The sequence below is a fragment of the Artemia franciscana genome, chromosome 20, assembly GCF_032884065.1.
Source record: "Artemia franciscana chromosome 20, ASM3288406v1, whole genome shotgun sequence".
Classification (NCBI taxonomy): Eukaryota; Metazoa; Arthropoda; class Branchiopoda; order Anostraca; family Artemiidae; genus Artemia; species Artemia franciscana.
The window spans coordinates 26,715,312-26,859,490 of record NC_088882.1 but is presented as its reverse complement, the minus strand read 5'-3'; the positions used below and the strand labels follow the sequence as shown (position 1 = coordinate 26,859,490).

The 144,179-nt window shown below is 35.7% G+C and overlaps 3 protein-coding genes and 1 long non-coding RNA gene across 7 annotated transcripts in view; 2 read left to right on the top strand and 2 right to left on the bottom strand.

The window, feature by feature from the left end:
* LOC136039775 (uncharacterized) overlaps positions 1–3,997 on the top strand; it is a 35,996-nt gene extending 31,999 nt beyond the window's left edge. The window contains exon 3 of the long non-coding RNA XR_010620555.1: positions 3,831–3,997. This is a non-coding gene — a long non-coding RNA (uncharacterized LOC136039775). The remainder of the gene's footprint in view (positions 1–3,830) is intronic.
* Positions 3,998–20,463: 16,466 nt separating this feature from the next.
* LOC136039974 (SEC14-like protein 2) lies at positions 20,464–48,836 on the top strand. Of its 2 annotated transcripts, none has more exons than XM_065724031.1 (7): positions 20,464–20,578; positions 32,602–32,715; positions 33,344–33,464; positions 40,225–40,434; positions 43,091–43,171; positions 44,474–44,673; positions 47,893–48,836. In XM_065724031.1, exons 1-7 carry the CDS (start codon positions 20,489–20,491, stop codon positions 47,998–48,000), a joined length of 924 nt encoding a protein of 307 aa, XP_065580103.1. In that variant the 5' UTR covers positions 20,464–20,488; the 3' UTR covers positions 48,001–48,836. The 2 variants fall into 2 exon arrangements, with proteins under 2 accessions (XP_065580103.1, XP_065580104.1); XM_065724032.1 differs by lacking the exon at positions 20,464–20,578 and adding an exon at positions 29,582–29,679.
* Positions 48,837–60,684: 11,848 nt separating this feature from the next.
* Positions 60,685–78,320, bottom strand: LOC136039973 (innexin inx2-like). The gene is made up of 3 exons (XM_065724030.1): positions 78,177–78,320; positions 63,774–63,942; positions 60,685–62,900 (listed from the first exon to the last, which is right to left on the bottom strand). Exons 2-3 carry the CDS (start codon positions 63,931–63,933, stop codon positions 61,945–61,947), a joined length of 1,116 nt encoding a protein of 371 aa, XP_065580102.1. The 5' UTR covers positions 63,934–63,942; positions 78,177–78,320; the 3' UTR covers positions 60,685–61,944.
* Positions 78,321–82,949: 4,629 nt separating this feature from the next.
* Positions 82,950–140,192, bottom strand: LOC136039972 (3-phosphoinositide-dependent protein kinase 1-like). 3 transcript variants are annotated; one of them, XM_065724027.1, is made up of 9 exons: positions 139,938–140,192; positions 135,515–135,670; positions 129,708–129,974; positions 128,488–128,650; positions 117,574–117,670; positions 110,876–111,040; positions 96,855–97,085; positions 90,971–91,123; positions 82,950–83,223 (listed from the first exon to the last, which is right to left on the bottom strand). In XM_065724027.1, the coding sequence occupies exons 1-9, from the start codon at positions 140,068–140,070 to the stop codon at positions 83,116–83,118; spliced, it is 1,473 nt and encodes a 490-aa protein (XP_065580099.1). In that variant the 5' UTR covers positions 140,071–140,192; the 3' UTR covers positions 82,950–83,115. The 3 variants fall into 3 exon arrangements, with proteins under 3 accessions (XP_065580099.1, XP_065580101.1, XP_065580100.1); XM_065724029.1 differs by having other exon boundaries at positions 117,574–117,667; positions 139,938–140,184; XM_065724028.1 differs by having other exon boundaries at positions 128,488–128,647; positions 139,938–140,184.
* Positions 140,193–144,179: the final 3,987 nt, after the last annotated feature.

Genomic DNA, 144,179 nt, shown 5'->3' with positions numbered 1-144,179 from the left:
TAGGTTTCAGCTATCTCTACAGCCATGATACCAATGAAGGTTAAATAATCCTCACTTACAATTAACTATACTGATCCTTAATATAATTAACACTATAGGCTAAAGTTGTTCTTTAATACAAATATCCTGTAAAATAAGCCATTAAACCGCTCTAATATGTTCCAGTGCCCAACTAGCTGAAGAGCGAAAAAAAAATGGAAAGAAAAATCAAATATGCTGTCGATGCGAAGTATTGTAGCTACTTCCACTTATTTAGTTTTTCAAGCCAATGGATTTTCCTTGTTGTTCTAGCCAAGTTACCATAAGTTTACCTTATAGAGGTTTCGAACTAAGCGGTTTTAATAGGATGTTTTGTGTTTTGATCTGACTCTATTTTTAAGAGTTATAACTCTTATTTCTTAGCATGGGACGTGATCGTCTCTTACTAGGTTTCTAGCTACCACTGCAACCCAGGATCTCTATCACAAAATCACAAACAGGAAAAAGACTACGTCTTTTTTTATTTGGAATAGTTACAGACGAACCTCAGAGAATCAGGCAACTAACTAAGTCCAATATGTGTGATGGTTTGTTCTTTACTAGATTTCAGCTATATCTACAGCCATGATAGTAATGAAACTTTAATAATCCCCATTTATAATTAACTATACTGATCCTTTTATATGAAACAGTCCTTTTTAAAAAAAAATGCAGTTTTTATTGGAAAAATTAATTATATTAAAAAAAAAATTTTTAGTTACAAAAGGCACTATAAGTGGCAATTTCCTTTAAGTGAGCCATTAAACAGCTCTCTATGATGTTCTAGTGACACGCTATCTGAGGAAAAAAGAAAAGAAAAAAGATGCCATTTACGCAGAATATCGTGGTTTCTGCCACTTTTCTTGATTTTCGCCTATATATTTCCCTTGTTGTTTAAGCCAAGCTACTGGTAAAAAAAATTGACTGTAATAGTGCTAAAATAGCATTTTTGCTGAAACTGGCAACCTTGAGTACCTGCTACAGTGCTAAACATAATGAAATAGTGCCAAAATAACACTTTTGTACAACAAGTGGTAACCCCGCTCATGAGTAGCCGATTTACTTTAGATTGTTTTACCGGAAATTTTGAATCTCTTTGGGTTTTGACATAAATTGTCGAATATTCTTTGAGAAAACTCAAAAATCCTGCATCTTTACAAAAGAGAAAGAAATACAATCCTTCGTGGGTAAGGCGGGGAACAGATGACCATAGAAGTAATATTTACTTCTACAATATGCCCGTGGGTCCCATCCTTCTAAATACTCTCACAATACAGAAAATGTTTTTATAGCAAATTATGGTGCTATGGAAAATCGACACCTTATCTGTAAAAAATATCGTGACACAAAAGCTTTTCTTATGTTTTACTTGCTAGATTTTATCACAAAAATCATAAAAGGAAATGTTTATCACAAAATGTTATTAAAAGGCAGAGTTATTTGCCTCTGTACTGGACAGCCAACTTATAAGATATCAGTTTCCTTCAAAGAATAGGTGGAATATTTTCCAAAAATACATCCTTATTTTATCCATTTTTTAGTATCACAACTAGAAAGGACATGGTGATCCTTTAAATTATTTATTAAGTATTTCCTTCGTTTATGTATCTTAATTTGGCTTTCAATCACAAAATAACAGTAGAAATTACTTGTCTATTGTACTATTAAGTTTAAATTGTCCCCGTAATATCTGGGAAGATACCACGAAACACTCATTAAAATAACACTCGAGCTTTCTTTTCATGGTGGAATCCTGATATAAAACATATTATGAGAGACAATAATAGCCGTTAGGTACGTTAATTATGTGCTTTATATATCTCTAAAATATCCCACAAGAAATAGCAAACTATGATATGCTTCTTTCGGACCCTCCTAAATTATTCAGTTGTCATAATTAATATCTACTATTTTAATACTATGTACATGATGTTAGACAAAAGCATTTTCTGGACGTATTTTTCCTTTTTCTTTGTTGATGATCTTCATGGGAAAGAAAGAAATAAAAATAAAACTATAAAGGGCTAAATTTATTGATATATTATCAGGGTGTGAAAGGGTAAGCACGATATTAAGGCTTTTTATTGGTGTCTTAGTACATGAAAAAAGTTTCAACGAATTCCCATCTAAAATTCAAAAATGAACAAAAATTCATCTTTTTTTGCAAAAGAGTTTGCAGGTTGAAATTCACATACTAATAATTTAGAAAGAAAACTAGAAAACTAGAAAAACTTTGTTACTAGAAAAACTAGAAAAACTAGAAAGCAGAAAACTAGAATAGTCTTATACCCTTACTATAAAAACTTCAATAGTTTCTCGTACCAGAAACCTACATCTTAAAGCGCATAAAGATATAAGCTTTGTTGGCAACCTCCAACTTGAACTTTTCAAACATTTCAGGGTGCATCTTTACTTAAGCTCAGGCAGTAATGGGTTCTAACCTCACTACAAAGCGCATTTAAAATAATTGTAGGAAATTATCATACCTCAATCTTAGAAAGAAGATATCCGTACAAAAACCCTTGTTTAAAACCTTTAAAACTCATCAAGAGTCCTTGAGAAACAATCCAAATAGCCTTAGTCATCGTGGTGAATAGAGCAACTGTAAAGCACTACGTGGAGCAGTTTTGAAGATGCCTTAAGTTAGGGGTTTGATGGTTATTATTTTAGCGACATTTTTTTGCGTATTCTGATTATCACAAATGGTGTTTACGATACTGCCATCTATACTGAATACAAAACATTAAGTCTTCAAAGAGAGTGTGATGTAAAATCACTGGAAAATCTACCATTCTGCGGAAAAAATTTATTTTACGGTTTTATTTGGGTATGGAGGTAAACTGAGCTTAAATATTAAATAAAGAGGGTTTAATAATTCCATTTTAAAAGAGCAACTTTTTTTCTTAGATCCTTTTTTGCTCAAGTATCCATCATTTTTCCTGCGTTACTAAAAATGGCTCTATGAAACTTTTAGTGTGCAAGGTAATTGAACCAAGTCCCCGCCTTGAAATGTGAAAGATATTTTTTTTAATATTCTTAAGATATGAAAACTTCTTCATTTGTGATGGTAATAACTGGCACCGTAGCAAAAATGTTTAACTGAGCATTGTTATTAGGGAAGAAGCTACTGTTAAAAATATTTAGGGCGTTTGCTGAATTTTTTGGTGTTGAATTATGTTGACTAGATTGCAGATTACTTGTATATGAACCTAACGTAAGGGGGCGTGCATTCTACTACCTCTTCTACTACTATTACTATTACCCCTACTTCTGCCACAACTACTACTACAACTAAAAATAATAATAACAAAGCGACGACTACTAATACTCCCAATATTGCTTCTAATACTACTACTACTACTGCTATTACTATTACTACTTCTAATGGTAAGGGTATATGGGTGGTAGTTTCAGGGGATGTTTAGGAGGATGTTGAACAACATAAAATGAATTATGTGCATGCAGGCTGTCAAAAGGGCGTACTATAAATCTATCAGGAACGGCATGGGACAGTGTTTTCCAAACTGGGAGGCGTGTGCCATTTGGGAGGTGAAAAAAGCACACGTCCAACTAATACAATACTTAGCAAACAATGTGAGTCAGAAATATATTTTCCCAGTAGGGATTGTATTGTTTATACACCATACAGTCCTGGATAGACAATAAAACATGATCACGTATGTGCACACCAAAACGTAACTCATGTAACTCTCCAAAAATCCAGACAATACCGACTTCAGTTTAACTCAGTAGCGTTATGTTGTGTTTCTCGTTTTATTTTTACGTACCTATTTACTCACTGATATTTTTAGACAAACTGATAAGTTCTTGACTGGTTATACGAGATAATTTTCTAATAACAAAGAATTTGATGTTGGCACAAGCAGAAGGAATCAGGAAGAAAGAACTCCGAAGACCAGAAAATACGATTTATCTTGTCTATCGTTTGGATTTACAAGTGCTAATTCTGATAATCCAGAATAACTATTGTTTTTGTTTTGTTCAAAACTTTTGAATACTGATAGTATGAGACCCGGAAAATTAAAACATAACATCGAAACTTCCCAATACGTTGGCAAGTCTGGATAATATTTTCAAAGAGAAATTTCAAATTAAGCTGACACTTTTAAGGTGTAGGGAGGCGGCTCCGATAGCGGTCAGAACGGCTTCAACCGTATAGAAGACCCAAGACTCTATAGAGTTTAAATGTCTTCGTTAATAATATTTCCCCTGCCCATTCATTCTCTTCTCGGTTGCACGACTATTATGAAAAATCTGTAATTTTTTTTCTCTAATGCATAAATAGCTAACCCAAATCTTGATAGTTAAGGCCAGAAATAAAAAACAAATATTCCTTTTGTTAACTAATTACAAAACTATTTCAATTAAAAACGAACAAAAATTAATTTGGAGAAAAACTTTCCACAAAAGAAGTAATCAAAGAGTAATTACAGAGTAATTCATTACTACATTACTACATTAAAGAGTAATTCAAGCGTAAATAAAGAGCAATCATTGCAAATAAATAAGTGAAACCCAAATTGAACAAATGTTATAATAACTAATCAAAAGAAACTTAAAAAATACAGAAACTGTTGCAAATAAGAGCGGACTAACGAATTTTGATAGAGACAAGCGTGTCATTTGCGCTTTCCTGAAAACAAAACCCATATAAGGCATTATAGCTTTCAAGCACAAGTGGTGTCAGTCCTAGTGGTCTCTGTTGTAATTTAGGTTCACTTTAAGTTTAATTTGACTATTTAATGTATTTTTTGCCGGTTAAGGGTTTCACTTACTTATTAATTTTGATTTATGTTTGTCTTACACTTGAAATACTTTTTTTACTTCATTTACACTCTTCTTTGGTTTGATTTAGCTCTTTAGTTTTCCTTAAAACTACTTTTGTGGAAACTTTTTTTTTTACAGGGGAAAAGTGAGATTATGAGGTGAAATACCTGTAACCTAGATGACTATAAAAATAGCACTCAGGCAGCACAGGCTTCATTTAAAAATTTCACCTGCCATAACTTTCAAATCAGATGTGTAAGTCTTCTCCCATAAACTAATTTCAAATAGTCTATATAAATGCAATATTGCATTTATTTAAATTATAAGATCGTGCAACAGATAGTAAAAACCAAAATTAGATCAAAATAAAGAAAACTATTTTCCATAAGTGAAATTCAACTACTTAAGTTCTCTTTCAGTAGGACCAGGATTTACCCACCACATCTGGCATTCGGAATTCAGATGCTACATGGGAATTTTTTTAATTCTAATTGTACTGAATATGTATAGCATTTTATCTTGATACCTACCAGTCAAATGGAACATTCAGCCATTTAACCAAGTGACATATAGCGATCGCAAATTCTGTTGGTCTGTCTGTTCCGGTTTTGCTACTTTAGGCACTTCCAGGTAAGCTAGACGATGAAATTTGGCAGGCGTATCAGGGACCGGACCAGATTAAATTAGAAATAGTCGTTTTCGCAATTTAACCATCTGGGAGGGGGGGGGGGGGTTCGGTTAATTTGAAAAAAGAAGAAGAAAAAATAAAGTATTTTTAACTTACGAACGGGTGATTAGATCTTAATGAAGTTTGATGTTTGGAAGGATATCATGTCTCAGAGCACTTATTTTAAATCCCGGCCAGATCCGGTGACACCGGGGGAGTTGGGGGGGGCCTAAAATCTTGGAAAAAACTTAGAATGGAAGGATCGGGATGAGACTTGGTGGGAAAAATAAGCAGAAGTTCTAGATACGTGATTGACATAACCGAAACGGATCTTTTCTGTTTGGGGCAATTGGGGGGGGGGGGGTAATTCTGAAAATTAGAAAAAATAAGGTATTTTTAACCTACGAAGGAGTAATAGGATCTTAATGAAATTTGAATTTTGGAAGAATCTCGTGTCTCAGGGCTCTTGTTTTAAATATCGACTGGATCTGGTGACATTGGTGGGAATTGAGGGGGGAACCTAAAATCTCGGAAAACACTTAGAGTTGAGGGATTGGGATGAAACTTGGCTGGAAAAATAAGCACAAGTTCTAGATACGTGATTGACATAATCGGAAGGGACCCGCTCTCTTTGGGGGAGTTGGGGGGGGGGGGTGTAGGGTTAATTCTAAAAAATTAGAAAAAATGAGGTATTTTTAACTTACGAAGGAGTGATTGGATCTTAATGAAATTAGATTTTTGGAAGGATATCGTGTCTCAGAGCTCTTATTTTAAATCCCGACCGGATCTGGTGACATTGGGGGGAGGTAGGGAGGAACTAAGATCTTGGAAAACGCTTAGAGTGGAGGGATCGGATGAAACTTGGTGGTAAAAATAATCGTGAATCCTAGATACGTGATTGAAACAACCGGAACGGATCAGCTCTCTTTTGGGGAGTTTGGGGAGGAGTGTTAATTCTGAAAAATTAAAAAAGTGAGGTATTTTTAACTTATGAAGGAGTGATCGGATCTTAATGAAATTCGATGATTAGAAGGATAACGTGTCTCAGAGCTCTTATTTGAAATCCCAACCGGATCTGGTGACATTGGGGGGAGTTGGGGGGCGGAACTTAAAATCTTGGAAAACGCTTAGAGTGGAGGGATTCGGGATGAAACCTGGTGAGAAAAATAAGCACAAGTCCTAGATACGTGATTGACATAACCGGAACGGATCTGCTCTCTTTGGGGGAATTTGGGGGAGGGTTAATTCTAAAAAATTAGAATAAATGAGGTATTTTTGACTTACGAAAGAGTGATCGTTTTTTAATGAAAGTTCATATTTAGAACGCCCTCGAAACTCAGATCTCTTATTTTAAATTCTGACCGGATCCAGTGTCATTAGGAGGGGGGCGGAAATCTTGGAAAACGCTTAAAGCGGAGAGATCAGGATGAAACTTGGTGGAAACAATAAACACAAGTCCAAGATAGGTGACTGACATAAGCGGACTGGATCCACTCTCTTTGGTGGAGTTGGGGGGGGGGGGGGGGTAATTCGGAAAAATTAGAAAAAATGAGGTATTTGTAACCTATGAATGAATGATCAGATCTGAATGAAATTTGATATCTAGAAGGATCTGTGCTTTATAACTCCCATTTAAATCTCGACCAGATCAGGTGACATTGAAGGGAGCTGAAGGGGAAACCGGAATTCTTGGAAAACGTGAAAATCGAGGTATCTTACGGATGGGTAATCGGATCTTAATGAAACTCGATATATAGAAGAATCTTATGTCTCAGATGCTCCATTTTCAATTCGAAGTGGATCTGGGGACATAGAGGGTTGGAGGGGGGAAACAGAAATCTTAGAAACGGGAAATCTTGGAAAACCCTTAAAGTGGAGAAATCGGGATGAAACTTGATGGGAAGAAAAAGCACAAGTTATAGATACGAGATTCATATAATTGGTACGGATCCGTCCTCTTTGAGGGATCTGGGGGTTGTTAATTCGGAAAAATCAGGAAAATTGAAGTATTTTTAATTTAAGAACGGATGACCAGATCTTAATGAAATTTGATATTTAGAAGGAACTCATGTCTCAGAGCTTTTGTTTCAAATCCCGACCAGATCTTTTGACATTGGGGGGAGTTGGAGAGGGAAACCGGAAATCTTGGAAAACGCGTATAAATGTCGTAGATACGTGATTGACGTAACTGGACTGGATCCACTCTCTTTGGTGGAGTTAGGTGGTGGGGTGCAGTGCTTTGGTGAGTTTGGTGCTTCTGGACGTGCTAGGACGATGAAAATTGGTAGGCGTGTCAGGGAGCTGCACAAATTGACTTGATAAAGTCGTTTTCCCCGATTCGACCATCTGGGGGGCTGAAGGGAGAGGAAAAAATTGAAAAATTGAAGTTTTTTAACTTTCGAGTCGGATCTTAATGAATTATGATGTTTAGAAGGACCTTGTGACTCAGAGCTCTTATTTTAAATCCCGAGCGGCATTAAGCCTCTGACTTTTTTTAAAATCAATCTATTGATTCTTAGAATTTAGCTAGAGCTCATGCCATATGAGCTCTTGGCTCTTGGTTCTTCCGACCTCGTTACAAGTGCCATATGAGCTCTTAGCTCTTATTTTAAGTAGGTTTTTGATAGACTAAAATGGAAGTGACTTTAAAGAGTAAAACGCACTATTATGTCAAATAATTTGCAACTGAAAATGTATTTGCATTTAGAACTTGAGTACATCTCTTTAAAACCTTCGTTTAAGCAGCACAACTGGAAGAGAAGTGACTCACTAATAAAAAAATAAAGACAAGATAAGATAAGATTTTGTCGCAAAAATCGCGAACAAGTAATCAATAAAAAAATTATTTCAGGATTAGAATTGGGGACAAACAAATTTCAGGATATTTGTTTTATAGTGAAAGAGTAATAAAAGAAAGAGTAAGATCCCTGGATTCAAGCCAAAAAACAAAACTGGTAGAGAATTACAGTAACCAACAAAAACTGATAGAAAGTATGTGTTTAAGTCATTAGCAATGGTTTGACGGAAGTGAAGCACTAGTAGTTACAAGGAAATGTTCGGTGTTGAAGGTTAAAACACTTCTAAGGCTCATAAACACAAACACTTTGCTTTAAACATAATGAAGACTCCCTAAAATTTATTATTACTATTCGTCAGGAACAAAGGGACTTCAAGAATCCAACAAAAATTAGAAATGTTTGCTTTGGAAATAAAATACTATAATTTTAAACACCTTAGAAATAAAACAAGATTACTTGAAGAAAGTTAAAATAGGTGTTTGGTGCTTTAGGTTTTTTTTGTTTTTTTTTACTGCATCAAGGAGACCTACTATAGAAAAACTAGCTGTTAAATAGTATTAAGTTTCTGTTCGTCACCATTAACTTTTTTCAGTCATACACGAAGCTTTTGTGAACATCTCTTTGTCTTCTAGTGAGTAATGGCCAAGAGAAAACCCTGTTTTTTCGCTGAATACTTACTATAAAATTCACAATCTGCTGGGAGATTAGTTGTGAATGTAGTACCTGATTTGTAGCATAACCTCAACCTTTAAAAAAACATCAGCTCTATGCAAGGCACTTACAGCATCCAATTATCTTCACTATATTGCAGCCATAATTGATTTGATTTCAGGCTGACTGGAATGGATCAAGGGTTAATAGATTCAGAGGATATGGATTCATGGCTGATACTTGGGTTGGACGAGAGACTGTCGCACCAGCTGTGTTTTCTGAGCTTTTTGAAATTTCCGACACTAGAACCGGCACATTGCATAAATTCGTAAATAATTCTATCAGCCTAGGTGAACGTAACAAACCAATGGTTCCATAAGATCGAGAGAGGGCTGATTCAAATGGAAATCCAAAGTTCTAGTGCCACTTTTCAGTGACAAGTTTTTTTTGGGTTAGGGTAAATTTGACTTTCCGAAAAAACTGTAAACAGAAGACTTAAAGAATCGACACAAGATGCTAGTGCATATAAAACTGCTGACATTACAGTCTAGCGTTGAAGAACGGAAGAGATTGTCTTCCCGAAATATCCGTTTTTCAGCCAGTACTTTCGTTTGCCTTATAAAACCCCATCCGCATTTTTCTCTTCTTTTTTCTATCTCTCTGTCAAGGATACCTATTTACAGTTCATCGGATGGGTATAATGCATTCACTTTTTTATCAAGGAGTTTTCAAGTACCTTTTTGGAGGAATCTTGCGTTAAATTTAGCTTTCAATATTTTAAGTTTAGTTTTTAACACTTATGTAGACAAAGAAAGATAATCTTCAAAATAAGAGGGGGAGAGTGCAATTTTTTTCTTTTTTTATTTAATGAAGATAGTGGGGAAAATCCTCCAAAATATCTGTTATCTCAATAAGAAATGGCTATTCAAATAGTGCCATCAATTCAAATAAATAGTTACTCAATCATAAGCTTTGAGACCTGTTTTCAGTTCTCTTTTCTATTTTCTCTTGTTAATGATGCTACCTAGGCTACATACTTCCCTCCTTAACAAGAGATCTGGTAAAAGTGTCATTTTAGTTCCATTTAAGTGGAAATGTCATTTGAGCATAAAGTCACCATAATAATCAACGTTACTGAAAAGAACTCATTACAATAGTCTAGCTGTTAAAAATATCATAATATAATGGGAGGAGACTGGTTCACCTCCAATCACTTTTGACTCTTAAAAAAGGACACTAGAATTTTCAATTTCCAATTGAACTAGCCCTTTCCAAAGTTTCTACGACTAGTCCTCCAATAAGAACCAATGAACAGTCACTGGTGACTAACGAGATCGGAATAAGGTTATGGAGATACAGTTGGTGCATACCCCACGTGAATGAAGGACGCTCCCTGCAAGATATATTGTGTTGGACCATCGCCCAGTCTTCGAAAGGGAGTGGTGGAGACAGCGCAATACACTAGGTCGATCCTTGATGAAAGAGGCAGCACTTATTAAAACTACTCTTGGCATAAGATCAGCTGAATTGGAGGTGCACTGTCGCTACCTTATGTGCCTCTAGACGTGGGAAAACCTAAGCCTAAATCTAAGTTATGTCAATGAGACTCTTTTGGCTCATACTATAATGCTTATATATCTGAATTTGCTTATTGGAAGTAATTTCAGCGACTGTAGACAACATTGAATCATCATCAGAAATCGCAAAAAAAAACCATTGCTCTTAGATGATCTCAATTCCTATTGGCCCTGCTAAAGTAAAGGAGTAATCTAGCGACATCAGTATGTTGCATTAGACGGTGCTATAGAAAAACGTCCCCTCTCTGTACTCACTCAAGTCCAATTAAAATCCTGAAAGGACGTATTAATGATCTTTGACCCAACAGTAAAAAAAAAAAATTCCGATTGCCCAATATAAGAAAAGGAGATTTTGAGTGCTGGGATTATCAATAATTAATATCAATTTATAAAAATGTAGATCAACTATCACTTTGAAGATACGATGGATTCGCATTCTTTAGAAACACTTAAATAGACACTAAAGAGAATGTCATAGCAAAATCCAAGGGGAACAAACTATTTTTATCCACTTTATCTGATTTGTCGGGTCTTGACAAAAAAAAAAACAGATAGAACGATAGGACCCTTTTAAGTTTTGACAATTAATTTGTTAATTTGACCCAAGCACCCTTATGTTTGTACAAATTTGGACTGAACCAATGTAAATGAAACTCAAAATCTCTCTCTTTTTCCCTTGCTTTCGGTTCATGTGGGATATTTATCTTGAACTTAAAGCTATCGTTTAAATCAGTAAACCTGCCAGAGGCATAAAACTAGTCGTGATTTAACATCATTTGTGCAAAAGAAGTTCCTTGTATGCTATACTCTAACAAAGACAAGGGCCATCTAAATCAAAACAAGTTAAGTGACAAACCAAATTCTGAGGAGTTACTGTTTAGACTTTGGCAGGCCTATAATCTTTTGTGGCTGGTCTAACTTGAACTTATGATCATCTCTCCTAACTAACTTAAGAGCTTGAGAAACTTGAGCTGATAAACATAACGTGAATTCTACTTACTTGTATTATCATCCATAAATACAATAATCCTATTAACTTGACTATTGTAAATGAAATTTGAGCTAGGATGAAAACATTCTGCAGGTTAAGAAGATCAAGGGGCTACGTCTTGTATATTTTAGGTGTTGCTTACGGAAGCACATGCCCATAACTATTATTTTGTCTTTAATCTCTTATGAGTCTTATATAAAATTTACGTTTTCTAATTTTGTCTCAGAGAATAAATTCACGTGTTTGTAAACGGCAGGTGTGTGCGACTTTGTCTTTTCAAGCCTACCTCTTGTGCTTCCATGTATGGCTGAGTTCCCGTTCATATCTCAGTCACATATTTCAAGGATGGATGGTTTAGGGACGTACAGAGGAAGAATCTTCTGACCCTTAATTAATCCCGCCGGTTAAACTGAAATTTGAAAAAATTGAAAAATTACAACTTTGCCAACTCCCCTAGGTATAAAAAAGGTTCAAGATGTATTCCATCTGAAAATTCCTCTCTAGTCCCTCTCCTAGGATAGTTCACCCAGAATACAATGTTGAGCAGCCAAAGGGAAAGCATGACAAATGAACAAGGAAGGAAAAAAATTGAAAGGATTTTGAAATATTCTACCTATGTTTCAAACTACTGGCAGAATGTTTTTTGTAGGATATTCTTTATTGTTTACTTTTGCTTTTTTTTCGTTCAAAGCTTTAATTTTTTTGGGGGGGGAGTAATCATAACAGCATAAGATTAAAACTAAAGGGAATAATTTGAAAATATGAAACTAGTGGCTGCTGTAGAAAGACTGTCCTATGATGGGAGTGCATAGAGATAACAGGTTGGGACTAAACCTGATAAAAACCTTTATACCTGAATATTCAGTTTTCAACACAGTATAAAGATCAAAAAGTAGCGAAAATTCCTATACTCTCCATTGAAGTATTTTGGGACACATTGTCACAAACCTTTCTTCGTGACTCTTCCTTCACGCACGCACAATGGCAAGTTTTTCGCGCATTACGAACAGATTATGGGATGCATATTGCTCTGACGTATTGTTAACTTCCCTCTCCGCGCTGTGATGTGTCCTGTTTCTGAAGAAAATCAAATAATTTTTTTTATGAAAGTAAGGAGCGACATTAAAACTTAAAACGTACTTAATTTAATTTAATTTAAATTTTAAGTTCTTTTAATTTAATTTCTGAATGTTTTTAAATTAATGCAGGTTTTGAATTTGGCTCACTGAAAGTAAATAACTAAAGCGAAATTTGTATATTTATTTTACTTTGTTTTCCAATAATAACCTTATAATAGCCTAAGTTTGGTTTTTGTTCCAACTGTTTAAGAATGACCCCTGAATCATAAAGGTTGCTTAATTAGAATAATAACCTCTTTTAAAAGTTAAAAAAATAAACTTTGGCGTGAGAGCGAGCTATTGAGGAGAGGCAACCCATCTCATATATGTAATATTTTCAGCTCGTTTTAAGTTTTGATGCTGCTTCTTACTTTCAGTTGAAAAAACTGATTTTTATTTAATTGCTGATCTTTTTAAAATAATGTCGGGAAATCCAGCTCCCTCTCCATGGAAAATTTCTTTACCCTACGAGAAATTTCATCATGGAGAGATTTTCCCATGTAACTTAAAGTAGTGATATTTGCGGAACTAATTTTGTAAGGCATAGTAACAAAACGGCCAGAGAGGTCGAAACTTTTTTTATGAAAATAAAAGTCACAAGTTGGGCAATTTTCAAACGATTGAAATGAATGACAGAAAAGATCTTGTTTTTGACAGATAAGAGAAAAGAGCTTTTATTTGTTTTAAAAAGTAGAATTGTGGCAAAGAGTCAAACTTTAGCGTAAAGAGCGAAAGATTGCGGAGGGGACAACCCATTTCATATACGGAGTAATTTCTGTTCGTTTTAAGTTTTAATGTCGCTCCTTACTTTCAGCTAAAAAAATTAGTTTTTTTATTTAATTTCTGAACGTTTTTGAATTAATGCATGTTTGGTTTTGGCTCTCCGCACATAAATTATTAAAATGAAATTTGTATATTAATTCTTTTTTTTGTCTAAATCGCTTTCTCTTAGTTTTGATCAGACGATTTTGAGAAATAAGGGGTGGAGAAGGAGGCCTAGTTGCCCTCCAGCTTTTCGGTTACTTAAAGAGGCAACTAGAACTTTTAATTTTTAACGAACTTTTATATTAGTAAAAAATATATGTAACTTAAGAATTAGCTTACGTAACAAACTTTCATAATCTTATATTTTTAGTATGTATACGAGGGGGTTTGTACCCTCGTTAATACCTCGCTCTTTACACCAAATCGTAAGTTTTGTCCCAATTCTTTAAGAATGACCCCTGAATCAGAAATGCCGTAGAATAAATAGTTGAAATTACTAAAAATACTTTAGCATAAAGAGCGAGTTATTTATCCCCTCCTAAATACCTCGCTCTTTATGCTAAAGTATTTTTAGAACCCCTCATATGCATAATAATCTCTGTTCGTTTTAAGTTTCAATGCTACTCCTTCCTTTCATTTGAAAAAAAAACGTTTTCATGTTATTTTTCATTGTTTTCTTATAGTAATGCTAGAAAATCCTGCACCCTTTTCATTGAATTTTTCTTCCCCCATGACAGGTTCCTCCAAGGAAAGATCCTCCAACATAGCCCCCTCCCCTCAGCCCCACCCCCAAACAAAATAAAATCCCCCTGAAAACGTCTGTACACTTCCCAATAACCATTACTATATGTAAACACTGGTCAAAGTTTGTAACTTGCAGCCCCTCCCCCAGTGATTGTGGGGGAGTAAGTCATCCCCAAAGACATAGTTATTAGGGTTTTCGACTATGTTGAACAAAATGGCTATCTCAAAATTTTGATCCGTTGACTTTAGGAAAAAAATGAGCATGGGAGGGGGCCTAGATGCCCTCCAATTTTTTTGATCACTTAAAAGGGCACTAGAACTTTTCATTTCCGTTAGAGTGAGCCCTCTTGCGACATTCTAGGACCACTTGGTCGATACGATGACCCCTGGGAAAAAGAATAAAAACAACAAAAAAAAACAAACAAATAAACACGCACCCGTGATTTGTCTTCTGGCAAAAAATACAAAATTCCACATTTTTGTAGATAGGAGCTTGAAACTTCTACAGTAGGGCTCTCTGATACGCTGAATCTGATGGTGTCATTTCCGTTAAGATCCTACGACTTTTAGGGGGTGTTTCCCCCTATTTTCTTAAATAAGGCAAGTTTTCTCAGGCTCGTAACTTTTGATGGGTAAGACTAAACATGATGAAACTTATATATTTAAAATCAGCATTAAAATACGATTCTTTTGATGTAGCTATTGATATCAAAATTCAATTTTTTAGAGTTTTTGGTTACTATTGAGCCGGGTCGCTCCTTACTACAGTTCGTTACCACGAACTGTTTGATACGTAATAATGTATGTTCGGTTTTCAGTTTTACTCGGCGCAAATTTTCCCGATTTTAAAACTTGTCATAGGTAGAATGCCTTGATGAGGATATTCATACGTTCAACATTTAATTGCCCTACATGGTGACTTCAAGATCAGATTTGAAGATATTTTGACGATGGAAATATCACTATGGATTATAAATCCATTTGATAGAAAGTAAGTGCAGAATGTGATACTGCAAGAAGAGCTCGAGCCTAGTACTAATGAGGATCTAAACGTGAAATTTAAATGTGGGTATAAAATATTTCGGCTGCGGGTAGAGATACTGGAAAAATATCCTGGACTCTGGGGAATCAAACAGTTCGTGGTAACAAACTGTAGTTCGGAGCGACCCGGCTCAATAGTAACCGAAACTCTAAAAAATGGAATTTTGATACCAATAGTTACATCAAAAGAATCGCATTTTAATGCTGATTTTAAATATATAAGTTTCATCAAGGTCAGTTATATCCATCGAAAGTTACGAGCCTGAGAAAATTTGCCTAATTTTAGAAAATAGGGGGAAACACCCCTTAAAAGTCATACAATCTTAACGAAAATCACACCATCAGATTCAGCGTATCAGAGAACCTTTTTATAGAAGTTTTAAGCTCCTGTCTACAAAAATGTGGAATTTCGTATTTTTTGCCAGAAGACAGATCACGGATGCGTGTTTATTTGTTTTTTGTTTTCTTCTTTGTTTGTTTTTTTGTTGTTGTTTTTTTCAGGGGTGATCGTATCGACTGAGTGGTCCTAGAATATTGCGAGAGGGCTCATTCTAACGGAAACGAAAAGTTCTAGTGCCCTTTTTAAGTGACCAAAAAAATTGGAGGGCACCTAGGCCCCCTCCCACGCTCATTTTTTCCGTTTTTGAGTTAATGTATGTCTTGATTTCGGCTCTCCGCTCTTTACTTTAGCGTAAAGAGCGGGGCGTTGAGGAGGAAAATCCCCTTTCATATACGGAGTAATTTATGTTCGTTTTAATTTTTAATGTTGCTCCTTAATTTAATTTAAAAAAAAAACTTGTTTTTTTCTATTTAATCAAACAGTTCGTGGTAACGAACTGTAGTAAGGAGCGACCCGGCTCAATCGTGACCGAAACTCTAAAAAATGGAATTTTGATACCAATAGTTACATCAAAAGAATCACATTTTAATGCTAATTTTAAATATATAAGTTTTATCAAGATCAGTTATGTTTATTTATTATTACGAATAGCGGTAAGCATATACTCATCAAAAGTTACGAGCCTGAGAAAATTTGCCTCATTTTAGAAAATAGGGGGAAACACCCCTTAAAAGTCATATAATCTTAACGAAAATCACACCATCAGATTCAACGTATCAGAGAACCTTATTGTAGAAGTTACAAGCTCCTACCTACAAAAATGTGGAATTTCGCATTTTTTGCCAGAAGACAGATCACGGATGCGTGTTTATTTCGTTTTTTTGTTGTTTTTTTCCCCAGGGGTGATCATATCGACTGAGTGGTCCTAGAATCTTGCGAGAGGGCCCATTCTAACGGAAATTAAAAGTTCTAGTGCCCTTTTAAGTGACCAAACAATTGGAGGGCACCTAGGCCCCCTCCCACGCTCATTTTTTCCCACAAGTCACCGGATCAAAATTCTGAGATAGCCATTTTATTCACCATAGTCGAAAAACCTAATATCTATATCTTTAGGGACGACTTACTCCCCCGCAGTCCCCGTGGGAGGCGCTTCAAGTTACAAACTTTGACGTGTGTTTACATATAGTAATGGTTACTGGGAAGTGTACAGACGTTTTCAGGGGGATTTTTTAGTTTAGGGGGGAGAGTTGAGGGGGGAGGGGTTACGTGAGAGGATATTTCCGTGGAGGAACTTTTCGGGGGGAAGAGAATTTCAATGAAGGGGGCGCGGGATTTTCTAGCATTATTTGAAAAAAACCATGAAAAAATAAATATGAAAAGTTTTTCTCTACTGAAAGTAAGAGGCAGCATTGAATCTTAAAACGAACAAAAATTATTACGCATATGAGGGGTTTACCTCCTCGTTATACCTCACTCTTTACGCTAAAGTATTTTTTAGTAATTTCAACTATTTATTCTACGGCCTTTGTGATTCAGAGGTCATTCTTAAGAAATTGGGACACAATCTAAACTTTAGTGTAAAGAGCAAGGTATCGACGAGGGTTGAACCCCCTCATACACGCAATAAAACATACGAATATAGAAGTTAGTTACGTAAGTTAATTCGTAAGTTACGTATATTTTTTACCAATGAAAACGTTTGTAAAAAATTAAAAGTTCTAGTTGCTTTTTTGAATAATCAAAAACTTGGAGGGCAACTAGGCCTCCTCCTTCGCTTCTTTTTCTCAAAATCTTCCGATTAATTGCAACTAATTAATATGCAAATTTCGTTTTAATTATTTATGTGTGGAGAGCCAAGATCAAAACATGCATTAATTAAAAAACATCCAGAAATTAAATAAAAAAACAAGTTTTTGTAACGGAAAGTAAGGAGCGACATTAAAACTTAAAACGAACAGAAATTACTTCGTATATGAAAGGGACTGCTTCCTCATCAGCCCCGCTCTTTACGCTAAAGTTTTTTACTGTTTTAAAAAGTAGAGTCAAGAGAAATAGTCAAACTTTAGCGTAAAGAGCGGTGTGTTGAGGAGGAAAAGCCCCTCTCATATACGGAGTAATTCCTGTTCGTCTTAAGTTTTAATGTCGCTCCTTACTTTCCGTCACAAAAACTTGTTTTATTTATTTATTGCAATAAAACTTTGATAGCATTTCCCTCGTCACATCGTGTCAAAAAGTTTTAGTGCCAGTTACAAACCTTTTAATCAAAAAACAAGTAGATTGAATATTACAGAATGGAAAGATTCTCAGTTATTCTTAACAAAATTGAAGCCAGATATTGATGATTGGGTTTCGGTTAACCTCTCACTAAAATTATGACTCTTTTGTGATTGTCATTGTAGAAGTTACGTTTCATTTTTGATATTTAATTTTATTTATATTATATTTGTTAAATTAAAATGTAATTTAAAAGCAATAGTGATGAATAGTATGATAATTAAATATTTGAATGAATACATGACCAGAATATGTACTGTTTTTTTTTTTATTCCGAATGGGGAGAAGGTAAGTGAGAGTTAGTTGTTTTTTTTTGTGCTATGAACAGTCACAAAAAGGTAAAGTGTGATGGAATCCCAAATATGACTGCCCAAGTTCACTTTTGGATATCCACTCATAGTTAAAATCAGTTAACCAATTAACCAATCAAAATTCCCTTTCTGTTTCGAAAACTGTTCGTTTCTGATTGGAACTCGACGACAACAAAAATTCCGTTCTTAGTTCTAATCTTCACATTTTTTCCTCGAGTTTTGGGAATATGGTAGAAACTTAACTGCAGGGGGTCCACCAGAACTGGCAAATTTTTTGAAAGGGTTACATTAGGAAAAAAAGTTTGGGAACCTATCATATAAGGAATGGGCAAAGCTCATAACTTGCAGCTCTTCCCCCTGTGTCTGCGGGGGATTAAGTCTTCATCAAAGATATAGTTATTAGACATTTCGACCATGCCAAAAAAATAGCAATGTCAATATTCTGATCCGGCGACTTTGGGAAAAAGAGAGCGTGGGAAAAAAGAGCCTCGTTCCCCTCAAATTTTTTCGGTCAGTTAAAAAGGGCACTAGAAATTTTCATTTCCATTTGAATGAGCTCTTTTGCGAAATTCTAGGACTTCTGGGTCAATACAATCACCCCTAAGGAAAAAAAAACAAATAAACAAATAATTACGCATTCGTGATCTTTCCTCTGGAAAAAAGTATAAAATTCCACATTTTTGTAGACAGGAACTTAAAACCTTTATAATAGGGTTCTCTGGTACGTTGAATCTGATGGTGGGATTTTCATTAAGATTTTATGCCTTTAAGGGGTGTTTTTCCTTTTTTCGAAAATAAGTCAAATTCTCTCAGGCTCGTAATTTTGGTGAGTGGGACTAAACTTAATGAAACTGATATATTTAAAATCATCATAACAATCCAATTCTCTTGATGTATCTATTGGTACCAAGATTCCCTTTTTAATGTTTCGGTTACTACTGAGCCGGGTCGCTCCTTACTTACAGTTCGTTACCACGAACTGTTTGATTTCCGCTACTGTTTAAAATTTATGGCATTGTTATTAAACTCCTCCGTTATTCTTAGTTTTTGAAAATGCAATCCCTTTTATTTCAGTAAAATTTTAAGTTATATCGAAGATTTTTCGTAAATATAAGAAATAGATTTATAGATAATTAAAACCTTACAAATTAAGATTGAGCAAAGGTACGAGGCTAAAAAAAAAACAAACTCTTCTTGGGCCACGTTTGAGCAGAAAATCTATTTTGTAAGGTCTTCTTTTTTATAAAACAAAGGTTGCTAATGGTCGTCAAAGCTCAGAGCCCTATTGAGCGAAAAAGAGGGTGGTAGTTGTTTCAAAATGTCTTCCCAGGAGATCATCAAGGCTCTTCATATATTGCTGAGAGTTGTAATTCACCATACTCACAGGGTATGTGATTTTTTCAAAATTCTATGGGAGGTGGCAAATATGGAACAGATTTCTCCAAATCAAGTGAAAATGACTAAGTGAAAAATTATCCGTATAGTATCATAAAGGCAAAAGTATACTAAGGAAAACTGATCTGTTTCTATAGATGCTTGAATTATGTAGGCCTATCTTAATTTTGACGAGATTTTCAAAGATTTCAGCAGGGAAGGGGGTGGACAATGGGGTCGAGGGAGCATTTCCCCCCTCCCCCGCCCCATAGCAAATTACACCCCTGTTTACTCAACTAAAGCCCAAGAAAGAAAAAATCCTCAAAACTAGAATTTTACTGGGGCATTTTCCAGGGAGGAATTTCCATGGAGGAGGGGATAGAATTTTTCAAGGACATTTTTAAGGGGAGAGAATATTCCTATGGGAATTTTACGGGATATTGGGTTGGGTGGGTATTAAAATGCCTAGAACCAAAAAGCAAAATCTGTATGTTTTGAGAGTATTTTAAATACAGTTTGCTAAGGTAATGTTTTTCGTCGGAAAAACATTATTATAAACTTCTGGTTTCAAACTGCAATATTTAAAAAAAGGCGCCTAATATTTGCTATCCTTATTATTACGTTTTTTTATTTTAGTATTTTGATTCGAGGCTACTGATGTAACCCTATATAAATGATTCTACCTGTGGTGTCAATTTGGAGTGTTGGGGTCTTGCACCCCGTTAAATTAAAAAAAGGCAGGTATTTTCTTTCACTCAAATAAATTGAAGAAACAACCATTTTGCCCCCTCCCCCAAAATGGGTATTCAAAAATGTATTTTCTGCCTCCCGTATAAGTTTCCGTGAATTGATGTCACTGGTGGTAATAGCTATGGTTTATAAAAAGAAAAAAAGAAGCCTCTAGTGTTCCCGAGTGGACATAGTGTATAACCCCTCACAGGTAACCCGAACCATTACAAGCTGAAATTTACTGGATCAGCTTAACGTCCTACTTATAACGCAATGACCTAAAATTATTTTCTCAGTCAACAATGATAACTGAAAGAATTCAGTATATACTAGGATATAGTAAAAAAGAATTTACTCAAAGGAATGAAAGTGAAAGTGATGTCGTAAAAAAGGTATGACTGATTAAATTTTTTTTCAATATTAAATTACTGGAAAGTTGTATTCTTTTTGAGAAATAAAGAGATTTATTTCACATTTAGCAGTCACGAAAACAAACCTTAATGCCAAATATTGATTTAGGTCTAGTGTTAACCTACGCAAAGGCCTAGGTTTAGCTCATATATATTTTTGGTTGGGATAGGGAAAGGGTGGTAAATTTTTAGATTAGCTACATTTTGAGAAAGCTAAAAATCAACATAAATTTAGAATCAGAATTCCATCCTTAATCCAAATAGCCTATAGCCTAACACTCATTTGCATCACAAATGAGCCTTACCCACACCCACTTAATGGTAAAATACATGGTCTGAATAGTATATAGGGATTGAATGGAAAATTCAGTGCCTAGAATTGGAGCTGTTGAGAAGGAAAAATGATAAGAAAAAACAGTTCTTACTTCAGAATATGCGGAATAATCACAAACACATTTTGACTGCGATTCCACTATAGGCTACCTCATCCGAAGCCCCTCAACACCCCTTAATGTGCAAATATTTAAGCCAAATTGTAAACAATATTTTTCAAGTGTTTTTTCCCGTTTTTTTTTCGTCATAGTTGATTCAATTTACGGGTACATGTGCTGAAATAAGAATGATGCGTGACATTTGCTTGAGATAGGCCTATATATAATTTGGGTTATATATTTGCACATTAGGAAGATTGGGGGTAAAGTATTGTGGAACTGGAATGGAACTAGAAACTATGTATTTCCCAAGTATTTTGCGATGCGTCACTTTCGTCTCAATCCGTCTATCCGTAAAGTTTGTTGGGTAAAATTCTAGTTAATTGACTTCTTGCTATCTCAGAAAGGGTTTAGGTTAGGAAAATGAAACTTTCAGGGATGAATCTAGAGACTAAAGTATGTCCCGGGAAGGCATTTTGAAGCAACTATCTCCACTCTTTCTCCCTCTAGAGGGCCCTGACCTTTGATGACCTTTAAAAATATGTGTGTTATAAAATTGAAACCTTGCAAAATAGATCTTCTGCTTAATTGAAGTAGGCTACAACAAAATTGTTTTCAGCTTCATAACTTTACTCAATTCCATTTTGCAAGGTTTTAAAGATACGCAAATACATTTCCTAAAATTTGAAAAAAAAAAAAACATTGATATGGCTCAAAATTCTACTCAAATAACAGGAATTGCATTTTCAGAACTAAAGGCAGAGAAAAAGCAACTAGTAACTGAAAATTAAGGTAAAATGCTGTTTTGTCAAAATTTCAATAGGTATAGACCTGTCATGTAGACAAATTTATAAATAGTTCTTCTAGAGTGTGAGAATGTTAAACTAATTAAATAAAAAGTCTGTTTTACTTAATTTCCTATTGTTTTTCATATCGTTCTCAGGCCTAATATAGATATGGACGGAATACCGGTTCCATAGACTCCCGAATTTTTGAATTATATATCAATAGGAGTAAAAGTGACGCGTTGCACAAGGCTTTCTCAGTTTTTGTGCTTAAGAATTAAAATGTTGGATTTTAATCAAATTTTGGGCAAAATTTGAATTTTAGTCAGGATTTTCAAAGAAGACGAGTTTTGAATATTTTTTTAAGTAATATTTTTACTACAGAATTTTCGCTGAACGGAGAGGGGTATTATAGCTCATATAAACGGAGATTTTACGCGACTTTTGATTTTCTATGCAGCTGAAGCCGTTAAGGCCTCTAAGAAAGGGTTGTCTGATGTTTAAATACGTTATACACATATACTTCGATACGTTCTAATATTTTATATAAATAACGAACGAGAAATTCTATCATTAAAAACCACTGAAAGCAAAGATACTAGTAGAACTCGAGCTTTAAAATTGATTGACTATCTCAGAATTGCTAACCAACCTCGACTTGGTCCTGTTTATGACATTATTAGGTACTTTTGTATTATTCAGAACACACTCAAGAAGGTAAGTTAGATTCTTTCGTGAAACAAACTACAATGCAGATACATTTTAATTAAGTATATGGTACTTGTTCATTGATTGATTCAATTCAATTCAGAAAACACTCAGAATTCCGCTCCGAAAATCTGATTTCATACCCGTAATTACAAAACTCAATTTAGTTTGCTATGGATAGTGATAGAAGATAGTGTCTGAACATGGCTTTTGAAATGAAGATTTGGGGTTTGCCAAAGACCGAAAAGAGGCAATTATATTTTTTCTGGATAAGGGGTTGTTGCCCACAACAAAACAGTGTGTCACATGACTTAATGCTCGTACGAAAAGTAATCTTACAATTTTCCTAATAAAGTATTATATTTTCATCATATTTTATTTCATTAGGTTTATCAAAAGTTTGGGCTATATATTTGCACATTAGGGGGTGGGGTGTGTTATGTCAAATACCTAACCTAACCACCTCTATATATAAAATAGTTCATCAAAATTTACCTGCATCGTAGTTTGTTTCACGAAAGAACCTAACTTCACTTAATGAGTGTGTTCTGAATAATACACAAGTACCAAAAATTATAGTTTGGTGCCAAAAATGGCAGAAAACGCCACTTTCTCGTGATAGAGGCTTTCAAGCCTTTGGTGATAAAAAAAGGTACTGAAGCGCGTAACCAAGCACCAACTTTTTTAGTCCACCAACCCCGCCAAGGTGTGCATGAATTGGTCGTTGGGTTTGACAGCACACATGGGTCCATTATTCGGGGGTAGGTAAAGGGCACTACTAATCTGAATTTTGAGTTATTTTTGTTTACTCCTATTCTTATTAATAATATGAATGTAATGATACATTCATGTAAAATGTTGCAGTCCAAGAAGCAAACATGAAATTACACTTACTTATGAGCAGTGGCATCAGTTGGGTTGGGGGAAGGGATGAGATTTTCTTAGGGTACTCCCCCCTGAAGGTTGAAAGTTGCATTAATTATAGAGATGGAGATAGCTAATGAGGGAGCCCAAGTTTTGGTGATGGTCTACCAACCAACAATTAAATATACGCCCCTAGGCGGGGGGAGTGGTATTCTCCCCCCTAAGAACTCTCCTAGATTTTAAAATTTGCATTTATTTTTGTAATAAAATATCGAACTTTTCTGATAAAAAAAATCTTTAAATTGATTTAATTATACATATAAAATTCTTTTAATATCCTACAGTTGTCTCCAGTCACTATATATTTCATATGCGACAATATAGTAATAAAGATTGCACTTTTTATCTACAACTCCATGCATATACCGATGAAGAAGCCAACTTGGATTCCATTTGGCAAAATTGCACATTCTTTTTGGGAAAATTTAAGAGAGGCTTGAAGTTAAACCTTTATTCAATTATAGACTACCCTGTTTCAACAAAAGCTCCACTCAACTTTTTTAGTTTTATCGCCCAAGTTAAACAAAGATCATGAATAAAATTGAGTTAAAAAAAAGTTTCTCTGTTGGAAGTGAAGAGCAAAATTGAACTTTAAAACGAAATAACTGCTTACCAGTTTAAGCCACAAATATCTGCAAAACAGGTTCAACTAAACTGATTCATATTATCTTCTTATATTTGTGTATGCTTAAAAACTAGATTTGTACTGCTAAGTGGGTTGACTTGAAGTGACGATGTAATATGTATTTTTCGTAATCTAGGGGGGGGGGGGTTCTGTTCTTTTGTAAGAAAATGGAAGCACCAAAAAGGTATTTTAAAAATCTAGGAGGAATAGGTTCCCGCAATTAACGTGTCTGACTAAAAGCCTTACAAATTAATCTTTTATTTTCTATAGGATACTTAAGGATTTTTCTACTACTAATCCTGTTTTTCTGCATGGGTTTTCATATTCTATAAATAATAAAGTATCAGAGGGTAGTCTGTTTGATCCTACAATATTCATTTTAAGTTTAAACTTCGCTTTTTACCTGAACTAGAAAAACTTTTTTTTTCAAAATTATTACTTGAAAAATAACGCCCTGACATCTTTCTCATTTTGGGCATTTAAGATCTTCCAAAAGGGATACAGGAACATTACATGAGGCAGAACAGTTGCATTATAAAGACGAGCCAGACACATATGGCTTGAAATATTCCGCGCTACAAGTAACATGTACTTTTTTTCTAAGCATGGTCAAGAAGAAATTATGAGTGTATGGAGGATTGGTAGCCAAGGTGTGTCAGGGGAATAGATCGGGATACATTTTACATCAATTCTCACTATAGAAGCCTTCGCAGGCACCTGAATCATCTACATTGCCATCCAACTTCCCAATAATTTTTTTGAAGTTGACAAAAATAGTTTTGGAGCACAACAGCAGCCAAGAAAAACTTAGGAAAGCATCCTCAAAACCCTGAAGTACAGCATCAGCATAAAACATGAGCACTTTTAAAAACGTAATTCATTTATACAACCTTTTGTGAATCGTTGACTATATACGAAAGTTATTTTACACCGCTAGAAAACTTATAGTCCCTTACTTAATTCACTTTTGTGCAGAAATCTTTTCGCTTGAAACATCCTCTTGCCAGCGAACAGGAAGCTTAATATTTTATACTCGCCACGCAGTAAAAAAATAATAGAAGAACACACCCCACTTTCCTCACGGACAACAATAATTTCGAATAACTTCCGAATCACAGAAGTAATGGTTACTGGCCTACATGAAGAAGGATGATCTGTTGATTTCATTTTTCAACGTTATTGCCATGATCAAGCAGACCCACATTACAACAAGGAATATATTTTGTCTCAAAAGCATCTCCAACAAGAGGCTAACGTGATATTAAAGAGCTTCACCTCCCAAAGAACCATATAAAGAACAAATACTATAACTGCATTTGTAAACAATGATTTTCCTGAGTTTTTTAACAGACAAGAGATGTGTACCACAAAATATGGAATCTCAATCTTTCTCGTAACGTGAGTCGTAATATAACGTGAGTTAGCTGAGTCAAGTGTGTCAATTCCGTAAACGGCGTAAGGTAGCGTTCGAGTCACTCATTGAAACGCTAGACATGGGCTTAGTTTCTTCTAGCTTCAACCGAAGTGACTAAGTGAGGTGTCGAATTTTATGCATCAAAATTTCGGAACTGAAGCCCTTTCGCAATCTCGGTATTAAAAAGTAACTGAAGAGTGTATTTCCTAAAAAAAAAACTTTAGTCTGCTTTACGATGGTGTTCTGTAATCTCACCTGCAGTATCGCATCGTAGTTTGGCAGTCAACTTTCAAATCACACAAGCAATTAGTATACACTGGAAGCTATTGGAGATATTGAATGCTATCTCTCCGTTGGTTCGCTTTGCTGTCTGTCGTTCTCAGTTTTTGTCACTAATATTTTGGGCTACTTTCATCCCCTTTCCACAATCTATTTGGTTTATATCTGCAAAGCATAATTACGCGATCAGCTTTTGACCTTCAGGAGAGACCAACTCCAACAGTGTATTCTGCTTTTCCTTAGTCGTTGCGTGTCTTAAAGTGTGGAATATGCTTCTACAATAGCTGAGGCTTAGGAGGTGCCTTGGGACTTTACACAAGAATTAAGGCAAGATTTATTTAACGAAAAAAAAATTCAGAGGTGATTCAAATTAGGATAAATCTTAAATTTAGTTTTTTGCTTCAAATTCTAGTTGATCTCTTTAGTGCCTTAATTAGTTCAGGTAGTTGTATGTCTGGGTGGAGCCATGAATTCATAGCAATTTAATTCCATTTATTGAGAAGGCATGGGGTTGTATCGGGGATTGCAGGAGGAGCCCTACCGCACGTTGGTGAAGAATTTCTTATGTGTAGGCTTCTCAGCCTACGTCTTGTCACAGAGCAGTATTTTTAGTTTTAATATTTCTACTTCTATTTAATAAATCCGATTTAACCTTGAACTGAGTGCTGTACTCTGGGCTACTGACCCTTATATGGGTCTAAGTTGATGCGATTGCTAAGATGCACTTCGTGGCTGTCAGTTTTCGTGCCGAATTTTCATCAGTTTCTTCGTCAACCCACATGCAGTCAAGCAGAAACCACTTCTGAATTGCTACAATACCCTTTCATCAGCGATGTATTGCACGTGTGACATTTAATGCATCTCTAAAAACCTTGCTTATTTGAAGGGGTGTGCGTACGGGAGGGCCGTACAAAAATCCCAAAATTTCGTGAATTTCGGGGAACCTTATTGAAAATATCTATAGTATTTTTCACCATTGACCTCCCCCCCATTCTGGAATTTCACGCATATGTATGATATGAAGCCTTATTTCAATCTGACTGCAATGAGAATTTAAACTTTTCTTCTACAAATGAAATCGATTTCGTTGTACCCAATGATCTTCTACGAGTTTCCACAAAGCTATCATTTGACCTGTCTTTCCTGTCACTGCATACTTATGGGGATTCTTATGGAGTTTATGGCGATTCGTCGATTTCGGATAATCTAGTGGTATTGACAAGGACAAGGGCAAGTTATTGGCGTTGCGACCATTAACTGGTGTTTTTCCTCCTTCATTAACAGGAAAATTAGTCAGAGCATGGTCAAGGTTTATGCATGTTTTATATATTTTATTATAGTGTGAAAAACTCCTTCCTGTGTTCAAAACACAGCTGTTCTTTTCGAGTTTGAATTATTTCACATTCTGAATTAAGTGGATCTCATTTTAAGAGTAGTTAGTCAAGCTAGGGGAAGCAATTATAGTTTATATTAGTCTGTAAATACGTATCTCTTTTGGGGTAGCTCATATTTTTGAACGGGATAAAGTGGATGCATCAAAATAGGCAGAAATTCGTTTTAGCTAGTCTTATTCCGAGAAAGGGATAGGGGCTGGTTAATCAAACCAGGATAATACTTTGTAGTTTGTTAGGTTTTGGACGGGGATATTTGATTTTGGATGGGGTTTTGGACGGGGATTTTTGAACGGGATAAGGTGGAGGCATCAAAATAGGCAGAAATTCGTATTAGCTAGTCTTATTCTGGGAAAGGGATAGGGGCTGGTTAATCAAACCAGGATAATATTTTGTAGTTTGTTAGGTTTTGGACGGGAATATTTGATTTTTGATGGGGTTTTGGACGGGGATTTTTGAACAGGATAAGGTGGAGCACCAAAATAGACAGAAATTCGTTTTAGCTAGTCTTATTCTGGGAAAGGGATAGGGGCTGGTTAATCAAACCAGGAGAATATTTTGTAGTTTGTTAGGTTTATAAATAGCTATTTCTTGTAGGGTCACCCATGTTTTTAAACTGAGTGAGGTACAGGGATTGGCACAGGTAGACACATACTTTGAGTGGGTATGATTTTGGAGAAGGGAGGGGGATAGTGAAACAGGGAAATATATAGTATTTTAAGAGGAATGTTGGATCAATCAATCAATCAATATTTATTAATTCAAAATAAAAATATACAAAAACAATATAGTATGATAAACTTCCTAACATCAATGCGATTGTAAATTTCAAACAAACACTCTCAAGTTTGGGAGACTTCAGCATTTGGGAGGAGTAGATATAGGAACTATAATACATTTCCCAAGACTTCCTAACTCTTAAACTACCTTCCTTTTCCTAAAGCCTCTTTTGGGCCATAGATTGATTTCTGGAAATTCTCATTCACCCAATTCAGCAACTATATGAAGAAACAAAAAAGCCATTGTTAAAACTCAACTGTAACTTTAAAGAAAAAACAAGTCTAGATTAGAATCCGACTAAAATTTCGGGGCCCTCCTTTTCAAGACCTAGTGTTTAAGAAGAGCGTGCTTTTTTGGAAGGCAAGATAGGTCCATTGGTGTAATCTAATAGAAAATGCAATAGGCAGGGCTGGGGGGGGGTGTAAGCCCGTTTTCAAAAAACATTCCAATCAGTGATTAACTGATTAGACTGGCCGTTCCCATTAACAATTATGTCCTTGGACATAATTCGTGGAATCTTTGAAAACTTAAAAGTTGGGAAATAATGAAGATAAAGGTTTGTAAACAAATTGCTGGTCTTTTTTCAAACAGTAGGCCGTTGATAAAAGGTCCCAAGATAAAGGAAACAAATTTTGTAAAGTTTCGCCCTAAGAAAACTGTTTTGTAAGCTTAGTAAAATTTTCAGGCTTGGATCCAAGGTCGAAATTACGGTCCGGGACAAGCACCATGCCTGAGGGTGCACATAAATTTGTTTTGGAGGACTATGGGCCCAAAAAAATGCAAGATATAGGCAACTCTGAAACGTTATTGCCAAAATTGTAAAAACTATGGGGAAAGTTTGGAACCTAAATCTTTCCCTGAGTCCTCCTCATCTTATAAAGTCTCTAAATGATAAATCGGCTATAAATTTCTTAAACCTCCTCTTTTAAATCCTGTACCATTTGGTTAAATTGAAAACATGAAGCCAGCTTTTTTAGTATAAAATTCTTGGCAAGTAATTGAACTTAAGCATGGGGTCAATCTAAATAATATTTTGTAAGAATGTACAAAAGTTCCAAAGAATTAATTATTTCCACCAATACAATGAACTCATCGGACTTTAAGTAGGAACTAGATTCGCATTGCCAACTACTGCAAAAAAACCTGATTTTCATTGGAGTTTAAAGCTTACATTGTCGTTTTTAGAGGCTAACACCTCAATGGTTTGATTCAACTCATAAAAAGAAGCTAGTTATACCACCAGCTTAAAATAAATAAATAGTTTCCGTAACCAAAAATTGTTTTTCCAGCAAAAAGTGATCAAAGAAGACACTAGAATACACACTTAGAAAACTCCAATTTTGCAAAGGAGTGCTTTTGTCTGCACTATATGGGCAATCGCCATTCCAATATGAATATTGTTCCTTTACGCTAGTATGAAATCGGTAACCCAATACCTCAAATGCTTTTTTTTTTTATTAAATTGGAAAAATGACAAATTTCCTCCCTGTTTTTTGAAAAATACTTTTTGCCTCCCCCTTGAAAAAAAGTTGCTTAATACTACCGTTGAACGAGATTTTTTTTTTAATTATCTATTTGAATTATCTCTAAAAAGATGCTGAAAAATGACTTTATTTCTATCTGTTTATTTACTGATAACAATGACAGGCTTTGATGCTCTTTTTTGAGATGTTATGGAGCCAGTGTGCTTAATACAACAGAAAAATGAGTGAAGCCGAAGATTTAGAAAAAACTCAATTAATAAAGGTAGCTACAAATTATTACATCAAAGGAATTTTGAACAAGAAATTGATACCTTGGATCAAATGCTTGACAAGATAGGACTTTAATTACTATCGTTTTATTATTCGTGGCATATTCTCAAAAACAAGTCATCACACCAAATTTTAACTAATTTACTTTTTTTGTTTTCTTGATTAAGCAGTATATTGGCAGTAGATTCAGTAGATTCAGTAGAATTAAGCAGTAGATTCTCCCCTTTCTGATGTGGGAGGGGGATTCAAATAAAATGTAAAAAGGGATACCATGTGAAAAATATATGATTAGGAAGAATGTTAAGGCATTTTTTTTCTTTGAATATTTGCAAAACCACTTTTCAACACACACCTCTCCCCCTAATATGCCCTGAAAGCTAATATATAACTTCCTAAAACGTTCTTAAAATATTCCAGATACGCCTCTTTGATAAAATAGATGCTCATAGTGTCTTTTGATTTAGTTCAACATACCCGTCAACATTCCACAAAGTTTAACTTTAAGGCCCTTAGAATTTTATGAGACATCCAGAATCAATTATTCCCCTTTTCCAAGTGATAAATCCTGCATTGTAAGCAACTGGTATATTGCATAATTTATTACAATCCTTGCCTGGGGGTTTCGGAAGGCATGGTATCAATGGAGCAAGATTATTAGAACTTTTGACTGTTATGAGCAAAATCGCTATTTCAAATTTTGATCAGTCTTGAGAGGAGAAAGTATCAAACAGCGCAAGAAGGGATCTGGTTTTCCTTTGTTCACACTTTAATATTCCCCTCAACATACCCTGGAAGTTTCAACTTAATACCCTCAGCCGTTCCTTAGATATTGCTGATACGCCCTTTTGAAATCCAGCTTGCACAGGTTATGTTTTGATTTTGATTGACATCCCTCTTGACATTTTCGTGAAGTTTCACCCCTAAGCCTTTTTGGAGACCTATGATCAAACTTGCCCCCTTTAACAATAAAAATCATATACGTAAACAATGGTTAACTTAGAAAACCTAAAGCCCATGCCACGGAGATGGGAGGGGGGGGCTATATCAACCCTGCAGTGTGTTATTTGATATTTGGAATAATTAACCAAATTGTTATCGCAAGATTTTGATATGAGGTCTTTGGGTGGAAAAACGTCGTTTTTTGGTTGCCGTCTCATTACTTTTCACTCTTTAAAAGGGCAATAGAAGTTTGGATTTCCGTTCGACCAAGCCCCCTCTGAAGTTTATATGGCCACCCGTTACATATGAAGTTGCTCTGAGAAAAAAAAAGATTACATAGAAGCCTCTTTGCTCTTTATTATTAATAATATGAAAAAAACTTCGTTTTCTTAAAGAGTTAAAGAGGCTGCGTTCCAAAGTCGAACCTTAAAACGTACAGGAATTAGAAGAGGCAGTTGGGGGGCTGCCGCCCCCCAAACCCCCAGCTTTTAAAGACTCTTTTGTACAGGTTTTTTGTTTTTTTGCTAACCCCCAGCTCTTGGCTTCGGAAAGGCCCTCTTTTAATTAACAAAAAATTGAAATGAATGAATAATGGAATAACTTCGAAAAATGTTAAACACAAGAGGACAGGAGAACCATTGCGCCGAAACTAGTAATTAGTAACAATGAAGTCCCCCCCCAAAAAAAAACCTGTACAAAAGAGTCTTTAAAAGCTGGGGGTTTGGGGGGCGGCAGCCCCCCAACTGCCTCTTCTAATTCCTGTACGTTTTAAGGTTCGACTTTGGAACGCAGCCTCTTTAACTCTTTAAGAAAACGAAGTTTTTTTCATATTATTTCTGTACGTTTTTCTACAATCCATGGTGGATGTAATTTAATAATTCCTGTACTCCTCGTACAGGAATTAGGAGAGGAACTTGGGTGGCTGCCGCCCCCCCCCCCGCTTTTAAATCATTGTATAAAATAGAAAAAAAATAGATAGAATGACCGAAATGTTTCTTTTGCTCATAAGAAGCTAATATTCTGTTATCTCTCAAATGATAAGCTGTCCAGGTGTTATCAAAATTTTTTTGATGTTGTGAAAAAAAATCGCCCGTAAGGGACTTGAACCCTTGACCAGAGGATTAAAAGTCTCACGCTCTACCAACTGAGCTAATAACTTGCATGTGTGTAAATATAACTTCTCAATAGCTTTTAAAAATTTCAAATTAACATGGGCTCTTATGGAGAGAAATCCGTTAATTTAAATAGCTAATGGGTGGTTTCTGGAAAACAGGGAAGGAGTTATCGGATCCAACTGAAATTTCGCGGATAAGCTCCTGGGCCGTAGGGGACCTTAACTTGTGAATTTCAGCCCGATCGGACAACGTTAAAAGGGGTGGGGGGGGGGGGGGGGGGGTTAGAGGGTTGAAACTTTCGGGGGGTTAAGATTTTCCAACGAAACTTTCATGGGCACTTACTCGGAGAATTCCGCATCGAATGAGTCTTCGTACACCCAGATCCGATGTCGGATGTGACCTGTAGGCGTCTAGAAAAAAAAAGTGAATGAATTTTAAGTGGCTATGCGTGGTTTCTGGAAAACAGGGAAGGAGTTATCGGATCAAGCTGAAATTTCGCGGATAAGCTCCTGGGCCCTAGGGGACCTTAACTTGTGAATTTCAGCCCGATCGGACAACGTTAAAGGGGGGCTTGGGTTGACAGGTCGAAACTTTCGGCCAGATTTTCCCCATGAAGAAAAAGTTGGAGGGGGATGAAATTTTGCAGGTTTCTTAGTTGGAGCTCGGGCTACGAAATGCATCCCTCCCCATCCGTCTGCGACCACTGGAACCGAAGATCGCTTAACATTGTCGTGTGTCGCCTCTTTATAGAGGCACGAGTGTGCCTCCTTGATGCCTCTTGATGTATACTGCTTGCCTCTGGTGTATTTTTCCGCTAATAATTGTGAACAAGAAGGGTAATCTGTGTTTTTATTTTTCAGTTCAAAGAGCTAGTCGCTGGTCTTGATCTCCCACGGAACGACGACAGATACCTACTGAGATGGTTAAGAGCAAGAGATTTCGATTTGCTGAAAGCCGAGAAAATGCTGCGAAATGTAAGTTTTCCTTCACCCTCTTTTATTTATTATTGTATTAATGTTTACATAAAGGCAATCTCCCGTTTCATTAAAAAAAAATTGTAAACATACGTTTTCTTTAACCCAGCAAAAAATAAGCTAAAAAACATTGGCCAAAAACTCATTAATTGAGGAAAAAACTAAAACTGGCATGCAGTGTTAGTATTAGTGTTAATATTTGCCCATGGCAAATTCTAAAAACATTTTTTAAGAGGGTTTATTCCGACCCATTTCATGAGCTTAGAAAAAGCGTTGCTTATAATTATGTACGTACTGAGCTGTAGCAAGGATTAATGTTCGGGAAGGGATGAGCTGGGACCGTAAACACGTTCGTTTATTCGATTTTTTTTGTCATCTACTAGCTGAAGAGTATTTATCTTATGTTGTTTTCAAACTTTAGGGGAAGTGGGTTCAAACCAGGGCCTCTTGCTATCAGAAATGACCTTGTGTATGCATATTGTATTTATTTCTCATAAATGAGGCATTCAAAGTAGAAATGAAGTGAGATATTAAAATGTTTAGTCTTGTATTTTGACCCTCTCCTCCCCTGATCATCCTGATCAAATAAATTCTAATGTTAGACTAATAGTCAACACATTTATTGCAGCATTTAGAGTGGAGAAAAAAGTACCAAGTTGCTGACTTGACTGACGATTGGAAGCCAATTGAAGTCTTGCAGAAATGTTATCCTGTTGGCATAATAGGTGAAGATAAATCTGGAAGTCCTGGTGAGTTTTTGATCTGTTTAATTGGGTTAACGTTTTCCCATTACAATTCTTACTACTTCTCTGTTGCTCAAGGAAGCATACAATTAACTACTGACCTTTCATTGCAAGAGCTTACTAAGTGTTAACTGTGCCTAACTTCTTTTTACTTGACTTGTATCTCTTGCAATGGGCTGCTCGGCGTGGAGGGTTACGTCTGCGTCTTTCTTCCACTGCAGTTCATGGTGACTATTTTTGTTTCACAATGTCTAATAATTGTCATGTCAGGAATTTGGAGAAGCTGTTGGATTATCCTTTTTTTTCAACATAGGGGCTGCTTCTAACCTGCTCTGAGGTTAAAGTCGTAGATAATCTTTTTGGATACGTGGGAAGGCATTCAAAGCAGGCGCCCAAACTATTGTGAGATTCTTTCAGCTGTTTGTGTTAGAAACTGAGACTGCTTAGTGAGCTAGAACTACATCTCGTCGCACCACCCGAGACCTTCTATCCTGTTAAGGCTATTTAAACTGTCATAAAGCCCCATTGGTCAGTAAAAATATTTAATGTGAGAAAACTTCAGGACCCGTATGTTTTACAAAGTATATATCTACTTTGTCAAATAAGTTTTCCTTGCTAAGGGACGAGTTGTCAATTGATAATCAATGGGAAAAGGTCGTCGAATCCCTGAAAGAAGCGGCACAAGAAGTTGTGGGATGTAACAGGAAGAAGAAAGAGCAGTAGACATCTGAAAGTACCTGGGATATCATTGATCTAAGGGTAGAAGTCAAAATTCTCGTAGATAGGCATGAACATAACACGACATGCATTAGAGAATATCTAGATGATTTAAATGCGCAGTATAAGCGTCTCAGTAAACAAGTCAAAACACGGACTAGGAATGAAAAGAGGGTGTATCTCGAAACTTTAGCTGATCAGGCTGAAGTAGCCGCCAGAAGGGGAGATAGTCGCACTGTGTACGCTATAACAAAGGAGCTTCCGGGTATTTCGAAGGCTTCTTCAACCCAAGTTGAAAACAAAGAAGGCATCTTATGAACCCAGACGGATGACATAAACTGACGCTGGATGGAGCATTTCAGCGAGGTCTTAAATCAGGTGCCTCCCACAACTTCTTTAAAGATCCCTGAAGAAACATTGTTCGATCTTGGAATATATTCCGGACTTCTCTTGCTGAGTGAAGTAAAAGAGGCTCTAATGACTTTGAAAAACGAAAAGGCAGCCGGCAACGAAGGCATACCCCCAGAACTGTTGAAATACAGGAGAAGCGCCCTAGCAGTGCCCATGTTTGAACTTTTCTCTCGTGTTTGGGATGATGAAAAAGTCCCGAGTGAATGGTCAAAGGCAGTAATTGTCAAACTCTTCAAAAAAGGACAAAAAACTAAATGTGAAAATTGCAGAGGCATCGCTTTACAATCAGTTGATAACAAGGTTTTGTGCCAAATTATTCTCAATAGAATTCAAAGTAAAGCGGAGAAAGTTCTGAGAGATGAACAACATGGATTCTGCCAAAACAGATCGTGTTGTGACCTAATATTTAGCCTGAGAGTCCTGCTCGAAGAATCTAATGAACGGCAGGCTCAACTACTCACAGTATTTATAGACTTTCTCAAGGCCTTCGACTCGATACACCGCGAGACCATGCAGAAAATTTTAATGCATTACGGGATCCCGATCAAAATTGTAAATATAATTAAAGCGCTATACCTTGATATTATGTGCGCAGTACAAACCAAGGGTGGCCTAACGGACTAGTTCACCGTTCAGTCGGGTGTAAGGCAGGGCTGCATTCTATCGCCACTGTTATTTGCCAGAGTCATAGATTTTGTGCTTCGTAGATGTAGCTTCAGCGGGGGTCTACAATTAAACCCACTAAGAGCACTTCATGATGTTGTTTTTGCGGACGATATTGCACTCTTCGCTCACGAATCAGAAGCTATACACAATATAAATGAACTTGGGCGTGTGGCAAATGCTGTTGGACTCTCCATAAACGCTAACAAGACTAAATCAATGTCAAGTGTGGTCATTCCTGACTTAGCTGAGGGCCTCTTGGTCAACAATGAGGAAATTGAAGTAGTGAGAGATTTCAAATATCTCGGCAGCATTCTTACCCAAGATGCCAATCCCGAAAGAGAAATTTTGTGCTGAATAGCATTGGCTGGCTCTGCCTTCATTTGTCTTAGAAATGTTTGGAGAAATATCAAATATTCCCAGAAGCTAAAGCTCAGAATATATAATAACAATGTCCTCTCTGTCCTTACATGTGGCTGTGAAACTTGGAGCATCACTGCGCAACTAGAAAAAAGAATACGGGCATTCGATAATAACTGCCTAAGATCTATTTTGAATATACATTGGGCGGAGAGAATAAGAAATGATTAGATTTATATCATGACAAATCATACCCCCATCCTTGATGCCATTAGAAAGCGACGATGGATGTTTTGGGGGCAAATGGTGCGAATGGGTGATGGAAGGCTACCTCATGACATAGGGTGTTGGACACCCCCTGGCCTCCGCAAGTCAGGGAGACCCAAAATGACCATTGGCAGGATGTTAGAGAAGGAGGCGAAGCTGGCAAGGTCTTTGATGGAGGAGCTTTGGTCGAGGGCTCAGGACAGGTCATCGTGGCGAACCACTGTTGCTGCCTTATGTGCCCTCAGGGGTGGGAGAACCTAAGTCTAAGTAAGTGTTTTCTGGAATACATTTAGGGTTTTGAGAGTTGTCGCTGATGCTAGTCATGACTCAGCTCCGTGGAGTATCACAGAGTAAATGAGAATGTTGAAAATTCACAGTCTCGTTGTATAGCCTTTGTTTGGCTTATGTCAAAATTAGCGGTTCAGTCTTCCCATGGTAGAAGATGCCTTATATTTTCTAACTTGCAGCTAAGAGAGAAGCTAGACATCTGAAGAAATTACGGAACCCAAGTGGGTGAATTTTTGAACAACTTTGATGCTTGTGGTGTAGTCTAGGGTAGCTGAAGAGCCAGCAGCAGGGGTGAACCGCTCAATGGGCATACTTTTAGTTGCGTTTATTAGTATTCCAACTTCTGTCACTTCTTGTCATTAAAAAAAAAGAAAGCCAGCATGCAAGATGATGCGACGCCCCACCTTGTGCCTGAATCTGATATGTGAAGTAATCTTTGTCATATGCAGTCCATAGAGATATATACCGAATTCTAAATCTTGGTTGGTAAATGCAGCGATTTACCCGACTCGTGCAGTGATTTTACGTATTATATTTGGAACGGACATTATGCTAATTATTGACAGAAAACAGTCGGTAAAAATGACCACCCAGTCGGTAATATCTCTTGCTCACCCCCCCCCCCATAAAAAACAAAATTGGCTAGTAACGACACTTTTCTGGGTACAAGAATATGTTTAAAGGTTAACGTTAAGAAGAATAAGTCATTTTGACTAGAAAGCAGTGAGGTCGAAGAGGTGATGTTAAGTGATGAGAAGATCGATCAAGTAGACAGCCTCACTTACCTAGGTAGTATTATTAATAAAGAAGGTGCAGTCGATATGTTCAAAGAAGAATGGCTAAGGCCCATGTTTTTTCACTGATGAAAAAAGCTGGGAGGAACAGTAAGATAAGTCTGCGAAGCAAGAAGATTCCAGTATTGGAAGCTACAGTGATGACAGTGGTCAAGTGTGGTTCTGAAGAGTGTTCGCTCCAGAAAATGGAGGAGGATTTACCAGATATTTTCCAGACAAATTGCCTGCGGATTGCTTTAGGTATTCAATTGACTGACCGTATCTTGAACAATAATTTGTACAAAAAATGTGGTTTATCCCGCTTTCAGGGGCTATAATGAGAGAAATTGTGAGAAGGCTAGGATATGGTCTGTAGATAAAAGACGACAGATTGCCAAAGATTGTCCTAATCGACCAACCGTCTAGGGTCAGACGAAAGCAGGTCGTACCAAAATGGGGTGGGAGGATGTCGTAAGAAAAGTTAAGGTAAGTAGGAACTTCTTGCGAGGGTGTAAAGAGGGAGACTTTGAATAGGCCGGGATTGAGGATGAGAATTTGTAGCCGTGTTAGACTCAGGCGGCTTAGTGCTGCATTGAGTTGTTAATAGTTGTAGTAGTAGTGTGGTTCAAGGGGGGAAAGATCTTAGTAATCGTGGCTGGTGTGTCTGCTTAGATGATTCCTCTCCAGTTTAGAGCCGCTTAGAAAAAAGGTTTCCGAAGGTCTGTCCTGGGTCTCATTTTGTTTTGATGGTTTACTAAATTATCTAAATGATTTTGCTTTAGAATGAATGAATTAGCGGTAAAAGAGATAAATGAAATAGTTTCACTTTTTTCCGATTATGCAAGGGTGAATAGCCCAGCTAAGACAGTGAAGCTGTTGGAGAATTCCATAGAGGGCTCTGTTGGTGTCAATGTAATAGAGTTGAGAATGAATACACTAAGGATTAAAATATCTAAGTGTAATATTATGATAATTAAATTGCGCGATACGTACGTTTGTATCCATGAATGTACTTAAAGACTTCTGATGGAGTTTTAAAAGGACGAAGTCTGTGAAATACCTTGAGGTTTGTAATTGATAAACTTTCCCGTTTAATCAGTATTTGATTTTATTTCGTAAAATTCTGGTAAGAAGTCAAGGCATAATGAAGAAACTGTAACATTTCCCCTTAAATCTGTTTTCCACCTTCCGTCTTTCCCTCATACCACATACATATGTTTTACCATTCAAGTATCTGACTCCCTCACTTCTCATCTGTTTTTGAAACCAATTAGGATTTTACAGAACAATCTAGTAAAGAAATTAGTTGGGATTTCTGCTCGTCAGTTTATTCCGGATATGTTGTCACAGTTTAAAAAAAAAAATCGGTTGTGTGCCTTTGTGAACTGCATACATTGTGCTTTACTTTGGGATTGGAAAATCATTGTCAGCTTTATTTTTTCAGTCATTTATTGTGCATTGCATCTCCATTTTCAGTGCATTTCCGTGATGTATTATTATTCTTTTATTAAATGAAGGTTGACCGAAAATCCCTAGATTGAGGCTCAGGCCTTGAAGTTCCATTGCCTCCACGCCCCAAAACTATGCTCTATTTGTACTGGTAGGGCAATGTTGGATTTGGTCTCCCCAACCTTATCTCTTCTCACCTCTTCCATTAGATGCTTTCTTGCAAGATCGTATCCAGGGGGATATAGGGTTTGAACACACCCTCCCCCCTACCCCTATGTTTTTCTTACTCGTAAAAACTTAATACAAGTTCATAAAAACAATTTTTTGATGAGTTCTTGAATTTTTTGTGGAATTATCTTGCCAATTGTTAGACTTCTCCTTTCTTTCAGCTTGACCATAAAATTGTGAAATAGCTCAAGCTGGTGATGGATTTCGCCTCCCCACCCTTGCCTCTTCTCACTTCCTCTATTAGATGCCTTCTTGCAAGGCCGTATCCAGGGGGGTTAAGGGTGTAACTCCCTTCCAAATGTTTGTCTGGCTCGTAAAAACGTAATATAAGTGCATAAGATAATTTTTTGATGCGTTCTTTAAAGTTTTTTGTGCAATTATCTTGCAAACGGTTGCACTCCTCCTTCCTTTCAGCTTGACCATTATATTATATAATATCTCAGACCGGTGTCTAATTCCATGATGCATGGGATAGCGTTGATTTTAATGCATACGGAGGCATTTCTCCCCTTCATGTCTTTTGTTTTACATAGAGGCATTCAGAAATAGAACAGTTTATTAAGTGAAGTTAAGAATTTAATAAACCCCCTTTATTTTGAAAATGATCAAGGAACTGTTTTTAGTTGAATATGAGTTTTCATGTTTTTTTTTGTATTTTGCATAGATGGTAATTTCCAAACTTGTGAAAAATACTGATTTTTCTTATGAGCTGGTAGTAGTCCATATAACTAATTACAATATATAGTATTGACACCTGTTACTGACATGCTATCATTTCTTCAACACCACTGGCTTCGTGTACCTTCTTACTAAGAATAAAAGTTTTTCTTTCTCACTGAAACGTTTTTGGTAGTTTTTTTTGTGGGTACTGGTAGAAGCTTTACTGATGGTATGTACTTTAAGGCAAATAAAAAATGTTTAGCAATATTGTTTAGAAGTTGGAAATTTTTAATCTACCATGGTATACTTTGAAACAGTAAGATTTTAGAATAATTTATTTTTAATTAAAACCAAAACCAGGTTTTAGCTGCTCATAGATGGTACATATCCTTCAAGTTTACGTACTTTTTTGAATTTGTATTCCCATTTTTTATTATAGAGAACGTACTATTATATATGGTATGGGGTGTACGTAAAAATCTATTTTGACGGTGGTCACTCGTCAAAACCGTTAGAAGGAGATGCATTTTACGGAACTCTGTGATTCAATTCTAAAAATTACTCCTGACATTCAGTGAGGGTAAAATTGCTCAAAACCTCATCTTTCCTGAGTAAGTGTTTGATGATGATGATGATGAAACAGTTTGGTCACTTTTGCCTAGTATTGCACAGTCATGTTAGAAAAAGTCCCATTCAGGCGTATATTTGCTACGCAGCCAGTGAAGGCAGCAGTTCTTGTATTCCTTTTAATGCATTTCTGCTATGAAAATTGCGAATGACGTTTTATGATAATTTGTTATGCTATTATCGAGAGCAAAGGTAAAAAATAGAAAAAAAATTTGTCTTTCGAATTTCATGGATTAATTTACAATACGATAACAATGGTAGTTTATTAACTCATCGTTAATTATATAATTTATAATATTGATTTATATATTCTAAAATTCCAGTTTGGCTCATCCGGCATGGAAAGCTTGATATTCGAGGTATTCTTCAAGCAGTAACAATTGAAGAATTCGTCAGATACACAGTTTGGATGTTAGAGAAGAGTGCTAGAATTATGGAACGGCAGAGTATGAAATTAGGGATAGATGTCAGTAAACAGACCATTATATTTGACCTAGAACATTGGAGCTTTCAAGATTTAGTTTTCAAGCCAGGTAATCTTTTTCTTTTTCAGTGTCTTTATATGTCTTAAACTTTTTCTAATCTTTTTATGATCCACGAGCACGGCAGAAGCATAGACAAAAGGAAGAATTGGAATATATAAACCCTTCCCCCAAACTGTAAAGACTAATATGAACTTCTACATTTTTCAATTATGTAGTGTCTATAAAGAGACATTTATTACAGTCCTGTTTGATCTTCTTAAGATAAGTGTCCCTGAAAGAGAATCCTGGCTATGTCCCTAGATTAGACAGTTAAAACGAATTCTGTTCGTTTTTATAGGTGCCTTAATGTCCATATTGCATATATTCTGACGCGTCCCTAAATTTATGTATTTATTTATTATTACCAATAGCGGTAAGCATCAATGCTTATCGCAAAAAGACAGAAACACAAAATCAGGATTCTAATCTGAAGTAAACTGGCAACGACAAACTAAACAACAGAAACTTCTAAATAACAAGAAACTACACAACAAAAGCGTTTAAATAAAAAGACGTATTTACTAATACAGTCTTAAAAATTCGAACATTCTCTGCCTCGACGACCTCCAAAGGCAAACTATTCCATGGTCCGGCAACTCTACTAACGAAAGATAATTGACCAATTTTTTTAAGTCGTTTTGGGGGATATAATTTGTAATCATGCTGACGACTAGAATGATAATGGCTAAATTTGAAAAATAAATTTGGATCAACATCATCCACTCCTTTAAGTATACGAAATACATTTTAAAGGTCACTACGACGTCTATGAAACTTCAACGACGGGAGATGAAGCCTAGAAAGTCTCTGCGGATAAGAAAGGCGCTGAAGGTATGGGACCATCCTAGTGGCTCTTCTCTGAACCTTTTCTACTCTATGCTCATGGAAACCAAACCGAAGTGTTATACTCAAGAAGAGGGTGGACCATTTATTTGTATAGTAGTAAGAAATTAGAAAGATTAAAGCTTCTCTTTATAGACGACAAATGATAATTTGCATTCTTTACAATTTCCGAATGCTTATCAAATTTTAATTGGGTATCAAAGTAAACGCCAAGGTCACGCACTATTTTGTTAGAAGAGATTTGTATGCCATACAACTGGTAAGTATGCACAGGTGAGAGTTTGCGAGCATAGTGTAGAACAACACACTTAGAAGGGTTTATGAACATGGAATTGGGTTTGCACCAATAAGTTAGAGAGTCAAGATCCTCCTGTAAAAGTTGCACATAATTTTGGTCTCGTACTGGTAGATAAAGTTTTACATCATCCACGAACATCATGACAGTAGAATGCTGAACAGAGGAAGGCAGATCATTGATACAAAAACAAAATAAAATTGGACCCAGGCAGGTACCCTGGGGGACTCCGCTTAACACATTAATTGAGGATGACATAGCTTCAACAACAACAACCTGTTGAGTTCTTCCATTTAAATAATCAGCAATAAATGCAATTGTTGTTTTACCCAATTATAAGCTGCACATTTTTGAAGAAGGATGGGTATTGAAACATTGTCGAATGCCTTCAAGAAGTCTATATAAATGCAATCAAAGGGTATAGCTAAATCGGCAAAACGTTGAAAACCCAAAATAACCTCAAGAAACTGAGTATTACAAGACCTACTTTTTCAAAAACCGTGCTGAGTAGGATTCCAAAGATGATTTTCATCAAAATAGTTTTGAAAGTGTGAAACAATCAACTTTTCCATGACTCGGCAAAAATAGACGTAATTGAAATCGGCCGATAATTTTTGAAATCCGACTTGGAGCCACTATTGATTGTAAAGTTCATGTGTTTTCTTATAAAACGAAGGGGGGTGTATGCTTGGGATAGCACATGCAATTTTTTAGAATAAAAAGTCCTTTATAAAGGTTCCATGACACACTCAGTGAAACTGAAATAATAAGGAAGTAATAGATTATTATTCTTACAATTCTGATCAAAACTTTGACCGGATGTCTTTTTAGAAAAAGGCGTCATAGGGGGGGCTGGTTTCCGTCCAATTACTTTTGACTCTAAAAAAAGACACTAGAACTATAAAATTTACAACCGAATAAACCTTTACCGATGTTTATAGGACAACTCCTTCCATACGAAGTGCCCTAGTAAAAAAAAAACATACACAGAGGCCACTTCGCTCTTTACCTAGGAGGCACTATTACACTGCCTTTGATGCCTCAAAGGTTCTCAATTACTTTGAAGTTCCATAGAATTTTTATGAGCATTGGTTTTTTATACTCACCTCTAGTCCTTATAATCTGAATATCACCCAACCAAAACATTGTTGAATCAATGTAGGCTACCTTGCTTACTGACAATAAAATCAGAGTTCGCTTTCGAACCTGTACAGCATTAATGTCCATGCTTCACTCCCACTAAATCTTAAAAATTCAGTGTTTTTCTATTATTTTTTCTATGTTAACCAACTTTTTTCTACGTTTATCACAACTTGCAAACCCCAGTCAAAAGGTTCTTCCCCTTAAAATCAATTTTAACGTTCCAAATGGCTTAGGAATTGTGCAGAAACACCAATGAAGATACATGTTTTACAAACCGCTTTGCTAAAATAATTTCTAGCAAATTCTCTTTAGACATGCAAATCATTGTTAGGTCAGCGTACTCATTAGGTTTGGATGAAACTAAAATAGCTTCATTGATTTCAGGTATGGACGTCGCAATGGAACTAATAAAGATCTTTGAAGCAAATTATCCAGAGGCTATGGGCTACACTTTCGTCATTAATAGTAAGCCATTTTTTTAAAAACCAGTTTAAAAGCTGCTGTCTTCAAAAGGGGTCAATATGCCCCCAGTCTATTTCGTCTAGATGATAGATCTTGTAAACCTGGTTAGCCTTTACTTTAAGGAGTTGACAAATTACTTCGATCAGATTACCTCACCAGTGAAATAATTGCAGATGAATGTGCGATACAGAACGAGCTCGAGGCCTTGGCCCTTGAATTAAATAATCGTGACGTTATTCTAAGTAGAGTATTTTGGATTGTTTTCTCTCCGTGAATTTTTGTTATATATATAGTCTATATCTTGATTTCAAGGTCATTCTGTAAAATTTTTATATTTCCAAGAAACTCTATTTGGAGCTTTGAGCGTTGTCATGATTATAACTGAAAATACACACAATTAAAATATCCTACAACATTTGGAAAAGATGTGTAAACTTTTCTGCCAAGGATAATGTTTTTTAGAATCTTAGCCACCTTCGTAAAAAAATTTTGAAAACCTTCCTTTTAAAAAATTTGATGCTGCTGCTTGTAGGACCTTCTCGGTAGGGATTGATAATTCTAATATGTGGCAGCATTAGGACTATCTCCTGACAACAATGTAGGGCAGCTTTTTCTAACATTTCATTTTTGCTTCCTTATAAGGTCAGTCTATTTAGATTGGGCTGGCACTGAATAATGGTGTCGTGAAATCTTGTGTGTATCTTGTATTATCAAATTTTGTAGGAGAGCATTTCTTTCTTATTTTTTTTGTATTATTATTGAAAAACTAATTACACAGCATAGCCAAAAATGTTGGAAAAATTCAGTATACAGCGCATAAAATAACGTGAGGTTGCCCTCCAGCCATAAGTAATAAAGCACTTTTTGTCTTAAATCATGAGTAGTTACTATTGTTCCCGCTAAATAAATGGAAAAACATTGCCTTATTGTCTAGAAATGAGTACATGCAATCAGTAACATAAGTCAAATTTTCCTGAAAGGGCATATCCGAAAATGCTATCTAAATTCAGTATAAAGCGAGTAAGTTTTTTTGAGGCTAAGGCTCTTGTAAATCGAATCAATGCAATCGAATCAAATCTTGCATAAATCGAATCTTGCAAGACAATGTCTTGCAAGAGAAGTAAAGGTTACATACAGGAAGTACACTAAGCATGCCATCTTACTTGATTGCCTTCTTTTCTTCTATGCAAAATACGGCAGAATATTACCAATGGTGTTTTACACAAATTAGTGTTACAATCCTTGTTCATCTTATTATTTCACTTGTTACTATTTATTAACTAAAGTTGCCCGTCCTTTTTTTAGCTCCCAAATTCTTCCAAATGGCATACTCGCTTCTGAAACCAATTTTAAGTGAGACGACCTTATCAAAAATAAAGATACACGGGTATGATAAATCAATTTGGACGTCAGACATTTTAGGAGTTGTACCAGCTGAAGTTCTGCCTAAGGCTCTTGGGGGTAGAGCTGTTGACCCGGATGGGAATGAATGGTGTGAATCCTTGGTCAGTATTCCTTTAAACTTTAAATTATTTCAAATATTTATAATTATAATCAGCTACTAGTAATTAATTTTACACATTATTTATAGGTCTTAATTGCATTAATTAAAATCTTAAATTACTGGCTTTTAAAAAGTTAATATTACTTGATGGAAAGTAAGAGCGAATTTAAAGCTGAAAACTGGGTATAAAATTCAAATTTTGTATAAAAGTTACTATAAATTTAATATAATAATAACAATGACTTATTTACCTACCATCTACAGAAGATTATAGTGGAGCAAGGAAAAAGAGAAAACTAAGCACACTTAAAAAAAGCACTTAGGTTATTATTGGGGAAAAACACCGTCTATTCAGTATCACTTTTATCACTGACATTTCACGGATAGATAGATAGATACATAGATAATTTTTTATTTGCAACAATTAAATAAATAAATATGACAAACCAGTGCGCATGCCTGGTGGCATCACTTTAGCACTGACAATTTTACATACACCACGAAAATAAAAACCAGCAATGACGAAATAAAAATAAATCAAGCCAAAATAAAGACAATACAAAGTAAAGTAAATGGATCTTCGACTATTCTTTGACTGGATTTATAATTCAAAATTCTTCGAGATGGCAATCTCGGTGCAATCTAGAAATAAACCAATAGAAACTTCGTGTATCTAAAACAGGACTTATTGATTTTATCGGTGTAACTCTTGGCAAGTATATTAGAAGCACCGGTGAAGTAAATAACTTGAGATTGGCATACTGAACTACAAATTGAAGCAAGTTATTTCCTGAAGTGTCGCACCTGATTGGGAACAAAAGTCTAGTAAGCACGTTTACTGTGCTTCACAATAGTCTGCCTGTTTTTTTTTTTTTTGTTTTTTTTACCGTTTCTGAAATCATTAAGCCGAGGAATTTCAAGTATGATAGCACAGCAGGAACTGAATGACTTCCAAGACTAACACTGTCACTTTAGAAATTTGTACTTATCAATATTGGTAAAACGTCCGATAGACCTAAATTCACTTTTCAGTCTATTCAGGTTATGTTGCAAGTCCGCCTTCAATCTGCTGAGAAGAAGAAGATCATCGGTGTAAGCCATGTAAGATAAGTCGATACCGCAAAGTAGAAAAGATGATGATATGAGGCTCAGAATCCTAGATTTTGCATGTCTGAAAATGACAAGACAAAAAACACTTGCTTGCCTTTCGTCTCTTTTGACTTTAATTGGTTCTGGCACTATGCCTCTCCATTTGGAAAATTGTTTTGAATTTGTGTACCAAACTTCACACATTTAACAACACACATATTTACGCCGCTCTGCAATAGAGCGTCAAAAGATTTTATGTGATGGGTGCTAGCGAACGCATTCGATAAATCAATGGTGCACATATAAAGATGTGAATTTTTTTCTTTGAGCCCTTTAGCACATTTGCTAGTAGTCAAAGTACCTCTATCTCTTTTTGGAATCAGTTTGGATTATATCTTGCCACAATTTCCTACTTCCAGCGGCATGTTGTCTAATATTATGGTATTTTTTCAGATCAGCTTTGAACGTAAGTTTAGTGCTCCGTTTCAACTCAAATATCCTCCCTTGTATAGGTCTTCCACATGCAATCCAAATGCTCAGCCCCATTTTTGCGCGTTGTTTTGCTGTCTGAACTCAACTGAATTGGACCATCTTGGTTTTTTTATGCCAATCTTAAACATACAGTTTTAGCAGGCTACTGCTGTGTTATCTGGCATCTTTCATGGCATAATAAATCTTATTGTAGTAACTGTTAACATCAATTGTGGCAGAGATTTTGGGAGGGCTGGAGAAGAGTAAGCAGAACGGCAGTTTGATCTGGGAAAGGATAGTGGAGACAGAGGCCATGCACAAATCAGCCTCGCATTTATTCCAGTTATTCTTCAACCTCCATCTTCTTGTCATTTGAATATTAATGTTATGTGATGACCGTAGATGAAACGATAGTCCAAGATGGTCAGTAATCGGATCATCTATATTTACTGAGACGGGGAGACAAGGGAATGGATCTGCACGACAAAATGTGGTCAATATCGGATGTATGTCCACTTGAATGGATATACATAAACTCCAAAGACTTCAGCCAAATTTTACAGGATGTGAATAGGCACTGTAAAGCAGTCTCAGAATGGATGTTGGCCTTGACTGGATCGCAGTTGAAGTTGGCAGTCATGAGCCATTTCCTCCCACTATGCTCGAGAAATTTCAGATGGTGCCGAAGTGCATTAGATGCTTTTGAAAAATTTTTAAGCGAGATAACTTCATTGTAATTAGTAGGCATGTATACATTTATTTACTAAGTACTCGCAAGACAACAAGTTTCTGTTTTAGATTGACAGCTTCGCCGATAGATCTTACCTTGTATATGTTGCAATGTCTCCTGCCGTTATTTTCATATATCCTTTGCAGGATGCATGAAAATGTCGTGCGATTTGGATCTATTCAAGAAATTTGTATTGAATCCATAGAGCATATGTTCCTCAATGAATAGAACAACGTAGAGTTGAAGGAGACTATCCAGAGCTTCTTCATTATTGTTGCAGCCATTGATATTCAGGCTTAGAGCCTTTAAACAACTATCTATTAATAACTCTTATTTCTCAAAATCTCTTTTAGTTTCTGACATTATAGGCTAAAGCAAACATGCGTTTCATTGCAAGAAATACATTTGGGTTTTACATTGCATGGCAAGTCTTTGATTCTGGTGTGAGGTCCAGAGCATATAGCGCATCTTCAAATAAGGTGGTTGAAGCTTTGGCACCTAAAGCTCCTTCGTAGGACCTGCTTATACTTTGCCACTCGGAAAAATCGTATCCCAGTTTAATTCGACTATAAATTGCCAAGTTCATTCACTGCCTATTCTTAAAAGTCAGTTTTGGTTTGGTCAAAGCGTGAGGCTTCCACTATGACGTCTGGGTTGTGTACTACCAGCAAACCTGGAGCAAACCTGATGTCTGGAGCATAACGTAGTATAACGCTAAATTGTTTTTTTTCTCTAAGTTTACATTTGATATCGTTTGGACTATCATTCGGTAATTTTGAAGAGACAGCAGTAGAAGCCTCCTGACAAAACCCTTAGCTTTGTGTCTAAATTTGACTTGCCTACTCGTGTTTATCAACTGCTTGGCTAATTCAAGTTTAATCAGTGCCTAAGTTCTGCTTAATATTCGCCTTCCACAATTTTACTTTTTAGGTCCCTGGTGGTGGCCCAATCCCTGAATATTACAAAACTGGGAGTGAATCATTTGGCGACGAAGAAGAGTACAAATTCGACGATGATGTCATGTCAACATTCCTTTGATAAAAAAGGATATATTCTGAATTTTAGAGTTTGTGTTAAGTGAAAGTATGAGTCAAGCAGTAATTTTATTCCTTATTTGTGATATTTTAAAACTTGCCCACAAGATTACCCAAAGAGAATTATCATGGTTGGGGTGAAGCTCAAAAGGAAGTTTTTTCCCTGAAAAGTGCCGTTTTCAGATATTTCATAGACAGTAATTTCGTTCATGCGGCTGAACTAGTATCTTTGAGTGTGTAATAAGCCTCGCTGAAGAGGTAAATTTTTCACATTTGCGTGATTTTCCCTTTGAGCTAAAACTTTCTGAGAAGCAGATGAACACTTCCTAGAAGATTTTAGGTCCATAGACCTGCCATAACTGCGTGAATAAGTATTTTTTGACGTAATATTTTAATGGCCTGTGCACCTAACACAACTTCCCATGTGCAATTAACCATATGGCTCTCTTTGCGTTTTACGATCTATGTTTCAACTATATGTTAATGTAAGATTGCAAATTTTCCCCATCGCCTATTAGCTCAATTCTGTTTAGACCTAAGCACTACCCTAGCGGTAAATGCAGGTACTAATATTTACGAGAATTTCCATACATTTTATTAGAATTGCTGTAGGAAGAGGTGCCACCAAAGTTATTGCAGCCAAAATTTCTGAAGCATTTTGTACAAAGCGTTCTCTATTTTGAGGGTGTCAAAATCCAAATTAAATACCCTTAAGTAGGCTGTGTTAATTACAGTAACTTCAAAAAATCAAAGAAAATGTGCTAATTTTTACTGATAAGTGTCAGGAATAAAACTGTTGCTATTTTTTCTAGTTTATTTGTAAATATACACTAAAAATACCTTGAAAGTTTTCTTGAATTGTCGGAATTGGTGTGAGCGCCTTTGCTTTTCATATTTACAGCAAAGACGAGCTACACATATAAGTGTTGTTTGACTCCTCTTGGTCTAATATTCTGACTTCATAATCTAACTCTGACTTCTAAACTTCTTGGAAAATGCTGCAGGACCAAGTCTATTGTGTATATGCTTTGGAAAGGTGACCCTTTTTTAGGTTTTACAGTTAGTAGATGCGTGAAAGCCAACTGGGTTTTGCTTTCTAAAGCTGTGTTCTTGTTGATACATTATAATGCGTATTAATGATCAACAAGTTATTACGAAGTCAATCTTTGCACTAGTCAGAGTTTCAAAATTAAAATTTTTTTGAATTGAAAAAAACTGGTCTTCCTTTAAAATTAGAAAAAAAATTGGAAGATCAATTTGATTGTGTTTAATTCATTGTTTCTGAAACCGAAATGTTTGGAGATCAACACTTATGCATCTAAGTTGAACGTTGTCAGCGAAGTATAATTATCTTTAAGCACGTAAATTTAGAGAGCTATGGAGAATTGGTAGAGAATTATAGAGAATATAATTATAGCAATTATAATTATATAATAATTAATATATAGTTATATTAAATATAATTAAATGAGAATTATAGCAAATTATAGAGAATAGCTGTAGATTTATGGCAGTGAAAGGATCAATCTAGTTTTGGGCACCTTTTACACGTAATTTTCTTTTTGGGCTGGATGTAGGGAGAGAGGGATAGAAAAAGAAAAGGTCTGTTCATAGCCAGAATGTAGTCAAAAGTAGATAATACAACAGGTAAAGTAGAACGTTCGTGAAAATTTGTGAACAATTAAAAATTGACAAATGTGCAAAGATAGTGAAAATATTAGCTGGTGGTAAAATTATATCCTGAAATTGCCAAATTGTCTAGTGTAATATCGTTTGCAAAAAGAAAGAGAATAAATCTCAAGATGAAAAAAACAAATGGGACTACGGGCAGTAGAAGGAAAAGACAAACTAAAACAACGTGGATATTTCGCCTCTGTAAAACAAGGTGTCTTCAACACAAAAAAAAGGTAAAATCTAAAATAACCTAAAATCCAAAAACCAAGAAGTAAAAAAAATAATTGCTATTGTGCTTGAGCACAACAGAAGCTAAATTGAGTTGCTTCAATGGGAACACTGAAGTATGTTATAAATATTGGCGTCGTTTTAGTGCGTCTTTTCCTTCTACGGGCCGTAGTCCCGTTTGTTTTCTTCATCTTGAGATTTCCTTCACATTCCAGTTTAATCCGTGTGTTTTTACATTCTGACAAAACATGTGAATATACAGGTAGTTGCGATTGGGTTTGATATATTACTTTTGGTGGATTTTGTAATTTTGGCGTAGGATTGCAACCTTTTTTAAAAATTTTGGCTGGATTTGCAGCATTTTACAATTAAGAATTTCGAAGACGCTAAAGCACAGGATGGTTGGCCCCCAACCCCCCATTGCACTTCCTGGCTGAAGGGCCAAGAAACGGAGATCAGCACCGCCGGTAGGGACTGCAAAGTCTAACGCCGTATCCTTTACCTTCTAAAGAACTCGTATGTTCTTATGTCCGAAAATGAATTCTTGAACAAAGTATATATGTCAAAAAAGTATATATGTCAAAGTATATTATGTCAAATTGAAGGTAGTGTTACAGAAAACAATTTATTTAAGTTTTCAAAGTTGTGAAATTCGCTGTTTCTCAACATATTTATGAGCTAAATTCTGATTCATATATTAGCCAAAATATTTCAGTCACTACTGACGGTTCGTAGGGGTAAAAAATACAACATGTATTAACGTCCTTATTAAGTGTAAAAGCCTAAATACAGCAGTATGGAGATCTTCCATCCCGAACGATAAAGAAACATTAAAATTAAAAAACTCTAATATTCTGTTTTATGTTTCATCACTTCTTAATTTGTTGATTTAATGCTCATTTATCCTTGGAATAAAATGTATCAAATTCCCGGGTTTGATAATTTTAAAGCAATTTATACCTCCAGAATCATACTCGAAACGATTTTTTTAGAGAAAATAATCGCAATGTAATCTTAATTATTCTGTTTCGTGTAATTAATTTGATAATTACACACTTTGACACCAGTTTTCTTGCAACCAGTGTTTCCACTTTGAGGGATTTATCCCTTTCTGAGGGATTTCTAGGCCTTCCGCGGGATTACTTTCTCTGAAAAGGGATACGGGATTTTTCAGGGATAATTGAGATATTAAGGGATTTTCCCTACTAAAATAGAGATATTCAGTATTTTCAGTTTTGATGGTGTATTCAAGGATTTTTGTTGGTGTTTGGTGCAGCTTCCAGATATTTTTATCTTTCCCTGTAAGGATTTTGTTTTTCGTCAGTATGAGCGATATAGTGAGCTACGCGCCAACTTTTTCAAAATTGCTTGGCAACTGTTTCAAAATTCAACAGCGGCAATTGGAATTGGCTAGTTGAATAAGAAGAAACAAAAGGAAAGTAAAAGTAAAAATTTCTGAATCAATCTGACATATTAAAACTGGAATTGAAATAAACATTTTTGACAAGCTTTTTGCAGTAAAAGTTGCCTGTTATAGGTTTTATTGCTTTCTCTGATGACTGTTCAAAGTTAGAGGATGGACAAAGAAGTTATAAACTACTGTATTAAAACAATAAGCATCTTCATCAAGTTATCATTCACCAGTTCAAAGATTTATTTAATTAATTTAATTAATAATATTTATTTAAATATCATTCACATTCATCGTTCAAAGCGAAAGGACCTAGGTATGATTTATATTGCATTCTCAAAACCTGTTTCAAGAAAAGTGTTTTCATTTAAGTCAAAACTTGCTCGGTCGGAAATATTTGTTACCGAGTACCTAACATCAAAAAAGAAACAGATTCTTGACTTGGCTAAAAGTAAGCTCGGAAACAGAAATGTTTGGTCGAACAACGGGACAATTTTTGGAAAAAACTCAGCAGGAGAGATCCGTAAAATTAGAGCTATGGCTGAAGTGGTCCGTTTGCCGAATCCGACCGCATAATTTTGAGTTATGAAATTAATTTGTTGCACTACTTGTGTGTTTGTTTTCCTCTTTGCATTTTATAGCCAAAATGTCAGTTTCTTTCATGTTTATCTCTTTCTTTTTCCTTCTTCTTTCTGTCTACCAGACTTTTTTTTTTTTTTTCGTGATGACGCTTTGAATGAATTTGAACAAAACCGGTTTATTCTTGGAAGCCAAGCTCGTGACACACTTGCAGGGGATGATGAATGCATCGATCATTTTTCGTTGAATTGTCGCCCCAGTAATTATGTGAATCCGAATGATCTTTATGAGTATTCAAAACCTGTGAGTGCAGATGAAAGAACGATCGTGTTCTGGAATTGTCAAGGTCTAAGAACGGCATATTCTCCTTTATGCGAGATTTTAAGTTTACTGGATAAGAAACCGTATATTGTAGGCCTATGTGAGACATTTGTTTCTAGCAAGTCACTGCCCTGGGATTTTTCTTTTCCGGGATATGTTTGTGAGCGAAGAGAACGGACAACCATGGAGCAGGGCGGTCTATGTATTTTGATAAATGAAGGTACCCAATATTGGGTTAGGGATGACCTCTCCCTGTGGCTGGAAGGTAGGATCGAAACACTTTTCATCGAAATAAAAAATGAAGGAAAAAAAAATTTGATTTTGGGGTTAATTTACAAAAATCCGTCATGTGATATTAGTTTTTTTATTGATGAGTTTGAATTGTTATTAGATAAAATTAACAATGAAAATAAAAATAAATTTATGATGGGAGATTTTAATATTGATTTACTAAAAAAAACAAATACCTCAGATTTTGTTAATATGATGGTGTCACATGATAGTTTTCCTCTTGTAACTATTCCAACTCGGATTTCGCATCTTTCGGCCACCTTAATTGATAATTTCTTCGTTAATGGTGGATTACTTGAAAGATCCCAAGCAGATGTGATTGTGTCAGACGGGTCGGATCACCTTGTTTTAATAAGTAAAATAAAGCTGAATCAGTCAAAGGAAAATAAAAGGTGTGCAAGGGCATCGTTTTACCGTGAAATGAAAAGTAAAAACCTAAACAGTTTTGCAAATAAGATGGATGAAACGAATTTTTCGCGTGTAATAGAAGAAAAGTGTCCAAATGCAGCATATGACCTCTTCAGTGAGATAGTGACTAATGTAATGAATGAAACATGTCCCTTACGGAGAATCAACCCTAATAGAAATTTTCCTAAAAAACCATGGATAACAAAAGCCATTCTAATTTCAATAAAGCAGAAAAAACAACTTTATGTGATTTATTTAATAATAGTTCAAATGATAATTTAATAAAATTCAAAAAGTTTCGGAATATTTTAAATTCAGTAAAACGGAAAGCTCAGAAACTTCATTTCCAAAATGAATTTCATGAAAATCAAGGGAATATGAAAAATACATGGAAAACAATAAATAAACTTTTGGGTAATTTTCACAGTAGGGAGGAGGTGAGAGCCATGGAGACGACGGAAGGTCGTCTTGCTGATTCTCAACAAATGGCTGAGTTTCTGTGTGATTATTTTGCAAATGAAGGAAAAAGACTTTGCGATAACCTCGCTTGCCCTTACAAGCTTATTGCCTTTCTTGGCAGGCGAATGGCGAATAGTGTTTGTTTTCTTTTCTTAATAAATGTATATCTAAATATCTAAATGCCCTGCCAATATCCAGGGATTGTTTCAGACATGTTCTTATTTCCCTCTTGGTCATTCCAGTTGCTATTATCCAGGCATTTCAGTTAGTTATTTTTTAGATGAATACTGAGCCTTGTCTAGATGTTGACATCCAATCCGATTCATGTGATACTGATGAGTCAGGAGAAGTTAGACGTGCAAGGCAAGAAAGGAAACCAGCTAAGACAAAAAGAAAGAATGAAACAAAAACCTCTAAAAAGTCTCTCAAACTTTACAATGCTGGTTGGGAAAAACTTGATCTTTTTCGCGGTTGGTTGAAACCGGTGTCATCTTCTAAAGAGAAAGCTTTCTGCGTTGTCTGCAAGAAAGAGCTTCTGTGTGGAAAGTCAGAGCTCACAAAACATGCCAAATACAAAAAGCACATTCAAAATTTTGAAGAATGGGACAAGGCATGCAGATCCAGCGGTAAACTTGATACAATGGTTCAGAGCAATTACCAAGTTCAAGAAACAGAAGCCCGCTTAGTGAGTTTTGTAGTGGAAAATAACCTGTCTTTGGTTCTGGTTGAAGATTTGGTTTCATTGGTCAAAACTCTACCTCCTAGGAGTGTTCTAGAAAATGTGAAGCTTGCAAAGCAAAAAGCAACTAATATGATGAGACAGGGACTAGCTGGGTATTACAAAGACATTCTCATCAGGAAACTAAGAACGACTGCCTTCTCCGTAATTATCGACGAAACTACTGACATTAGCACCACCAAACAGCTAGCTATTTGTGTAATTTTTTGCTCAGAAGACTTGAAATTGGAGGTCGATCTAGTCGACCTAGTTGCATGTGAAGATGAGTCGGCGAAAGGGATATACGAGACTGTGAAGCTTAGTTTGCAAAGACTGGAGGTGCCCATGACCAATCTGATAGGTTTCTGTGCTGACACCACCAATACGATGATGGGTAACACAAATTCAGTTTCCTCTATGTTCAAGAGAGATTTTCCCTGGATAGTCATTGTCAAATGTACTTGCCACATGAGTCACTTGTGCGCCTCATATGCGTGTAAAAAACTCCCAAAAAGCTTGGAAGACCTCTGTAGAACGGTCTACTCACATTTTAGCATGAGTGCTAAGCGAGGGAGAGCCCTAAAAGAATTTCAGGACTACTGCAATCTCAAACCACACAAGATCCTGTCACCAGGGCAAACTAGGTGGCTTTCTCTTGAAGGTTGTGTCAAAAGACTCCTTCAGCAGTGGAATGCCTTGAAGCTATATTTCACGAACGTGGTTTTTGAAGACCCAACCCATGGCCATGATAAGGTCTTGGAAACCCTACAGAACCCACTGATGAAGACGCTACTCGAGTTTGTGTCCTTCGCACTCGGCCTCTTTAATGAATTCAACTGCCTATTCCAGACCGAGGATGGGTTGTTTTATCGCATTAGACAGGAGGCAGAAGAGCTGGTAAGAACCTTTGCTAGTAGCTTCATGAACTTATCATACATAAGGACCTTTTCCAACATTCTAGAACTGGACGAAAAGAATGAACCTCAATACCTACCACTTCGTCAAGTGTACCTGGGGATGGAAGCTCATGACAGCATGGCTTTGTTGTCATGTGACAAGCAAACAGAGCTGGACTTGGTATACAGGGCTGCCCGTGATTTTTACGTCGAAGCCATAGCACAAATCAAGGCAAGGTTCAAATTCGAAGACCCTATTTTTGAGTTTACAAAAGTGTTGGACCCGAAAGTTGCAAGAGAGCTGAGTGTGCGAACTCTGTCTCCATATCTCGACAAATTTAGCATGCCGGGGTGGGACAAAGCGAAAATCGACGCAGAGTGGAGACGCCAGGCCATGGTTGATCTTCCAGAAAATCTGAGTCTTGGCATTTCGTCAGCAAAGGAGTACTGGGGATACATATTGAACCTGAAGATTGGTGCTGGGGACTTGCGCTTTGCCCACCTTAAACAGGTGATACAGTGGTTCTTGACCCTTCCATTCAGCAACGTTGTGGTCGAGAGGCTTTTCAGTGATTTGAAAAATATTAAAACAGATCACCGCAACCGTTTGGGACAGTCGACAACAGCGGGTCTGTTGCAGTGTAAATACGGAATGAAAAGAGCTGGCACTAGTGCCATATCCATGAAGTTGGATACCGAGATGCAAAAACGACTGAAAGCTGTAAAGGCAAGCGCTACCTCAAAAGAGGCAGCTGAACTCGTATCCCAGCCAGGTCCCAGTGCTAGTGTCTCTAATTAGAGCGTTTTTAATTGTCCTGAATCAAACTGAAACCATTACCTAATTTGTGATATATTTGATTAATAAAAAAAAAAAATATAAACATGATATTTACTTTGACTGCGATGTGTAAGAGCATGCACATTTGAAGGTCATGTTCGATCGTTTGTCTATTTTCATCCTGTGCTTTCACCTTTCGGGCGAATGTGGCAAAAATTTTTGTATTGTTGGTTTAACAAACAAAAATAATGTTCTGTTCTTTGACTCTTGAACGAGAGGTTGAATTCTGCATTCGTTAGTATCCATGCTCAAGATAGGAGAATGCAAATTTTGGGATTTAGTTTTGAAGATTTTTTTTTGTTAAAAAAAATTATAGTGTTTGCATCTTCCAGTGCTTTTCAGTTCGTTCGGAGAGATTTTTATTTAAAACAATCGGGTGCTCAGACAGAAGCACACAGATGGACTTCGTGGACCAGGAAACCAGTAGCTAACTGTCGTGGATTAGCATGAGAGGGATTTTTCAAAGGATTATTGTTTAACCAAAAGGGATTTTTAGGGATTTTTCGTCTCTGATTCGGGATTTTTCAAAAAAGAAAGTGGAAACACTGCTTGCAACCTCAATTAATCGTAAGAGAATGCAGTAAAACTAGTATTCAAACATTTCAGATGTTTAGGATACAAAAGCTGATCGACTTGTTAGAGCCTTGCACACACTGAGGGAAGCTAAACAAAATCGGTCCTTTACTAACTGTGATTTGAAATACTGTGAAGATTATAAAGGGTAGCCTCAGTGTAATGTGTGTGAACATGTTGATGTCCGGTCAATATCAATTGGCCAGTCAAATGAATGTAACTTTACCATTGGCTGCACTCATTATTGCTGAACGTGTGCTTCCATGTTGGAGGTACACCCAATTTATTAAACTAATTTCAAAATTTTGGAGAAAAGTGCCATCTTAAAGTGTTAGATAGCAGAAACCCAAGTGTTATCCACACAAAGTAGAGAGTTACGTTAAAATTTATAATAAGCAAAATTCATACTTTCATTTTTTTCAAAATTTGTACCACTATACATTTCTAGTCCTGGTGCATTTTATTAAAGGCATTAGTGATAAACGGCAAAGATGAACTATTAAACCAAAGCTTTTGCAAGGTACTAACATGCTGAGGGAGGGGGGTGGAAGTGGATATTGGTGGTTATGACTAGTAAGGAGAAATCATCCAAAAAGGATATCGACAGTGAGAGGACCCATAAATTTATTCATCCGTAGTATCAGAAAAAAAATCAATAAATTAATTATCCTCCATGACTACCCCCCCCCCCTTCCCTAACCTAAATTTAGAAAATACCTTTTTTATTTTTTTTATACAAAATGGTTTTCTAAATTTAAAAAAAAAAGGTCACTCCGAATTAAAAAAAAAAAAAAACTCTTTTCCTCTCCCCCTATCTAATTTTTGTTAATTGGTGCCCGTGTTTTCATTTGTACTGTCAAGTGGGAGTACCTCTGATAGGTCACAGGTGTGTCACTAAACATTAATTATCAGAATTCTACTGATATTGTAAAATTTCACGAGTCATAAAATGTCTATTAAAGCTAGTTTTGAAGACATATCTTGTGTAATCTACGAAACAACAATTTTCGTTCCTTTTAAGTTTTGATTTTGCTCTTTACTTTCGTAAGAAAAACTTAGTTTCTTTTTTAATTAATTTTTGCTTCCTTTTTTTAACATACACAATAAATCTTACAGAAAAATCATCGTTTAATTTAAGTGATACAGAATCGAACATAGTTTTCGGTTGAAATGCGACATTAAATATAGGCTCTACACTGCCAAACAGTTTATTGAACAAAAATAGCAACAATTGACACCCATGTGACAAGAAAATATAATCATTTTTGATGCTAAAAATGAATATGTTTGTAATTAAGACCTTCACTGGTCATTCTTGTATCGTGCAGGCTTTTGGTTGTTTCGGTGTAAACTATAGTGTGGCAAGATACCCCGATTGCTTGAAAAAAACGAACAACTGTTGGTCACAGTTCAATTATGGTAAGTTTATTCCCTGAATTTACCAATGCAAGTAACCCCTTAATTTTGTATATTCTTTGGCGCCCCCAAAAACAAGAAGACATTTTAAAAATTCATTTCAACAGGAACATAAGAAATACTTTAATTGCAATCTGAAAAAAGCAAAAATTATTAGAGTTCTTGCACCTTGAAAAATTATAAGACGGCAATATGACCAACACCACACCCCCTCTTTATCATAAAAACAATAGATGAAACAATGGGGAGTTGATATAAGACAATAAAATTTCCCATTTGTTCACCTGCTGCTGTTTTCACATTCTTCAGTACTTTTGATATTCTAAAAGGTTGCTTTTTTAGAAGAACTAAAAAACTGAAAGGTAAGCTATTCTATGATCATAAATTAAAAATGGAAGAATTTAAACCAAAACTTGAAGCAAACAAAGTGTTACTAGAATTACAAATATCTGCCCGAAATTGAAACTGTGTGTCGGCATGAAATGCCTTTTGTTTTTTCTTGTTTTTATAAAAAAATGTTCCTTTTTTGGTCGTGTTTTGTGTTAAAGTGTCGAAATACTTCCAGTTTTCAATTCCACTTTTTTTTATAAACTTTTTGCTAATGTCTTTCTGTAAAAGGAAAAAAAAACTTTCTCGGTGGGGGTCAATATCTTTAGTTTCTGCTGGCCATGTTTTGTCCAGAAAGCAGAAAAACCTGGTTTCTTCTTTATTTCTGTACACCAGATGACAGTGAGACAAATACCGGTTAATACCAAGTTCCACAGAATAAGACTTAAACTAGAAACTGTGTTGATTCAGATGGTTCTGTCTGTGACCCACAATGATAATTTCTTAAGCCACATTGGCCTGCCTTAACATTAAGAAAGAAAAAGACCAAAAATGGGATTTTTAATGGCGGTTTTTGGTTTTTCCTTCATTATATTATTATGTTCGCGCAGAAGAAGAGAGGCGGTTGTTCTCTCGAAATATTCGCTTTCTGTGTTTTCTGCAGTATTTTTGTTTGGCCTCTAAAAACCCCATTTTTGATCGTTTTCTTTCCTCTCGTCTATTGCTATAAATCAAATACAATTTAAAACACTAGCATGTTACCTTTCTCACCGTTTTATTACAAGATTCAATTCAATAATGAACACTGATTCTGTTTCTTATTCAAATGAGTTAATGCAGAGGATAGCCTTTTCTCTCGGCGAATTTTTCTTTACAGATCAAATCGAGGGGAAGGGGGTTGTTCAGCTACTATTCAAATCCAAAAGATGATAAAAATTAAGAAAGAAATTGCACTAATTACAGGATCGATGGGGGAAGCACATTTTTATCGTTACCCCAACCCTATAGTAATCCTGTATCTGACCCCACTGTCTAATAATATTTGTTCATCGTTTTCTTGTTTTTTTAAAACAGTAAAAACTTTAGCATAATGGAGGGGACACCATTACGGGAGGGAACACCCTTTTCATATAAGGAGTAATTTCTGTTCATTTTAAGTTTTAATGTGGCTCCTTACTTTCAGTTAAAAAACTTGTTTTTTTTTAATTTAATTTCTGAACTTTCTTGAGTTAATGCATGTTTTGATTTCGGCTCTCCGCAGATGAATAATTAAAACGAAATTTGCATTTTTTTTGGCTTAATGGCTTTCTCATAGTTTTGATCGGACGATTTTAGGAAAAGGGGACGGGGGAGGAGACCCAGTTGCCCTTCAATTTTTTGGTTACTTAAAAAGGCAACTAGAACTTTTAGTTTTTTACGAAAGTTTTCATTAGTAAAAGATATACGTAACTTACGAATTAGCTTACATGACGAACTTGTATATTCGTATGTTTTTATTACGTATATGAGGGGGTTCACCTACTCGTCAATATCTCGCTCTTTACATAAAGCTTAAATTTTGTCCCAATTCCTTAAGAATGACCCCTGAATCACAAAGGCCGTAGAATAAGTAGCTGAAATTACTAAAAATTATTGAGCGTAAAGAGTGAGGTATTAGGAGGAGGTGAACCCCTTATATGCGTAATATTTTCTGTTCGTTTTAAGATTTAATGCTGCTTCTTACCTTGAGTTGAAAAAACTTTTTCATATTTATTTTTTCATTGTTTTTTAAAATAATACTAGAAAAACCTGCGCCCCCTTCGTGGAAATTTTCTTCCTCCACGGAAAGTTTCCCCCACATAACCCCCTCTTCTCAGCCCCTCCTCCCAACCAAAAAATCCCCCTGAAAAAGTCTCTACGCTTCCCAGTAACCATTACTATATGTAAACACTGGTCAAAGTTTATAGCTTGCGGCCCCTCGCACGGAGACTGTGGAGGAGTAAGTCGTCCCCAAAGACATAGTTATAAGGTTTTTCGACTATTCTGAATAAAATGGCTATCTCAGAATTTTTATCTGACGACTTTTTGAAAGAAATGAGCGTGGGAGGGGGCCTAGGTGACCTCCAATTTTTTGGTCACTTAAAAAGGGCACTATAAGTTTTTATTTACGTTCGAATGAGCCCTCGCAAAATTCTAGGACCACTATGTCGATACGATCACCCTGGGAAAAAAAATAAAATAAAAATAAACACGCATCCGTGATCTGTCTTCTGGCAAAAAATACAAAAATCCACATTTTTCTAGACAAGAGCTTGAAACTTGTACAGTATGGTTCTCTGACACGCTGAATCTGATGGTGTGATTTAAGATTCAGCATTAAAATGTGATTCTTTTGGTGTAACCATAATTGGTATCAAAATTCCGTTTTTTTAGAGTTTTTGGTTACTCTTGAGCCGGGTCGCTCCTTACTACAGTTCGTTACCACGAACCGTTTCATGACCGACAATACATTATATCATCCGACGAGTGATAAAATGGCCTTAGTTCTCCTTTGCCAATTTTCTGGTGAATATAAAGAAATTTTGTTTTATTATCAAGAATTTGAATACAGAATATAACTGATACATGTATACCGTGGAAGACCTCCAACGAAGAGCACTTAAATCACTAATAAAGACAATTACTAATACAATTAATAATTACTAATACTCACTAATAAAAAGAGAAACTGCTCAATGAGCTTTTCAGACGCCAAATCGACAGAGAATAGAGTTTTAGTTATTTTTTTTTCTGCAGCAAAACACTTCATCGAGTAAAAATACAAAAAAAAATATTATTACGAAGAGTGGAAACAGATAAAAAGTCAATCGAACAAGCTCGTTTTTTTTTCAGTACATTGAAGAAAATCTTCAGAAGAAAGAAATACTTCAGCAAAGACCAAAAAATTCTTCAAAATTCCCTATTAGCATATTATTCTTTGAAAAAGAAATCTAACAATTTAAGTTTTTTTTTTAAGTTCCTTTTGCTGTTGGATTTATCGAATTAATGAATTTGACCTCTGAACATCTTAAAGAAAATTATTACAAGAGTATGAATTGTCACATAAAAAACAATCAATTTCGAGCACTTATGATCACGAAAAATTAGGACGATTAGGCTGAACGAGAGTATAAAATAAAACGGCTAAAAAATACTAGAAAAAACATGGAACGTTATAGAATGCACTGAAATATTAAAGCTCGTATAACTTTATTCTACCGCTCGTCTATTTTTTCATCACTGTTTGAATTAATTCTAGTAGTGTGTTAAAAAGAACGTTATAGACTTTTTTTCTTTAGTTTCGATGATCTGGCATTGTTTTGAAAAATGATTTGAAAGACTACTGATTCAACTGCAAAATTTTGCATGCGCTACGAAATGTATTTTTAAGATCATTCCATCGATTAATGATCGTGTCACAAATTTCACCGGAAAGTAGAAGTAACTTACAAGTGTGGAAACTCGGATTAGTGTTGACAGGAAAAAAAACATCAAAGTCACGGAGTCCTAGGTGTTTCTTGGGATTATTTCAAGTATCGTAAATGTTCTTTTCTTTTCAAAAATTAAGATCCGAAAGTTATTATTACAGCGATTTTTGCAAATCAAACTAGTTTTTCCTTCATTACTACACTAAAAAAAATGCTAAGAAACGCAAAATGCTAGATGGCACTGTTGATTTAACCTCAAAGATATTACAAGTTTTTTTTTTTATAAGTTACCCACACTCTTCCATTTTCACTTTGAAGAGTTATTAATTGGATATATTCTGGTTTTTCACTCATTGTTAGTCACTAATTGAAACGATTAGCTGTTTCTTCACCATTCATTAACTTCTCTTTCTCTGTTGTTTTTCCTTCAATCCGTTTCCTTAATTCATCCATAATTCTGATAAATACATATTCATCTGTAATATTTACTTTCAGAAAATTCAACAGCAAATAATCCCCGTAATCAAAATTCATCTTCAGCTCTCGTACGGAGAGTCTTCTTAATCTAGGTGATAACAAAATACACAATCGGTACAAATAGTAAACACTTGTTATGACTAGCAGAATGAAAAACCAAAAAGAAAAGAATAAATATATTTTTTCATTAATTATATTAATTGCTAGCAAGCATAAAGAGTCGTGAATCTGTATTGTGCCACTAGGTCCAAATCTTTTAAATGTACACTTCGTCATGCGCGGAAAAATTATGTAGAGTGGATCAGTACGGACTTCGGGGTCCATATTCAAAAAGCTTAAAGCTCTGAATCCTAGAGTTACGAAGCCACCTCCCAAAAACCATTCATTAACTACAATCTGAAGTACTATGTTCACAAAGTATAAGGATTCACAGATAATGTATTTTAATCCAAAAAACTTGTGTCCTGATCGTGTGTTGTATAAATAATCTACTAGGTGCAAGATTTTTTCTTCTGTTTCAGGATTAATGGAAGATAAACTTTGAGAAGTCAGGCCATCTATTAGACTTTTCACTTTTCCGTTTTCAAAAGTTTTCCAGAGATAGTGTGGAGCGTAAAAAAAACAAGCCTGAAGTAAGAGGATAAAGGACACCCATTGATAATAGTTATGGTAAACTGGCTCTTCTTCGTCTATGGTTCCAATCCCTATGTATGGGATACTTTTTCCAACTTTCGGTTGATGGAAATGAGTTGGTAGAGAAAAAGTAGAAGAAACGTAACAAAACTGGTCCAAGGCCTCTTGCCTAACTTGAAAATCATCTTGCATGCATTGTATGGCCTTTCCTAAAATAATAAACGAGTTAAAATTATGTTACAATGGCTGTTTAGCAACTTGGATAAAAATCCCATGCATGCAATGAAAGAATTCTTAGAAGGAAGAGAGACAGGAAAAGAGAGAATGAAAGGACATAGCAACCGTGGATAGTCGTTCACACCCAAAATGAATAAGTATTTATAAACCCACCATAATTTACCTGATATTATGATAGGAGTAAAGAAGGGTCGGATGCAAAAATTAATTTTGGGGAAGGTTGTGATATTTCAAAGCCTAAAATAAACGGTAATTCCAAAGTAGTCAATTGGCTTGTTCTACCCAAAATTCCTTATCCCTCCCCCCTAAATTTTGAAGAATACCATATTTAAGAATGCTATATTTGGTGTTTTCTTTTCAAAATGCCTTTGTTTTTTGTTTTTTTTTTCACTGAGAAAGAAGAAAGAAACAAAATCTGACCCTCCCCCAGATATAAAGAATATGTTTTGACCACCCCCCCCCCCCATCCTAATCTTCATCGATTGATGCCCAAGCGTAAAAACGAAAAATGAGGCATGTCTAGAGGAATGATATTGCAATTTCGCTCTCACGAATTTAGTTTTCCACATTCAGAGCTGAAATAAGGGAAAATCAAGGGATTATGAACATTGAAGGACATAGGAGGAAAGCCTTGTACAATACAATTAAAGTGCCTACTAAGATCATTAGCTTTAATTGGAAGGCAACATTTACCATTGACCACTTTACACAATGGCATGGAAGGGAGGAAGATGCAGTTGAAAAGTCTATTCACCGACACATTGCCAGAATATTTTAGCTACTTTTCTGAATTTTTCACAGATAGCTTTCTTACGTTACAAAAACCGTAAGGATGAATGACTTACCAAAGAAGGACCAACTTGACGCAAGTATACAAGTCATAAGAAGTAGAGTGAAAGTCACTTTATAGTGTAGTCTTGCCACACCAGAATCGATTGTAACTTTCTTGTCCTTTTTTTGCCAAAAAGGTGCCACATTTTTGACGTCGTTCAGAACTGGTAGCATCTCCTCGCTCTAAAAATTCAAAAACGATTGTAATAAATGTCAAAAATACTGTTATTTTTGAATTATAGAAAGAAAGAATAGAAAAAAAACTGAGATTAATTCAAATCGTGTGTTTACTGACAATTTATGTACATCTGATGTATAGCTGAACCTAATTTAACTGCACCAAATATTTCATATTTGGCTGCTTTATGGATTTTGATAATTAATAGATTTCTGTTTTTTAGTTTTTCTGGTCTTTTAACGATTCTTCGTCTTTTTATCCGTTTTTTCAACTTTTTGGCCTCTTACGGTTTCTGTTTCCGCTCTTTTTGGTTCCCGGCTCTACAGAAGATACCTTGTTTGATACAGGCGAAATATTCAATGGAATTGAATATTTGTTCAATAAATGTAAGGTATAGTTGGATGGGTGAACTGATGAGAGTCTTAGGATACATTATTCTCCCCAGAGCACTTTGTCACAGTAGTTCATCTATTGAATATTCTTAATAATCTGCTGTTTTTTAGCACTTAGAAGAAAATATAGTTTCAAATTTTACTGTCTGTGGTTATTGTGTTTTATTTTCTCCCTTTTTTACTAAACAGCACTAAAAAAAAAGATGATAAATGATGGAAACCTTGTGATTGAAACCTTTCAGCTATTGTTTTAGTCAAAAATACCTCTATCTGAACGGCCGTAAGTATCTTATCATCATTATACACCACAAACAAACTGATTAATATTTACGAATCATGGTATTATTCGTAATGCTAAACCACTAGAAACGATTTCACAGAAGATTTCAGAATACTTTTATCAACATTAAGTCTGTGGTAAAATAGTAGAAATAAAAGGAGTTTTAGTTCTCTTTATCTTCTTGTTTGAAATTTCAAAGAGGCTTTTTCGTATAATCTCATCACTGGAACCAAACTTTGGAAATAAAACAAATGCAAGTAGTTACTAAGAGGTTAGAAATGACCCAATTTTGTATGATTAAATTTACATTGTATATTTCCTATTTTATGTTGTGTATTTTCCAGGATAAAATCAGCCAGTGTATATAAAGTACATCCGGAATCTATTGATATGTCTCCGAAAGTAGTTTTTCCCGCGCTATTATAATTAAATAACACCTATGATAACTTTTTGTAAGCTTTCTTGCGTGTTTCTGAAAGTAATCTTTTCACAAATATAATAATCAAATAACAAATAGGACAAGTTTTCCTACGCTTTCCTTCGTTTTTTCAAAAGACTTTTTCTATGTGTTTCTTGTAAGAAGGTCTAATATTAATAATCGTTAATTCCACGGGTTATAACCCCAGAGGTCCGGAGGCAGGGACCTTAGATAGTGCAAATTGGTAATTGTTTAAACATAATTTTTGTAATAAAGTTTCGGAGCTGTACAGTGTATCAGGAAAGGCTAAAGGTATTAAGTTGAAACCTTAAAAGCATGTTTAGAGGGTGTTGAAGCAAACCAAAAGACGCTATGCGCATCCAGGCTATCAAACACCACATCTACAATATCTCACAAAGGGTTATGTGTACTATCTTGGAACTTTGAGGCAATGCCGAGGGTTCAATGGGCACTAATTTCTGACTTGGGGGAAATGGTCGAGCTGCATCAAATGCAGTGTCTACATAAGGTTTTGAAAAGAGGGTATCTGCAGAGCCCCAGGAATGGCTTAGGGTATTGGCTGGAAACTTTCAGAGCATGTTGAGGAGGATGTTGAAGGAGGATGTAATATATTAAAATAATTTTTTTTTAAAAGAGGCTTACGGTATGGGGTGAGAACTTTCAAGGAATACTGAGGGGTTGTTGAAGTAGATCAAGAGACGCTCTGTGACTTCAGGTTGTCAAAAGGGCATATCCCCAACGTCTCACAACAGCTGAAGGCATTAAAGTAAAACTTTGGGAGAACACTGAATTAACTTTAAAGTTATGCACCAAAGCTACAGGCCTAAAATATTTACTCAATTTAAAAAAAAAAACAGAGAGGAAAACCCATAAAGGGAAAGTGAATTTGATTAAAAAAATGACACAGTCAAATTCAGTATACCATACCTTAGGCAAGTTTTTTTTTAACCTTTTTCCTACAAAAACACACATAGGTTTTTTTCGACTAGAGGGGGCATTAAGGGGAGGCCAAATTCAAAACTGAAAAACAAAAGCATGAAAATGGTATAAAGATTATGCTATAAATTCGGAGAGTTCTAGGGTTGATTGTTCCATAGCAAAGGTAATATATTATCAGGATTCGGCTCTTTAGAAAGTAAATTCAAAGTTCTATCCAGCGATTAAAGTTACAAAAAAAGATTTTGCCACAGTAAAGTGAATTTTCAGCCGTTTTATGGCACAAAACGACAACTTTAGCCAAAGGTGGCCAAGTACCATTGATTGAAATTCTGACATAGGGACCCGATTCAGAACTATCTAGAAACTACACATTGAGCTTTCCAGTCCTAACGTTGAGAATCATTTAAAGCTTCATTTAAACTACTTTACTCGTTAGAGCCTTCGTAAAACTATGTACACTGGTTTGTAATTGCGGATAAGCCATATGTAATGAGTTGGAGGTAATACTCTTGTTGATAGAAGAGCATCATCAAGTACAGAAAATTTTATTGTGACTAAGATGGGCCCAGGATTGCACTAGTAGTCTCTGGTGGTGGTCCCAACTGGTGGTCCTAGGGACTTCTTGCTATCTGGTTAGAAACTGGCTTAAGCGCTTTGGTGTAGACCTGAGAAGATGTGCTGGTCCACATCCTTCACTAGTTCTGGGACCGTTGCTTTTCTCGAGTCAAAAATTTTTTCAACGATTTAAAGATATGAAAATTGCAACTTGGAACGTTACTACTACTACTACTTCTAATAACTCAGTGCAGCACCAAGCCGTCTGAGGCCAACACAGCTACGCACGCTCCTCCTCAAATCTAACCTATTCAAGGCCTCCTTCTTTACACACTCCCAGGAAGTTCCCATTTCCTTTAAATCTTTATTTATGACATCCTCCCAACCCGGACGAGGACGACCTGCTTTCCTTGTAACCCCAGACGGTTGGCCAAAAAGGACAATCTTTGGCAATCTGCCATCCTTCATCCGCACAACGTGGCCTAGCCATCTTAACCTTTCTTTCATTATAGCCCTGGATAGTGGGATTGAACCACAATTTTTGTACAACATACTGTTTGAGATACGGTCAGTCAGCCGGGTACCCAGAACAATCCGTAGACAATTTTGACTAAAGACAACAATCCATAACTATCGATATTTTGATTAAAGAATTCAGATGCTGTCGATTCAGCTGATTGAAGAGCTTTAGCGAAGGTCTTATCCATGTATAGTGGGGCTAGGCACTTATCCCCCCGGAAAATACCCCCATCGCGGAAAATACCCCCCCCCCCCAGGAAATGCCCCTTACCCCGCGAAAAATACCCCCTTGGTTGGTAAGTCTCCCGAAATTTCTAAGAACACGAGGCGGAGGCGGGGATGAGGAAGGAGCAGTCCTCCTCCTATACCAAATGGATTCTGCTCATTTTAGGGCTGGATGTTACTATCTACTTTCATAGTAACAGTGTTGACCAGAAATATTCCCAGAAATCAAGAGGGATTAAAAATCAATTTCACACTTTTGATGCGTTATTAAAGTTTTTTGGTACACCCCCCACCCCAAAAAAAAGAAGAAAACTTGAACAAAAGTACTGGATACAGCACTGGGGATTATACATCAATTTCTACCTCCATCCCCCCTCGTCTCTCCCTTAGAACTCATTCTGTATTTATCTGAAGGCTTAATGAGAGTTGGGTGTTTTGGCATTACAATGCAGCATTAGAGGCATCTCCCTCCCTAACTAGTCGAAATATTTTTTAAGGTCTAAATAAAGTTCACTGTCTTAGCTAAATTGCCTGTTGTTTCACAATTCCAAAAATCTGCACATAAGGAGTTTATACCTCTACAACAGTGTTCTCTGATGGTTTTGTGGTTAGGGAGGGAGGGAGATGCCTCTGAGGGTGCATATTAAAGCCAAAACATCCCAACTCTCATTGGACCTTCATATAAATACAGTTCTAAGGCAGAGACGACAGAAGTGAGAAGGTAGATATATAATTGATACTATAATCCTCGGGGTCTTATCTAGGATTTTCGTCTGAGCTGGTCAGGGGGGGGGGGTATCGAAAAACTTTAAAAAAGGATTCAAAATATAAAATGAATATTTAATCCCTCTAGATTTCTGGGAATATGTCTACGCTGTTATTATGAAAGTAAAGAGTAACATTAAACCCCAAAATGAGCAGAATTTACTCCGTATATGAAGGGGACTGTCCCTTCCACATCCCCACTTCCACCTCACGGTCTCAGAAGGGTTCTTATTATGTCAGAAATTGAGAGTTCTACTCCTTTTTTCATGTCTCGAAAGTTACTGGAGACCAACCAGTCGCAGGGAGCGGGGTATTTGGTGCGGGGGGAATTTTCATCGTGGGGTATTTTCCATGGGCGGGGAGGGTAAACGCCAGCTCCCTTGTGTGGTATATCAGACAAATACGCTAAAGTGATTAGTGATATGTACGACAGTAACACTGCTGCGGTTAAGGTAGGAAATGAGGTTAGCAGCTGGTTTCGTGTTAAATCAGGATTTCAGCTGGGCTGTGTTCTATTCTCATTTATATGGATCATTTCGATGGACCTTGTCTTAAGGAGTACAGGAAAGACAGTGGGAGAACACGGAATCAAATGGGGAGGAAAAACTTTCCTGGACTTAGATTATGCTGAATGATTTAAGAATTCTAGATGAAAGTGTGAGCAAAACGAATGAACTTTTAGAGGTTTTGCGAGTTCAGGGTGCAACAATAGGTATAAAAATTAATGCTAAGAAGACTAAGTCGCTAAGGCTAGGGATAAGTGAAGATGAAAAGATGAAGTTGGGTAAACAAAAGATCGATCAAGTGAACAGCTTCACTTACCTTGGTAGTATTATTAGTAAAGACGGTGAGAGCAGTGAAGATGTTAAAAGTAGAATAGCCAAGGCTCAGGGGTCTTATCACAGTTAAAAAAAAAAAGTTTGAAAGAATAGGAAGATAAGTCTGCATACAAAGATTAGAGTATTGGAAGCTGCTGTGATGAGAGTGGTCAAATATGGTTCTGAAGCATGGGCACTCCGAAAAACTGAGGAAGATTTACTAGATGTTTTCCAGAGAACTTGCATACGCATTGCTTTGGGTACCCGACTGACTGACCATATTTCAAACAGTAGATTGTAAGAAAAGTGTGGTTCAACTCCGCTTTCTAGGGCTATAATGAGCGAAAGGTTGAGATGGCTAGGGCATGTTGTTGCAGATGAAGGATGGCAGATTGCAGAAGACTATTTTTTTTTACCAACCGTCTGAGGCTAAACAGAAAGAAGATCATCCGCGGTTGGGTTGGGAGGATGTCGTAAAGAAAGATCTAAGGGAAATGACAACTTCCTGGGAGGGTTTAAAGAGGGATTCTTTGAACAGACTAAGATGCAGCAAAAGCATGCGTAGCTGTTTTGGCCTTAGGCGGCTTTATGCTGCAGTGAGTTGTTAGTAGCAGTAGTAGTAATATAAGTCATTATAAAGGAGCACCAATCAATTTTTGTGTAGGCTGAGGCAGTGTGATTGAAACCTCAAGATGTGACTTTAAACCCAAATTTCCTTGAGATTAAAACAGAAAGTGGGTTTTTAAGGGGTTGAAAATTTATCTATGAATATTTTTGGATTTATTCTAAATTAATTTTGGCACCAAAGACAGCTGAAGCTAATCAATACAAACCAAAATTCAAGAAAAAAAAATTCTATAAACCAAAGTTGACCTAGCACAGGATATTGAACAAATAGTGCAATCCTTGTGGACTAACTGAAACCCAAACATTTTCAAAAGCTTAGAGGAAATTCTGAAACGTCAGTTTCACCCAGGACCACAAAAACCACCAAATTGCTTCAAATCTCAATCGCTCTACAAACGGTATTAAACAATCTAAACCCAAACACAGGGAATGTATTAGAGATAAACAAAGAAAAGAGCAACTCAGTTCAGCCTATTGAACATAATCAGCACGGGAAATAACACCTTAAACCAACAAGTTGAGAATAAACTTATTCTAGTACATGAATTTGGGCCAAACGACCAAACTGAGAATACTCGACCTAATCAAGTCAAATAAAAGACTCACTGCATCCATTTCAATTCAATGTAACAACTCTTTACTAGAGACTCAGAATCTCCACCAAATCTTAAACTTTACTGATTTATATGTATAATTTATAAGCCTAGGCTATACACCTTAACACAAGGATATGAACTTTTTCTCGATCCAAAATTTAGTATTTTCGTTATCAATTTCATTAAAGAAGAATAAAGTCTAGTGAAGTCAATAACAGTAAATTTTACTGATTAATTAATTATACTAATGAGTCAGCTTTATTTTTTAATACCTTTACTTTTTAAGTCAGCTTTATTTTCTTCAGATTATCTTTTCTTCACTTTTCTTCTTCTTTTACATAGAAGCATTCATCGTAAACAAGTACAGGACTACCTTAGTCCTGCCCTAGGATGAACGCTAGACTACCATCAGCAAATGAAGTTGGTTATTCTTATACAACTCTGAATAAGTTATGCCGGCTTTGCCTGTCATACAAACTATCTGTTTTGGCTTTACTCTAATTAGCTATGGCTTGGCTAATCTCATGTACTTCCATCAAGATAATAAAATTCAGTTTTGGCTTTACTATAATTATCCATGGCTTGGCTCTCAAGTCTCCCACCAAGTTGATCAAATTCCCAAATATACAGACTATATAAAAGAAATAGCTTTCCACATGAAAAACCAGGATCACATTCCATGTAGCAGAGCGTTGTTCATTCTTATTATTACTTTTTGTATAGCCAATGAGACTATTATCATTCATATTATGATATTCATAGCTTTAATTTGTTTTCTTCTTATTATATTACTCTTTCTTTAAACAATTCTCTCTTAATGAAATACTCTTTAAATAGTTGAACGCCATCCCTGCTTCTCTTCCCACAACAACTTGGCTCCCCTGCGAAACCAGTTTCATAATGACAAACTAATACTTGGTGCACGTTGTTTTTTACAATCAGTGCAAACTACATTCCATTGCTCACACTTATCCTAATGACAATTGGAGCATAAGAATCCCCTTGCATTCGAGTCATAAACTTTTCCAGTATATAAGTTACAATATTATACTGAATTAATTTAAAATTCAGATTCCAGTGATTTGAAGAAAAGTGTGGAGCTACATTAACTCAAAGATGAGTAGAAATAAAGGTAAATAATTTTTCCAACGTAAAACTGACATAAGTTACAGTCAATAAATAAATCAGATAAAAAATGAACAGAAACTACGATATATAATTAAGTCAGACCCAACACAATCGGAAACTACCACAGAGGGGAATAGGGCTAACGCCCCCTGCACCTTCTAAAGACCACTAAAATATTTACACTGTCTGAATTTAAAATTATTTCTGTCTGACATAAAACAATTATCTTACTTTATTTCTGCTAATCTTTAGGTTAAGATAGCTCTTTAATTTTTTTCTTAAAATTTCTTTTTGTAAAAGAAGTTTTTCAAATTAATTTGTGGTCGTTTTTTTAATTGACACATTCTTTTTTATTGGTTAAAGAGGAAAATATTTTAAATCATTTCGATTTTTCTTTAAAAGAATCAAGATTTCGGTTTACTATTTATTTGTTGGACAAAATTTTTCAGCAGTTTTTAATAATAGTTGGACAACAATGCTTTGGATTGATGGGTACGGGGAAAATTACCCAACCTATGGGTTGAAAATCTGCATAATCCTCGGATTCTATAGGGCTGACTAAATTATAAGCCCCCTCACATCATAACCTGGAGTATAGACAAATATTAATCAACCATCCCCTTCTGCATACCCTGCAAGTTTCAACTTAATTCCTTTAAGTTCCCCTTTTGATCACCCTAGACACACATAGCGCATTTTGATACGGTTCAGTCTCCCCATCTGAACATCCTAACAATTTCAACTTAATATCCTAAGCTGTTCCTGAGAAATTACAGCCATGCCCTTTAGATCACACAGGATATACATAGTGTCTATTGGTTTAGCTCAAATCCCCAGAGGCATACCCTGAAGGTCTAACGTAATCCTCTGAGTTTTTCATGGGATATTACAATGACACCCTTCTAGCAATTTGTATTGACACAGTTTACTTTCACGTAATTTTACGGTTCCTAAGCGTTTACCCCTGGAAAATAGTCCACCCCCCTGCGGGAAATACCCCCAGTAAATATTCTCCCCCCCCCGGAAAATTCCCTCTCACACCGGAAAAGACCCCCCGCAAAAAATACATACAAAAGAATAAGATTTTTTCAAATTTGAGAATTTTATTTGAGTTTTTGTGCTAAGGAAAGTGAAAAAGAAGAATTTACACACCATAAGTATCTTAATAATTTAGGAAAAAAACCACTGCTTCTCTCTCACTGCTACTCTCTCTCTCCTCAACACCAATGCTAAAGATGTAGAATGAAAATATATGTGGGAACTAAGAAGAATTAGACAACAAGTCCCAATCATTTAGTTTTCATCTGAAGGCTCAGTGAGGCTTAGAAAATTACGTCCTTGAAACGTACTTCTTTGATGTCTTACCACCCCCTCCCTACACAAAGATCTACGTTCTCCCCTTAACAATAGGCCACTGCATTAAGAAACAAATGACTTCAGTTAAATAAATGGTTAAAATAAATGCTAGAAAAACTTTTGTGCAAAAAGAAGGGAAGTGTCACCTTACAGCACTTTAACGGACATTACCCACATTTTTTTATGAAAAATTCTTGACAGGCAATTTGATCCCCACTGAAAGGAAATTATTCGCAAAATTTTCTCCACACTGAAAATCCCCCCCCCCCTGCAGAAAACTCCCTCGCGAAAAATGTCCGTATGTTTCCCGATAACAAATACTATGTGTAAAATAATGGACAAATTACAAAACTTAAAAAGGTACCTAAACTTCTACAATGTGGTTCTCCGATTGTTTTGTAGTTAGGGAAGGAGAAAGATGTCTCACAGGGTACATTTTAATGCCAAAACATCTCAGCTCTGATTGAGCCATTAAACAAATGAAGAATTAGTTCTAAGTTGAGACAAGGAGAGGGTGAGGTAGAAATTAATTTATGATTCCCAGGACCATAAACAGTATTTTTTTCTTTTTTTGGGGGGTATTTTTTAGGAGGAGAGGGGGTAGAAAAGAAACTTTCAAAAACGTATCAAAAATGTGAAATCGATATCTAATCCCTTGTGAATTCTGGTCTACGCTGTTATTATGAAAGTAAAGAATAATATTAAACCCCTAAATGAACAGAATTTATTCCGTATACAAGGGAGACTGCCCCTTCCTTATCATCAACTCTACCTTACTACCACACTAGCACCAGAAACTTTGGAGTGTGCTCATTAGATCAGAAATTAAGAGCTCTAGTCCCTTCTTTTAAGTCCAAAGTGACTGGAGACCAGCCAGCCGCGTGGGGATAGTTTATTACGGGGAGCGGGTATTTTGTGTGGGGTTGTATTTTCCGGGGGGTAATTTTCTGCTGGAGAAATTTTCCAGGGGATATTTTCTGAGGGGGTATTTCCGGGGGAAAAGGGATAAACGCCAGTCACCTATTTTTACATCCTCCTAAACTCTCTTGAAATTTTAGATCTTATACCCTATTCCATTCTTGAGTTATTGCATCAGTGCCATTTTGACAACCTGGATCCACTTAAACTTTTTTGATTTAGATCAATAGTAGTAATAGTAGTCGTGGAAGTGGTAGTAGTAGTAGTCGTAGAGGTAGAAGTAATATTAGTAGCAGTATTTGTAGCATGTAGTGACAGTTGCAGTTGCAAGTAGTCACAGCCACAAGCAGTTGCAGTCGTAAGTAGCTTCAGACACAAGTAGTTGTTGCAGTCAAAGTCACAAGCAGTTGGAGTCTCAGTCGAAAGTTTTCACAACTGCAAGTAGTCACAAATGCAGGCAGTCAAAGTCGTAGAAAGTCACAATAGCAGCAGAACTAGTTTCAATATAAGCATTAGTTGTAGCAGGTGTTGGCATTTACCTTACCCTTCTCTAGACACCCCCGTAAATTTTGAGAAATAACTCCCCCCCCCCCCCTACATTCGCGTAAATTGTCACCACCGCCTGTCAGAATCACTTGATAGCTGCGGCTTTTCAATAATTTGATTGTCTTTTGACATTTTTGAAGAGGTCTAATGGGAGTAAATTCTTCCGGATGTGTTAGGGTTCAATCCATGTTTCCAGTAATTAATGGAAGATCTAAACATACTTTATTAATAAATTAACATTTTGAACAGTTTAGCTAGATGATTTCCATATTAGTTTCCATGATATTCTTTTGAAAACAGTTCATTAAGAATAAGGATGACTAAACCCTTTCAAATTTCAAAAAAAGCCTTTACAATTTGAAAGAGAATAGACTTGAATCAGTTTAGGTATAAACAACTTTCTTTTTTTCCCGTAACCAGTGTCCCAAAAAAACACGAATCCAGGGAACCAGTATACAAAATACTGTAGATTAAGAGAAGGTCAATGTGATGCCCGCAGACTGTTCTCAGATCCTACGAGATTGTTCTCCAATGCTTAGCTTACGATTTGTATAGTTCTACTTGATGAGGCAAAGCTTGTTATTATACTGAGAGGCTTGACCTAACTATGTCGGCTATCATTATCCGTTTTTTATTCTTTATTTGTCAAATTCTTCAATGAACGCCATCTTTGAATCAATTTACGAATTATTTTAATAAGTATGGCACGCAGTCACGAGTTTAAATTACAATCTAACAGATGAAATGAAAGAAATTAGACTATTACGTAGGTCGTGATAAGATAGTAGGATATTATATATCTAACCAAAAACAAGCAAACAATGTACAATATGACACTGATCTCCACAAAAGCTCCATGACCTGTAAAGGGGAAAGGGGAGATAAACATACTATTTGATCATTAATTCATAAACAAAAAACAAATCAAAAAGAGAGAGAGAAAAAAATAGGGAAGGGGAAAGATATGTAGTGGGAAGAATTTCAGCAAATTACAAGAATTTATTCTGATCACTCATTTATGGTTTATGTTAATGATCTGATTTCGGCGGTAAAAAATACCAGGCCTCTGGCATGCTGCAAGCTGTGTCATTCTGATGCTCGGTCGTGTTCCAATACTAATTCTAACGAAGATTTTCTTGTTGCTTTTGCTGATGATACCACCCTTGGGACCATTGGGAAGACGGAATGTAATATCAAGTCTAATCTTGTGGCATTATTCGAGAGAGTTATTTCATGGTTTAATGCAAATTACTTGGTCTTGAATGTTGATAAGTCACATTTTCTTATTTTTCTCGAATTGGTATAGCTTTCCCTCAGCTTACACACCTTCAGGTGTCACAAGGCTCCTTGTGTAGACCAGAGAATCGGGTGGTCCGGCTTCTTGGTATCCTGCTTGATGAGAATTTTTCATTCAGAAACCATGTAGCCATGATTAGGGTTAAGGTCTCACGGAGTTTGGGTATCATTCGAAAACTTAGACACACATTTCCTGGATCTATTCTGAAACTTCCTTTTTTCTGTCTTGTCCAGTCATATGTTTCTTATTGCCCCATTGTATGGATGTCTACTTTTCCGTCTACGCTGCGGTCACTTTCTGTCATGTATAATAAAGCACGGCGTCTGGTTATGGACACCAACCGTTCTTCACCAACACCGCTCTTAAGTCTAGGGTTTCTTTACATTATTTTTTGTGCTTCTTTTGTCTTTCATCAGCTTCACGGCAATCTTCCAAAATCTCTTCGGAAAACTCCTATGTTTATTCAGCTCCATATTGCTTTCGTTCTTCAAATAATATCTACATTCCTCCAACCCCTACTATTCGATCAGATTTCAATCCCCTCATTGCTTGTCAACAGATCTGGAATTCACTCCCTTCTTCAGTACAGAGATGCCACTTATTTGGGACTTTTAAAAGGATTCTTGAGGATCATTTAATAAAGAATCAAATAGAATAACTTTTTTTCCTCTGAGGAGTTGTTGTCCCCTGAGTTCTGTTCATGGTGTATGGTTGTCTTCTCTGCGCTTTGATTCCCAGGCCTCGAGTATGTTCTCTATGTTCAGATATATTCTATTGTTCTCTTTTTTTTGTAGTTGTTGCTTATATTTGTATTCCACTTATACATATTGCTTATATTGTAGTTGTTATTTGTATTTTTTTTTTGTACCCCCGTTGTATCCCTGGCCATGGAGCCTTTCGAGGGGGAAAAAGTGTATTGTAGTTCCGTTTTGAATTGTATTTTGTATTGTATTGCATTGAATAATAATGATAAACTTCTTCTTCTTCATAAACAAAAAATTATAAATAAAACTAGATCGTCCACAACAATTAATAATAATAACGGAGAAAAAAGTTAAAAATAATGAATGTAAAATCATACAGAAACGGAAACAATTTCAGTCTTTTTGGGGTACCAAAGGAGTGGTATATCGAAGCGAACCAGAAAACAGTATTCCATATAATGACACGCAACTAAGGGACAGAAAATGATATCAAATCTTACTGTGAAGTATCCAGAATCTAAATATTCTGAGAGCTACAGAGCTGATAGGTCAATCAGATTTAAAGGATAAAGTAAATCGAAGGGATCTGAGAAGATTACCATGGAGCTAAAGAAAACTGAAAGATGCATAGGAAAGAATATAAAGCTTCTCAAAATCTATTTATGGATTAGTTGCTGAACGGTTTGTTCTCTAGATTAGACTAATGGCTTTATTGTAACCATTAGAAAGCGGTTTAAGACAAGAAGGGAAAGTAGATATCCATATAACTGGAAAGTAAAAAACACTTACGACTGAATTAACCATTGAAAGAGAATTCGGTAAACATTAAGCAGTTCATATTATTGACCTACAAATAAAGTGAACATACCACTAGATGCCACTACTTATGCTCTTTCTGAATATAATAATTGCTTTTCTTGCAAATTCAGTCTTAAGCCTTTTTCGGCCGCTTGCAAGTGACAATTTCTTTTTATGTTTTTTGGTATAAAAAGGTAAAACATTGGTTTGAAACTTACAATTTCATTATAAATCCATTTTGTTAAAGTTATATAATTCGAAAGCATTGATTTTTTACAATTAAATTGGAAAAAAATTCGAAAACAATTTCTCCATTTTTCTATCCGCCATGTTTCTTCTGTCGGCTTTGATATTTTTCGATATATAGTTGAAACGGCTGTTTTTAAGCGACCTAACATAATAAGAAGAAACTATGGTAGAATTGTTTTGATTTTTTTTTATTCAACTTTACCTTGACAAAAGAATGTTTGTGAGTTAAACATCTTTTACAAATTGGAATTATAATGACGTAGTAAGTTTGAAACAAATTTTATAGTCCATTTTACATCCAAAAAAATATGGAGTGAAATTATTATTTTCAAGAGTCCTAAAGGGCATATAATTGAATTTGCGAGAAAAGCGATGATTACATTCAGAAAGACCATAAATAATGACATCTAATCGTATATTCACTTTATTTGTAGGTCAATAATATGAACAGTTCAATATTTACCGAGAATTCCCATAAATGACCAAGGACATCTATGTTAATAAAATCGGATGGTGATAAAAAGGCAAGTTTTCCTCGAGAAGGATACCTTAGATAAGTACATTGCCAAAAAAAAAAAAGGTAAAGGATACGGCATTAGACTTTACAGTCCGTACCGGCGGTGCTATGGGGGCCAGCCAACCTGTACTTTCGCACACCCTTCCTTTTTACCTTCCCCAGATTTCTCCAGGTACCCATTTAGAGCTGGGTCGACTCTGGCAAAGCTTACAGAGACACGCCACTGACCCCCGTCCCAAACTGAAGAATTGGGTACACTGGGATTCGAACCCGCGTCCTCTCACGAAGGGATGACAAGGGATATCGAATCCAGCTCACCAACCCACTCGGCCAGGGCGGCCAACCTTTGATCAACTAATAGTGTTTCAATTTAAGGATTTCAGATAGTTGAGGATAAACCTGAGCTACGAGAGAAAAAACTAAAAGCTATATTTAGAAACGTTTAGGACAAGAGAGTTTGCATCAAACCAATTTCAATTCAGAACAAATGAAAAGAAGGTACTAAATGCCTTTATGATTATTCATTGATTTCTATTCTAGCACACTGTGACCACAAGAATAGTAAGGTTACCTTGGATTCAAAACTATATGCAAAACCTCAAATCCAATTCAGAACTTAGCTTCTAAAGCTATGAGCGGCTATCAAGTGATAAAATGACGTGTTCAAATTCGCAAATGCAAACTATAATAAATGCAGACGAATTAGAAAATAACTAAGAGCTATTTGAAAATTTCTTATCTTGAATCTTTAAGTTGCTTATCTTTTCCGGTAAGACATCCACTTTTAAATATTTAGTGTTGTGCAATTAATTCGTCACGTACAGTCTTATCAAATTTAGTCTCAATTACGTTATTAAGAACAAATACAAAGATATGCCCTAAGTTCACGTAGGTAAACGACAGGCAAGTAGCGTCATAGCCTAGAGGGTTTGGGAACTTAGACCATCTACCTTTAGATATGAAAAACTACAAACTAAGACATAGTGTCTTATTAGATTAATCAAAAATACCCTTTTCCCCAAATATTCAAATAAATAGGTGGGATATCTGCCTAATCTTTAGGGTCCTATAGAACTGACCGAACTCTAACCCACGTCACGTTACAACCTTGAGTATAGACAAATATTAATCAACCATTACCCTCCATATGCCCTGAACGTTTTAATTTAACTCCCTTCACCTTTACTTAGATATTATAGACACACCCTTTTCACAACCTTGTGTGTCTTTTTCTTTGTCAACTTTCCAATCAACAGCTCTGACAGTTTTACCTAAATACCCCTAGTTGTTCATGTGATATCATAGATATGCTCTTCATAGTACATCTTCACATAGATATAGTATGTATATAGTATCTTTTGATTTATTTTAACCTTCCTAAAAACATGCCCCAAATTTTTAACATAATACCCTTACTTTTATACTGGGATATTGTACAGACACCTCTTTGACAATTTGGGCACATAGTTTATTTACAGTTATATTCACATCCCCCTCAGCTTTACCTGAAAATTTCAACTTGATACCAAACTAAATTCCTACGTGGAGTCCTAAGTAAATCCCTTTAATTAATCAAAGTAGAAAACCCTAAGTCACGCCCTTCCAGCCATGGTGCCCGAGGCAGCCGCTTCAGTTGCCCCCTCCTCCTTGAACGACCCTGGTAGTTATCGTAGCTGTGATTTCATGTATTCGCAATGGTAATTTCTAATAATTGCGGTCAAAAATAGTTAGAGTCGCAGTCCCAAGTAGTCACGTACGCAAGCAGTAACAAGTAGTCGCAGTCGTAAATAACCGTAACTGCAGTTATAAATAGTCAAAGCAGTAGTAGTAGCATAGGTGGTAGTTTCAGAAGTAGCAGTAGTTATTGCAGAAGCCGTGAAAGGTTCAATATAATATCCTAAGCCGTTCCTGATATATTACTGCTACACCCTTTTGAAAACCTGTGTGTATACACTTTGCTTTGATTTACCTCAACATATCCCTTAACATTTCCTGAAAGTTTCATCTTAGTCCCCGAGCCTCAGTATTAGCAGTAGACGTAGATCTAGTGGTAGCAGTAATTGTAGTATGTTCATGTTGCCTTTTGGCCATTTGATCATCCACCTCATCATGCCCAGAAAGTTTCAACTTAATAACATAAGCTGTTCCCGAGATTTTTTCTGATTACTTGCGGGCATACATTATGTCTGATTTCAGTTCAGCATCCCTTTCGCGTTCCCTGCAATGTTCTCCGTAATACCACTAGTCTTTGTAGTAGTAGCTGTGGCAGTAGAAACATGCACATGCCTTTCGCATAGTTCAACATCCCCTTAGCACACCATGTAAGTTTTATATTAACACTCAAACCCATTCCTAAGATATTGCTGACACGCCCTTTAGACAGCCTGCATGCACATAGCGTGTTTTGATTTAATTCAGCTCCCCCCAACATTACTTGAAATTTTCACATTAATACTTTTCACCTTACTAACAGTCGCGTTAGAGGTAGTAGCTGTAGCAGTAGTAGCGTCCACATACTGCTTTTTGGTCAATTGAGCATCCCCCTCATTATGCCAGGAAAGTTCCGACTTAAAACACCGTTCCAGAGATATGCCCTTTTGAAACGATGCATGCGTAATGTTTTTTTTTTTTTTTTTTTTTTTTTTTTTTTTTTTTTTTTTTTTTTTTTTTTTTTTTTTTTTTTTTTTTTTTTTTTTTTTAGTTAGTTAGTTCAACACTTCTCACGACATTCTTTTAAAGCTTCATCTTCATATCCTTCGCCTTTTCGGAGACCAGGGATTAAAAATGTACCCCTTTCCCATTAGCAAACGCTACACGCAAACAACAGAGAAATTACATAGCTTACAGCCCTTGCCCCAAAAGTTGTAGGGGATCCTGCGATTTCCAGAGGTACAGTCATTGTACCTTTAAACTATGCTAATCAAAATGGCTATATCAAAATTTTGATTAGAGCAAAAAAAAGCGTGGAATGATTCGCTGCGTGCACTCCAATCACTTGTGACTCTTAAAAAGGTACTAAAACTTTTAATTTCAAATCGAACGAGCCCCGTTAAGGTTTCTACAACAACTCCTTCCAATTGAAGCGCCTTGCTGAAAAGAAGAAAAAAAAACACTACATAGAGCCTGCTTTATTCTTTACTTAGACAACGATTGTAAAAAACCTTGTTCGTAGTTGAACAACCTCTTCCCAACAAATAGCTTTAAACCTTCTCGAAATATGATAATTTGTATTTTTCTTCTGGGAACTTAAAATCAGGGTTGTTGCTGAGAATAGCAGAGCGTAACATTAAAATGGAGGAACATTCAAGTTCAAAAGCAATTGCTGACTCTGATTCGAAATATTCACCAATTACTTACCAGATACTCATCGATCACTGAGAGTGACCGATCGGTCTGTTTGAGAGCTCTTAGGAGGAATTTATTCCACACATGAAAGCAAAATACAAATAGAGCCTATATATAAACCAAAGACAATTTACTTAATAGTGTTAGGCATCCTCATATTATTTATTTTCTGGGGAAGGGAGGAAAGAGATGGGGGACTCAGAAACTTCCATCAGAATACGGAAAATTAACCATTTTCTAGATGCAATGTGTTAACACCTCTCTCTGGTTGATATTTTGATTCATCTCGAAATTGAATTTTTGGTAGGGGTGAGAAAGGAGGGGGATTAAATCTTGTCCCTCCAGTAAAGAAAAATAAACGACGATAGTTTAAGCATTCCCTTTCCGAACAAACTTTAGCTAATATTTTAAAGAAAAAGCAGAGCCAGGTTAATGAAACTTTCAGGAATCAGCTCAAATATCAAATTCTGAAGATATGTGATAGTTTCAATGACCTAGCTTTGCTACTTATTTTAAAATGCTAAGGCAAATTTAACTGGAAACCAAACGTCAAATATGCATATTATTTTCTGTAGTTGAACAGCATTTATCTGCCAAGTGATTTAGTCGAATCTTTATATCCACAGTACAAAAATCTAGGCAGTAGAATCACATTAAAAATATCTGTCTCCGAGTGTCTCGGCGCGTATAAAAGCTTCTCCTATTTCCTTCGTTTAAGTGCTTCATTGTATATTTTTCAGAAGCTCAAGCAGCTTTGAAAAATGGTGCGAACCTGTATCATTTATGATTGCGAATACAGAAAGAAAGGGGGTGAGCCGGCAAAGTGGTTCGCTAATCTCCCATCCCACAAGAAGGCTTACAGCTTGATTGACTTGCGGATCAAGGATTTCTACTGCCTATTTCATAAATAGTGGGAGAGGAATCCGCGAAGTGGCGGGACTATTTGAAATTTGCCATTAAAGTTTTACCGCAAAGGGGTAACCTAATAGTTTTAGCACAGATTATATATTAGGTTTCACAATAATGTGTGGTTTTATATAGTAATATTGCGCCACTGGGCGTCAAAACCTTTTCCTTCTTAGTAAGGAAAAAATATTCCCTTGAATTTTCCCTCTTTTATGCTCTTTTTGGGGCCTTGAAAATGTCCTTCGAAATTTGATGTAAGACCTTTGTTTTTCTTTTACTAACTGGTGGAAAAGCCCTACCCAAGAAAATCCCAAACTTCGTTCTGATTTTCCCTCAACATTCAAGCCACTTTTCAAGCCAAATTTTTGCTTCCTTTTGAAGTTAGGACCTTGAAAACGTCTTTCCAAACTTAAATAGAACTATAGATATATTCCTAAAATGTCCTTTTCCCTAGCAATTTTTTTAACAAATCCTTGAGGAGTTAGTACTTTAAAGGGGGCGGGGGTAAGCGTGGAAATAGAATCTTGAGAATCTTTCCCAAGACAAATTTAGGATGTAGCTTTGTTCCAAGTTTAATTAACTTAGCACAAATCATTTCTTCTCGAGAGGTGTTCACGATACATTTAACACGAAACTAATTCATATTTAAATCGACCAGCAAGGACATGGCATTATAGCCACATCCCAGACCCGGCCATATTCTGGACCAAAGTGCGACTGTTCCAGATTGCAGCTACAACTGGTTTTGGAGGTTATATTAGTCACGACCAAAACCACATTCCAAATTACAGATTTACCGTAATCTGAAGTGGGCTCTAAATTATTTGTCGAGCATTGAAAAATCGAATTAATTTGATTGGTTAATATGTCAGAAATTAGAATTGTGCTATTTTAGTGGATTTTAGAGAATATATAAGTAAAGAGCATTTTAATAATTATCTCGTTCCTTTTCTTTGCCTCTGAGTTTGATAAAACATTAAGGGTACCTCTAACCAAGAAGAGATTATATACACTAGCAGTAAATTTAGGGAGAGAATAACAACGATAATAAAACGATAAGCCTAGTACAGTAGGTAAAATTCGAAATATAGTGTTTAAATGAGCAAACTTATTTATTACAACTAACTGTGATGAAACTGTTTAAATTAAATATTCTTATAACATTTCAGACTGACCATTGACATTTATATACAATAATAGCTCAAATGAATTATACTACGATTTTAGAAATTAAAAGACTTATACAAATTAAATGGAGTCTATCCCTCCGCATTTGATCGAAAGTAAAAGTTCCTGACGTCATCTATAGCCTTGCACCATTCCAAAGCAAAACCGGTTGGGTCTTCTAAATAGTAGGTTCGATTTGGCTGAAATAAACGGAAATAAATAAATACATTATATATATATATATATATATATATATATATATATATATATATATATATATATATATATATAAATATATATATATGCGATATAGAATTCATTTGCTCTGGCAGGAAGGATGAAGTACCGTACATAAGCAGGGAGTATCACGATGCAGAAGGCAGCTTCAATTTTGCAGAGGCAAAAAATTTTCAAAGTTCAAAAACTCACAATTACCAGTTTGCCTCCTGAATAGTTTAAAATTCAAATATGTGCTTCAACTATTCAGTTAACAAATTGTCTTTGACTTCACGGCCCTGGAGCTAACAAACCTGCACAAACTCTCCTCCACCCCCCTCTGTTCGAATTTTTGAGTTCTTAGGACTTCCAAAACAAGTCTACTTCCTTTGATATATTTGATAACCTCTTCCAACTCCCTTCAAGATTCGTTTTGAGGTTACGTTAGGTTGTATAATTTTCTACTTACTAGGTTCGTCATGCTTTTGGTTTGGCTCCAATGCTATTGATACGTGCATCGATAAATTACCGAAGCGCTTAACCATTAACGCATGATGAATTATATTTTAACGTATTTACATAAGCAAAAAAAAACAGGGTAAGAACTTTATACAAAAGTTTTAAGCACAAAGTCAGTAAAACATGGTTGAGTTTGCGATAAGTTATCGAATCATTAAGCAAAGATAATTTTTTGTTAGCTGTCTAACGTCACATTTTTGCTTAGACAGTAATTTATATTATACACTATTCAAACTTTATCATTAAAATTCAAACTCAGATTAGTACAAAAATATCAAAAAAAAAAATAAAAATGGAAAAAATGAACAAAAAGAATCTCAGAAAAAAACAAACAACATCTCAGCTACTTAAGCAACACAATTAAGCGGAAAGTCGACAATATTTTCTCGACGCTTGTGGAGCCTATCCACAAGCCGGTCCTTTTTTTTTAGGATATATCGAAAACGCCATATCTACTCGAAACGTACCGGTTGCGAGTCCAGAGCGGCAATTGCAGAAGATATTTGCAAAAACTGAAGAATAAAGATCTAATTTTCTTCCGCTGAGATATTATAAAAAAAAACACAAAGGGACCAAGAAGAAGACATGTGGTGCAAAAATAGAGCTGTAAAGTCTGTCCAGGGTTATTTTGTGAAACTGGCCTTTAACTCGAGCAAGCAGCCCGTACGATTTTCTAAGCTTTTCTTTCAACGCCAATATAACGAATGGTTTAGTATTTTTAACATTTGATTCGAACGGGAGACCTAAATGATTCAGAGAGGACGGCGCAGAAATAGTTCCTGGGCCAACATTTATAGTTGGCCCAGCCACTAACAACGGACGGTTGTTGAGACGAATCGCAGACGAGAAGCTTAGTTTTAAAGGAGGCAAATTGAAGCCCAATCTCATTAAGACCAGAACAAACTCTATGAACTGTATTTTGAATAACCTGGAGATCATCTGATAATAGAATGATATAGTCTACGTAACAGAGGTGGCTGACATCAATATAGGGTTCAATTGGAAATGGAGGAACATTTTTAGTAACGGTTCTAATGACATTACTGAAAAAAGCTGGACTAAGCACAGAACCTTGTTTCACACCTTTCCGAACAGTGACGGATTTGCTCAGCTGACTACCTAGTCGCACTAGTATGGACGCATTACCATACCAATTCTATAAGAGACGGCAGAGAAAAGGGGAACACCTTTCATAAGGCGATTTCAAACACATACAGGTTCTTTTTCAGCACCTTATAGCGGTCTAAAATAGCCAAAAAGTTTTAGTGGAAGATCAGCTTTTCAAAAAGCATACCAATTGTGGAGCAAATAGTATTGGTCTGTACGATTCACAAACAATTGGGTTTTCGCTCTACTTTAAGACAAAAATAACAAGACCTTCCAAAAGAGATGCTGGAATATGTTGCTGAGAAACACAAGCCTGAAATAACAGTGACAAATACTGCAAAAGAATGGGATAGCGTCTAAGAGATGCTCAGTTTGCACCCCATCGTATCCTGGGACTTTATCAGGTTTCATTAAGACGAATTTGGGTCTAGACAGCTGAAGGTGTAATAATGAAAAAGTTCCTCCGGTGGTCAAGTTTTAAAACGAAGTGGATGAGGGCATTTTTATCGGTAGGTTCTACCGGAGGAGGATCATCAGAGAAAAGCGAAGAAAAACGTATTTCCCGCGAAACGACATTGATAGATTGCGAGGAGGAACTTGATATCAGATTTGAAGCTCTCCTCCAAAGCTGCTAGGGATTGTCTTTATCTCACGTGTTGCCGTTTGAACTTGTCTATTTTTCCAATGGCGGATAGCTTTTCGGAACTCACAGTTGGCTCAAATCCGAAACCAAAACTGATGACGGTGCTTGGTATCATGCAACTCAGCATCTTCTTTCCAACCGCGTTTTTGTGTCCCTATTTTGACCCTTATCGAAGGTACAGATATAGTAGAGGCAACCCTAAGAGCATGCATCAACTCAGCTAGAAAGCAACCAAAGTCCAGTGGGTTCCCTTTCAATGAAGCAGACAGAAGGTGGAAAGGGATTTTAATTTTCACCAGCAAAGAATCAAGCATATATTGTAAGGACGATACATCTATGTGATCCCATGATAATGTTGCAAACCAACAGGGTTTTGTTTTATCAAACAGTTCGTGGTAACGAACTGTAGTAAGGAGCGACCCGGCTCAATAGTAACCAAAACTCTAAAAATTTGAATTTTGATATCAATAGCTATATTAAAAGAATCGCATTTTAATGCTGATTTTAAATATATAAGTTTCATCAAGTTTAGTCTTACCCATCAAAAGTTACGAGCCTGAGAAAATTTGCCTTATTTAGGAAAATAGGGGGAAACACCCCCTAAAAGTCGTAGGATCTTAACGAAAATGACACCATCAGATTCAGCGTATCAGAGAACCCTACTGTAGAAGTTTCAAGCTCCTATCTACAAAAATGTGGAATTTTGTATTTTTTGCCAGAAGACAAATCACGGGTGCGTGTTTATTTGTTTGTTTTTCTTTTTTCCCCAGAGGTCATCGTATCGACCAAGTGGTCCTAGAATGTCGCAAGAGGGCTCATTCTAACGGAAATGAAAAGTTCTAGCGCCCTTTTTAAGTGACCAAAAAAATTGGAGGGCATCTAGGCCCCCTCCCACGCTCATTTTTTCCCAAAGTCAACGGATCAAAATTTTGAGATAGCCATTTTGTTCAGCATAGTCGAAAACTATAAAAACTATGTCTTTGGGGATGACTTACTCCTCCACAATCCCTGGGGGAGGGGCTGCAAGTTACAAACTTTGACCAGTGTTTACATATAGTAATGGTTATTGAGAAGTATACAGACGTTTTCAGGGGGATTTTATTTTGTTTGGGGGTGGGGCTGAGGAGAGGGGGCTATGTTGGAGGATCTTTCCTTTGAGGAATCTGTCATGGGGGAAGAAAAATTCAATGAAAAGGGCGCAGGATCCTCTAGCATTACTATAAGAAAACAATGACAAATAAACATGAAAACGTTTTTTCAAATTAAAGGAAGAAGTACCATTGAAACTTAAATCGAACAGAGATTATTACGCATATGAGGGGTTCTAAAAATACTTAAGCATAAAGAGCGAGGTATTTAGGAGGAGATAAATACCTTGCTCTTTATGCTAAAGTATTTTTAGTAATTTCAACTATTTATTCTACGGCCTTTCTGATTCAGGGGTCATTCTTAAAGAATTGGGACAAAACTTACGATTTAGTGTAAAGAGCGAGGTATTAACGAGGGTACAAACCCCCTCGTATACATAATAAAAATATAAGGTTATGAAAGTTTGTTACGTAAGTTAATTCTTAAGTTACGCATATTTTTTATTAATAAAAACGTTCGTTAAAATTAAAAGTTCTAGTTGCCTTTTTAAGTAAGCGAAAAATTACAGGGCAACTAGGCCTCCTTCCTCACCCCTTATTTCTCAAAATCGTCTGATCAAAACTAAGAGAAAGCCATTTAGCCAAAAAAGGAATTAATATGCAAATTTCATTTTAATAACTTATGTGCGGAGAGCCAAAACCAAACATGCATTAATTCAAAAACGTTCAGAAATTAAATAAAAAAAACTAATTTTTTTAGCTGAAAGTAAGGAGCGACATTAAAACTTAAAACGAACAGAAATTACTCCGTATATGAAATGGGTTGTCCCCTCCACAATCCCTCGCTCTTTACGCTAAAGTTTGACTTATTGCCACAATTCTACTTTTTAAAACAATTAAAAGCTTTAGCGTAAAGAGCGAGGGATTGTGGAGGGGACAACCCATTTCATATACGGAGTAATTTCTGTTCGTTTTAAGTTTTAATGTCGCTCCTTACTTTCAGCTAAAAAAATTAGTTTTTTTTTTATTTAATTTCTTCAAAGGGGGCATGTAAATGTTGAACTTAAGGTGTAGATAGCTACTAGATAAGATGTCATCTGAAGCGGTAATAGTGGTAGATTTAAGTTCTGGATGAGCAGACAGGACAAACTCGAGGTTTGAGGTTGACCCAGATTTATAAACATAAGAGAAAGGTTTAGATTTAGGTAGGACAGACATGCCAAGCGGAAGTGACAACAGAAACATTTGCGTAAGCGGCAGTGAAGGGTCATTCAGATTCGTGTTGAAATCACAACAGATGACAAGTCACCTGTTGGTAGCTTGAATTTTATGGATAATCTTTGATAGAGACGCACAAGCTGATGAAAACTTCTTATCAGAAGTAAGAGTATGGTATGTAGTCGGCATATCAATACACAACAATACAAAGCATTCTAGCTCAACAGCAATATAAATGTCACTCGAATCTACCAAAGAAGCGGCAAACTTTTTATTTATCGCAATAGCTAAACCAACGGAAGGTCTACCAGTTGTAATATTTGCTGACCAGAGAAAAAACTGAGAATTAGGCGAACGCTCTAACAATGAAATTATTTTCGCTTAAAAGGTACTCAGCAAGACATACAATAACAAAAGTATTATACAAATTTTCAATAATTTCTAGTTTTTCACGGGCACCATTTATATTCTGATAAAATGCTAACATACATTTTTAACGCCCTGAGGCTGCAACATTGTTTCTTTGGCCTTGAGCTAGAAGGTGCTTTTTCGTTTCTACACAAATCAAGTTGTTACTTACGTGGGGTTTTCTACACATTATGCCTGCTTGGCATACATAATCCTTATTACTATAATCACCCGCACATTTATTACACTTGGTCGGGTTTGAACACTCCCGAGCAAAATGTCCGAATCCTTGGTAGTTGAGACACTGCTTGGGTTTTTTGATCGGTCGAGTGACACGAAATAAACAATATTCGATCTTCACTCCAAACTACAAAGCATGATAAAGGTCATCACTTGTTTTAAACTTCAGCTGCACAACTCTTGAATTTTCAAAGCGTGTCGCAGAAATTACACTTTCAACGAGCAAGGAAATTTGAGAAACATCAAAATCAGTGTCCATTTTAATAATACCTGCATACTCGGTTCTTACAATCTTAACCCGAATTTTCATACTATTAGATATTGCAGCCACTGCTGCCACTGCGGAATCTTCACCAACCCTGTGGACTACCAATCCATTTCGGCGACTAGCAATACATTTCACCTTGTCAGCATAGCCAAGCTTCTTCACAAAATCACGCTTATTGGTGAGGTTTTTCATATTAACATTGTCAAAAATATTTTACAACACCACAGGATCAGAGGAGGATTGACAAGCTGGCATCAATGGCCAGATAATTGGGCTTGAACTCTGCAAACACGTTTCTTGTTCTTCGCCTAAAAAAATTAAGCATCCGGATACATTCGTTCAGGCATGAGGCCACTATTGTAGGGGGGTCTGTTGGAAAAGAAGGCACATCTGATGGATCAAGTATTGCAAACATCGGCATATCTTCCTTTTCTTTGAGGCTGCATAGCCTCAAAGATCAAAAATGTCCGACAAAAACGATGACGCTGGATGTGATCCTCTTCTCCTCTCAAGTATGTCAACCTTTAGTGCAACTTTGCCGGTTTCAACTGCCTGCTTAATTGCATCCTAATTGCAAAAAAACTAAGTGTCTAAAAACTAAACCTTTATCACAGTGTCTTTATCCTTGGCAATTTACCGTTTTAAAAAGTTGAGCACCGGACAGACATAAATAGAACTAGCCATGTATATAATACAATATCTTCTTCAAAAAATTAACGCCATGTGCAGTCAATAATCATAGTCCACATAGTACGCCAATTCGTCAGTAAGCACATAGGTAGCGGTGAATCAAGTCTGTCCAGAAACAAGGGAAGCGTAGGGAGCCACTTACCCCAGCAATTTAAGGGTAACTAAATACAGGCAGGTACGTATGACCCTTGCGGTGCCCCCCTCTTCTTCTTGTTGCCTGAGCCACCTGCAGAGTACTGCCAATGCACCTTAGTTGCTCTCTCACTGCCGACGTGCCGACGCACCCCAAGAATTTGAAATATGGATGGCACTGTAGAATTAAAATGATGTTAGTGAATAAATAAGTAGAATTACCACCACAATTCTTGGAGGGGGAGATTAAAAACCAGGACGCCACCAAATAATCTCGGTAGATGAACTAAAGATAATACAGCACCTTGTGTCAGTAAGCAAAAATATCCAATAGTAATATAGTCCTTAAATAACACTGTGTTATTTCACTTCTTGCGAAAATTTTATAATCCCTCACATCTGAAATCTGATATCGACTTTCTAAAATAGAAAATTTAGAAAGACAAGTTATTAAGAGCCCAAGAAAAAGACATCTTTTCCGTTACGGCTGTGAGAAAATAAAAATGCTGTCAGAGCACACTGACTCGCTTATATACAATCATCTTTACAAATCAGTATGAAAAGGAAAAGGACGATGAAAAAGTTAAGAACAAGTTAAATGAAAAGAGGGCAGAAAGAGGAAAACAAACTGAAAAAAATAATAAAAGAGACGGAAAATACGACACTGAATCACAAAAACAATTTTTGATCAAGATTTTCCAAAAGATATTGTACCCTAAAAAAATATATGAAGGATATATATTATTATTAATTTACCCTTATCGATTCTGAAACCTTGGAACTTTCCACTAGTGAAATCTTGAAAACTAGTTAAAGTCTCAAGGGTAGCTTTGTATTGGCTGACGAGAGACGAGAATCAAAAAGAGAAGATACTAAAAAAGACAAAAAGACTGAAAGAGAGAAGGGCTGAATAACAAGAAATAGAAGGGAAAAATAAGATAATGAAAAGAGAATAGCATGACAAAGAGAAGAAATAACGATCTGAACCGACTTTCCTCTCGGATGCTAAAGTTATAAAAACCAGGTAATTCGTCCTCACTGTTCTCATAAGAAATAAAAGAGCATGACTCATGTTTGGACGAGCATAAATTGGAATTTTGATTTTCCTGGTTTACACGAGAAGTTTAGGATTCAGCTGGATGTGCGACTATAAAATAGATCTACCAAATGGTAAGAGTGAGGGAGGTAAAAAGACGATTTGATAAAGCAAAACACGTAGTTATTCACGCACTACTTTGTTTTCGAGGGGATATTGAGGGGGCCAATCGCTGAAAAGGCGTAAAAAATTGTAATTCAAAATTACAGAAAATTATCAGTGATGAGGACCTGCACGAAAGGTAACCTTCTCTATTTGAACCTACCTGCTTAGAACTCAAATCCACATTTATAGTCTTATATACAAAGATCAATATGCTCACCGTATAAACGAAGAAGGTTTTAAAGTTCTTGGCTTCAGTTTTAAGATCTAAACTCCAAGGTATTTCCCCTTTAAGAACCATGTTACCACTGTCTACATAATAAAGGTGTGGACCCGTTGTCAGCAACAGCATTCGCCTTCTTGAAAACAATCCCTACAAAAAAAAGAAGAAAAAAAAGATAACAGTATAAAGTGAAAAGAATCAGACATGGAAGAAAGAGCATACGCAAAAGCTGAGCGTGAAAAAAAAAGATAACAGTATAAAGTGAAAAGAATCAGACATGGTAGAAAGAGCATACGCAAAAGCTGGGCGTGAAGGTTGATTGGGCAACAAACTGTAACTTCTTTCTTCTAGAATAAAATGAATACGTAAAAAAAAATCCTGTTATCTTGACAGTACTGTTCTCTTTCTACTTCTTTCAAGCGTAGTCACATTTCGCCACCAAGCACATTACGCTGATTTAAAATTCATATTTTAGCTTTACAGAATTTTAAGCGAATTATTTATTTTAGAATTCAATTACCATGAACATCAAAACAAAGGTATTTTTTGCCCTTTCGACCAATCGTAGGCCTATTTATACCTGAAAACCCATATTTTCTAACATTTTTCTTGTGTTTGTTTAAAAATTAAGAAGTTTGTAGGATAGTACCATATTCCTGTTGTTGTTGCCACGTTGGACAGTGGAATCAGAATAAGCAAAAGAAATTAGTTAAATTGAAGAGAGTGATATTAATATAAATTCAAGTATTAACAATCTGATGATTCCCCAAGCAATTGCACCCTGAAAGAAAAGCTATAACTTTTTTAGCTGCTTGGTGGAACATGTTTTTAGCCTATTTTGGCTGTTTATTCACCTATGTTTCTTTTTTTTTGATGAAACATGGGTGCACCAGAACCACTATAATAGCTAACTGGCTCTTCTGATACCAAAGAAATATCAGAGCATCTTATTATTTAAGAATTAACGACGCTTCTTGACTACTAAGGTCCCTGCGTCGGCCCTGCAGTGCATTCCTGCAGCGTGATTCGATCTCTGGGTCCCGTATTACCAAGCTAAGGTCAAATCCACTGCACCACCACAGGACATCAGAGCATCTTCTTTTATTATCTAGACAAGTTTGAATTAGACGCTAAGTCCACTTTTCAGTATCCATGATGATTTTCTAATATGGTTACTTTTCGGATTTCTAACTCGATTTTCTATAACTTTTCGGTGAGTCAGACGATAAATTGTCCTGTCTGGCACCAATGGATCTAGGAATTGCTTCCAGCGACCCCCTCGATCTATCAGCCGTAGCTTCCCCCGTGATCTTCAGCCAGTCTCTGTCCCATATCTGACTCCGCATCTGGAAATCTTCCCATGGTTCTAGGTCAACTTCGAATTTTTGTCAAAGATTCTTCCATCTTCCTTGTTTTTGTTTCCACGATAGTTCTGGCTCGCAAAAGAGAACGCCCTGACATATTGTACCTGCAAGGTGATGCGAAATTCTTGAAGAACGTTGAAAAATGCTTGAAGAATTGCTTAAAGAGCCGCTACAAACAGAAATTGCATAACTACGTACGAACATATTTTCATTAGAAATTGAATTTATATATTTTTTTCCCATATTATTAAAAAAAATAAGGTTATGTAAGTTTCTACTTCACTAATTCAAACAGTAAGAGTTGATTTTCAATGTCCTCGATACTTTAAGTGTATCTCACAGAAAAAATAGAAAAAAAAAAAAAAAACTCAACACAGCAAAAAGCCTTCTTATGACGAACACAGCAACACAAACCTGTGTCACTTTCTTGGAAGTTTTACCTCGAGAGCCACCGCTCCTTGACAGTGTTGCAAGATTTGGTATAATAATGTGGAACGTAATAAGCACAAAGCTTAGTCAGTTTCTTGGCTAGTTTTAACTCGAGGGCCACCGCTCCTTGACAGTGTTGCAAGATTTGGTATAATAATGTGGAACGTAATAAGCACAAAGCTTAGTCAGTTTCTTGGCTAGTTTTAACTCGAGGGCCACCATTACTTCAGGCAGGTTTTAATCGTAGCTTATAGCTTACAGGTACAGCTTTATCCACTGCACTGTATCTTTTAATTTAAAAAAAAAAATGCTATTCTGTTGTTAATACAGGAAATCAAGAATTTTTTTCTGAAATATTTTTTCTACCGCTTTTGGGAAAATTTGTAATGTTTATTTTTTGTAAGCATAAGTTTTGTTTTCCTAATAATAATTAGAAAAATTAGGAAAACAAAAGAACGTTGAAAAATGCTTGAAGAATTGCTTAAAGAGCCGCTACAAACAGAAATTGCATAACTACGTACGAACGTATTTTCATTAGAAATTGAATTTATATATTTTTTTCCCATATTATTAAAAAAAAATAAGGTTATGTAAGTTTCTACTTCACTAATTCAAACAGTAAGAGTTGATTTTCAATGTCCTCGATACTTTAAGTGTATCTCACAGAAAAAATAGAGAAAAAAAAAAAAAAAAAAAAAAAAACTCAACACAGCAAAAAGCCTTCTTATGACGAACACAGCAACACAAACCTGTGTCACTTTCTTGGAAGTTTTACCTCGAGAGCCACCGCTCCTTGACAGTGTTGCAAGATTTGGTATAATAATGTGGAACGTAATAAGCACAAAGCTTAGTCAGTTTCTTGGCTAGTTTTAACTCGAGGGCCACCATTACTTCAGGCAGGTTTTAATCGTAGCTTATAGCTTACAGGTACAGCTTTATCCACTGCACTGTATCTTTTAATTTAAAAAAAAAATGCTATTCTGTTGTTAATACAGGAAATCAAGAATTTTTTTCTGAAATATTTTTTCTATCGCTTTTGGGAAAATTTGTAATGTTTATTTTTTGTAAGCATAAGTTTTGTTTTCCTAATAATAATTAGAAAAATTAGGAAAACAAAAGAACGTTGAAAAATGCTTGAAGAATTGCTTAAAGAGCCGCTACAAACAGAAATTGCATAACTACGTACGAACGTATTTTCATTAGAAATTGAATTTATATATTTTTTTTCCCATATTATTAAAAAAAAATAAGGTTATGTAAGTTTCTACTTCACTAATTCAAACAGTGTAATTTAACAATTCAAACTAATTCAAACTAATTCAACAACGAGTTGTGGCAACTCGTTCAGAGTTGCCACATGCGATTTCAGCAGCAACGTCATTTATTTATATTATTAAAAACTACATTGACGTTCCTTCTGGTTACCAGTTTCAAGCTTTATTCATTACGATCTGATTTTAGATATGTAGGTTTTTGGGGTGTCGTAACAATAGCAAAACAACCTCAAAGACCTATTTAAATCTACATTGAAATAGAAACAGATTGTAGGATTTTCCAAAAAAGCGAAAAGAAATTTTAAAAGTTATAAAAAAAAACACTTCTCAGACATACAACCGTCTTTACGACCCCTAATTCTAAACCCTTCATCCCTATATATACTCCTCCCCTCAAATTGCGTCTTTTCAAAATTATTAATGTTATATGCTACAGTATTTAGGCCTGTTCTAGCTTTTCTGAGTCATTTCTAGTAGCGATCGTTTTTATAATCATATTTTTATTGAAGAAGCATTAGGCATTTCCTTCCACAAAATCTGAAATCCCATCAATATTATGCGGTTGCGTTGAAAAAATTCAACTCAAAAATATTTTCATCCTTTCACGACAACCTTACAAGAATTGTCGCCTGTAAAGATCTAGTCAAAATCCTGTTCGTCCTGCTTCTATTGTCAGAAACAGTCCTGTTTCTATTGTCAGGTTCAACATCAAAAACTAAACTGAAATATGTATAGCATTGGACAGAGTGAAAAGTTTAGCATGATTGGAAGGCCAGCCCACAACTCCCAAAAAAATAAGCGAAAAGGCAATTAAAATCTGGGTTCCACAAAGAAATTAAACGTTACACTTACTAGTGGAAGGTCTTATTAGAACTGATGTAACACATGACAGCAAGCAAGTGAGTATGGTGAAACTATTTTTATAGAAGTTATCGAGTAAAAAAAGGAAAAAAAGATGACCAATATGTTCTGTACAGTTTTTTTTGTACATTGTTAACAGACGGAATTCAAACCCCATGCATCTGCCTATGATTGCAACTGACTGCGCATACACGAAAAGAATTTTTTTTTAAAACAATCAGTTCTTGATCTACCCGTTTTGACTTTTCTCCATTAAACCTTCCCAAGGAAATCCCATGGTTGTTGTTATTGTTACAAAGTGCTACTGTTGGCTAAGTCTGGGGCTCTATATTTCTTCATAATCTAGATATGAAAAGGATCCCTCTAAACTTTGACTAATCTTTATCTTACTCTGAATTCTCCTAAAAAGGTTGGGATCAAACCCATCTTTTCCAATCGCATCCTTTATAAAGTTTCAACTTTGGCCAGCTCCCAAGAAGTTCTGACAGACTTAAGTCGCTATTTTGTACAGTCTCATCTGAAACAGGATAAAAAAAAATCATCCGAATGTTGAGCCGCCAGAAGGCAAAACCCTTCTCCTCCATCTTACTCTTCAAAATTCTTCTAGGAAAAAACTCTACCAAAAGAAGTCTAAAATAATGTCGATTGTATGTCCTGACTCAGGCATCCATACGAACAGATTTGAGTGCTGCAGTAGTCGGATTGCTGCGTCCACTGCTGATTGCTTACAAATCATCCCTTGGGATTTGGGCACAATCAATCTTTCGCTTTATTACCCAAATAAATTTCAGACATATTCCAAAACAATTCATATACAAACTTCTAGCCTCTTCTGTTTCCCTTTTCAAAGGAGTGTGCAGTTAAAATAATGAATGTAAGATAAAAGAAGATGCCCAAGCCGCTTAAACCCCTGGAGTAACTCTAATTCTGAGAAAACATCAGAACTGAGACCCTTTGTGAAAAAAAATGCTTATTAGAATAAGGTTCTTATGAATTTTTAATCAGTTGAAACGACCCAGCTGACATACCCAACGTCACTACTGTTTAATATCAAACAGTTCGTGGTAACGAACTGTAGTAAGGAGCGGCCCGGCTCAATAGTAACCAAAACTCTAAAAAATGGAATTTTGATATCAATAGATACATCAAAAGAATCGTATTTTAATGCTGATTTTAAATATATAACTTTCATCAAGTTTAGTCTTACCCATCAAAACTTAGGAGTCTGAGAAAATTTGCCTTATTTAAGAAAATAGGGGAAACACCCCCTAAAAGTAATAGGATCTTAACGAAAATGACACCATTAGATTCAGCGTATCAGAGAACCCTACTGTAGAAGTTTCAAGCTCCTATCTACAAAAATGTGGAATTTTGTAATTTTTGCCAGAAGACAAATCACGGGTGCGTGCTTATTTGTTTGTTTGCTTTTTTTTTCGCGGATGAGATCGAGATTTGACTGTAACAGAACTGTGTTTTGTCGATGTTTTTGTATAAGTGATTTCATTTTTAAGTGACTTGATTTTTCTTTTTTTTTCCCCTTACATTTGAAATTCAACAGCTGATTCCCGCGATTTTTACTGAGGATTAAATATGGTCAGCCAAAAATAGAAGAATTGGCCGATATTTACAAAATTCTCCTTGACTAATTCTTTCTACAAACATTAGGCGACAAACCAACTCTCTTCCTTAAACAGAGAGACTTCGGTGCTGCCCCACCCCCCTCCCTCCAAAAAAGAAAAAAGAAATAAAAACAGTTACACTGAATCCCGTTTACCCTAAGCCTTCATGCCTATCAAATGATTAATTTTATGATTTTGATTAAGGAACGATTAATGATTTTAAAAGACTGACATAATGGACTATTCAACAAGCTACCATCTAGAGAGAGAAAAACAAATTTGAACAAAAGAGAGAACGAGAGAGGGAAAGGGAGAGAGGGGAGAGAGAACTTACCACTCGTTTATCAATAAAGCCTTGTTTAAGAATGACGTTATTTTCAACAAACTGGTTGAATTTATTCTCCTTCTGACCTTCTAGCATTTTTTCTCGTTCGGTCTCATCAAGGTCAGCGATGCTTAATTTTGATCTTGTAACAGTTGAACTCTTCCTGGAAGGGGCAAGAGGCAGACCTAATGCTCGAGACAGTTCATTTGCTCCAAGGCCTGGTTGGGCATCACTTGGAATCTGAAATTAAAGTATCCCATAAAGTGACTGATATCGTTATATTAATCCAGAGTTACTTTTTCCACATTTAGGATGACAGATGCAAAGCCAAAATTACTAAAATAAAATGTAAAATATAGTAATCTAGGCCAGAAAATTCTTTTAGTAGCACCCAAAAATGAAACTGTCCTATTACGACAGCTTGGCACTCACTTCGCAAATTAATAACACCATTAAATTCAGTTGTTTTTAACTCTAGCCTGATAACTTGCAAAATTTAAAAACTAGGGCTAAATATATGGTAGTAACAACATGTTTGTTGTCAAATGCGGGAGTAAAGAAGACTGACCTTTGCTAAATAAGTGGCAGTGACAACTTTGTTTTCGAAATGGCTATCCTAACAAAAAACAATTGAAAAACATACGAAAGAAACATCCGGTCTTGTCAGCTCAAGAGCAAGAGGGGTTAAGCACTTAAAACGATCCCCTCCCCCATAGACTGATATGGTTATTAATATCCCAAATACTACACGGAGAACCTAGCTAGTTGTAATAGAACAAAGTACTCTATTTTCTATTTTACAACGTATATTTTTATAAATAACATGATTTGTAGAGCGTTTTGTTAATCCCTTTCGCCTAAACAATTCTAAAAATGATAATTACGCAATTAATCCAGTGAGATGGAGAAAGGTAAAAATCGAAGTATAATTAAATAGTTTCACATCCCTGGTACAGCCAATTTAATTACAATCCCATGAGCATTGTGGTAATAGTTTTTACTAAGGAGACGTTTCTACTGATTTCAGGAAAGACTAAATTTAATAATACACAAAAGTTGCATATTTTTCAGTGCCTTATAACACTCCCTAAGTAAATTATTAATAACACTCCTAAAAGTAAATTAAACTCCTAAGTAAAAGTAAATTAACTCCTAAGTAAAAGTAATTTAACTCCTAAGTAAAAGTAAATTAAACTCCTAAGTAAAAGTAAATTAACTCCTAAGTAAAAGTAAATTAACTCCTAAGTAAAAGTAAATTAAACTCCTAAGTAAAGTAATAACACTCCCTAAGTAAAGAGCAATACGGCTTGCCTAGCGATCCAAGGCATCTTAGCGATTCCTTTCAGCATCATTTCCCCGATGATTTTTGACGAACATTTTTTGGCAATTACAAGAATTTTGTGTTAAGAAATGTACAAATGTACAACTAAAAAATTGTTACATTCAATTATATTCAATCGTAGAAGATATGAAAATTTGAAAACCATATTTATTTTCCTAAAAACCTTTCCCAATTGTTTAAACATACATGAACTCGATACCTAGCATTTGGAGCAGGTATTTGGCATTTAACTGCAAATATTTGTAATAACTTTCTTTTGGTTAAATATTACCTTAAGAAACTACTTTTATCAAAGATTAGTAACACAATTAACCTTTTTTCATCACACAAAGCATCACTTTATTTTTTTTTCTTATGCTGCTACTTTCAGTTTGTTACAAGAAAACGACAAGAGTAGCCACTGTGGTTTTTACAGATCTTGGGATGAACTAAGGAATATTAAACAATATTTTAGAAAACTGCATACAATTTTTGCCTGTGGCCAAAATCAATGGTTTTTCCTTGTTCCTCGGTCAGAGACCACAGTATCACAGCTGAAGCTGAGTCTTATAATCTATGCTAGGAAAGACTACCTGAAATCATTTTACCAAGATTTCGCTTCTTCGAGCCATGCAAGCTCCCAAGCTTGCGGGGCTTGCAAAAGAGCCATGCATTCTTTTGAGTGGAAATGTGTCCAAGCAGCCAAGCAAGCAGGTATCAGTATAGTTGAATAGGGAGGACTTGAAGAATTTGTTGTTGCTAAGAGGAGATAGTTTAGATTTAGGTATCAGAAGGAAATAATTGGGAAAGTTTAGGCAGGAGACAGGCCCCTACTTTTGCCCTATGCAGGGCGGGGGGAATGAAAATTTAGTTCATTTTGTATCCGAGTGTGAAGAGCTGTCTGAGATGCGGAAGGAATGTTTTGGACGAGTGTTGGGGAGTGAATGCTGGTTAAAGGAGCGAATGGCTGAGAGAAATGGATATGCTATTAAACAGTTGTGTAAGTTTCTTCGTTTAGGGATTAAGCATAGGGAATCATGTTTGAGGAGTTAGCTTAGTAAGAGTTTATGTACGGGTGTTTCTGAATTCATAAAGTGTTTGCAAGTTTATTTGCTTGTTTGAGTTGTTTGCAAGTTTGTTTGCTTGTTTAAGTTGTTTGAAATTAGGTGTTTGTTTAAAGTTGTATGTGTTTTGCTATGGCCTGCAGGCTTTTTTGCAAATAAATCTTATCTTATCTTATTATAATCTGAAGTTGCTGAAGAAGTTCACTAGCCAGATCACTAAAATATTTTAATATAACATTAAATAAAAATTTAGCGATCCAAATTGTCTATTGCAAGCCATTTCTGTGTGCAATTTCACATGAGTTCATTATTTCACATCCGCTTTTCGTTTTCATAACAGGACCATAGCAGAGGAGTGAAGTGAAGTTGCAAGTGCCTACTGAATTTTAGTACTTCTGCTATAGCTAAAATTGCTGGAGCTAACCCTTGGGTCCTTTCATAGTTAATCTTAAGAAATTTACTTTTGAATTAGGAGAAATATAATTCTTTTTTTTTTAACGCTGAGCAGTATTCCTTGTAGAGCTAATAGAAGCATATGATATCAATTTTAAAAACAAAAACCCGTAAAGAGAAGAAACATATAGATTCAGTTTTCGCCCTCTGCATGCAAAAGCCGTTGAGCTAGCAGTCACACACTTAACTCCCACAAAAATTCGTCCGTGGGACGTCATTTTGAAAATTTCAAGATATGGACAGGTTAATTTTTCGGTAAAAAAAAATAATTTAAGTCCTAAAACTGTGCAAAACAAGTTGAAGGTGCAAAGTGGGGCCACACCCTCCAACAACGCCTCTCGCCCAATCCAAACTAGGATCTTGCCTGGAACATGAGTTGTTGAAGGCATAAAGTGGGACCGTGGAGCCTCCAAACCTACATATCCCCACTAGACCCGTCTAACATCCCCGCTAGACCCCGCTGTGTCCATGGCCTCTCAAACACTCGCTCTCACCATTTTTTTAGCAGAAACCTGGGCAAATTCCACTTGTTGATACAGTATGACCTAAGGATTATCAACCAGTTATACAATAGGCCCACTGACCCTCTAAAATCGTGTAAAACCTCCCGCCTGAAATTTTCCCGCAGAAAGATAGTTACTTCCCATCTTTGTTGAATCCAAATATCCCAAGGATTTTCATTTTGTACAACTGGAGAACCAACGTGTACAAGAGGGTTCTCCATGTCTTGTCAATTATTTTTCGTACTAAAATATGTATGATTCGAAGACTGAGCTATGCCTGAAGTCCCTTCAACATCTCACCAAGTACCTTCAACATCTCACCCTTCCTGCTTTCAATTTTTAACAGAAATAAATGTATACCACAACTTGTTTAAATCAAACATGTGCAACGATATTCACTCTTTAAATTTAAGGCATAAAATGAGCCCCCCGGCCTATCTCTGTCTGGCAACTTCTAATTAGAAAGGCAGGAACACAGCATCATGCTTGAAGCAGAATTATGTAGGGATTTTCAAACCGTAATAGTTGAGGCAAAAAGTGCACCCTTGGCCCCTCCAAAACCTGCCGCCCCTCTTTATACTGACTTTCTTTGGAAAATAGTAGGGATTTGGCATCTTGTTTGAACCAGAGTCACGCAAGAATTTTTTATATGCATGATTATAGAATCAATGTGGACCTCTACCCCCTTCTATACCCCCGAATATCCTACAATCAATTTTTGAGTAGAAAAGTATGCACGTTGCCAGTAATATGTGTAGCGTGGATTTAATTGAGGCTATACCCCTTTCATAGAAAGTAAGTAGCCCCTCGCTAGCCATCCGTTATTACGCATCATTGCGTCACATGGATTAGAGCTCCAAGCTTCATTGCACAGAAGCAATCAATTCTTGTGTAATCAATTTCTCTAACCTTGATCTACTTGTAGGTTATTCCCCAAGGCACTCAGAGGATCAATGAACTTAGAGTACGGGTTGTAGCTAAGTTGCGTAACAAGTTCTCCGCATCTCTTGCATGCAATAGATACTCCGTGTTTTCTGACTCCTCCCCGAAATGAATTCAGATGGTTTTATGACTGCTCCCCGCAACGAAATCTACGGATTTTATGACTCCTTCTCGCAATGAATCCAGTCGGTTTGACGACTCCTCCCCCTAGCCATAGGAAAAAAAACAGTTGTGTAACTATTGGAGTCAATTAACTGTTACTTGCGCGATTGCGTAAAAACGTCCTCTGACCTTGAACAGCCCTAAGGCACTTACAGGATCAATAAGCTCCGAACAATCCCGCTAATGATGATTTCATAAGGCGCCCTTCAGGAGTAATGAACTCTGACAAACAAGACAAGGTGATTTTACCTTTCTTGATGCTATTACGAAAGATATTGTGTAATGATTCAAGATGATGGCTAAGCAGTTTCTGATGATTTCATAAATATTTGACTGGTTTAGGATTTGAACTGGGACCTCCTAGGGATGAAGGAATAAAGTGCCAGTCAACGTAACTGACAAGTCGATGTTAATACTAGTCGATGTCAATGTGAAGTCAATGAAATATCATGAAGAAGGTTTAGCGGTGATTCCTTAAGTGCTGCTATCTACCACTAAAGTCATTAATAGTGATATTTTAAATTTATGAACTGTTTGTCTGCTGTGGGAATCCAACGCGAGACCCGAGATTTACTATGGTAAAAGAACGATATATTAATCAACTGAACAAACAAGTCAATGATATTAGTATGTTCTTAGAAATACATTCTAAGCAATAGGATTCATGAAGTTCCCATGCCATTGAGTCGTATGTGTTTGTATATCATATATCACTTATGGTTTGAAAAGACACCCCTCCCTAATAGCTATTCTTGAACTTTTAAATTCAATCCAAGGATTATTTTTGAACTTAGACCTTCATACATCACCTTATGAATTAACAATTTAATTAAATGAGTAGCATCCTATTAATATGTCCGACCACGCCCACTGGCACTACTCTTTTCTTTCTTAGTGTTTTAAGATCACGAAAAAGGTTTAACAGAGATTCATCAAGTGCTGCTGTCAATCAAACCAAAGTCATTGATGGCGATATTTGAATTTATGAATTATTTGTTTGGTGTAGGAATAGAACGTGAAACCCGAGATTTATTATGGTAAAAGAACGATCCGTTAATAAACCGAACCAACAAGTCAATTGTATTATTATGTTCTTAGAAGTACATTCTAAGCAATAGGTTTCGCGCAGTTGCTATGCCATTGAATCCATTGCTTGTGTTTTATATATCTTTACTTTTAAAACACCCTCCCTACTACCCACTCTTGAACTTCTGAATTCAGGCCATCGATTATTTTTGAACCTGAATCTTCAGGGGAGTAAAGAACAATATTGAAACTAAAAAAGAGCATAAACACTGCCTTTGGAAGGCTTAAAAACTTACCTCTTAAGGCAAATCTTAATTATTTCTAATTCAAAACATTTTTAACATAGAAATTTTTAAACTTATTTTCATGTCTGAAATTAACAATAAATATACTTATATTAAAATGACTTCACTTTTGATATTTTTGAAACTTGAAATGAAACTGATATACGTGTTAGTAGCAATTTTTTCTTTTATATAAGTAATATTTGCAAACATTTTGATGAAAATAAAAACATTTTAACATTTTTTCACGTCTTAAAATGACATTAAATGTACTTACGTCAAAAGAAATTCACTTATGATATTTTTGAAAGAGAAAATGAGAATGATATACATGTGTTAGTCATGATTTTGTCTTTTAGAAGAAAATAATGTTTGTAAACTGTTTTAACTTAAAAATTCTCCTATCATTTTCTGAACTTATAATTTCTTTGAACTTGAAATTTTCTTTTACTTTTTTCTTGTCGTAAAATGACGTAATCATTGGTGTACATGGTTTTGCATTTTTTTTTTATGCAGCCGGGGTACTCTGTGCTTGTTCATCGACAGTAAATGGTTTATTATATGTTTTGATCAATGTTAATTGTGCACTGAAAGGATAAGCACTTTTATCATATTTAAAAACAAGTGAAGATAAAATATTTCAAGAAAGTGTAAATACAGGCTAATGTTATTGTAGCATTGAGTGCTGAAAAATGTGAATATTTGAACAACAAGACAAATACAAGCAGTCACACATTTGGAAAATTATGCCTGCATTCTTATGACAGTGAAAGACAAAACTTCACTGGAGTATCGAAAAAGAATGAACTCTTATGAAGGTAGATATGGGAGAGTGAGAGCTCGAGAGATGATGACACTCACAGAGAATGCAATCTTAAAACTAAAAGTTGATGACGAGGTGCAACTTCTTGCTAGTACCTCTGGTAACACGTTAGGCGGTGATAACCCTATCCAAATCTTTGGGGTATTAGCATTCAGCGGAAGTTAAAAAGAAGAAAAGCATACTCTTTTACCTATATCATCAACCATATCTTGTCTACGTACAGGAACTGTTTCCTGTGTAATAAGAATGTGGTAAATGACGGTGAAATAGAAGGTAAAATAAAAAGGATATTGGCAGATAATATTACAATGCAAATTATAGAAGATTCAAAGAAAAGCAAAGCATCGGTGAACTTCAATAGTATTAGTGGTAGTTTAATGACAGATACCTTCATTGACCAGAATAATAGCAATGATGAAATATGTAATGAGATTGTTGGTGAAACCATGTTAAAAGTCGTGTATGAACCCAAAATGAAATAAGTGCCAGGTCTAGAAAAAACATCATGAATGTTTTTTTTGTAGTGCATTCGAAACATTCAGTTTTTTATGATGAGTATTGTAAGTTTTTTATGATGAGTATTTTATGATGTAGTATTGTACGTGCCATTATTTCAGAAAGAATATTTCCTTGAATTAATTTGTTATGATTCCAATATTTTCGGCAAACTCTAGCAACTCCGTCATTTAGAATGTTTATTCAAAAGTAAGAGATGGAAGAACAGGAATTTTCAGACACATACACTACTACCAGGCTCACGGGTGGTGTACTAGAGACTGAAATAGGTGGATAATGTTTCTACCAAAGTCTGAAAGAGATGAAACGGATTCTTTTTAGATCGTGTATTACCCCAAATGAAATAAGTGCCAGGTCAAGATAGAACAAGATGAATTTTTCTTTGGGTGGATTCATTGAATTCAATTTTTTATGATGATATTAATAAAATTTGGAATTGAACATGCCATTATTTAAATAAGGGTATTTCATTGAATTATTTTGTTATGGTTCCCATATTTTTAGGGTGCACTAGCAAGCCCATCATTTAAAATGTATATTCAAAAGTCAGAGATGCAAGAACGGGAATTTTCACACATACACTACTAACAGCTCACGAGTGGGGTAGTAGAGACTAAAAAAGGTGGATAAGGCTTTTACAAAAGTCTGAGAGAAATGAACCAGATTTTTTTAGAGTTAGAGACATATGAAGTGAAAATTTATCAAGATACAGAGGCAGGTAGTTGAGAATTTTTCAAAAGTCAAACAAATAATATTTTCCCAAAGGGGAGAAAAGAGTTAGACTTCCGTTCTAAATTTTCCCAAAGAGGAGAAAAAAGTTCAATTCCTTTTCCAAAGAAGAAAAAAGTCATACATCAGTTCTGGAGTTTTCCCAAGATGCAAAAACAGTTAGACTTTTTCTAAAGAAGAGAAAAAGTTCAAAAGCTTTTCTGAATTTGTCATAGAAGAGAAAAAAGATAAATTTCTTTTCTAATTTTCCAGATGAGAAAAATTTCAACTTCTGTTCTGAATTTTTCCATAGAAGAGAAAGAAATTACGCTTTAGTTCTGAATTTTACCCAAAGAAGAGAAAAAAATTCAACCTTTCCTCTGAATTATTTTTAAAAGAAGAGGAAAAAAAAGTTGAACTGCTGTCCTGAATTTTCTCATAGAAGAGAAAAAAGTTCAACTTCTGTCTTGAATTTTCACAAAGAATAAAAAAAAAATATACTTCTCTTCTGATTTTTCTTCAAAAGAAAAACCAAAAAGTTCTACTGATGTCCTGAATTTTCCCAAAGAAGAAAAATGTTCAACTTCTGTCCTAAATTTTTCTAAAAACAGAGAAAAAAGCACAACCCCTGTCCTGAATTTTCCCAAAAACTGAAAAAAGTTACACTTCTGTTCTGGATTTTCCCAAAGAAAAGAAAAAAGTTCCTCTTCAGTTTTGAATTTTTCAAAGAAGAGGAGAAAGTTAAACTTCAGTTCTGAATTCCCGAAGAAGAGAAACAAATGTTAAACTTCTGTCCTGAATCAAGGAGGCACACCGTGCCTCTTTAAAGAGGCGAACCACGGCAATGTTAAGCGATCTTCGGTTCCAGTGGTCGCAGAGGGATGGGGAGGGATGCATTTCGTAGCCCGAGCTCCAACTAAGAAACCTGCCAAATTTCATCCCCCTCCGACTTTTCCTTCAAGGGGAAAATCTGGCCGAACGTTTCGACCCCCCAACCCCAGCCCCCTTTAACGTTGTCCGATCGGGCTGAAATTCACAAGTTAAGGTCCCCTAGGCCCAGGAGCTTATCCGCGAAATTTCAGCTCGATCCGATAACTCCTTCCCTGTTTTCCAGAAACCAAGCATAGCCACATAATGTTCCTGTTCTTTTTTTTCGCCACGCCTACAGGTCACAGCCGACATCGGATCTGGGTGTACGAAGACCCATTCGACGCGGAATTCTCCGAGTAATTTTGCTTGAAAGTTTCGTCGGAAAATCTTAACCCCCCGATTTTCTAGCTTAGAAAAACCCCATTTCCCTATAAGAGCCCATGTTAAGTTTTTTGTTGTTAAAAGTTACGAATTTCAACATCAAGTACATCAAAATGATCAGCTCGACATGGTGAGACTGACTGAAAGCTTCAAAAAATTCTGTCTTAATCCGTAAAATTTTTATTTGAGAAAAATGACAGAAACCCTTTTTTTCTGCCACGCCTACAGGTCACAGCCGACATCGGATCTGGGTGTACGAAGACTCATTCGACGCGGAATTCTCCGAGTAAGTGCCCTGGAAAGTTTCGTCGGAAAATCTTAACCCCCCGATTTTCTAGCTTAGAAAAACCCATTTCCCCATTGAAGGTAAAATTTTCTCTTGTAATAACATCACTTGTTTGAAAAATTCTTACACTAACAGCAGTTTGGCGAAGCGGAAGCGTGCTGGGCCCATAACCCAGAGGTCGGTGGATCGAAACCGCTAGCTGCTAATTTTTTAGAATTTGTAAAATTAGGTAATTTTGTCAGTTTGAATTTATTTATACAGAAAGGGAGAAAATAAACATGGAAACATGTGATCAGAATTACATACTGGAATGTTCACAAGAATTTATACTGAAGCGGGGGTAAGGCTTGATGGAAGCAAGTTAAAAGAACCATTTAAATTGATTTCCTAATTGAAGCCGTTGGTGAAATTTTCTATTGTAATAACTTGTTTGATAACAAGCATAACAGCAGCTTGGCGCAGCGGAAGCGCTCTGGGCCCATAAACCGGAGGCGCTTGGGTAAAAACCACTAGCTTCTAAATTTTTAATTAAGCTGCTAAACTATTAAAATTATCAAAATTAGATAATTTTGTCAGTTTGAATTTATTGATACAGAAAGCGAGAAAATAAACATGGAAAATTATTATTAAATTACATCCACCATGGAATGTAGAAAAACGTACAGAAATAATATGAAAAAAACTTCGTTTTCTTAAAGAGTTAAAGAGGCTGCGTCCCAAAGTCGAACCTTAAAACGTACAGGAACTCCCCGCTTTTAAAGACTCTTTTGTACAGGTTTTTTATTGTGGGGGGCTGCCGCCCCCGCTCTTGGCTTCGGAAAGGTCCTCTTTTAATTAACAAAAAATTGAAATGAATGAATAATGAAATAACATCGAAAAATGTTAAACACAAGAGGACAGGAGAACCATTGCGCCGAAACTAGTAATTAGTAACAATGAAGTCCCCCCACAACAAAAAACCTGTACAAAAGAGTCTTTAAAAGCGGGGAGTTTGGGGGGCGGCACCCCCCAACTGCCTCTCCTAATTCCTGTACGTTTTAAGGTTCGACTTTGGGACGCAGCCTCTTTAACTCTTTAAGAAAACGAAGTTTTTTCATATTATTTCCACAAAGAGGAGAAAAAAAGTTCTATTTCTGCTCTGAATTTTTCCAAAAAAGAGGCAAAAGTGATACTACAGTACCAAATTTTCCTAAAGAACAGAAAAAAAAATCGCACTTCAATTCTGAATTTTTTCATAGAATAGAAAAGAGCTACACTTCTGTTCTGAATTTTTCCAAAAAAGAGAATAAAGTGATGCTACAGTTCCAAATTTTCCTAAAAAAGAGAATGAAAGTTCAAGGTCTGTTTTGAATTTTTCCAGAGAAAAGAGAAAACTCTCGCTTCAGTTCTGATTTTTTTTTCCACAAGAAAGTTGCACATCTTTTCTGAATTTTTCCATTTAAGAGAAAAAAGTTCATGTTCTGTTCTGAATTTTTCCATAGAAAAAAAAATAATTTATACTTCCATTCTGATTTTCCCCCAAAGAAAGAGAGAAAAAATTCAACTTCTAATCTGAAGTTTTTCAATACACTTCAGTTTTCCTAAAGAAGAGAACAAATTACACGTCAGTTCTGAATGTCTCCAAAAAAGTAAAAAACGTTACTCTTTTATTCTGAATTTCCCGAAGAAGAGAAAAAAGTTCAAATTTGGTTCTGGCTTTTTCCGAAGAAGAGAAAAAAGTTATAATTCTGTTCTGATTTCCTCCAAAACAAAAGCAAGTTCTGTTCTGGATTTTTCCTATAGAAGAGAAAAAACTTATATACACTTTAGTTCTGGATTTTTCCAAAGAAGAGAAAAAGTTATACTTCTGTTCTGAATTTTCCCATCTGTACAACAAGTCACCATATGGTCTCGTAGCTATGCTTTGAGATCTTTGTTCCCAGAATCTCTAGACACCATTCTGAATTCGAGAGTTTTATGTTTGTTTCCGAAAATTGTTTGGCCTGGTGCCTCTCAGTGTCGTTTGTAGTACACGACACCTATAAACATTTCACAAAGTGAAAGTCATTGTCTGGTCTTGTCGCTATGTATTGAGATGATTGTTTCTGGAAATCGTTTGGCATCATGCGGATGACAGCCCTATTGAATTGGCATGCTTGCTAAGCATTTTGTCGACGAAATATCACAATGAATCCAAGCCGAGCCCTGACCATCTAGAGAGCTTTATTATCATTGATTGGACAGTGACTAAATTGCCAATATGTCTAGCAAAAGAACTTTTGACAAAGATTCAAATATATCAAAAAGTTCAACTTCTATACAAAATTTTTCCAAAGAAGAGAAAAACAAAACTTCAGTTCTGAATTTTCCCGAAGAAGAGAAATGTTCAACTTCTGTTCTGAATTTATTCAAAATATAACTGATATTTTAAGCTAAAGATAGTTTGAAATTTATGTTTGCTTGTTTGCAACATCAAATACTTTGTTCACGTCCCTACTGCAGTCATCTATTCATTTACAATCATAAATTGCGCCGTTTTTATCTCCTAACCAACTGCTGCCATAATTTTTCACTAAAACTATAGACGGTTCCAAAACTAATTTTTCACCTAGAATTTGGATTAGGTCCGTTTGGGTTCAGTATGCGCATGCCCACGCTAACTGAACCCAAACGAGCCTAAATAAAATCAGTATAACGTAACCAAGTCAACTAATGCATCGTTCTTTTATCATAGTAAATCTCGGGTCTCAAGTTCGAATCCTAAACCAGATAAATAATTTGTAAATTTAAAGTATCACCAATGATGACATCAGCTAGATAGATAGCAGCACTTGGGAAGTCACCGTTAAGCCTTCTTCGAGATCTTAACGCACAAAGGAAGAAAAGAGTAGTGTCTTTGGGCATGGTCGGACGTATTAATAGGATACTACTCAGTTCAATTAATTATTAATTAATCAGGTGATATGTATTTCTATGAGCAAATTATCAACATGCACTTGTTATTTCAGCTGACTAGCACTCAATTCCTTCATCCTTACGAGTCCCCAATTCAAATCCTAAATCAGTCAAATATTTCTGAAATCATCGGAAACTGCTTAGCCATCATGTTAAATCATTACCCAATCTGTTTCGCAATAGCATCAACACAAGCAGAACCACCTTTTCCAGGTTTTTTTCCAGAGTTCATTGTTGCTCAAGAGCGCCTTAGGAAATCGGCATTACCGTGTATGTTCAGATTTTATTGGTCTTCCACTACACCTTTAGAATCGCCTTGTCCGGATCTGTTCAGAGTCCATTGTTCCTCAATAGCGCCTTAAGAAGTCATCATTAGCAGGTTTGTTCTGAGTCCATTGATCCTATAAGTGCCTAAGGGCAATTAAAGGCCAGAGGAAGTTTTGAACAATCACGCAATTAACAGTTCATTGACTCCAATAGTTACACAGCCGGGTTTTTTTTATATGGGTGGGGGGAGGAGTTGTAAAACTTTCTGAATTCATTGCGGAGAGGAGTCATAAATCCCGTTGAATTCACTATGGGGAGGAGTTGTAAAACCGTCTGAATTCATTGCAATGAGGAGTCAAAAAACCCGTAGAATTTATTGAGGAGAGGGTCATAAAACTCGCAGTATCTATTGCACGCAAATATTGCGTTGAACTTGTTATGTAAATAAGCTATAACCCATACTCTAAGTTCATTGATCCTCCAAGTGCCTTGGGGAATAACCAACAAGTAGCTCAAGTTTAAAGAAATGGATTGCACATGAGTCCACTGATCCTGTACAATGAAGCTTCGAACCTCTCTAATCCATATATCGCAATGATGCATAACACCAGATGGCTAGCGAGGGTCTTCTTACTTTCTACGAAAGGGTATCCAAACGAGACATACTACTGTCGTACATTATTTAAAAGCTAAAAGTACAATGCCTTTCAATATGTATAATTTGAGGCCCAAAGTGGGTTATTTTCTCCTCCAAGCCTCCCACTTCTCCAATTACCAACATTTTAGTAAAGCAGCATGGTTATAGCAAACTATTTGAAGTAGAATCTTCCAATCATTTTCAATCTGGTCATCTTTTCCATACCTCACAAACAGCAGGGTTCTACTCCACTCTCAGAAGATATCCCAGAACTTCCAATTTTACTAAAAATATCTAACGGCATTTTCATTCATGTAGTTCACTTGAAAATTTGACTAATCCTACCCACCTACCTCCTCTAAAAACAAGAAGAAAAAAAAAGCCTGTGACCAGCCAGGCTCTACAGATTCGTAGTTTCTATACGGATTTATAGCTCATAGCAGATTAGGAATAATTTGGTTTGTCACAACTTCTATCTTTTATGAGGGCACGTATGTCAATGCAAATATATCTGTCTACAGTTACTGCACTAATTTCTTTAAACATCTAGGTAATTTACCCATATCCACATAAAATAATTTACATTAAGAGAAGAATTAGTTTGAGAAATAACAAAAGCAGCAATTAGTAAGCAGTGGTCGATGATAATCAACACGAAAAAAAATGATTAAATTATTGTAGGAAAATATGGAGAAAATATTCGATGACTGAGATTTCAGCAAGGGTGGGCACATTTACTAATTAAAAAAAAAGACTAGTGTTTACAGTTTTGTAGAATAGCTAATTTAGCTTTCTCCTGAAAACTGAAAAAAAAAGTTTAAATGCTTGTTTTCTGAAAAAGAGTGCAACTTACTTCAAAAGAGGAACTACTTTCAGTTCTAACCAAATGTGGACATATCTCAGGAGGCTTCACTTTGTGCAGTTCTTCAAAATCTAAGCCACTGAAAAAGGGATGTGATTTGACTGAAGTATATGATCCAATGTCTTTAGCTCCAAGTCGCTCTGAGGGCTCTAATACCTAAAAGGGAATTGCAATGTAATTGATATTTGTTGATGTATGTCCTTAAACTAATTTTTGATCTTGCTTTAAATAGACACTAAGCTAATAAGATAACAAAACCTGAAAAGTTTAAAATGAAGCGTCAAATAACTAAAAATCTGAGCAAGTAAGCACAGGACAGTAGCATAACGTTGTCACTGGGCTTACATATACAAATTTTGAGGTTCAGCATATCCCCCTCAAAAATTCCCCCTTGAAAATTCACCCCCTTATGTAATATTGAGTAGCTAGGTGAGATTACAACAAATAAAAAGAATGGAGAAAAGAAGGAATTGTGGAAATTCTTTTTATATTCCAAAATACATGTTAAATATACGGTGTAGAATCAAACAGTTTGTAGTAACGAGCTATAAGTAAGGAGTGACTTGGACAAATAGTAACCAAACTATAAAAAAGAATTTTGATAACAAATAATACATAAAAAAAATTATTTTTCACCCAGTTTCCAAATACATAATGTTAGACATCAAACACCACGAGCATGAGAAAACTTGCCTGATTTCCTAAAAATCGGGAAAACAACCCTAAAAGGCAAGTGATCGTAGACAGAAGTCACACCATTAGATTTAGCATATTAAAGAATGCTACAACGTGGGTTTCGAGCTCCTATTAACAAAATGTGAATTTTGCATTTTTCTCCTGGTACAAAGATTACTGATGCGTCTTTATTTGTTCTTTTTTTTAAGCATTTTTAATGGCAATATCACCCGAATCAATCATAAAAGTCATACTTTCCTTTTGGCTTCTTAACTTTGCATATAGGGAGAGTTTTCCATGAGGAGAGGGGTATTTTCCACCGAGAGGAGGAGGGGTCCAGGGGGAAATTTCCATAAGCTAATGGTTCGAATGACAAAATTCATTATTTGACCAAATGCAGCTTACACTTGTTTGTCTAGGACAAAACGATTTTGAAGTTCGCTTGAATTAGCTTAAACTGAGGTTGCTGAGAACCAATGAATTAATATCGAATTACTTTACATTTTATAGCTGTGGCGTAATTTCGTCAAAATTCTGGGGAAGACAAATTTGGAGCCAATTTTCCCAAATCAAGTGAAAATGACATCGAAAACTAAAAAAGAATCCTTATATTTCCATAAAGGCAAAGGTATACTAAAGAAAACTGCCCTGTTTCTCTAAATACTTGAATTATGTAGACTTATCTTAGTTTTGACAAGATTTTTTGCAGAAACTAAATTTCAGCTAGGGGCAAACTGAAGTCTGGGGGGAGAGACTTGGATCTGGAGTTGGCGCAGTTGTCCCCCCCCCCTGCACCATAGCAAATTACGCCCCTAATTTAGGAAAAAATGGAACCTTTTTGACATATAACCAAAATATGGCATTAAAGTAGAGTTATTTGAATTTAATTTCAAAATACAATCATAGCTTTCCCACCTTTCCTTCTTTTCTCCATCCTTTTCTGTCTCCCTTTCTCTTCCAGTATTTATAACTATCCTACTTTCTAAGTTTTTATTTCTTTAAAAAATTCAATCAAAAACTTCACATGGTCTTCATGCAAAAACTATTGACACTAGACTTTTTTCAATTTTCAATTTAAGAAATAAAATAAAAAAAGATTTCTGATTTATTAAAACCGAAAACCGACGGATACATCTAATAAGCACTGCTGCCTAAATGTATATCCCTCTTCAACATCGATCTTTGGGGTAAGACGGCGAGATGTGAAAGTCAGTCCAGATCTCACACTTAGCGACTTTAGCGACTATGCAAACTATATTTTCCTGCACGTAAACAATATAGATAATACACATGGCACCATATTGAATGTAGCAGTCACGGTTGAGCAGCCGGACTGATGATCAGCAATAACAAAACCAATATTGTGAAGACGCACTAGTAAATAGTATCTCCCTGGTTGATAGTATTCGTTTGGATATCACTGATCCGTCCAAATATCTGAGACAAGTAATTGAGTCATCAATTAGATTCAATGGAGAAGGTTTCAACAGAATATCTTCTGCAGCCGTAGTTTTGCAAAACTGAAGAAAACCCTGTCAGGACAAAGAGATGTTCTCTTAAAGACAAAGTTTCAAATTCAAGAGGCAATCGTCCACTCCACACTTCTATACGGTTCTGAAACTTTGTTCGGGAGAGCAGCGAATGTCCACAAAATCCATATGTTCGAATACTCTTGCCTAACACAAATTTTCAGTGTAAATAGAATCAGTAAGGTCAAAATTCAAATTTGTTGCTACGAAAAATATGACATTGGCGTACTAACAATCAACGCTATCTGATATGATTAGGTTCGTTAGAGAACAGATGGTGTTCCTCCCGAACTGGTGTTGAACTTAAAATTCTCGACTCACTGTGAGAAGAAGTGTTGAGGGCAAATAAAGACTTGGCTAAAAAAAAAAACAACTCAAGAATAATCCAGAACCATTAGAACCACTCGACACCACATGAGAACATGGGATGAGCAATGGCTAGCAACCACTAAAAACAGAGTAGTATATCCCTCAGCCTTCTACCAGATTCCAGCACCAGTAAGTGCAGGAAATAATGTTCCTGAGACAGGTGCAAGTAAAATTAAAAAAAAAAAAAACACCCTAAACTTCATAGAAAGCGGGAAAAATTACTGCGCGAAGGCACGGGGCGATCAAACGTTTCTGATTCCATTTTGGATCAGCGTAGGAAGTTACATTAGAATCCCAAATAAAACCCACTTGAGCTTAAAACTCTTCTATCTTATATCTACACCTTAACATTAATTTTCTTCACCCTTTACGCTAATAGATCAATGAATTTAGAATAAAAGGAAAATAAAACGTGTTGAGGGCAAGTAAAGACTTGGCTAAAAAAAACAACTCAAGAATGATCCAGAACCATTTAAAACCACTTGACACCACATGAGAACATGGGATGAGCAATGGCTAGCAACCACTAAAAACAGAGCAGTATATCCCTCAGCCTTCTACCAGATTCCAGCATCAGTAAGTGCAGGAAATACTGTTCCTGAGACAGGTGCAAGTAAGATTAAAAAACAAAAAACACCCTAAACTTCATAGAAAGCTGGAAAAATTACTGCGCGAAGGCACGGGGCGATCAAAGTTTCTGATTCCATTTTGGATCAGCGCAGGAAGTTACATTAGAATCCCAAATAAAACCCACTTGAGCTCAAAACTCTTCTATCTTATATCTACACCTTAACATTAATTTTCTTCACCCTTTACGCTAATAGATCAATGAATTTAGAATAAAAGGAAAATAAAATATACTAGTAAAGTAAAAACAAAGAAAAGAGCCCAGTACAATACTAAAAACAAATAAAACGAACCTTTGACAAGAAAAGGGGACCTGGAAAACAAAAGGCAAATTTAAACTTTACAGGTTTGAATATTTTGTTTGTGAATGAAACATATAAATTTTGGTTCATACTGAACAATAACAGAAAGCGATGGAGCCAACAGGGGTAAAGATGCTAATCAGTTAGGTCGAGGTTTAGAAGGAGACTACTTTTTAGGGAATCAAATCTCGGTGTAGAGTTTTGATGTTCCTATCTAGGAAACACAGGCATGAAAACATTCTTCTGTCCTAGGGAGTTTTTCATATAGCTTCCCTCGTGGGGAACAAATGAAGGACTTTTCAATTCTATTGAAGATAGAATAATCAGACATGTTTTATACACTTTCCGTCCCAGGGTCCCTGGATATTTTGAGGGGAAGAGATATTTAAGTTAGACTGTAATGCATCCATTTTGACAGCTACAATGAACCCTTCTTATTGGTACGTTTAACGAGGACGTAACCTTTCCATGCATTGATACGATTGAACAGGGAAATCAGAAAGCTTTTCTATCAGCTAAATCAAAAAAGATCTATTAAACTGAGGAGTAAAGGGGTTTGATGATTCTGATACTTCTTAATTGTTAATCTAGGCCTGAAAATTTGACGATACAACCCTCTCCCTTTCCTGGATCCACTTTGCTCCTCTCTGGCAACTTTATCTGCAGCATCTCTACCATCCCTACAAACGACATAAACCACGGCGAAAAAAATACGACTTATGTTTAGAAAACATTGTTCAGAGTCAAAGTACACTTAAAATTAAGCATAAAAAAGTTTTTAGGCAAGTTTTGGGAATATAATGGGCTAAACTTTCTTAAAATATGTGGTAAGTCACAGAGGCGATTGGATGGTAAAAATGGAGTAACGGCCTAAAATCCTTGTTGCTTTTGAAAAAAGAATATACAAAAAAAATCAATGATCAAATCAAGCAAAATTTACGAAATGTATGCTTAGTAACTTTTGATTTAGGGATATTTCCCAAATGATTCTTGAATGACCATGGTTTGAAAAGAGGTCATACATTTTTATTTGTGCAAACGTGGGAGAGGGAGCATCAAACGCAGCACATACTTAGGGCCTTTCAATCACCTACACTGGAAATTTCAACTCGACTATGATGCGCCTAAGAAGTCCACCATTTGCATGATATTTACTTGGCGGATTGGACTTTAACTGTCTACATTGCAATTTTAGCTCAAGATTGGTAATGTACAAGCTCAGAAATCCCACTAACCTTTTAGAAATAGGCAATCTTGGTTTAAGTCTGTTTCACTTTGTGGTGTTGAAACCGCAACCTTAATAATTTTTAACATTTTACGTATAAATGCATGGAACCACTCTCTAAAAAATCCATGAATAATCATCAGTCAAAGATATAAGACAAGTCTAGACTGTATGTGCAAAGTTGGGGGTGGATGTACCTTGTGGGGAAAGCCAAAAACCTAAGGGCCCCACTTCTAATCCTTCCAACATGGCGATTGGAAACCCTTTGAAGACTGCTTATACTCCAACAAGTTATAATACGACAATCACTTAAGAAATTTATACTTAATGGGTTTTGAATTAAACGTCAAAATTGTAATATTCACCTCAGATTTCTAATCAGCAAGCTCAGAATGCTATATTTTAGTGAAAAATCAATAACTATTAATTAGCTTTTGATTCAGGATAGTCATCTATTAATCGCAAGGTTTTTCATTGATTTGCAATTAACCATTTAGAATGTTACCAAAAGAACTTATGATTGGTCGTATCGTAAGTCAAAATAGATATAACATACATATAAGTGTAAAGCAAGGGGGAAGAATAGAACGGCCTCAATTTTCGGTCCTCCAATCACAGAGACTGAAAGTCCTTGCATGACCTTGATTTCAACGGGGTATAATATGCCCACCGCTAGTAAAATGTGTATTTAAAATCTTATTTCATATACATATATATATATATATATATATATATATATATATATATATATATATATATATATATATATATATATATATATATTAATACTACATTTACATTGTAGTATTAATTCAAAAATCAATTTTTCTGATGGAAGTAAAGAGCGAAGATGAAAAATAAAACAAAACTAAAAATAGTAGATACAAGTCGCATAATAAGCTAAACTTAAAATGAACAGGAATTATAATGAATTAATGTAAAAAATAAAATCAATAATCAAATCAAGCGAAATTAACAAAATATATAGTGGGTAACTTTCGATTTAGGGACCATTTCTCAAATGACTCTTGAATGACCATGGTCCGAAAAGAGGTCAAGCATTTTTATGTGTACGAAGGTGGGAAAGGGAATATCACAGTATTTACTGAGTAAAGCACTTCAGAATTAAATAGCATTTTGGTTAGTATATCAAACGGTGACATTAGCTGTAAAAAAAAATGCATTTTGCTTCTGCCTTCCTGTTTTTTTGTTTGTTTTTTTAAGCATATTAGTATTTTGTCAAATATTTCCTTTGCTGGTTGCAAAGACAAAAGTTTGGCTGATAAAATGACAAAGGAAATGTAGCCATATCATTAAGTGTTCTATTGAAACTCTACTTTAGTGTTTATTATTTCAGTGTAATATATATTATTTTAGCTATATAGTTATATTAGCTATATTATTTTATTATATATTATTTTAGCTATATATAATTATTTTATATATTATTTTATTATTTTATGATATATATATTTATATTATTATTTTACCATAATTGAAATTATTTACTTTCTATTCTGTTTCTGTTATTTTGCGAACCTATTATGCTGGAAAAAAAATTACGATTTTCTTTGTGTTGTACCAAAAACTAACAAAGGTGGTACTTCTAGAACTCTATTCCTATTCTAGAATTCTAAACTATTCCAGGATTGGACATGTAGTCAGAAGTTTTCTATTCACTAGAGCTTCTGCTTTATAATATTTCTGTTTAATGAAAGTTAGGGGTTTTGCATAAACATCAAGAATAAACCCTAAATTACTTATCTCCTAAAAGAAGAAGAAATATTTGAAAAAATTCTGTCTATCACAACATGAGCTAATCTGTTATATATCATGGTAGTTTTAGAATTTACCAGGGGGAGAGAGAAGGGAGACTTCATTAGTCGTGAGCCCACAATAATGTCACTGTTGCACAGGATTATCAGAGAATTAATGTTTCCTAAGTTGACATTGAGAACTTACTAAAAGCTGCGTCACAATATCTCGAGCATCGTCTGGGAAGCCATCTGGGTATTCATATTCTAATTTCATGATTTTCTGAAAGATTGCATAATCACTGCTGAAAAAAAAAGTATTACTGTTTAAAAAATGGGGAAAATACTTTAAGAAATGCAGAAGATTAGATGTTTGGTTGGAAAAGGAAAAACAATTCAGTAAAATACAGGCAGGATTTAGGAAAAAACTAGACCTCCGTTGCCTGTGCAACGGGAAGTGTTGCAGCAACTGTGCCCTGTTCCTTAGGGCACAGTTGCGGAGCAACACCTGCAACTGTGCCCTACGGGACACAGTTGCGGAGCAACAGTCTCCATTATGTCCTTCAGAGGACATTTTTCTAATGCGGCTTCGATTGTTATCTTGAAGCAGCTTTGATATGGTTTTATGTCGAGCTCCTACTAAACTGAGTTTGGCAAAATGTTTAGCTGGTCCAGAAATAAACGAGAACAAGTTCCAGTCTTATGGGATCGAGATCTGTCGAACCGCGTTGGAAAAAAAATTCTAGCTGGCCCAGAACCGAAGTTACCTCTAGAACGTCGAAACTTCGGAAATTATTTCTAAGAGAACGAAGCAACTTGGTATAAAGAACACTTCACTTCTTCTTGCATAACTTTCATAGCACTACTCGATAAAAATAAAATAGACATCAAAATCGAAAATTTAAGAAAATTTCAAAAAATCGGAACGAGATTGACTTTTCCAGAATTATTTCCGGGAAATCTGTAAGAGCTACGGAATTTCATGCTTCAGTTCTCGAAAACATCAATAAAAGTTCTATATGAGTTCATAATTATTTTATCTCTAAAACGTTTACTTCCGAAACTAGGGCCGTCTTAACTTGACGCCAATTCGAAGTATTATGTTTCGAGCCGCACATTTCGGGAATTATTTCCGGGAAATCTGAAAGAGATACGGAAATAACGTCTTATAGTTTTCTGCTTAACTTTTGATGGTCTAAGCTAGGAAAATATAAAACAAACCAAATTCACCAAAAAATTTAAATTGCCCCGAGGGAATGACAAAACTTCCAAATAGAAAAACCCAAAGAACGAATTTTATTTCGGAGAAACTATTGTAAGCTCCAGTTGTTAGGAGATCGAGACCTGTCGAACCGCGTTGGAAAAAAAATTCTAGCTGGTCCAGAACAGAAGTTACCTCTAGAACGTCGAAACTTCGGAAATTATTTCTTAGAGAACGAAGCAACTTGGTATATAGAACACTTCACTTCTTCTTGCATACTTTTCATAGCACTACTCGATAAAAATATAAGAAACATCAAAATCGAAAATTTGAGAAAATTCCAAAAAAAATCGGAACGAGATGGACTTTTCCGGAATTATTTCCGCGAAATCTGTAAGAGCTACGGAATTTTGTGCTCCGGTTCTCGAAGAGACAAATGAAAGCTCTACATGAGTTCAGCATAACTGTATTTCTAACAAGTTTATTTCCGAAGCTAGGGTCGTCTTAACTTGACGCCAAACATCGAACGCAGAGTTTCTAAGAAAAAGACGGTTTTATTTTTTTTATGGAAAACTGTTAGAAATTTTAGGAACTTCTCTGGAACTTTTTTACTCTGTTTCACGTTTCCCTTCCCTCTGAAAAATCTCAAATTTTTAACTCTTACCACTTCGGAGCTACAGGTCGCTGATCACGGTGAAAAAAAAAAAAAAAAAAAAAAAAAAAAAAAAACTACGAAAGCAGTAGTGTTGCTCCGCAACACAATTAGTCTACGGTTGATCAAGTTTAATATTGGATTTATTTGTTAAAAATTATACTACGAGGAAGGATGGCAGATTATGGTATGCGTTTTTGGATCTTAGGGACGCGTTCGATGGAATTAGAAGGGTTTATTAATAAAGAATTGATTGGATTTAGATCTTCAGGAAAAGTTACATGATTTCTATGAGATTATGTTCACTGTATATGAACGATATATTGGAAAGGTTTGAGCGAAACCAGGCTCTAGTGGTATAGCTTAGTTTGACGCGGTTCTTTGCTCTTTTGTTTGTAGATGGCATTGCCATGTTGGAAGATTCGGCAAAAAACCTAAACAGGCTTTTGGAAATTTTAGAGGGCTATCTACGAGAGAAAAAGTTAGTACTTAATGTTAGTAAATCATCGGTTTTCGTTTCTTGGTAAAGAGAGAAGAGAAAAAAAAATTTAGGTTGAAATTTAAATCTGCGTAGATGTGATTATTTACTATGAGTGTGGTCTAATAATGGATGGTAAGCGGAGTAAGTACATAGAATTAGCTAAAATTAAGGGGAATAGGGCAACAGGAACAGTCCGAAAAGTTCCTTCAGGTCAGTAGGTCTTGCATATATTAAAATCCAGAAGCTGGTGTTAGAGTCTAAGAATCAGGTCGGTAGTAGAGTACGGAGCAGAATTTTAGGTCATGGATAGGGATACTAGATGATTATAATTGATTTTAATGAAGATTATAATTAAAGTATTTTAAAAGGATACTAAGTTGAAGTGAGAGTTTTAATAGCTTAGTTATTAAAAGCAATTTAGGAATTTCGCCTTTAAGAAGCAAGAGGCTAGCAAAATTGGTGAAGTACTGGGGAAGAGGGGCAATTTTGGAGAAAAATAGGTTAGTTAGGAAAGCATGGGCAGAGTCTCTGTTAGACAGAAGAAGATGTTCGTAGATGGGGCAAAATAAGACAATTTTGGATTAGTGTGGAATATCAGCTGAATGGAATGGGGTTAGGGTAGGATTGAGACAGGAGAGTTGTCTAGACTCAATTTTGGCCGATCAGGAAATTCGAAAGCGTTGTGCCAGACCAGAATGTCTTACTCTCTATGTTTGTATCCTAGGGTAAAAGAGACTCGGGGTAAAGAGGTATATTTTAGAGCGGGGTTGTCTAGGGATGGTATAAAAAAGAGTAATTTCTTGAAGAGGTAACTTTATGCCACACAGGGCAAGAAGAAAATATTTGAGTGGAATTTTAAAGAAGAGTGGTTCCTACAGTTTTCCAATGTATGGAGAGTGGAAGGAATTTTCTGGTATTTTCTAGGTAAGTGTGAAGAGAGGGATATTAGAAAATAAAATTTTGGATTGGATGGCGTGGAAAAGCCTTGGGTGGGAAAATTGTTGGGGGTTTTACTGCTGTTAGGAATCTGGAGCGGTTTGTTGGTGCACGTAAGACCCACCGCGATGCTATTATATGTTGAATTTGTTAATATTAAACTTTTTGAATGGAGTTCTTTTCTTGTTTTAATTATTTGTTCGACTGTTTTCTTATGTTTAAGTGTCTTTAAATTGACACTTTGAATTGTTTTTGCATGTTGTTCCCTTTTTTCCCCTTTTATTTTTTCTGGCCAAGGACCTAGGGGATTTTGTTTGCGTCAAATATATTAAACTATATACTGTACTATACCAGTTAGCTAGCAATAGGCCTTGAATCAGGTTTTAACCGATCGCAGATTGTTTTTACATCAAATTCCCATTGTTTGATAAAATATCTTACTTAATGTCACCAAAAATTAATAATAATCACTTCCCTCTCTTTTGGTTTATTGTGATCGGCATATGGAGCTCAATAGCCATAAAAGATCAAACAAAATAGCCAACGTGGGGATAGGGAATGGAGAAGAAAATCTCCTCTGAAGTTTGTGAAGTTGCAACTAACTTTCTAGGAAAAACAAAAAATCCTTTTTTCAGTCAAGTAAATTGTATAAGGAAGAAAAAAAAAAGACAAAGTCAACTTCTGACGGATGTTTTAACGTTGGGGACTTGTAGAGCATAAACCTATCCCTTCAAGCAACGAGATTGAAACTATTGTATCTCTTTTGAATTTGTAAAAAATAATGCTAGAAAAATAATTCTGTAAATCCCATATTATAATTATTAAATGGAATTCCAATTTTATTTGGATATTTTTTAGATTTCGTAGAAGGGTCGGAGCCAGGGGTACCCTGAAACAAGTCTAGCTGTGATCTGGCTCATAAGTAGAGGAAGAGAAGAGGGGTTTCCAGAATCATATCATTTGAGCATCTGCCAGATGCGGCTCTTAAATCTTAGCCATACGAGCGAAAGCTAGTTTCTCATTCATGCATTTGGGATATCCAGAGGCAATGCAACTTCTGATGGGGGCGTGAAAGAAGATGAGGTCCTGAAATTATTTTCATTGGGCTGTGCTTGCTAACATGTGGTACGCATAACCCCACGGGTACGCAGAATCCTGTGAGAGAGGGGTATACACGAAAAAATATCAGTAATGGCGGAACCTCTGTGGCAGAGCTGCCGCAGAGGTTACGTGAGTAATAGTTTCGTTACGTTTTAAATAAAAAGTTACTTTTTACGTTACGGTCCTAAAAACGTTACATTTATGACGCTATTATGAATAAAACACAGGTTGCTCCTTTTCTGAGCAACCTGTTCTTATCAAACAGTTCGTGGTAACGAACTGTAGTAAGGAGCAACCCGGCTCAATAGTAACCAAAACTCTAAAAAATGGAATTTTGATACCAATAACTACATCAAAAGAATCGCATTTTAATACTGGTTTTAAATATATAAGTTTCATCAAGTTTAGTGTTACCCATCAAAAGTTACGAGCCTGAGAAAATTTGCGTTATTTTAGAAAATAGGGGGAAACACACCCTAAAAGTCATAGAATCTTAACGAAAATCACACCATCAGATTCAGCGTATCAGAGAACCCTACTGTAGAAGTTTCGAGCTCCTATCTACAAAAATGTGGAATTTTGCATTTTTTGCCAGAAGGCAGATCACGGATGCGTGTTTATTTGTTTTTTTTGTTTTTTTGTTTTGTTTTTTTTTCCCAGGGGTGATCGTATCGACCCAGTTGTCCTAGAATGTTGCAAGAGGGCTCATTCTAACGGAAATGAAAAGTTCTAGTGCCCTTTTTAAGCGACCAAAAAAATTGTTTTTTTTCCCAGGGGTGATCGTATCGACCCAGTTGTCCTAGAATGTTGCAAGAGGGCTCATTCTAACGGAAATGAAAAGTTCTAGTGCCCTTTTTAAGCGACCAAAAAAATTGGAGGGCACCTAGGCCCCCTCCCACGCTAATTATTTTCCCAAAGTCAACGGATCAAAATTCTGAGATAGCCATTTTATTCAACGTAGTCGAAAAACCTTATAACTATGTCTTTGGGGACGACTTACTCCCCCACAGTCCCCGTGGGAGGGGCAACAAGTTACAAACTTTGACCTGTGCTTACATATAGTAATGGTTATTGGGAAGTATACAGGCGTTTTCAGGAGGATTGTTTTGGTTGGGGGGAGGGGTTGAGAAGAGGAGGATATGCTGGAGGAACTTTCCATCGAGAATTTGTCATTGGAGAAGAAAATTTCCATGAAGGGAGAGCAGGATTTACTAGCATTATTTAAAAAAAAAACAATTAAAAAATAAATGTGAAAAAGCTTTTTCAGCTGGAAGTAAGGAATAGCAATAAAACTTAAAACAAACAGAAATTATTACCCATATGAGGGGCTCACCTCCTTCTAATACCTCGCTCTTTACGCTAAAGTATTTTTAGTAATTTCAACTATTTATTCTACGGCTTTTGTGATTCAGGGGTCATTCTTAATGAATTGGGATAAAATTTAAGCTTTAGTGTAAAGAGCGAGGTACTGACGGTGGGGCGAATCCCCTCATATATGTAATAAAAACATGAGAATACAGAAGTTCTTTACGTAAGCTAATTTATAAGTTACGTAGATCTTTTACCAATAAAAAGATTCGAAAGAAATTAAAAGTTCTAGTTGCCTTTTTAATTAACCAAAAAATCGGAGGGCAACTAGGCTTCGTCCCACGCTCTTTTTTTCTCAAAATCATTCGATCAAAATTATGAGAAAGCCATTTAGCCAAAAAAAAAATTATGCAAATTTCGTTTTGATTATTCCTCTGCAGAGAGCCAAAATCAAAACATGCATTGATTCAAAAACGTTCAGAAATTAAATTAAAAAAACAAGTTTTTTAACTGAAAGTAAGGAGCGACATTAAAACTTAAAAGGCACAGAAATTACTTCGTAAATGAAAGAGGCTGCTTCCTCATCAACGCCCCGCTCTTTACGCTAAAGTTTTTTACTGTTTTAAAAAGAAGAATTGTGAGAAAGAGTCAAACTTTAGCGTAAAGAACGGGGCGCTGATGAGGAAGCAGCCTCTTTCATATACGAAGTAATTTCTGTGCCTTTTAAGTTTTAATGTCGCTCCTTACTTTCAGTTAAAAAACTTGTTTTTTTAATTTAATCCGTGAAAAAATCAACTGTTTGTAGTTACACTGAAATGAACATGGACATTCTTTCACACTGCAGTCGCGTAATATTAAACACAATCATTCCATTATTAGGATGAGAGAGCGCCCGTTTTGCTCAGTAATTAAGGATAACGTTCTAATTCGCAGAGTTACCATTTATAATGCTGAAAAAGTACCCACAAGCATGTTTGAATTGAGAAATGAAGCACAAATGTGTTTCGAGGATCAACCTTTTCAGTTGGCTTTCAATTTCCATGATTGTAATTCGCTTCAGTAGCTTGCATACTTGAGTGACATTTTTTCCAAAAGTAATAGAATTAATGGCGCATAATACAGAACAAATAATACATAACACTCCCATTTACATTTTCAAGATATCTGACTAGATTGAGTCCATGACAAAGAAATTCACTTTCGGAATCCTGCCACATTTAGAACCAGTGTGCTTGACTCAGCTCCACATTTAAGGCACCACCTGTCATTCTTTGGGCAAGATTGTTGTATATTTCATTTTTGCCCTTACAGCTCAGTCTTTATTAAGATGACCAAGAAAAAACTTACTACAATACAAAGCTTACTGAGTTCTGGGCCAGAACACGGAAAGAAAATAAAGCATCAATTATAAAGCCCTGAATTGTTGTTGCCTTTTCAAAGCGCAATACCTGCTGAGAGGGCATTATCATCCTATGCATTTATCAAGAACAAACAAGAAATAAACTTAATGCAGCTCCAAATCTAAGGCTCTACCAGTCAGCACTTGGTCCAGATTTTAAAAGGCTCAATTCGAATATCTAAGATCAAAGATTTCACAGAAAAGCATTAAATTTTCTGTTAATAAATGTACACACGTATTAAATTTTCTGTTAATAAATCTTCATGCTAAGTTGTTAAAAAAATAACAATGCCAAAAGTTCTCTTAGTTAGAAATTATGTTAAAAAACGTATCCAAGTTGCGCCTAGTACTGTTTTCATTGGTCTTTTTCTTTTAGTTCTTGTTGGGGAGAATCCACTATGAAAATCTTTTCTAAGGGTAAGGGATTTGAAAAAGAATGGGAACCACTATATTGAGGGAATTTATTATTATTTTTTCTTGTGTTGAATTAACTTTGGTAAAAATAAGAGTAAATGTAATTAGGAAACCGTCGAGAAAGGACATTTGGCTCTATATTAAGGGGATTCGATACCATGAAGAATCAGCCTATCTCGTCCATTATAAACTTTCTTAGTTTGTTTAACTTATTTAGTTACACATAAGTTTAAACTTATTTTGACTTATTACAAACTCAGAATTTACCTGAATGTGTTATTTCTACCTTTCTAGTAATATGGAACCGACTCAATCTCTGAAGAAAAGAAGGAAGGGAAACCATAATTTTTTTGTCATTAAGGCATCCTGTAGTTCTTTAAAATAAGTAGTCGGATCTGAACAAAAGCAGTTGGGAGTAAAATCCATTGCACGTTTTGGGAGTCCGAATTCGTTCTGACCTCTTTGGGGGACAGGAGAAGCCAATCTCTAAATTCTCGTCATCAGCATGTCTACTACATACGTGTCAAATTAAAACATAACTTGGTGTAAAGTACGATTAGCGGTTGTGCTTTTCATGGGATCTAAATTAGTCTTTAGATTATCTACTAAAAGTTGTTGTTGTATCTCAACCAAACTTGGTCAAAAGAAACAGTTAATTTCTTTGTTATCCCTTTACAGGGTCCATGATCGATACAACCACTGTTGGAGAGGAGAAAGCGAAATCTATAAATTCCATATAAGCAAATAAACCAGGTATAGATTTCAGATCCCAGCCAAAATATCTTGGAACCAAGAGCTAAGCCCATAGTTATGTCTTTTGTGGGTTGCGGCTGACCCGACCTCTATAGAAGGGGGTTGGTATTAAAATATTTTTCTGTCAGGCTCAGTACTAGATGGGTTGGCGAAATTCATTCAATAAAATGTGGTCAATACTATGTTTATTGTATCTTGTTTCCGTGCTTAACTAAAATTGTGAGTGAATGGCTAGGTTCTCACCATCCGTATTCATAATAATGGCTTATTATATTTCAAGCCAATTTAAAAGGGGTTAGCAGCAATGAATATTGTTGCACGTTTTGAGGGTTTGAGTTCAATCAGACAGACACTTATCACTTGTGTTGTGGTTCTCAATAAAATCAGGTCTTCAGTACCTGGACTGGTACTTCTTGGGATCTAGTATGGGGATAGGATCTTGCTATTTTCGGAACTAAAGGGAATTAAAAATGTGATAGCAGCTTCCTTATACTCAACGATATTCATAAATTATATCGATATTCATAATTATAATTATTCATTAACGATATTCATTAACGATTGAGTACTCAACGATATTCAATAAATAAAGTATAATGAAATGGTAGTTCAATGTAGATAAGGAGCTTCATCTGCTGGTTAGAAACAGTGTCAATTAAATAATTTTTCAGTTCTCACAAGTTTTGCTTACGATTCCAGCTGATTCTACGGGAATTTTCTACTGTTTCAATCGCTGGTAAGAGCAGTCTTGGAAACTTTATAGCAAAAACAATGTTCAACCTGTATGAATTTGCCTTTCTGGTTCTCTGGGGAAGGAGATGGTTGAAGCAGTACTTCGTCAATGGCTTTTTCTCAATTTTTTTTCCATCTAATAACATATAGTATTTAACTTCATTCTTCTAGCATAACGGTTTATTAACTGATGTTGTCATTGGCTCCCTCAAATATGAAGCTGCTATCATACATCTGAATCACTTCATTGGTTTTCCCAGGCACCAAAATTGTAAAATGGCACCCTAGATTTAAGACACCTTAAACTTCTCGGCTTCAGAAATTTGTAACCTCCCCTTCCCCCCAAAAAAAGAAAATTAGGCCCAAAGGGTTCACCCCACGTACTCGAGAGCATATTCAAGCTCTATCCCTTGTGTTACCCCAAAATTGGAATTCACAGGTAAAACTAGCTGCAAACTTCACACAATTTTGGCAATGGAGGCCCGTCTTTACTCTTTTTCCAATAGTGTTAACGACCTAGCAATTGAGATTTCAACAATGTATATCTAAGGGAAAAATACCAAGCAATATGTCCGGTTTCGACAAAAAATACTTTTAGCGTTAACACGTCTACTGTTTGAATTACAGTTGCCTGTTGCGTCTTTATCACAAAAATCCAAGCTTAGACAGTACTACATCCAGGATTGTTTAATATTAAAAGCTAGAGATAACGAATTTGTCACTTTAAAAAAGAAAACGCGCCGATATTTCAACTTCTATTTAGAGAGTAAATTGATGAATATCAAGACACCATAATTTAAGAATCTATTTAAAATACTGAATTAATATCTAATAAATTAATGAATTTTAAATTTAATCAATTAATGATAAATGCATAATGAATGAATTTATTAACGATATTATTATCCTTATAAATTACTAAAGATCCCCTAATGATATATTTCATCATTAAGGATAAAGTAGTTAAGATACAGTGATCCAATTCTACTGCACAAATTGAAAAAGGATAGAAGATGATTCGACATTTCAAAATCTTACTTTATTAATTAAAACAATCCTTCCAAAATTCCTGTTAAGCTAAATCACTCGTAAGTCAGCCAATATAACTGGATACCTCTATTTATAAAGCAAATAAAAAATATAGGTAAATTAAGCAAAATAATAATGAAAGTAAATAAGCAATATAAAGCAAAGAAATACATCGAAACAAGGTAAAACACAAGGCATCGCAGAGCAAGGCATTTCTTCTTATGTTTTAAAACGAAGAAGAAACATGCTTTTCAGCGGCGACTTTCATTTACAACGGATTCGAAAACTGAAAACTAATCGTGCTGATTAAGCGACGTTCACATGCGTGTCTAGCTAGAATGTCACGTATAGACATGTGTCTGGCCAGACAGCGATGGCTAGACAACTACCGTTCACAAGTAAAATTTGGTGCTTGGCTAGACAAGTTACAGCTAAGCATCCAGTTCTAGACTCTAGAACTCACAGCCTAGGATTTTCGATTACAGCCAATCAGAATGTGTCAAATTCTACTAATTTCATCAGCTATGTTTCTAAATTTTTAGACTGAAATTTAATTTTTTGTTTTCTCATTAATTGTTTTTTTTTTTCATTTTAGGCAAATATGCAATACCAAACATAATAGTGAAGTGCAATTAGGCAATTTTTTGGCTTGTCTCATCCTTTATCTTGTGACAGTAAAAATTGTAATCACACAAAAAAAAATGTGATCACAATTTGAGAGTTTTGCCCGCATAAGCTCTCTTGATTCGCTAGAAATAACAACTCTAATCTATTTGAAACTAAATTTGTAGTTTTAGCCAAGCACTGAATTCTTCTTGCGAAGGGTAATTACTTAGATATTGATTTCTGGCCAGACACGTGTCTAGATATGAGATTCTAGCCAGACACGCATGTGAGGGCCGCTTTAAGAAGGCGTTTGCTATTGTATTCACATTAAATACATACTTGAAATTGCTGACAAAAAGTTTGGTTGTACTTCCTTTTCCCAAAGTAATCCGGGAATTTAGGCCTATATAATACCCAATAGAGCAAACTTTAATTCAGTTGACTTCGTCCTAGATCTCAAACATGCCTGATGGTCGGAGATAAATGTTAGTATAAAATGCATATACTTACTGTCCCCGAAATGGAGGCAATCCAGCGACCATTTGATATATAATACAGCCAAGTGCCCATAAATCACAAGACGGTGTTGTCCTGGTTCTGTTCAAGATTTCGGGAGAAACATACTGAGCAGTACCAACAAAACTTGATTTCCGCTTCAATTCTCCTGCATCTTCTTAAAAAAAGGAATATGATATTTTTTGCTTTGTATAATTTCCTCGCAGCATCTATTAAATTCTATGACCTTACATAATTAGCCACAAGGGACCCTACAACCAGGGATAGCAATGCAGGCAATCATCGGTCGATTATTACTCTAGCTTTACAAAAAAAAAAAACTTAAAAATCCATAAAATATCTTTTTTACTCGGCACAATATTTTTCTAATCTCTAAAAGTCACTTATTCTATCTTTATCTTTCACCCATCACTACAAATACCCATTATATTTGTCAATCAGTGCAATGCCCATAATAATTGCCTAACTTATAAGACTTACTATAATTAATTATATTAGATCAACAGGACAAATTACAAAACAAATGAATGAGAATAAATAGAACACCTAATCTTTCTCTCGTAGAAAGAGGCCCATGGACTAGAAGACACAAAGGTAGCTCTCCCTGATCCAGGGTGTCCACCCCCCAACAGGGAACCGTTTTCTGGTGACATAATTACATAAAAATAAAAGCAATTCTGTAAAACTATCCCATTTAATATGTTTGTTTGTTCTTGTTTTTTTCGTACGTTCATTCTTTGTAGTAGTCTTTTACCGAAGGCAGTGAACGAGTATCTAGCCTATACATTTTAAAACTTAACAAACGGAGTTTTCTAAATTTAATGTATGGGTTTCTCTGAGACAAAACTGCATTCATAGCTTGCACCAAAAGGATAAGATAATTTCATCACTGGATTTATTAGTCCTAGACAAATCTATTAACCAAGCCATATTTTGGTATTACTTAAGATTCTTTCTTAGAGAAGGATCTAAAGTTGCTTTAAAAAAATTGTTCTTTTTCAACAATTTTCAACTAATATTCAACGTATTTTCAACCTAAAAAAAAAAAACAACATGCAAACCAAGTTTTTAAATGTAATTCGGTAGATAGATAGAGCTGAATCTTAACTACAGAGTAATATGAAAATTAATGTCTTTCTTTGATACATTGAAACAATAGGATATAAGAAAAACATAACTAAAAGGACACAGGAAAAATAAACCTTAACTCGTACCTTCACTATTTTCCTTATTTTTTTCATCCATTTCCACGCAGTTCAGAATTTTGGCAGATCCAAAATCAGTGATTACGATGTGCATTGACTCGCTCAACAAAATATTCTCTGGTTTCAAATCTCTGTGAACAATCCCAAGGCAATGTAGGTGCTCAAGAGCCTGAACTATTTCTGCGCCATAGAATTTCGAGCAATGGTCTTCAAACGATCCAACTTTGTTGAGATAACCAAGAAGATCACCTTTCTTGGCATATGTGAGAACAAAATCTAAAACCTTCAAGTTAAGGAATAAGGTATTATAAGAAATAATTAGTGGTTTTTTTCAAGCCAAATCCATCTCTACCTATAGCATCCTTATAGCCAGAGACGGAGAAAGGAAAGGATGGAGAAAATCAGGGATAAAGAGAAAAACTAAAAGGATTTTAAGGGAATATTTAAGAGTATTTTTATATGAACTTTTAACTAGGAACGTTGCGGATGACAGATGGCCAAAAATTGTCCTTTTCCGCCAACCATATAGTGCCAAACGAAAAGCTTTGAATAGATAGGGATGAAGGAGGAGCGTGCGTAGCAGTGTTGGGCTCAGGCAGATTGGATCTGCAGTGAGTTGCTAGTAGTAGTAGTATTTTTGTATAAATCAATTCTGTAGAAGTTACGATGATTTTGATAGTTTTAAAGATGGACAAAGGAAATCATATTTTACTGGAGAGCTTGGAAAGAAATAGAGTCCTGGCAAAAAAGTTACAAAATCTTATTTAACACATTCAAATACAATTTCACTTGACCATCTAAATGCAGAGTTTTATTTCACTCACTATTGCTGCTATCAAGAAATGTCAGCACTAGACGCCTCAAATTACCACAGTGTGGGGAGAGGAGTCAGATCCGTTTATTTGTTATTCTGAGGAAATGCATCAGTAATTTAAGCGTATCTTTTTTGATCTCTCTCTAAAACAGGGGAAGGTTAGGGAGGGGTACTTCAATAATAGATTAATAAGCAAAAGTAATGTTTGTATTCAATCAGTAAAACGACGGTAATTGAGAAATTCATTTTGACAGGAAGCTACCAGCAGACTCCTAAGTATCGACCATTTCAGCCTGTATTCTTTATTGCAACCAGCTGTGAAAACCAGCTGTGAAACAAACTAGTTGTGAAAGTAGGACTAAATCTCCCATGCCAATACCACGTCTAAAATATAATAAACATGAAAATCAACAGTTAAAAAAAATATCCAAACTTCTGTTTCCAAACTAGGATTTCAGTATTATTTTCAACAGATTTACAAGAAATACGAAAACTTTGCTAAGTAGCTCAAAGAGATAATATCAAGCTCTGTCAGTATTCAAAGTTAGTTGATTTCTATAAAGTTAAGCTTCAAAGATAGGACATTTTAAGAAATAAAATATAAGGAATTAATTGAATTGACACTTCAAAGCAGCAAAGTGATAGAAGGAATTTCGTTTGTAGAAAACCAATGAAAGGCTCCAGTTTCTAGAAGATCAAGACCTCTCTATCTGTGTTGGAGAAAGTTCTAACTTGCCTAGAAAAAAAGTTAACCCTAGGATGTCAAAGAAATCAATGCATGATGATTACTTATTTCTTTATTTATTTCTTAGGAGAAATTATTTCTTAGAATAAAATTTTTTTGGACACAGAAGAGTGCACACCTTCATGCTTACTTTCCATGGCATTAAGAGTCTAAAACATAATAAACGTCCAAATAAAAAACATTTGAAAAAAAAAATCGATCTTATGTAATTTTATTGTAAATAATACTCGATTAAAGTACAAGAGGCATCAAATAACACATTAAAAAAAAAAAATCTGTATTTGGCATCTGAGAATGGCTTCCGAGAATTATTTTTAAGAAACATTCGTTTTTTTCGACATGGAATTTTATTCACCGATTCTCAGAGAGGTACTTTTACGTTCTGTAAGAGTATAACATAAGAATGCCCTAAAACATTTTGCTTTCTCAGGTAAAATAGTTTTCTTTTGACATCACATAAAACATGAGGAAAAAAATACTGTTTTTTCCCTGGAAAACCACTAGAAATTTTACAAACTTCACTAAAATCTTTCCGTCCTGTTTCATGATTCCCACGCTCAGCAAAAATTTTTAGCTTGCACCACTTACCACTTTGGAGCTACCGATGAAAGTAAAAGAAAATAAAAGAGAGAAAAAAAAACAGTTGAGAAAACAATAGTGTTACTCTGTAACACAATAACTAGGATCTAAAAGTAAAGAGCTTTCTAAGAGGTGACACAAAGGATACAATGCAACAGGGAAGGAGTAAAGAGAGTTAATCTGACGGTAACACAGCGCAGATGCTTTGGTAAGGAGGCATAGCTGTATTGTTGGAGGGGCAAGGAGTCCTTATCCTTAGACAGTAAGAGTTAAAGATCAAATTGTCTGAGTTTTCATAGGAGAACTGTGCGAAAAGCTTAATTGGATCGTATTTTTTACGACCCATTAATATCGACAAATGTATTTCGAAATGTGGCCTTGTGTCACCTAATATGCGTTTAGCATGTACTGAAGCGTTCTTTCATTTTGTACTATTCCATTAAAATATTAGAAGTTTTAGATTATTCTGATTTTATATTTTTTAGTTAATTGTTTTTACAATTATTTCATTGCCTCTTTTCACTGAGGTGATTCTCGATAATAAAACGTCATATTTATTTTTTACATACCCAATCCTGAGGGGTAGTGTTGGAGGATGTAGGGCTTTTCAGCAAAAATGCTAGCTTCTTAGTATAAACATTTTTTTTCAAATGGAGTCTGATTATTTTGTGCAAATGTCAATAGACTGCACTCTTAAATCTTTCAAACAAGTTATGCAACTTTTCTCCTTGGAGTTCATTTCTATTTGTTACCAAATGTTCCTGCATTAAATTTTGAATTATCGATATTTTACTACAAAAGGAAATAAGTAAAGACGCCATGTGCTTCCCATAAAGTGACTGAAACTACCAATATCCACAAACCTGAAAACTTGGGATGAGAGTATTGGAAATCCCCCTTCCAAGATTGGTCCTAACATTCATAAGTCCAAAGTTCTTCATCAAAATTCTAACCCATTTGCACAAACATTTTTTTTTCGTTTATGGAGTTTTATTAAGTTGTTTTACATATCAAGAGGCTAAAATCTCAATTTCTATCATGTCTTTGAAACATGTTACATGAATTATTTTGTCAGAGTCCAATTTTAGTTTGTTACCACTAATTTTGTACACTTAAGCTTGTTATTTTTTCATATATATTGTTATTTCTCCGCAAAGAAATGAATAAAACAGCATGTACCTCCCCTAAAGTGACTGGAAGTACCTACATCCTCATGCCTACAACCCCAGAAAAGAAGAGAAAAGTGTAGGAGAATTTTCTCCCACGCTTGATACAAAGACTCCCTTTCCTAGAAGAATTGAAGCTAAAACTGCACATTTTGGTGTTTTTTGAAGTTAGGAACGCAGCTAGGAATATTAGTGAAGAGGCTTTATGTTTATTAGAGAAGAGAAGGGGCTTGTACAAGAACTATCGGAGTGATAGATCATATGAAAACAAAAGAAATGTAAAATAAGTGGAGAAACCATTAAAATATCAACTAAGGAGGTGTGAAGTGGAGGCCATGGATACAATTGCTGAGAATCTGCAAGATGGAACTAAAAGGCATAATAAAAAATATTGTACTGGCATGTTAATAAATTGAGATGGAGTAGTCAATCAGGACTACTCCCGATAAGGACTACTTTCCTGATGAGGAAAAGTTACAGAAAGATGGGCAGAAAATTTTGAGTGTGCTAAACTGAGTTAGAGTTGCAGGAAAAGACATAGAGAAGAATTAAAAGATTTTGAAATCCTGGATGTGAAAGGAAGATTTGTTTTGTGAGGAAAAATTAGCGACAGTATTCAAAGGATTAAAAGATAGTAAGGCGCCATGTGCTGATAGTGTGGCAACTGAGTTTCTTAAATCAGTGGCTCTGAACTTCGAAATAAGTTACTGAAGATTATAAATATAATTTTTGAAAAAGTGAAAGTACCTAACGATTTTCAGAAAACCCTAATTAAAACACTGTATAAGAAAGGTGTTAAGACTGAGTGTGGTAATTATCGAGGCATTAGCCTGATCTCTGAGGGAAGCAAATTACTTAGTAATACAATATTTCTTAGACTGACAGATGCTGTAGACAAAGTTATAAGACTTTTAGTTATAAAACAGTGCAGTTTTAGAAAGGGTAGAGGATGTGTCGACCAAATTTTCACTCTTAGGTTAATAATTGAAGAGTGCTTGAGCTATCAAATACCTCAAAATATGATAGCTTGAGCTATCAATTGAGCCCTCAATTTTATAGATTATGAGCAAGCGTTCATTTCTGTTGATAGAAGAGCCTTAGCGAAGGTCTTATCCTTGTATGGTATACCATACAAATACATTAAAGTGATTAGTGCTATGTACGAGAATAACACTGCTGTGGTTGAGGTAGGAAATGAGGTTAGCAGGTTGTCTTGTATTCAATCAGGAGTTAAGCAGGGTTGCATAGTCACTAAGGATAGGAATAAGTGCAGATGAAAGGTGACGTTGGGTAACGAAATGATTTATCAGTTGGACAGCTGCACTTACCTTGGTGGTATTATTAGTAAAGATGGTGGGAGCAGTGAAGATGTTAAGTGTAGAATAGTCGAGGCTCATAGTGTTTTCTCACAGTTAAAAAAGCTTAGAAGAAAAGGAAAATAAGACCGCAAACCAAGATAAGAACATTGTAAGCTAAAGAGATGACAGTAGTCAAAAATGGTTCTGGAGCATAGGCACTCCAACAATCAGATGAAGATTTATTAGATGTTTTTCAGAGAGATTGCATACGGATTGTTCTGGGTACACAGCTGACTGACCAAACGGAATTTCAAGCGGAAGACTGTGCGAAAAGTGTGGTTCAATACAGTATCCTAGGGCTATAATAAGAGAAAGGTTAAGATGGCTAGGGCATGTTCTGTGGATGGAGGATGACAAATTACCAAAGATTATTCTTTTCAGCCAACTGTCTAGGGCTAAATAGAAAGCAGGATGTCCACTGTCAGGGAGGGAGGAAGTCATAAAGAAAGATTTAAGGGAAATGGAAACTTCCTGAGAGGGTATAAAAAGGGAGGCTTTGAATAGATTGGGATGGAACAGGGACGTGCGTAGCTGTGTTGGCCTCAGCCGGCTTGGTGCTGTGGTGAGTTGTTGGTAGTAGCAGTAACAGATGGGATGAAATAGAATATATATTTATAGTAAAGGAGAGTGACCATTAAATGAGTTGTGCTTCATTAGTTCTACTTCAATAAACCTTCAGAGCTGGATAATATTGTACATTACATAAACAAAACTTTGAGTTTGGGTACACAGCTGAGGAATGAAGAGTTTTCAAGTAACTAACTAAACACTTCCCCTACTTCAGAGGCTTGAAAAATTCCTCAGTGATAAGCCTATAGCTGTTTCCCTTTTGAGCCAAAATTAAATACATTTCGCCTAAAATTAGGTCAAGTCCTAAGAGTCACCTCCCAAAGCCTGCAGTAATCTTAACCAACTTTTTTTCTTTATTTAAGAGAAATATATGCCATTAAAATATCCTATAAGTGCCATTGGCCTAAGGAAGAGGGAACTCGGAATCCCCTGCTATTACCATATGTTTGAATGCAGGCAGCAGATCATATTAACACACAAGGTTTTGTCAGGGGATGAAAGAAACATGAAGCAAAAAAGAGCTTTTACACGCAAAATGAGATGTATGTGATTCAGGGGGTAAAAGACAGACACGGAAAGGATACACAAGCTTTCTGGGTCTTGAAATGTGCAGTAGAGACGGACAAAATATGGAGCTGATTCCTTGACGTTTTTGCTTAGCACAAGTAGAGTTTCTTTCTCTCGTTTCACATAATCTTGCTTCTTTTCTCTTATAATATGGCGCTTCTGGCAGACTTTAACTGAAATAAAATATCAAAATTATATGGTAGCTCTAGGCTGAAAAAAAAGGAGTGTAAAACAATTTGAAATAGAAGATAATAGGAGATCATAGGTGTTTATCACTTATAACTCACGTTTCTCCAATTTTATTCACTTTACTCACTGACACACTAGCTTACTTTAATAACATTTAATTCACATTAGATTACATACCAAAAAGGAAGTTTAGGGTACAACAAACATGGTTAACTATTAAATAGAAACGCTTTATTTAGTCATTACCTTTCAAAACCAACTGATATGTTTATTGTCTGAAGTAAATAGTAAATTACCATTTTATTTCTCAAAGCAATATGATAAAAAACACAATAATTATATTAGTATGATATAATTTGACATGTATGATAAATATATCAAATTTCGTATCTTATTGCTCTTTTATTAGAGCAATATTCTTGAAGTACTTAGCAGAACCAGGTAAATTTTAAAGTAATTAGTATGCACTTTTTGGATAACCAGATAAACTGTGTGTGTCTTTGTTGTGTGCAAATGTTTGATACTGCATAACCATTAGCATTAAAACATAAATGGTCTATAATATATGTTTATTTTGGATGGATCACATAAATTTTAAGACACAAAAGCACCGTTGTATAGCAGCATTGGATCTGAGTCTTGGAGATCGTAATGACCTTTCAGTAGCTGAAACCAATTAAATATCTCATGGTTTTTGCTAGATATCATTTTGTCTGTATTTGGGCCAACATTGTCGTTGTTTAGTACAAAATACCAGAAATTGAAAATTTCCCTTCCAGAATCTTTTTTTAAAGGCACAGAAACTAAATTCTACATCTTTATAGATAGGAGTTTGAAACTTATGCTTAAAAAATTCACGCCTAATAATATCCCAACCAAGGTGCAAAAATTAATTTACAAAGCTACCCCATTGGGAAGGGCTGAGAAGATACCTCACTTAAAATATAGTTTGAAAGTTATTACTTCACATATTTTTAAATGCATTTCTGGAAGAAAAAAAACAAAATACTTATTTAATTGTCTAATTTTCAAATAGTCTACTTAAAAAAAGAAATGATTTATACATAAATTATCAAAAAAATGTTAAAAATCTGGGCTTTTCAGGGAACAAGGCACAGGTTTAAAGCATCTACTTCCTCCATAAGTTCCTGATCTTCGTGACATATTTGAGTTTAAGTGAAACATTTACAGGGAGGCATCTGTCTTCTGAGCATTGTATTAAAGTTAATAATGCAACCAAAGACAATTAGGAGAACAAGGTGGCTTATTGCCCATGACTCTCTTTCCCCCCCCCCCCCCTACTGGCGAAAATCTCAAGATTTTTGCAATTTTTTCATATCATTCACCAATATTTAACACTTTTTTTAATGAGTATTTTCCCCTTCTGCCTCATTTCCATAAATGCAGTTACTCTTTTTTTTACCAATTGAAACTCAAATCCCATAAAATTTTACCATGCACTGTGATCCTCTTTGCTGCCTAATCAGCCTGTTTGTCTTAAATTCTTGGGCTGCAGTAATGAGTGTTGCCTATACTTTTCCCAAACCGCTTTTCCATTATTGTATAGTCTTTCATCCAGTAGCACAGAAAAATTTTGAATTGGACAAAAGATAAAGTAATAGAAGTGTGTGGAAATCCTAATGTACCTGAAACAGGATGTCTTACCCTATATTTGAAATGCCAAAAAACGTGATAATTTTCAATTGTCCCAAGGTAGATGTCATCATTATAACAAATTTCAGAGTCTTAAGACTTGTTTTTGGACCTTTGTTTTTGGACCTTTGTTTTGCAGAAGATAGCATTAAACACTGAAATGATTTTGCATATATGAAAAGACTGTCCCAGACAACTATGCTTTTGTCAGAGGACCCTTGAATTTCAACACCAATTGTTTATCATCTGTTTTACATGTTCAGTGAAGTTTCAATAGATTCACCCATTTTTTGAAGGGCCTGTTGCTGTCCATTAAACATCTTGACAAAGAACTACAAGATATTCACAAAAGATATGAATCTTATAACAGAAGTCAATATCTACATTTGAATTTGACTGAAGGAACATTTATAGCTACAGTTTTGACAGAGTCACCTATATTTTGACAGACAGTTGCTGTCTGTCAAAAAGTTTGACAAGGTTACAACAAGATATTCTCAAAAGAAATGAATGTCATATTAGAAGCAAATATCTACATTTGAATTTGGCTGAAGAAAATTTTTTAGTTGGTGTAATATTCCACTACATCAGACAAGAATTTTCAATACTTTTAACATAGTTTCATCAATATAATATTAGCGTCCATTTCAACTTAATTTGATCAAGAAAAAGCCAATATGGCTAAATAGCTACATTTTAGAGAAGCTCAGATATATCTTGATGCAGAGGTGCTGATGCAAAAAAATAACCAAGTAATGACATTTTGTGTCAAAAACAGGAAACTGATTGAATTGAACATTCTTTTCTTATCTGGGTGTATAGGATATAGTGTCCACACTTTGGATTGTCAAAATATAACGGTTTTCAAGAGATGGTGTTCAAAGTCACAACTGAGCAGAGTTATCCTGTTTTGAAAGAAAATTTTGACATTGGTTCCAAAATTGCACTGTCAACTAATTGGCGCCTTAACCCTATACTATACTACGTAGAGTGGACTGTTATCATCCATCAGGGGAAGGGAGTAAAGGGAAACAATGCACTTATAGTAATGAGATAATTGAGATTTTATGATTCTTTAGGGTATTTTTCAGAATTCCTGATAACAATGTCCTAATAAGAAAGAAGGTGCCATTTTAAGGGCTCAAAATAAAATTTGCAAAGGAAGTGATTAGTATATTCAGAAAGAGTACTGAAAGACATTTATACACTAGTGTCATTTTCTACCAAGCTCAGTAATGGAAAAAAAAGAACCAAACTTGAAATTACTGATGTTTAACCTTAAAAGACTAATGAAAGATTTTAAAACTAGGTTTTTGTGTTATTAGCCTGCAGAATAGACTAGCCTACATTTGATGTTAATCAGATAAGGAATCTTGTAATACTGAAACATAATGTTGAAAAATATGGAACATTCTATAAAAAAAAACTGAAAGGGGGACAAGGTGAAAATGCTATTCAGTTCCTTTTTTATGCTTTTTCCAAGTATATTATCAAATTCACTTGGAAATCCCTCCTCCCCTCCTCTGATGGTCCAAAATATAGCCATAATAATGAAATTTTCTATTACTACAATGTAGTCATACATTATAGCTTCTTTATTAAACCTGCTATCTTTTCAATCAGAAATTTACCTCCATGTAAGTTTAAGAGCATGATTGACCAAAATATTAGTTGAAATGATTTTAAAAAGCAGATAATATGATAGGCCTAACAAAAGAAAATATGATAATCAGAATGATAGACATATCATTTATATTGTAACAAAAGGAATTTCTTTTTTAAGCATTTTCTTTAGTCTTATATAATCCTTGGGTAAAATTCTGGTTTAGTGACTTTTGGCTATCTTGGAAAGGGGTTAGGTTAGGAAAATGAAACTTTTAGGGTGTGGGTCTAAAGGCTAAAGTATATCCTGGGAAGGTTCTCCCTCTAAAGGGCCCTGAAATTTGCTTACATGACAGGTCTATACCTATTGAAATTTTGACAAAACAACATTTTACATTAATTTTCAGTTACCAGTTGCTTTTCTCTGCCTTTAGTTCTCAAAATGCAATTCCTGTTATTTGAGTTGAATTTTGAGCCATATCTATGTTTTTTTTCAAAATTTAGGAAATGTATTTTTATATCTTTAAAACCTTATAAATTAGGATTGAGTAAAGTTGTGAAGCTGAAAACAATTTTGTTGTACTTTATTCAAGCAGAAGATCTATTTTGCAAGGTTTCACTTTTATAATACAAATACTTTTGAAGGTCATCAGAGGTCAGGACCCTCTAGAGGGAGAAGGAGTGGAGGTAGGTACTCCAAATACTTTCCTAGGACATACTTTAATCTTTAGAACCATCTCTGAAAGTTTCATTTTCCTAACCTAACCCCTTTCCAAGATAGCCAAAAGTCACTAAACTAGAATTTTACCAATCCTTGGATTAAATATGGGACCACCATGAGGGGAATTAGCATTTGTAGGTGAAATGATTATTGTAGCCTGTGCTAATTGAAAAAGCATAAAAATATGAACAGAGTAATGTATTCAACTTGTCCCTTTATCAGTTGTAGAATCTCATGATTTCAATCATCATTGACTTAAGACAGCGCAAACATACTTGCAAATTCCTTGCTAGTGTGAACATCTTTTGCAAGAAATACTGTGGAAAAACTCCCTTCTCCCAAAACTTTGCCAAATATGAAATCATTTGCACTCCTTTTCATTGGAGGAGCTTCAAGATTTTCTGTCATAATGACTTGAGCAGCATAAGCCCGGACTAGCTGATTTATAATTCAAATCACAAGCAGTATTTGTGATGTAATTAATAGGTCCAGGTCCTTGATTTCAATGAAATGAAATTTTGAATAATGCCAAGTACAGTGACATCTATTTTAGATGATAGACAGATAATCCCTAACTGAATTGGGGTATCTTAACACAAGCCAAATATATTAAGGGGTATGACTAATCAAAAGTGAAGAGGAAAACTAAGTAGTAAGAGCCTAGAATATGTGGTTTTTTCTTTCCTTTTATTAGGCAAATCTATGGTAAAACTCATCTGTAAACAATAGGTCATTTTTACGATTTATGACGCTTTTCTCTGGGACTGTGTGGTTAATGTCCGGATATTATTCCCGCCTAATCAATTACGACGTAACAATTTACGACGCTTTTCTCTGGGACTGTGTGTTTAATGTTTAGATATCATTACCACCTAACCCTCAGCAGAGGTATGTAAATATATAGTAATCAGCGTTCCTATCCACTCCATTGAAGAGTTTCTGGGCACACCGTGTGTCACGCATTTCGTCTTGGCAGTTTCTTCGCATGTCCGCAATAACGAATTTTTACCGAAGACTGGTGATACATGCGCTACGAATGGTTAAAAAACTTCAATGTTACTTCCTCGGCTAACTACGCCAGTTTGTCGGTCTGGGTCCCAATTCTGAAACAAATGTGCAGCCCTGTATATATACTTTTACTGTGACCAAACTTGATGCCAGGTGAAGTGGAATACGCCTGATCCAGAACTATAGCAATGGCTTCAGTGAAAATTGCCACCGCTCTTGACATTGCACCCGGAGAATTTTGAATTTTATTTTTGCAGTCACATCATATTCCAAATAATATCCCATATTGTTTAATGTTTCCATATTGGTAACATCTTTGTATATGTACTATCATCAAAGCGTCATTTATTGAAATATTTGTGTTTTAATAAAGCCATTTTATTTTTATTTATATTAATTTAAAAACTTTTACCTTGAATTATCTTAAATTGTATCGCCCAGCGAGTAAGGTATTATTTTGTAAGGGCTGGTTATTAAAGATGTTGAGGCAACACATTGGCTGCATCCCATTCTCGAAGCCATGGCTTGGACGACCAGTCTTTGTCTGCAGCTCCCTTGAAGACCTCCAAACTAGGGGCTGAGATTGCTTCTTCACTAAAGGAGTTCCAGATCTCCACGTCTTTATTTGGGAAGAACTTGTTCCTTAGTCTGGTGTTGGCTCGTTTCAATACAGCTTCATGGAGTGTCCTCCAATTTTTGTTGACTGGTAAGGTTTAATAATATTTTGCTGTAAAGACTGAGTGCGCAGAGTTTTGTACACCACGACGACATCCCCACGCTTCCATCGATAGGAGAGGGTAAGAACCTGTAACTTCACCAGGGAGGGCGGGTAGTCTAGGCTTTTACAACCCTCTATTGATTTAGTTGCTTGCCCTTGGACGCTCTCTAGTTTTTATTGTCGCCTTTATTTAATGGGGTTGCCATACACATACACAATATCCAGTTTTGGTCGAACAAGTCTGTTGACAAGTCCTTCGGCATCAGCTTTGGTAACCCACTGCGGATCATTCTTTTTAAAATTACCAGGGTTTGGATCGCTTTGGAGGCAACTGACTGAGGATGTTGGTCAAACTTCATTTCTTCATCCACAAGTATCCCCAGGTCTCTTTCAGTGTGGGAGTAATCAATCATCTGAACAACACCATCTATTCCACACATGTGATAATTACCCCTCAATTCTTTCTTACCTTAGATCCGCCTGTGCTGTCAGAGGCACCCAGGACATCCACAAGACTTCACCAAATTGGGCATTTGCATATATGTCTTCCCGATCGGGTTGAAGAGAAAAATTGATACTGCGCAGATTGGACTGGTATCATCGTTGCAAAGTGCTCCAAGGTCTTCCCCGTCTTCGACTTCCGTTTGGGTGCCAAAGTAAAGTGACTTTTGGGATCTGTGTGTCCTACATTCGGAGAACAGGACCCAAGTATCTCCACTTCCGAGCTCTAAGATATTAGTCACCAAATGCTGGTTGGCAAGTTTGCGAACTTTTTCATTTGTGATTCTGTCTGACCAATGGATAATTGAAATTCTTTGAAGAGAATTGATCTCGAATGCAAGGATTCTTGGGTATTGAAGAAAGCTCACACAAAATTGGCCTTGCCTCTCACAGCACTATTCATAATATATCACCCCTATTCATAATAACTATTATGATAACTATAATAACTATCTATATTATATAACTATAATAACTATTATAATAACTACCATAATAACTATCCCCCCTATTCATAAAACAGACAACCGATTAGACCCAACAAAATACAACCCTATTAGCATTACATCCGTTGTTGGGAAAATTCTGGAAGGGACAGTAAATAGTGCCATTGTCAGACACCTCACCTCCAACGATCTTATTACACAGAATGAACCTGGAATTAGATCAGAAGGATCCGTTGATATACATTTCTTAGATGCATACGAGTTTTTTACTGAGCACTTGGATAAAAGAATACCAGTAGATGTAATTCTGCTAGATTTTGCCAAAGCGTTCGTCAAAGTATGTCATAGTCGACAACAGAAAAATTGATTGTAATTTGGGTAAGCCAGGAGGTTGTTGAGTGGACGATGGCATTCCTGAAAGATAGAAGGCAGAGCGTAAATTTGCATGAAGAAAATGGTCAAGCATGTCACTCAGAACTGAAGCGGAGTCCCACAGGGAACGATCTGTGGTCCAACAGTATTTAACATTTATATTAACGATACCCCACAGACTGTGAAAAATAAAATGAGCCTGTATGCCGATGATTCGAAAATGGTCAGCCCTGCAAAAACAGTCAAAGAGCGAGCCTTATTAAAAGCTGACCTAGAAACTATTAAATTGCGTAAAACTCTGGAGGTTAGAATTCAGCATTAAGAAATGCAGGTCAATTCATTTTGGCAGAAAAAATGAACCTCACCTGCGTATGCAGCTTGTCCTCAGTCAGGATAAAGAGGGAGGATTGGGCTTTTGGCTTGTGACCCACTCCTGTGAAAAAACCCAAAGCAACAGAAACATCCATTGGGAATAGCCTCGGATCTGATTGGTTTTTTTTATGACAACCGGATACCCCCGGAAAAAATTTTTTTTAGCAAAAAATTTCTTCAAATTTGGATTATGGAATGTTCGGACAATGTCCCAGTTGTCCAAGACAGAAAGAGTTTTGAAGAAATTGAGCCAGTACGATCCAGACGTTCTCGCCCAGTCCGAGGTACGATGGCCTGGTTTAGGCCTCGAACAGTTGCCAAGTGGACACAGCATCATATTTAGTGGACAAGAGTCAAGGAGAGAACACGGTTTTGCCCTTATAATGACGAAAAAAAAAAAACAGTTTATCCCTTTTAAAGTAGCAGCCAGTTTCGTCCAGAATTCTTACCGCTAGGTTTGCCAGCCAGCATGAAGAACTGTCTGTGGTGGCCCGTTACGCAGCCACAAACAAAGCAAGCGATGATGAAAAAGAAGAATTTTACAGAGCCCTGCAGTCAGTCACCAGTGATATAAATAGACATGACATAGCTTATTTTGTCGGTGATTTCAAAACAAAATTTGGTGACGACCCGAATATTCCCCCAGTCTATGGGTTGGTATAGCCTCAATAATCGGAACCAAAATGGTGAGCTTCAAATCGAATTTGCTCCTTCGAATGACCTAGTTTCTGGCGGGAGTTTGTTCCAATACCGTGATATCTACAAATATTCCTGGACCTCTCCAGATAGTGTCACCAGAGATCAGATGGACCAATGCCAAGTGAGTTACAAATGGCGCACTAGCCTCATGGACGTGCGTTCACAGAGAGGAGCTGATGTAGGGGTCAGATCATAACCAGATGATTGCCAAATTTAAAGTCAAACTGAAAAAATGTTAAACAAGTATCCTATCCAAAACCACCTTTTGACTTGGAAAAACTACTTCATAGCACAGTAAAAAAAAACTTCATGATCTAACTTTTTAATAGATTCGAATCACTTTCTTTCTGTCAAAAGAGATGGAAATGAGAATCAATGAGCATAATGAAACCAATAAAAAG

Excerpts from the sequence above, each read along its gene's own strand:
- LOC136039973 (XM_065724030.1), bottom strand. The coding sequence starts at position 63,933 with ATGCTACCAGTTCTGAACGACGTCAAAAATGTGGCACCTTTTTGGCAA. Across the intron at positions 62,901-63,773 it reads GTCAAGTTGGTCCTTCTTTG|GAAAGGCCATACAATGCATG; the intron begins GTAAGTCATTCA and ends TTATTATTTTAG.
- LOC136039972 (XM_065724027.1), bottom strand. The coding sequence starts at position 140,070 with ATGACAGAAAATCTTGAAGCTCCTCCAATGAAAAGGAGTGCAAATGAT. Across the intron at positions 111,041-117,573 it reads ATATTGTGACGCAGCTTTTA|GTATTAGAGCCCTCAGAGCG; the intron begins GTAAGTTCTCAA and ends ATTCCCTTTTAG. Across the intron at positions 83,224-90,970 it reads AAACCTTCTTCGTTTATACG|CCAAATCGAACCTACTATTT; the intron begins GTGAGCATATTG and ends CGTTTATTTCAG.
- LOC136039974 (XM_065724031.1), top strand. The coding sequence starts at position 20,489 with ATGATAACTGAAAGAATTCAGTATATACTAGGATATAGTAAAAAAGAA. Across the intron at positions 33,465-40,224 it reads AGATAAATCTGGAAGTCCTG|TTTGGCTCATCCGGCATGGA; the intron begins GTGAGTTTTTGA and ends CTAAAATTCCAG. Across the intron at positions 43,172-44,473 it reads CTACACTTTCGTCATTAATA|CTCCCAAATTCTTCCAAATG; the intron begins GTAAGCCATTTT and ends TCCTTTTTTTAG.